We start from the raw sequence: 131,838 nt of genomic DNA, 5'->3' as shown, positions 1-131,838 counted from the left end.
CAGATCCGAGGGGAACGGTTGAGTTGCTGCCACTGCTGCGGGGACAATTCACTGCCACCAGAGTCAAGCCCTGTACTGCTTTGTCAGGAAAATCCACAGATGCCAGAGCTTTATGTCCAAAGAGGAGAGAGAGGAGTCCTGCACCTTTATTCGAATAAAGGGAGAGAGTGCACCGGCACGCATACCGGCAAAACTTTTTCTCCCGAATTTCGGAGGGCACAGCCTCCTTTTATCCCAAACTCCCGGCCCCATGTTGCCTCTTGCTTTCCCCATTGGCCGAGGTGCTAGGAAGGTACAGCCTTCCCGAACCGCCTACCGCATATTCGCCCTTGAACCTACCATTTTACTCCCAAAGTTCAAAAGTTCAGGCTTGTGCAGACACTTTGTTTCAGGAGCCAAGCTGTCTGGGCTCTACAACAAACCTGCTGCCCGAAGTTAGCAGAGACATTAAGACCCATTTCAAAGACGTCAACACCCATACCTTCACCCATCAAATTGTTTGTAAAGACATTAACTTTCCTCTCAGCTTCTTCTTTACTGTGGGTGAGCCTTTGGTGTAAGAATGGCGTTGAACTGGGACCTTATTAACACCCGACCTCCCTGGAAAAGGGCTCTCACCATCTACTGGGGTGCCTCAGGGGAGAAACCCAGGACCCGACTCCTCGGCCGCTGTTGCCCAGCCCCGCTGTTTTCCGCCCTTGCTCTGGGTTTTTTCACTACACTTTAACCCAGCATCCCATGCCTGCCGGGACACCTGCGGCTCAGCTGTGGCTCAGAGTTTCTGCCTCATTTTGCTGCCACCCCGGGTGTGCCCCTACCGCTCCAGCTGCCGCTCTGAGGCTCCTGACACAGCCCCTCTCGCCACCCTGAGGGGCACCGGGCCCGGCTGCGCCGTGGGTGTGTGAGGGAGCCCCTTCTCCATCTCTGCTGCCACCCTGAGGGGCACCGGCCCAGCTGTGCCGTGGGTGTGTGAGGGAGCCCCTTCTCCATCTCTGCTGCCACCCTGAGGGGCACCGGGCCCGGCTGTGCCGTGGGTGTGTGAGGGAGCCCCTTCTCCATCTCTGCTGCCACCCTGAGGGGCACCGGGCCCGGCTGTGCCGTGGGTGTGTGAGGGAGCCCCTTCTCCATGTTCCTTGCTACCCTGAGGGGCACCGGGCCCGGCTGCCCCATGGGTTTGTTTGTGAGGAAGTCCCTTCTCTCTCTCCCCCACCATCCAGAGGGGCACCGGGCCCAGCAGCTGCCCAAGGGCTGTGACAGGAGCTGGAGATGCCCCTGGCAGGAGCAGTGCCCAGGTGGGACGTGATCTGCCGCAGTGCCATGATGCCAAGCTGGCAGGGGTGGCATGGCAGGGCAGGGTGCCTGCCCCAGCTGGGAGCAGAGCTGGCTGCCTTTGCCCTTTCTCTGCAGCCCTGTGGGTGCTCAGCTGCTGCTTCTCCATCCTCTGCCCCACTGGCCAGCAGCACAGAGCTCTACTGCCTGTTCTGCTACCACAGCCCTGGGCCCCAGCACCAAGGTAGGCTCAGCATCACAGAAGAACCCACTCTGCCCCAAAACACCCCTCAAGAGCCAGAGGTGAGGTGTGGGGGTAGAGGGATGGTGAACCAGCAGCTGCAGCACTGCACAGTGACCACTGTCACTGCCCACCCTGCACCACACCTGTGATGTGCTGCTGGCCCCAGGGGTGGGAGGACCAGTGCTTTGCTCAGGGTCACCACAAACACCACCCTGGTGCCAGCCCTCACCCCGTGCCCCGCTGGCAGGAGCAGGGCAGGGTGCTGAGCAGCCCTGGGGCTGGTACAGCTGCTGTCTGGCAGGGCACTGCTCTCATGGGCAAGAAGCCAAACACTTCTGCTGCATCTGGGGCCCTGGTGACACCAGTTGCTGCCTGCATTTCTCCTCCAGTGCTGAAAGCTCCATGGCTCCATCCATGGACTTGCTGGCACGAAAGATGTTCTCAGCCCCAGAGCAGCTAAGGACCCCTCTCAGCCCAAACAGCAGAAGAAAATAAACTAAAAAGCTCATAGCTTCTTTGCTTTTCCTCCAGATCTGGGGCATCTGTGGCTCCAAGCACCCTGGCTTCCCCACTGTGAGCAGACAGGAATATTTCTGATGCCTGGAACAGGGACAAAGCAGACCTCATGTGCTGCAAGCTCCTGTGGCTTCCACCTCCGGCCACAAGACCAAGAGGACTCGGAGGAATCACAGGAGGAGCATGCATGGCCCAACATGGCAGCTCCCTGAATTTCTGCAATCTAGAACAGCTCTCAGAAGCAGACAGGCCCACATTCTGCTGTGGCTAGGAGCTGGAGGAGCAGCATTGGGCAGATCCATCAGCTCTGCATTGCTGCCCTCTGGCTGCCTCTGCCTGTCCAGCTGCAGAGATGGGACCTGCCCTGGCTGCCGGGGCTCTGCCTCTTGCCACGCAAGAATCGCCACAGAGTTGTTCACGTTGGAGAAGTCATCACAGAGTCGTTCAGGTTGGAAAAGCCTTCTAAGATCACCAAGTTCAACCACTGCCCCAGCACTGCCCTGCTCACCACTAAGCCACATCCCCAAGCACCATGTGAGAAACAACTGCTCACTTTTTGAAATTTTTGAAGGTTGTGAAAAACACCAATCACTTGATTTTAAAATTTTAAAAGTTTAATAGAAATAAAATGGTTATAAAAATAGTAATATAATTAGAGTATAAAAATTTGGACAGTTTGGATTAGGACAATATGAGACAATAAAAACAAATAGTTATGGTCAGTCCGGGTACCTCTTTCTGGGCAAAATAAGCCCGAAAAAGGACCCACATTAACAGAGGATTAACCCTTAAAAGCAATAACCTGTTGCATATTCATACACCTCATTCATGATGCATAAATTCCATTCAAACAAAGGATTCTGTCTGGGCAGTGTCAGCTTCTTCCTCCTAATCCTGACGGTGTCTTCAGGACTGAGTGAGGCAGGAAGAAGTTCGTTTCTTCTCATAAGGGAGCAATAAATTCTCTTTCTCTGAAAGATTTAGGTGTCCTGTGGCTGCTAGCCCTTTGGGAGTACCTCATTCCTTTCTTTTGAAAAAGGTATCTTACACAGCATAGTTTCTATTTTAACATTTTGTTATAACCTAAAACTATATTTAACACACTACTTAAAAAATTAATACAACATAACTTTCTAACATAACGCATATAATATTCATTTCAATATTTGCAAAAAGCCAGTCATAAAATCTGCATTTTTCACACATGCAAGAAGAGAGAGTTGTTCAGCTTGGAAAAGTCATCACAGAGTTGTTCAGCTTGGAAAAGCCTTCTAAGATCACCAAGTTCAACCACTGTCCCAGCACTAAGTCATGTCCCCAAGTGTGATGTGAGAAACAACTGCTCACCTTTTGAAATTTTTGAAGGTTTATTAAACTTTAACAAAAAAAAAATACAACAAAAGGACTAAATAAGGAAAAATTACAGTGCTGTGAGCCCCCTGACTACCAGCCACATGCTCATCTTCAAAATGGATTCTCTGCTTTTTATCCCTCTATCCCCTCTTAAAATGCTGTCAGTTAACCCCTTCCTTGCTGTCCAGGGGTGCAGATCACTGTCTCACACCTTGGGTGGAGCTCAGGTGTTGCCATAGTAACGGGCCAACCCTCCCCAACGCCCCGAGTACCAAGGCCATCCCATGATAACAATGAGGGGAGGACACATCACAGTAACACAACTCTACATCTACACAACTTCTCTTAACACACACAGAATGTTCAGCCTCCATTGAGAGCCACCATCTCATCACTCATCTACAACAGCCACATTCACCTGCCTTTGTCTCCATCCTGGGCAGCCTGTGCTAGTGTCTGATCACCCTTTCACTGAAGATTTTTTCCCTAAAATTTTAACTGCTGGCACATCCTCCATGGCCCTTTGTCCCCAGGCAGCATCATGTGCAGTCTGTCCTTAGCAAGGTTAAGAATCTTAACCCCCGAGCAGTGACTCACTTGTTATTATTGTTGTTGGTAATGAAGGGATGGGATTATTTTTGGGTTAAGAATGATTTATTGTTTAGATAAATATTAGTCTCAGAGGTTGTGAGATTTTGAAGGAGTAAGTATTTGGTTATAGTTTAAAGTAGTCACAAGTTTCTTTGTTATAAGGTAATATATAACTTTTTAAACTAATAGATTGTTGCTACAGGGTTTATTTTTTTTTAAACTCATCACTTTTACTTACTTATACTGTATTATTGTATTACTGCTAGTTTTATTCAATGGGCTTCTAACTCAGGTATACACATATGCTTTTATTATAACTTTAATAAACTTTTTAAAGTTTATTAACTTTTAAGTTTAATAAATTTTTATAACAAATCAAATCAAATCAAATCCTTTAGTATCTGTAGAAGTTTCTGTTTTTCCAACTCCCACAACTTGCCATTGACTGGACTCACCACACCTATTTCTGTAGCAGACACTGGCTGGGCTATTTTAAGCACCTTTCTAGTTGTTATCAAAGGCTAGAAGAGGATCTGTGTCTGTCGAGCCTTAAATTCTTTTATTTGTTATAAGAAGTTATTTTTTTGCCAGGGTCAGGATTAAATGTGTGGTTTTTTGTTGGGACTCATGTTTATTAGTTATCTCTGTTACAGTCTCACAAACCCTGAGTTCTACAGCACTTCACTCTAACAAACTAAAAATGGAGCTGTCTCTCTCTCTACAAGGCCTTTTAAGGATAAACTGTCCAATTAAGAAATTACACCTAAATTATTTTTATTTTAATAATAACTAACTACTAATTAATTAATAATTAATAATTAATAATTAATACTACCTGATAATTGTTTACTAATTAATAATTAATTACCAGTAACTAATTTCCTAATAACTGATTTACTAATAACTAACTACCTGTGGCCTGCAATGTGGACTTTTTTATCTAATTACACAATACCACTTAAACTTATGAAGAACAAAATGAAGAAGGAGCAGCCTCTGCCTTAAACCTCCATCTTGCTTTATATATATATTACTATACTCCAAAATTTTAAACTCTAAGTTTTCCACCCTGTGATGTGACACACTTCAACTCAAACTCCACACCCACAATCCCAGTTCCATCATTCCATTTTGGAAGCTTCTCCATGGCCTCAGGTCAATGCAGTGTTCTCCTGGGGGTCAGTGCCTGTCAACACAGAAAGTCTGAAATTCTCAGCATCCAGGGTTCCAATGTTTGCCTTTCAAACCAGGACAATCACAAACCCTCCCTGGAGACCCCAGAGCAGCCCAGCCTGGGAGGGCAGTATTGTATTTGCAGAGTGCCTTGTGGCAGGAAGGAATGATGATTTTAACTCTGTGATTTTAGGTTAATTTATTATTTTATGATACTATATTATATTAAAGAATACTAAACTAAACTATACTAAAGAATACAGAAAGGATACTTACAGAAGGCTAAAAAGATAATCATGTTTTCATAATCATGAAAACTGATGACTCTTCCCAGAGCCTTGACACAGCTTGGCTGTAATTGGCCAATAAGTCAAAACAATTCACATTAAATTAATGAAACAACCACCTGTTAGTAAACAATCTCTAAACATATTCTAAAAGAGCAAAACACAGGAGAAAAAAATCAGATAATTATTGTTTTCATTTTTCTCTGACGCTTCTCAGCTTCCCAGGAGAAAATCCTGGGCAAAAAGATTTTTCCAGAAAAAATGACTGTAACAGGGTGTTATAAATGAATACACCAAATTAATAATTAAGGAAATTTATTAAATAATCAAAGTATAAATTTGGAAAAGCCAGAAGCAATTTTGACTGAGCCAGGCAATCAGGGTGGGGGAGACTCAGGATTTGGCCTCTATCACACCAAAGTCCCTGTGGGTCTCCAAAATGTCATTTCTGGGGTCTGTTTTACACAGTCTTTTGGGCTCTGGAAGGGGCTCTTCTTCAGCATATTTTAGCATATTATCACAGTTTTCTTTCTTGCTGCCACACTTCCCAGAACCAGTGGATAATTCCTGGAATCCTGTCAGGTCAAAATTTTCTGGGATAAACTTCTGATGATGCCTATCAAATGCCTCCTGCCTCCTTGTCAGACAGAAAGAAATCCCTTGAAATATCCATCCCTGGAGGCACTGTCCTCCTGGTGTTGGAATCTCCCTTCTTTATCATGTAGCCTATTACTGCTCGTTGCCTGACACTGGTTTGGTACACAAGATGCTGTGGTTTTAATTTCTGTGAAAAATGCATATTTTTGATTGGCTTTTCGCAAATATTAAAATGAATATTATATGTGTTGTGTTAGAAAGTAATGCTGTATTAACTCTCTTAAGTAGTGTGTTAAATATAGTTTTAGCTTATAACATCATGTTAAAATAGAAACTATGCTGTGTAGGATATTTTTTTTTTTCTAAAGAAAGGACTCACATTGAGATAGCAGCCACAGGACACCCGAATCTTTCAGAGAAAAAGAATTTATTGCTCCATTATCAGGAGAAATGAACTTCTTCCTGCCTCACTCAGTCCTGAAGATGCCATCAGGATTCAGAGGAAGAAGCTGACACTGCCCAGACAGAATCCTGTGTTTGAATGGAATTTATGCATTATGTATGAGGTGTATGAATATGAAACAGGTTATTGCTTTTAAGGGTTAATCCTCTATTAACATGGGTCCTTTTTCGGGCTAATGCTGCCCAGAAAAAGATACCCTGACGTCTGTAACTCTTTGTTTCCATTGTCTCATATTGTCCTAATTCAAATTGTCCAAATTATTATTATTACTCTAATTGTATTACTATTTTATAACCATTTTATTTCTATTAAACTTTTAACATTTTAAAATCAAGTGATTGGTGTTTTTCACAATTTCCTTTAGCAGGAATTATTGGATCACATAGACAGGGCAGCGCCGTTCCCCGTGCCCGTGGCTGCGTGGGCGCAGCTCCTCGTGCAGCAGAGCCGGCAGTGACAGCTCTCAAACCGCTTCCTTTCTCTCTGGGGCTCTGTCTCCTGCCCCTCCTGCCCAGCTCGTTTCCTGTCACTGATAACTGCTGAGAGGTCACCAGGCTCGGTGTCCCCCTGAGGGAGCAGCCCAGGGACTGGGGCAGCAGGGCTGTGCTGGGCAAAAACCCAGCAGGGCTGTGCTGGGCAAAAACCCAGCAGGGCTGTGCTGGGCAAAGCCAGCAGGGCTGTGCTGGGCAAAAACCCAGCAGGGCTGTGCTGGGCAAAACCCCAGCAGGGCTGTGCTGGGCAAAAACCCAGCAGGGCTGTGCTGGGCAAAAACCCAGCAGGGCTGTGCTGGGCAAAGCCAACAGGGCTGTGCTGGGCAAAAACCCAGCAGGGCTGTGCTGGGCAAAGCCAGCAGGGCTGTGCTGGGCAAAGCCAACAGGGCTGTGCTGGGCAAAAACCCAGCAGGGCTGTGCTGGGCAAAAACCCAGCAGGGCTGTGCTGGGCAAAGCCAGCAGGGCTGTGCTGGGCAAAGCCAACAGGGCCGTGCTGGGCAAAGCCAGCAGGGCTGTGCTGGGCAAAGCCAGCAAGGCTGTGTTGGGCAAAAACCCAGCAGGGCTGTGCTGGGCAAAACCCAGCAGGGCTGTGCTGGGCAAAAACCCAGCAGGGCTGTGCTGGGCAAAGCCAGCAGGGCTGTGCTGGGCAAAAACCCAGCAAGGCTGTGCTGGGCAAAACCCAGCAGGGCTGTGCTGGGCAAAGCCAGCAGGGCTGCCAAGGTTCCACTTGTGAGAAACAACTGCTCACTTTGAAAGTATAAATAGGTTTATTAAACCTTGACAAAAGTACAACAAAAGGACTACGTAAGGAAAAATTCACAGCGCTGGGAACTGCCCTTGTGGACATCACGTGGCCAGTTCATCTTCAAGATGGATGCTCAGTCTTTTATAGCCCTGGGGGTTGCATCAGCCAGCCCTGGCCCCTCTCAAAGTCTGTCAGTCAGCTCTTCTTTGCCATTTATCAGTGGAAACTGCTTTCTTGTAACTGGATTGGGGGTCAGGTGTTGCCATGCCTCACCCCCTAAGCACCAAACTTTTCCATTCCCAACTGCCCCATGCAAGGGACACGTGTGCAGCTTCTGTGTACCTGTCTTAGACAACCATGGCTGTCTGATGGTAACAATACAGGGGGGAAAGGGAACTATGGAGAGAACAGAGGACATCTAAACTACAATAACATCACTATACATCACTGAAGTTTTTCTTAATACTCACACAATAGTCATCCCTTAATTGTGAGAGCCAATCATCTCATTATCCATCTATAACACTCTGCTGCAGTATGCCAAGGCACCCAGGGTAGGAATAACATGATGAATCTTGAGGATTTTCAGGCCTTTTTGTGCCTTTTTCAACTGAGACCTATTGCTGGTCAGGGGTCTATGTACAAATCACAAATGGGATGGGACTGTTAGGAACGTGCCTTGAGCTGTTTTATTTGCCAGCATCAGTCTCATTCCATGGTTATGACAATGGGAAGATGCCACCAGCTCACATCTCAGGCAGCAGACAAAGAACTCCATGTTATAATTCACTTTAAAAGTTTTCTGACCAATCACACAAAACAAAAGCACATTGACAGCAGTTCTATCCAACCACTATAAGCATACATAGCTTTGGTTAAAACAATGCTTGCTTATTTCGAATATAATACCTGCTTGTAAGCCTTAAAACACAATAAACAGAGCTCCATTATTACGCTTAGAATTTCCTAATATCTCACTAGATAAACTTTTCTGTAGCTTAGGGAGTTGTTCTAGACAAGTGTTAATACACAGACCATTGTTCTATTTGTCCTTACTTTCTACCTCGTATATAATTTTTCTGCTGACAAACCTTATGGCTACTTCTTAGCTCTAATTGCAGTTCTGCTGTGTCTGAGGCCTGCCTTTTGCAGCTTTCCCAAACCCTTCTAATTTTAAAGATTCCCACAAGACCTTCTTTGCCCTGTGTGCTGTGAGGACAGGGAGGAGCTGGGTGGTGTCCAGTTCCTGGGAGACTTCTTTTTGCAGGCAGTTCTGTGTCCTGGAGCCTCCCAAGAAGATGTGTGTGCCTCCTGGCCAGCCCACAGGTGTCCAAGCAAGGCTCTCTCCCCAAGGGAAACCAAAGCACACAGCATTTTCCTGACAGCATTTCTAAAAGCACAGCTCTCTTGGAGGCACCCAGGAAAGCACAGGACAAGCCCAAGTGACACATGGATGAGAGAGGTGCTGCCACAGGTGCTGGGGCTGTGTCCCCAGCAGGCTGTCCTGGTAACCAGGTCATTCTGTGGCCCTTGCTGGCCCTCTGTGGCTTCTCCACTGGCATTTGTTGGCTAGTGTCAAAGTCTGAGCACCTCTGCATTGAGGAATGGTCCCATGTGTTGGCTTAGATCCCCTTTACCCTGGGGACACGATTTAGTGGTGAACATGGCAGTGGTCAGTTAATGGCTGGACTTAATGATCTTAGAGGGATTTTTCAACTTTAATGTTTCTGTCATTTCCTGATTCTATACCTGATTATTATTTCCTCTTTATTATTTATTATTATTTCCTGAGTCTATACACCTGGCTTAGGAACAGTCCTCCACTGTAAAATGAACATGGGGAGCTTCTTCCCACATGAGGAGAGGAACAAACCAGGCTGATATAAAGCACTTTCACTCTGGAGATCACCTTTCCCAGGGGAACTGTTCCTGTGCCAGGGCACCTTCTTTAGTCCACAGCAGCACCAGCTCTGCATCAGTGTTAGCCCAGCCCAGTGGTGCTGGTGCTGATGCAGCCCAGCTCTGCTGCTGCTCTGTTGGCAAGTTTAGAGGAAAGCTCAGCTTGTTTGCAGGAGATATGAGAGAGTGCCTAATTCCAGAAACCAGACATGGTTCTACTCAGCAGTCATAGAACCATAGAATATGCTGAGTTGGAAGGAATCCATCAGGGTTATCAAGTCCAACCCCTGGCCCTGCACAGACACCCAACAACCCCACCCTGTGCCTAGGAGCTTTGTGCAAATGCTCCTGGAGCTGTGACCACTTCCTGCTCCAGTGCTCAACCATCCTTTGGGTGAAAACATTTTTCCTTTTATCATTTAAACCTCCTGTGACAAGGATCCAGCTGTTTCCTCCAGTCCTGGTCACAGAGAGCAGAGACTGGAGCTGCCCCTCATGAGGTGTTCAAGAGCTCAGCGAGGTCTCCCCTCAGTCTCCTCTTCTGTAGACTGAGCAAACCGAGTGATTCAAAGAAAACAATCCAGAGTTAAGCAGAAAATCCAGGTCCTAAACTCTTCCTCTGGTTCTCCTTGAGGAGAGGGCTGGCAGCATTAGCGGCAGTGCCTTGGCAAAACGAACCAGCGATTGCTTAATTGCTCCGAGCTCCAGCCAGGCACAGCACAGGAGCAAACTCTGCCCAGAGCGGCACCGGCCACGGAGGAAAGGTCGCCCATCCGCGGGGATCATCCCGGTGCCGGTGGGATGCCGGGGCTCCGGGCTGGCAGGCAGCGCTGCGCTGAGCTCTGAGCGCCGAGCTCCGCAGCCCGCCCGGAGGATGCTCCTGCCGGGGCTGTCCTTGGGAACGCGCTCCCCTGGAGGACGCTGGAACAGCGAGAAGCCGCTCTCGGGAGGAGCCATCGGCGGGGCTGCTGCCCCCTCCCCGGGCCGGCGGGCGGGGGACACGGACACAGGTGAGGGGCCGAGGGCTCGCTGCCCCCCGGGAGCCTCTGCGGGATGCTCGGCATGGCTGCACCGTTCTCCTCCTCCTCCTCCTCCTGTGCCCTGCCGGCAGCTGGCACAGAGCCTGCTCCGTCCCCAGGCAGCTGCTTCACCTTCAAGCCTGCGAGCGATGTTCAGGCAGCGGAGGAGACGGGCTCATTTCCAGCAGCCTGCAGGACATCCTGACTGCCAGCCTGCCAACGGAAGCAGAACCATCCCTTCCTGAGTGCTGGACCCAGAGGTGACGGGGCCTGGTGGGACAAAGCCCTGGGGAGTGAAAGTGTTGGGCACTGTCTGTGCTTTGGGTGCCAGCACTGCCACTGAGCTGGCAGTGCTGAGGTGCCCAGGTTAAGGTGACTTTGGGGCTGCAGTGCTGTGGGGAGAGGGGGGAGAGGTGCTGGGGTGTGGATCAGGGCAGGGGGGCTGGGTGAGGGAGCCCATCCTCAGGAGGATGGGGAGCAGAAATGGGCATAAGGGTTGGCTGGTCAGTAGTGGGAAAACAGGTCCCAGTCTGGAGGTGGAAGGTGCTCTTTGCATAGAGGGAACTGGCTATGAAATCATGGCCAGAGGTGCAAGATGACCCCATTGAAAAGTAGTTTTAAAATGCAAGTGAACAAGCAGCAAGTACCAGTCAGGGATAAATCCAGATCTTCCTTTCCAGAGCACCAACTCCATAGGGGCCCTACATCTTGCTGAAAGTAAAGCCACACCTATAAGGACTCTTCAAGAACCCTGAGACTATGTCACAGACCTCTCTAGTCCTTTCCTCCCAACAGATAATCCTAATGCACAGATGTCCATGGTCAGAGGAGACAGGGGATCCCATGTCTGGCACATCCCTGGCTGGGTCAGGGTGAATGGCTGGTGTGGTAACAGCTGGGACTCTTCCCTCCATGTGCATCCCTCCATCACCAACCCTCCCAGCAGCACTCTGGGCATCACCATCACCCCTGACACCCCACTGCCACCAAGGTCAGAGCAGAAAGGAATGCGGGGGGACAAGGGATGTTCCTGTTCTGGGACCTCACGGGAGGGAGGCAGGAAGGTGAAGGGCACAGCAGTGACCTGCCTGGAGCCATTTCCTTCAGTGCTGCTTCCTCCCATCCCTTTCTGGGTTTTGCCCCTGGAGACTGTCATGTTCCTCTTAGCTCACACCAGGTTGCAGTGGCTGTCCTGGTGTCCTGGTCCTGTCCTTACAGCAAAGTGACCCTGGGCTGGGATCTGCCCCCAGCCTGGACACCATCTCCCCTCAAAGCCAGGTGTGCCCTGGCCCCAGCAGTCCCTGCTTGTAGGATCCAGCAGTTCTGCTCCAATGCTGCAGAGCTGGTGATGTGACATGGGACAAGCAGGGCTGCACATGAAAGGCACAGTCTTGGCCAGAGCATCCCCCAGCTCTCTGCTCCTCACTGCTCACACCCCTCTGTGAGCCCAGCCAGGGTCCCTCAGGAGGAGCCAGCTGGCAGCATCCTGCTCCAAGCAGGTGCATTCCAGGGGAGGGATGGAAGGAGGGAGGGCATGTCTGGAGTTCCCTGCTCGAGGTCTCTGCCCACCAGCAGGGATGGGCACTGATGAGTGACCAGGGACACGTGCAGGTGTGTGCACCTGCTGTGTGCCCAGCGGGCAGGAGGCACAGGGCTCAGTCCCAGGAGGGCAACAGACGTAGGTGGGTGCAGCAAGGTACAGGGGACAGCTTGCTGCCCAGGTGGCACTGAGAAATGAAAAATGTCCTGGGTCAAGCAGTGTGTTCTGACTCCCTCTGCTCCTGGTCTCCCTGACATCCAGTCTCTCTCTACCAGCTCATGTCTCCTTTTCCACCAGCACCTTCATTTTCCTGCTGTGGTCTCCACAGCTCTGTGTCCCCTCCAGTGCTCTCCCTTCACATGCACCTCCTCAGCATGCTGGTGCTTTGGCAGAGGAGAGGAAGAGCAGCCATGCTGGCAGGTGGGAGCACACTGGGCTCCCGTTGTGCACCATCAGAGCTGTGTAAGGGTCAGGACATCTGAGCAGTGCAAACATTTCTGCTCCTAGGAGCCTAGGCCATGGCACATCCCCACACAACATCCCTACTATGTTCTCCTACCCTGGGTGAGTGGCCATGGCCAGGACAGTCCCTTCAGTCTCCACTGAAGTTTTCTGCATAAGGAGCAGCCCCAGGGGCCAGGTGTAGTTTCCAGAGGCTGCATCCTGGGTGTCCTGCTTAGCTGCAGCTGGCACAGGCAGGTGTGTGACTGGCAGAGCCAAGCCAGCAGCACAGGGAGCTCTGAGCAGCAGAGGGAAAGTGCTGCAAGGCTTTCCTGAGGACATCCAGGAGGACCTTGGTGTTGTGATGCTCCAGAGGCAGAGGACACACTGCATCCCAGCATCTCAGCTTCCCCTTTTAACCCTGAGGGGGGTCCTTTGTCATGACCAAATTTGAATGGAACCAAATAAGCCATTTTGCAAAGGAAGTGCATCAGCATCTTTCCTGCAGCATCCAGGGGCATTTCATGATCAAGGCAGCACCTGGCAAGAGGAATGTCTTGGTTTGAAAAGCCAGGTGTCTGCTAAGGAAGGCAGGAGCCGCCCCTGAAATGGAAAATGTAAACACCCTCCCTCTGAATTATTATAATTTTGAAATTAAGGGGTCTCAGGCAAAGATATGGGAGTAGGAATAACAGTTCTTTACTAGGAAAATTTAAAATACAAATGCAATAGTACAAAAAAGAAAACAAACCACTGCCAGAGTCAGAGCAGGCCCTGGCACGCTGTGGGTCAGGGGGTGGCACAGCCCCATCCCATGGGGGCTCAGCCCTCCTGCAGTGCCAGCTGTGGCTCTGCTGGAGCAGGGATCCTGCACAAGGGGGGAGTTTTCCTCTGCAACTCCAGGGCTGCTGCAGATGGGCCTGGGCTCCCTCTGGCCATGCAGGGCAGCAGAAGCTGCTCCTCTGGGAATGCACTGGGCAAAGGCTGCTGTGCTGTGCCAGGCTCAGATTGTACCCAGGTAGGAATGCTTGGCTCCTCCCCTGGGCGGAGCATCTCCCCATGGGATGATGGAATTGGATCAGCCATGCAGGGACACTCAGTGGCCATGGACAGCAGAGATCTCCTGGAGGGAGGATTGGCTGTGGGAGAGATAAAGAAAACTGCCCAATGAACAGCAGAGAACTGCCCCAGCTCTAAGAGATGGTGATAGAACACACACCCCCATTTCCAAGCTGAGACACTCTATCCTCAGGAACCCCTTGAGCTCAAAGACACCCAGATGGGACAGGTGCCCTCCACACTTAGAGCACAGACCCAGTCCCAGCCTCAGGAAGTGTCTGCATGTCTGGCAGCCTGTTACTCCAGCACAGATCCTTGTTTGTTTGCTCTGGTTCCTACTGGGAGCAAGTTTCTGCAGACACCTTGTTGATTGCCACAGTGCTGGTCATCCCAGCAATTCCTGAGCTCTGTCAGGGACAGTGGGAAAGAAGAGCAGTGTGTGGTGGGGCTGCCTCCAGGTCTTACAGATGTGTTCTTTCATTCCACAGAGAATCCCTCAATCTGTCCTCTGGCTACTCAAGGATCTGCAGGTAAGACACAAGTGCTAGTGGTCTTTCTCCAGGATAAAGCTGTTCTGCTGCTGGCCAAGCCCTGCACTTTGCTCTGGACCTTGGGCCCTCTGATGTCCTAGCCCTCGTGTGGCACTGGGTGGCACTGGGTGGCACTGGCAGGGCTGCCCAGGGAAGCTGTTCTGGCACACCTGCAAACACAGGTGTGCACAGACACACAGCTCTCTGGTGAGGTGACAGCACAGTCACCTCAGTGAGCTGGGCTGGGGTGGCTGTGGCCAGACCAGCCCTTGGAGAAGACACAGGGAAGGGTTTGGGGTCCGTGGGGCTGTTGGGGTGCAGCAGGAGCTGCTGCAGCACAGCGGGGTGACGGCTGAGGAGGAAGGAAGCTGCAGAGCCCGGCACGAGCAAACAGGAAGAGCAGTGGGGATGTGTCAGGAAGGATGTGCAGTGCCCCAAGGGCAGACCTGGCCTACCTGAGCCAGGCCCAGGGACCTGCGACCCCAAATCCACCCCTGCCCTTCCTGCTGGGGATGGGGAGCCCACCTGTCCTACCCTGAGGTACCGAGGGGTGGTGGTGGGTGCAGAGGGCTGTCCCAACATCGGCAGGGGCTGGGTCTGTGGGGTGGCACAAGGAGCACGAGGGCAGGCACCGAGGGTGGGAGGCACTGAGCGAGCCCTGGCACATTCCAGGAGCATGGGGAACAGCCAGGGCATGGCCTGGGCAAGAGGACAGCAGGTATGGGGGGGATTCACGGCAGCATGGGAGCATTCATTGCAGCATGAGAGGATTCATGGCAGCATGGGAGCATTCATTGCAGCATGGGAGGATTCATGGCAGCATGGGAGCATTCATGGCAGCATGGGGGGATTCATGGCAGCATGGGAGGATTCATGGCAGCATGGGAGCATTCATTGCAGCATGGGAGGATTCATGGCAGCATGGGAGCATTCATGGCAGCATGGGGGGATTCACGGCAGCATAGGAGCATTCATTGCAGCATGAGAGGATTCATGGCAGCATGGGAGCATTCATGGCAGCATGAGAGGAGTCATGACAGCATGGGAGGATTCATTGCAGCATGAGAGGAGTCATGGCAGCATGGGAGCATTCATTGCAGCATGAGAGGATTCATGGCAGCATGGGAGCATTCACGGCAGCATGGGGGGATTCATGGCAGCATGAGAGGATTCATGGCAGCATGGGAGCATTCACAGCAGCATGGGGGGATTCATGGCAGCATGAGAGGATTCACGGCAGCATGGGAGGATTCACGGCAGCATGGGAGCATTCACAGCAGCATGGGGGGATTCGTTGCAGCATGGGAGGATTCACGGCAGCATGGGAGGATTCATGGCAGCATGGGAGGATTCATGGCAGCATGGGGGGATTCATGGCAGCATGGGAGCATTCGTTGCAGCATGAGAGGAATCACTGCAGCATGAGAGCATTCGTTGCAGCATGGGAGCATTCACGGCAGCATGGGAGGATTCATGGCAGCATGGGGGGATTCATGGCAGCATGGGAGCATTCACGGCAGCATGGGAGGATTCATGGCAGCATGGGGGGATTCATGGCAGCATGGGAGCATTCACGGCAGCATGGGAGGATTCACGGCAGCATGGGAGGATTCACCCTGGCTTCCTGAGGGGCTGTGGTGCCCCCAGAGCAGCCCCACTGCACCATGCCGAGCAGCCCGCCTCACACCTCCTGCCCTCATGGCTGCCTCCTGCCCATCCCTCCGTGCCCCAGGGTGGCAGCAGGGCTGGCCATGGCGTGTGACAGAGGCCATCGAGCTCACCCCACAGCCCTGTCAGAGCTCCTGTGGAGCCCTCCGGGGCTCCGGGGAGGCCGGGCCGTGCCCGGGGCAGGCGGGCCGGGGGGAGCAGGGCCGGGCGGGCCGGGCCGAGCTGCGGAGCTGTGGCCGGTATGTGTGTGGGTGGCTGCCGGGGTGGGGGAGAAGGAGGGAGAGGAAGCAGCAGAGGCAGCAGCTCCTTTGATAAGCGGCTTCCTGAACACTTTCAAACCGCGCTGTCAGGCTGAGCGTGCCGTGCCCGTGGGCCTGGGCCGGGACCGAGGAGCTCTCACGGCAGGGCAGCAGGTAGGCAGCCCTCAGGGCACCAGGCTGGGCAGGAGAGCCCCTGGGCACCCAGGATAGGCAGGAGAGCCCCTGGGCAGTGCCAGGCTGGGCAGGAGAGCCCTCAGGGCACCCAGGCTAGGCAGGAGAGCCCCCAGGGCACCCAGGCTGGGCAGGAGAGCCCCTGGGCACCCGGCTGCTGGGCAGGAGAGCCCCTGGGCACCAGGCTGGGGAGGAGAGCCCCTGGGCACCAGGCTGGGGAGGAGAGTCCCCAGGCAGTGCCAGGCTGGTCAGGAGAGACCCCAGGGCACCCAGGCTGGGCAGGAGAGCCCCTGGGCACCAGGCTGGGGAGGAGAGCCCCCAGGGCACCAGGCTGGGGAGGAGAGTCCCTGGGCACCAGGCTGGACAGGAGAGCCCCCAGGGCACCCAGGCTGGGCAGGAGAGCCCCTGGGCACCAGGCTGGGCAGGAGAGCCCCCAGGCAGTGCCAGGCTAGGCAGGAGAGCCCCCGGGCAGTGCCAGCCTGTGCCAGGGGCAGTGGGCATGTGCGTGTGGATGGCAGCGCCAGGCAGGCCAGGATGCTGGACAGGCCATGTGAGCTGAGGTGCTTCCCTGGCATCTCCCAGGTGATTCCTGACCAGACTGGGATGGGAACCTGGGCTGTGTCTGGTCAGCAGCTGCTCTTGTCCTGCCTGTATTGAGAACACCCTGTATGGGGCACGGGGATGGTATGAGTGGCAGTGGTGGCATTGCCACTCTCAGAAATGGCAATGGGCAGCAGGGAATCCTGGGGAGCAGCTCCTGCCCTAGCTGTGTTCCCAGCCACCATGTGGACACCAGCTCTCTACAAAACCTCCCCGAGCAGATGGGCTGCCTGGGATCCCACTCTTTGCCCACCAAGATCTCTGACTCTGCATCATTCCCTGGCTCTGGGTCTGCCTCCTGGTCATGGAGGAAGCAGGGGATGAGGAGGAGGCTCAGAATCCCAGGGTGCTGCCTGCACCATGAGGAGCTGTGCCCAGAGGTGAGTCAGCATCACCTACATCTCCCCAGCCCTGGTGATGGAGGATGTCTGGCACCCTCCCCAGCTGGGCTGCCCCATGGCCTTTTGCTCAACCACCCGGATAGAGCAGTTTCCTCTCAACAGATGCTGTGACCTGCAGGGTGGAGGAGGCTGTCCCAGGGCCATGGGGCTGTTGAGGGGGCCTGGTCTGTGTGTCCCTGCAGCAGGAGATGGCCAGGCTCCATGCAGTGGCTACAGCCACCTCTTGTCACCTGCTGAGCACTGCTGTGCTCAGACATTCCAGCTCCCAGTTCCCCACCATGTCCCCAGGATGAGGCAGGGGGATGTGATGGAGAAGGGCTGGGAACACAGGGCACGTGCTTCCATGGAGGTGGAGAGCATCTGGGGCTCCCCCAAAGCAGGCTGTGCCTGCCACCACAGAGTGGGTGTCCTCCCCTCAGGGGAGGCAGGTGGCCCTTGGTGCCATGCCCAGGGTCACCAGTGTGGGCTGCAGTGCTGCAGGGAGGGTGACAGTGCTGGGAGCTCTCCAGGATATCTGCCTGCATACAGGGGCTGGGGTCCTGCTTCCAGGACAACTGAGCACTTAAAATCCCTTGCTTGCAGACCATCTGTGGGGGCTCCATCCAGCCTTGTGGTGTCTCACAGATCTGACTTTTCTTTTCCAGCTGCTTCTCCTCTGATGGCTCCATGCTCTCCCAGGAGCTGAGAGCCCCCTGTGTGGCCCTGCTGTGCTTCAGGACGAGGGCTCTGTGCTTGCTGCAGCATGGTCCAAGCCTGCTTGGTGTGCTCCAGAGTTCATAGGGGCAGCCTGGCAGCCCAGGCAGCTGCAGAGGACATGGACAAGGCAGAGAAGCCCAGTCCCCCTGCCAAGAAGCACGTGCGACTCCAGGAGAGGTGAGTGTGCCTCGGGGTGCCCATGGCACTGCTCATCCCAGGGCTCCCCTGACATTCCTTTGCCAGCCCTCTGCCTGCAGCTGCCAGCTCTGAGTGCAGAGGCAACCCTGGCACTCACCCAGCCCAGGACAAATCCCAACACCTTCAGTCCTTCAGGGGACTTTTCTCCCCAGCAGGAAGGCAAAATGTTCAGCTACTTCCTGTTCCTCAATCTCCCCATCTGCTGGGGTCTCCATCTGGCCTTTGCCCAGTGTGGGGTGGTTTTAACTGATGATGCAGTGTGGTGGGCTGTCCTTCTGCCCCAGGGTGGCAGTAGGTCAGCCAGGGACCCCTGTGCCTTGCAGGAGGGGCTCCAATGTGTCACTAGTGCTGGATATGAGCTCTCTAGGGAACGTGGAGCCCATCCAGCCTGTCTGCACGCCACGGGACATCACACTGAAGTTTCTGAGGACATCCAGCCACGTGCTGAGGAAACAGGAGCTCCAGCAGCACGCCCAGAGCCTGGCACAGCTCCAGGAGGAGTTTTCGGTGCGATGATCACGATTTTCCCTCTCCCTCCTCACAGGAGGGGTGCCAGGGGCTGGCAGTGGTGGGGCTGAACAGGGTGAACATCAGGCTCTGAGCCCAGCTGTGCCCCACAGCCCCAGTGGGAGGGCAGGAGGTGTGGGCAAACAGGGGAGGGATGCCCAGGTGCCACCTGGTCCCTGGTGCACACGTGTCCTGTTGGGGTCCCTGCAAAACCCTGTCCCGCCCTCCCATGCCATGTTCTTCTCCCAGCACTGCCTCTCTGGAAGGAGTTCCACCACAGCTGGAGTAAAGCCCAGGAGCTGGCATCTCTGCTGATGCCCCTGGGCCAGCTCTGCCCTGCTGGGCAGCCAGGTCTGCCACCAGCAGGGGACACAAGTGGCAGCAATGGGCTTTTCCTCATGGCTGTTTTCTCCCCCTGCAGAAAATCCCACCCAACTTTGTGAGTCCGGAGGAGCTGGAAATCCCTGGGCGTGCTTTCAAGGACAGATACAAAACCATTCTCCCCAGTAGGTGCCACTGTGTCCCTTTGCCTCCCATTTGCCTGTGGGTGAGGGGTGACTCAGAGCAGCCCTGGCACTGGGGTGGGCATCCCTGGGTGCTGTTGCTGCTCCTTCTGCCCGTGGTGTGCGCAGTGCTTGGGGTACATGGGGAGCTGCTCCTACCCAGGTGTGCAGCACTCCTGGGGCCTTCCATGTCCCAAGGGCATGGTCCTGAGAGGGTAAAGGCTGAGGGTGCTGTGGAGGGGCTCAGCTGGGCTCTAGTTACCCAGGAATGCTGGGTTTTTCTTTACAAGATCTTTTAAGGTTCTGTGGATGTCCAGGGGATCACTGCAGGTGAGTCACCCCATCTGCTCACTATGGCACCTGCAGGTTTGGGCTGAGGCTAAAGTGGGACAAGAACATGCCTGAGGGAGGGTGCAGACAGCTCTGGGCATGGCATGGAGTAGGAGGACTCAGCCTCCAGCCCCTGGGGTTGAAGCAGGGAGGATGGGCAGGATCAGACCCTTGGGTGAGACCTGTGACATCTTTCAGATCCTGAGAGCCGGGTCTGCCTCAGGAGGGCTGGGAGCCAGGAGGAAGACAGCTACATAAATGCCAACTACATCACAGTGAGTGTCCTCTTCTCCCAGGGCTGCAGCCCAGGGCTCTCAGGGCATCAGGCTGCAGGTGCCACACTGCTCACACATGCTGGGGCACTGTCACCTGCTCTCCTGTGGCTGCCCTGGGGCTGCAGACTTAACTTGCCACTCCTGCTGGAGCTGGAGATGTGGCTCCATCTGCACAGGGCAGATGTGCTGTTCCTGTGCTGGGAGAGTCTCATGAGGGAGCTGCTCTCTGCTCCTGGGCACACTGAGCACCCCAAAAGGCTCCCTGGCAGTGGCTTCTCCATCTGCTCCTCACACACTGGTCCATGGTCTGGCACAGGCATGGGAGGCAAGTTGTGTCAGCAGGTTATGGCAGCTCAGAGATCCTCAAACCTCACTTATCCTGGGATTTTTTTCTCTGCTCAGGGAGCTTGCTGCAATTTCCCAGGAAGGGAACTAATGAAAATGGGGTGTGGCTTATTTTTGGCACGTGGTGGGGTTCCTTTCCAGAGACTGAGAAATCCCCAGACCTTAGGGTGTTACTTAGACATCTTGGTTTTGATTCCATCCCTGTGCAGACCCTTCCAGGCTGCAGTCTCTGCCAGAAGGGGATCTCTGTGAGCCAGGTGCCAGTTTTGCCCTTGGGGCAGGGTCCTGGCTGAGCCACTGATCTCACTGCAGCACCCTGCCCTTGGGGCTGCCCAGGGCCCTGGCTGAGCCACTGATCTCACTGCAGCACCCTGCCCTTGGGGCTCCCCAGGGTCCTGGCTGAGCCACTGATCTCACTGCAGCACCCTGCCCTTGGGGCTGCCCAGGGCCCTGGCTGAGCCACTGATCTCACTGCAGCACCCTGTCCTTGGGGCTGCCCAGGGCCAGGGAAGCAGAGGGGGGACTGTTGGTGCTGTGAGTGAGGCAGTGAGGGAAAGCAGGACGTGGAAAAGCAGCCCACAAAAAGTGCTGGAGGGCAGTCAGGAGCATTTTTTTCCTGGTGCTGCTTGTGGCTCAGACCCACAGCAGCAAGCAGCACCCAGCAGGGAGGGTGAAAGCTCCCTGGGACAGGAGCACTGTGCCCAGAGCTCCTGGGAGCTCCAGGGGCAGTTTGCCCACGGGCAGCAGAGGAGCTGTGACACCTCAGGTGACACTGCCACCCTGTCCCTACACCCCAGGTGTGGGACACCCAGGAATGCTGGGCTTTTCTTTAAAAGATCTTTTAAAACTAAACTATTTAATTAAAAAATGACACCTAAATTATTTTCACTTTTAGCTCAATAACTCAAATAATTATCAAAGTCTACAATGTGGGCTTTTTTGTCTAATTACAAAACACTACTTAAACTTATGAAGAAGGACTAGTAACTGCTTTAAAACTTCTATTTTTAGTTCTAGATATATCATTGTATTCTAAAACTCTAAGTTTTCTACTCAGTGATATTACACACTTCTAACTGAACTCATAATCCTAGTGCTATCAATCAGCTTTTGAAGCCCTCTCTACAGCCCCAGGTCAAACAGTGTTCCCCTGAGGGGTCAGAGTTTGTTAGCACAGAAAGTTTAAAACTCTCAGCATCCACAACTCCAACATCTCCCCCTCTTGTTGTATCCTCTCTGTCTCACCTGACTGCTGGCAATGCACAAGCACTGCCCACCCCTGTGGCACACACCTGTGCCCACACCCCCCTGTGTGCAGCTGGTATTTCCTGACCCCTTCCTTCCCCTTGATTCCTCAGAGGTGTAGCAGTGCAGGAATTTGTGGGCACATCAGAAAATTGGCAACCCAGCCTGCCTGGGCATGCCTGGGAGGAGCAGGAATCTGGGAGGGCTCTGCAGGTGTTTGATCACATCAGCCCCACCTGGGATTGCTGCTCTTCCTTCTGAGGTGTTCCATGAAATGCTTTTGAGCATGGCTGTGGGGGGAAGGTGGAATTCCCAGGGTTGATACCCCCAGGGAATGACACTCCTGAATGGAAAATCACATTTCCTAGGAAAAATAAATCATTTCAAGGCATGAAAATAGGGCTCTGCAAAACGTTCCTGAAAACATTCCTGTCCCTTAGCTGGCCCAGTGCAGCTTCTTGTGAGACCAAAGCATTAACAGATTGCTGGGAAGGCCTGGATTTTCTGTACCTTTGGCAATTTTATACCAGGAGAAGTGTCTGGAGACAGAGGATGCCTGGAGCTGTGAAGCAGGGATTCCTGCTTGTCCTTGTGGAAATGCCCCTAGTGAGGAGTGCAGCTCCTTGTGTGAGCTTTGCCTTGCCAAGGCATCCATCAGCTATTGCCACACTGACAGTGACTTTGGGTGTGCTAGGATGGACTTGCTCCTGGGTGATGGGACCAGTGGGGTGGGGAGGATGCCTGGTGGCTCCTCAGCAGATCTGTAAAAGCATTTTAAGGACAGATTTAGTAAGAAACAGCACGTGTAGCTCAGCCTCTAAAGCGTGAAGGAGAAAAGCATGGTGGGGGCTGGAGTGAGCTGGGCACAGCCCCGTGCCCTCAGGGTGCCCCGGTCCCTGACGGGCTGTGCTCGGCAGGGCTACGCGGGCCGGCCCCGGGAGTACATCGCCACACAGGGCCCCCTGCTGAACACCGTGAGCGACTTCTGGCAGATGGTGTGGCAGGAGGAGGCTCCCCTCATCGTCATGATCACCGAGCTCCAGGAGCGCAAGGAGGTACCAGGGAGCCTGCCCAGCCCTGGGCACAGCGGGAGGGGGGTGCTATGGCAGCAGAGGGCTGGGTGAGGCCAAATGTGGGGCTGTGCACCCACTCACTGTGCTTTTGTCTCAGAGGGTTCCCTGATGAATCACAAGGGGAGGAGGAGATCCCCAGGGCTGCAGCCTTGGCCCTATCTGGTTTTCCTCCTCACATGGCTGTGTGCTCTGGGCACTCTTTACCAGCTGGATAATAAAGGGTTAAAGCTGGAAAAAGGGTTTAGGGCAGCCCCCAGGGATGGGGCAGAAGCAATGGGCAGCAGTGCCCCTCTGGCCCCCCAGAGCTCTCAGCCAGGGGATCCAGCCCAGGGGAGAGGGCACTGCTGCCCACTGCTTGTGCTTCTGGGATGGGAGCCAACAGCACCTGCCTGGGGGAACTGAGAACTGGAAACTCTTTCCTGGCCATGTCTATGCTCCCTTCTCTCCCTTCTCTCCCTGTGCCCTGGGTCCTGCTGCATCTGGAAGCTTCCTGGGCTGAGCAGGGATATGCATCCCTGGGGCCTGAAAGCCAGGGCAGGGCATGGGAGAGGGTGCAGGGGTAGGGATCTATCCCTTCTTTGCTTTCCCTCTGTATCACTCTACCTCCCCAAGGTGAGGACCCCTCTCACCAGCACTGACTCAAGCACAGTTCAGACATCCTTGACGAGGGTCCTTGGGTGCCTTGAGCATCTCCACAGCCACAAACCTGCCTTGTTCTCCAGAAATGTGTCCACTACTGGCCCGAGAAGGAGGGCACCTATGGCCCCTTCACCATCCACGTGCAGGGGGTGAGCGAGTGTGTGGAGTACGTGGTGCGAGATCTCTCCATCCAGGTGGGTCTGAGCCTCATCCTGGGGCACAGAGGGAGCACCTGGGGCCCAGCAGTGCCCCTGATAATATCACTTCATTTATTATCCCCACAAAAACCCCTCCAACAACTATACCAATTTCCATTAAAATAACTGCCTTGGTTGTAACAGCCCTAGGCATTACTTTAGCCCTAGAAATCTCAAAAATAGCCCAAATACTCATTGTCACAAAACAAACCTGACACCCCTGGCATCTCTGGGCTGAGAGCTCTCAGCAATGAGATGGCAATGCTCTGTGACAGGAAAGAGGAGGGTTCATGATTCTCAGGAGGGCCCTGCCAGAGGAGGGGTGTGCAGAGCCTGGGGAGGCTGGGAGGGATCAGGACAGGAGCCAGCCCTGGGGTGCAGAGGAGAAGGGCTCAGCTGGGCAGAGCAGCACCAGCCTGGTGTTTTTGCACTGTGTCATTGGGCTCTGCCCCATGGGCTCTGTGTCACCCTGGGTTGACACCAGCCTGAAGGATCTGGCTTGCTTGGCCTGGATTCTGGGACAGTATTTGAACACTGCATCTGTTCTCACCCTCTGGGATGGGACACATCCATTGGCTCTGGCCCAGGGGTCTCTCCTTCATGTCTGGCAGAGGCTCAGAGAGGGATTCAGGAGGAGAGTGGCTGAGATGGGTATGGGCTGCTTGAGCTCTGCTGAGCTGAACTCCCCATTTCATCTGGCCCGTGCCCTCACATCCCCATTTCTCTTTGTCCTGTGCTGGAGAAGCTTGGGAAGGAATGCCGCAAGGTCAAGCACATCCTCTTCCCTTCCTGGCCGGACCAGCAGACGCCTGAGTCAGCCAAGCCCCTGCTGCACCTGGTGGCCAAGGTGGAGGAGGCTCTGCAGACTGCAGCCAGCCCAGGGCCCATCGTGGTGCACTGCAGGTAAGAGCTTGCACCTCCCTGAGCCCTGTCTGTGCTTTTCCCCAGGGTCAGTCCCCTGTGAGTCCTCACATACAGGTCCCACGGTGGTGCAGGAATCCCAGGGCACAGCCACCCCCAGCAGAGCTGTCAATCAGCAGCTCCTGTCCTGGCAGCACGATGGTGGCATTAGAGTGGCATATCCTGCACTGGGGTCCAGCAGGGTGGGAGCAGGAGGGGTCTGCATTTGGGACCCAGCCACCAGCCCCACCCTACACCCACAGCTCCAGCTCTGGAAGATCCTGCTTGAGCAGAGAGATGGAACCAGGTGATCCCTTTGAACCTGTCCCATTCCTGCTCCCTGTGCTGCCCAGCATGGCCTGTGGCTTGGATGTGGCCATGTTTCAGGACAGCCCTCCTGCAGGAGGTGGCCTCTGCCTATTCTCTCCTTGCTGAGGGACAGTGGAGCACAGCACCCGTGTGTCCCTAGGGAATGTGCAGCATGCACTGCTGCAGGCTGAGTGCAAACCTGGTGCTGGGGTTAGAGCCCAGCTGGGAGGGGAGGGGCTGCAGAGCCCCCCTGCACTGCACAAGGATACAAGGATAGGCACAGAATGGTTTTGTGCTTGCAGAGCAGCCTCAGCCGGGCTGTGCCACACAGCAAGAACTCCCTGCCATGGCAGAGTGACCCCAGCCCATGGCTTTGGTGCCCGGCTCAGAACCTTGGTCTGGCAGCTTGGGCCAGGAGCCCAGCATCCCTCCAGGCAGAAATCACAATCTAGGAGTGCACCAGCTCAGCAATGCAGGTGCAGGCAGTGGGTGCTGAAGGTGCTCACAGCTGTGTCTGCCCTGCAGCGCGGGCATCGGCCGCACCGGCTGCTTCATTGCCACCAGGATCGGGTGCCAGCAGCTGCAGGACACGGGGGAGGTGGATATCCTGGGCATTGTGTGCCATCTGCGCATAGACAGGTGGGTACACAGGGCAGGGGGCTCCCTGCAGGGTCCTGCTGGGTGCCAGCCTGACAGCAGGGCTGGGGGAGGGATGTGGCAGAGATACGGGGATGGGCATCCCAGGGGGCACAGGGTCTGTTTCTGCTGGAAACCAGAAGGGTGCCTGGGGGATGCAGGTGTGTGGATAGCAAACAATTCCCAGTGCCAGGCTGGTTCTGCAGTCAGAGCTGCTGTAGCTCTGACATGAGGACATGAGGGAGAGGAGAGGGGCTGTGAACCTGGCAGCCATCTGCTCTTCCCGCCCTGCTCAGCCACTAAATCCAGAAACACTCCACCTGGCTACTCTTCAAGAAGTACAGGTGAAAATTAGCACCAAACCAGCTGCCAATCTCATTTTGAACAGCCCAGCAATGCTTCTGAACCCCTCTATTCTTTGGGCTGCTCTGCTGCCTGTTTCAGAGGCATCTTGACATGGCTGGTGCAGTGGAAATGTTTGTGCCCCGGGAGCAGAGAGCTGGAGCAGGGTTCTGTGTCTGTGAAGTGTCAGTGGGCCCTGCCTTTCCCTTGCAGAGGTGGGATGATCCAGACGAGCGAGCAGTACCAGTTCCTCCATCACACGCTGGCTCTCTACGCCTCCCAGCTGCCAGAGGGGGCAGCCCGCTAGCGCAGGGCTCCCGCCGGGCCTGTGGCTCCCTGCTCGGACCTCTCCTGCACCAGCCTCGGGGACACCTTCACCAAAAAAACCCCTCCTGATGCTGCCAGGCCACAGAGCAGCAGCGTGAGCATCCCTCGGGATGAGCACAGCCCAGCCAGCCCCGACTGTGGCTTTGGAGCCTGGGGAGCAGCAAGGTGAGGTGCTGCACTGGCTGCTCCAGGTGGCCACTGCTGCTGGCTCCAGGCAGATTTCACCCACAGAAAGCAGCTTTGGCTTTTGAGAGGTGCAAGATCTTGAACCAGAAGAGCAAGTTATGTGGAGGAACTGCAGCTGGCAGATGCTGGGAGTGTGGTTTGCCTTTCAGCTGCACACAAATGTCCACCCTGTCAGACACAGCACTGGTGGAACTACCCTGAAATAAACAGAGCCTCTGTCCTGGCTGTGCATCCTTTGTGGGCAGGGCTGGGCTTGCTCCAAACATGCACCACTAAACTCTTCTTGCTAAAGACACACCTTGATGGCTTGGTGCACAGCCACCAACGGCGTTCCACAGCATGCTTTCCTCTCCACCTTCAGCCAACACCTTCTCAACAGCCTCAGAGCAGAATCATAGAATTATAAAGGTTGGAAAAGACCTCCAAGATCATTGAGTGCAACCTCTGATCAAACCCCACTAAACTGCATCATGAATTGCCATGTATATTTGTTTCTTGAACACCTCCAGGGACGGTGAGTCCACCACCTCCCTGGGCAGCCTGTGCCAGTGCTTGAGCACCTTTCAGGGAAGAAATTTTCCCCCATATCCAACCCAGACCTCCCTTCTCTCTAGCAGGGGAGATTCCCAAGTGCAGTTTGCAAGTGATGTGTTTCCAATTGCCTTTTGTTACATGAGGGTGGGGATTTTGAATTCTTGGGGTTTTTTTTTCTGAAATCAGAACAAAATAATATTTGAGTTTTATTAGGTTGTCTTTTTAACTGATAAATCCAGAGGCAGAAATATAGAACATGGAAAAACATTTTGTCATAAAGCATGGAGATGGAAATACTCTGGGAAGTATTTTGAAGTACTATGAAGGTATTCAAAGCTGCCCTTGCCATTGGGCATTGGACACCCACTTGGGCAGTGAGGGCTGGGAAGGAGATGGGAAATGCCCAGTCTGTGCCCACCAATGTCATGAGCCCTGACATGACCCAGTGTGAGATGCAGGGAAGAAAGGCTCAATCTTCCTGCTGGAAGACATGTGCATGACCTACTCCTTCCCCATGCCATGGCTCCCCAAAATGCAGCTGAATTGCTGCCCAATGGTCTTCCCTGCTCACTTCCCTCCCTTGGCACCAGGAACAAATCTGCTTCTTGGCCCAGCAGCAGGAAAAGGGGCAGATCTCAAGTGACATCCTTTTGCCTGCTGCATTTCCATCACCCTGGCAGAGAAATCCCCCTGCTCTAGTGCCAGGTCAGCCCTTCCTCAAGCCCCAGCCTGCCCAGCCAGGTGATTTGGGGTGGAATTGTGTTCTCTGTGGGACTCCTGTGTGATGCTCAGGCACTCAGAGAGGTGTGGAGCTTTGTAAGCTCCCTGCAGGTGAATGCATGGCTCAGGACTTTGCCTTCTCAGGTAATTTGGTGTAACACTGTTACCTTTAATGGTGTCTCTGAGGCACCCATAGAGGTTTGAGTTGTGAGACAGGTTTTATTCAGCATCCCCCTCCTCAAGTCCTTCCTTGCCCACTGCCATCAGGCAGGAGAAGTTGAAGACTTACAAACTGCACCTGGACAGTGTTTCTGCACTCCCTGGACAGCAGGACACACACCATTTTCCTCTTGCTTTCAATCTGCTGTCCAGAGGAGAGCTCTCAGGGCAGGCTCAGACCAAGGGCTGCCTGAGGGTCTCCCAAGGCATGCAGGAGCAGCACCAGGATCATACTTGGCCAGGGGTGTTGGCACCTCCTCCCAGATTACCCATCAGGTGCTGGGAGTTTTTCCAGCTCAGCTGTCTGATGCAGATTATGATCAGTTAAGCAGGTTTCCTGCCTTTTGATCTCAGTTTCTACCAGCTCCATTTGTTCCACACTTACCTGGCCCCTGTGGGAGTTCTCTCCATCCTCTGTGCACTGACCCCCTGAACCACCCCCTGTGTTATTGCCAAACCCTCCCTGGGCTCACCCCATGTCAGAGGTGCAGCAGGGTTTGTGTAGGTACAGTTTGGGGTGATTGGGAGTGGGGCTGGCTCAGCCCCATCCCCAGTGGGTGCAGCTGTGAGAAGCAGGTGAGCAGCACTGACAGCACTGAGCCATGGAGTGCCCAGGTGTGCTGAGCAACCACAGAGGGAACAGAGGGCACACAGTGCAGTGCATGAACCATGAGGGTGTAAAAGGCTGGGCTAAAGAGCAAGGAGGGCTGATGCTTGAAGCCTTCTGAAGTGGTGTGGTGCTACTCTGTATGGGTTGAAGCCTTCTGATGTTGTATGGTGACACTTTGTGTGTCATGGCCGTCTCACCTGTGACATGTGCTGTGACAGGTTTGAGCTGCTCTGGCTGTGTCCTGAGAAACTGCTTCACCCAGTCCATAAAGAGCACAGGGTACCAGCAGATAGAGGAAAAGAATCTCTCCAAAATCTCATGCTTCCCTGTGCCCTGGGCTAGCATGAAGCCCCTGAATTAGCCAGGGATTTCAGCACAGCCAAGATTGCTGCTGTTCCTCAGCCCCCCACTTAAACCCCAGGTATGGTCCCAGGTGTCCTTATCCTCCCCACAGGTGTTCCTGTGCTCCAGGGGAGGTACAGCCCAGGCAGGCAGAGCTGGGGCCCTGGTTACAGCATCCTGAGAACCATGTCCCCAAGGCTCAGGAAAAGTCCTTCCTCCACACAATCAGAAACCAGTTTGGGTTGCAAGTCCATCTAGTACCAACCCCTTCCACTATCCCAGGCTGCTCCAAGTCCAACCTGGCCCTGGGTACTCCAGGGATGGGGCAGCCACAGCTTCTCTGGGCAGCCTGTGCCAGGGCCTCACCTCCCTCTTTGTGAAACCTTTCTTACATCTAAGAAAATATATTAGGTATAAAGATACAAGATCTTGTCCTATGCACATGACTGTAATTTTGGCCTGGGGTTTTCCAGGCTGGTAGTCCATTCCCTCCCCTTGCAACAACTCACGGGAATGGGAGGAACAAAACATGGTGTCCACGTGGCAGATATCACTGTTGTGGCACACACCAGCTTTGGTGGTGGTAAATAGACCCAGAATGCTCCAAATTCACTTGCAGCTGCTGGAAAGTTTCAATGCCATCAAACACAGCACTGCTTCAGCAGGTCCTTGGAAAGGCAGAGCATGTACCAAAATCCAGCATTTTGAGTAATGAGTAACAGCTTTGCTCTCAGGTGAGTGATGGTAACCACAGGCTCCAACAGCACCCCTGGACTCCAAGTAATCAGTGACCAAGGAAAGGAGACATTTCAGGGCACACTTTGACATTTCCAGGCAGCACTGGGGTGCCAGGATTTCAAGAAGGCCCCATGGGAGCACCTGCAGCAGGTGGGAGCCCACAGAGGATGAGGCCCACAGCAGCACCCACCCAGAGCCAGAGGGAGGCTTGACCTGGGGGCTGGGAGCACCAGGAACCCTGAGGGACATGGCAGTGACAGCTCTTGGTGCTGCTCCTTGGTAAGCCAGGGTTAAACTCAGCCAGGGAAGCAGCAGGAAAAGCCTCCCCTCACCCAGCACAGCCCTGAGCTCTGCTTCCTTAAGGAATTTGGTTGAGCAACCACATCAAACCCTGCTGGGAATGTCAAACATGCTCTGGAGAGCTCTGGGGCTCTCAGGTCTGGAGAGGCCCTGGGGTGGTGCCAGCTCTTGCACAGGACTCTGCCAGTCACCAGCTCTGGCATGGCCACCGTGGGGTGACACCACTGGGACAGTGCTGCAAGGGTACAGCCACAGGGACCAGATCTGCTGGGTGACCCCTGCAGGTGCCACCATGGACCCTCTGCAGGGAATAGGGCTTGGGACCCTGGTTCAAACCACTGGGAAACAGCCAAATGTCCCCAAACCTTCAGGGCTGACTCCCCTTGATGAGAATAAGGGAAATAGGGCGGGTGGAGTGGGGATGGTGCATAAAAATGATCTATTTTACTCATTTGTTTATGTCTCCCAGTGTGGGGGGGGTGGTCAACAACTGAGCTGTAGTCCCTGCTGTGAGGGGTGAGTTTGGTTTGGGCACTGGATGGGCAGGGACTGCAGGAACATCCAGGAGCAATCTCTAACAGCTTCAGTGCTACAGGAATGCTGGGGGGAAGCCCCAAACTGGTGTAGGGACATTCTTTGGGCTGGAATGTTTCAAAAATCTGTTTTTCTCTTGTATTTTGGGGGCCCCACCTCGAATGCTGGGTAAAGTTTTGGGCCCCTCATGAAAAGAAAGGCACCTCAAGTGCTAGAGCATGTCCAGAGAAGGGAGTGGAGATGGGGAAGGGTCTGGAGCACCAGGAGGGGCTGAGGGAGCTGGGAAAGGGGCTCAGCCTGGAGAAAAGGAGGCTCAGGGGGGACCTTGTGGCTCTGCACAACTCCTGACAGGAGCGGGGACCTGGGATGAGTTGGGCTCTGCTCTCAGGGAACAGGGACAGGACAAGAAGAAACAGCCTCAAGTTGCACTGAGTACAGTTTAGATTGGCTATTAGGAAAGATTTCTTCACCAAAGGGGTGGCCAGGCCCTGGCACAGGCTGTCCAGGGCAGTGGTGGAGTCACCATGGACATGGCTCAGTGGTGACCATGGCAGTGCTGGGATCACAGTTGGACTCAATGATATTAGAGGACTTTTCCCATCTGAACAATCCTCTGATTCTATTAAAAAATTTATAATCTTCAAGCAGAAATTACATGCAAGATTTAGGGGATGATGAATTTTTCACTGGTATGAGGAGTTCTGAAGGGGTGATTACAGAAAATAATGATATTTCTGCTTCCTCAGGCCTCCCTTTAGGAGCACAGGGATCGTGAGCAGGCTGCAACAGCTTGGAGAGCAAAATGCTTTCTGTCTCCAAAAATAAAGTCAGCTTCCCCATGACTTATAGCACATGAGGGAAACTTCCCCACCATTAATTGTCAGGGGCTGTGAGGTGAATTGAGCCCTAACCAGGTTTCCCCATTTCCTGTGCACACCCATTTGTCTCAGGCAGCCCCAGCAGTGGATTCAGCACTTTGCCTCTCACAGAGCACCAGCAACTGCTGCAATGAAGGACCTGCTGTGAGGGAATTGCAAACAGCCTGGTGTGTTAGTCCTTGCTTTAGGCCTGGCTCAAATCCCATGTGGATGGAATGAGCCCTGTTGGTGTGGCACAGCCTTGAGTGCTCAACACGGTGTGGGAGAGCAGAGCAGAGCCAAGGCACAGCCAGCACACCCCTGGGGCAGCTCTGCACCCCCAGCCCAGCAGAGCAGAGCCAAGGCACAGCCAGCACACCCCTGGCGCAGCTCTGCACCCCCAGCCCAGCAGAGCAGAGCCAAGGCACAGCCAGCACACCCCTGGGGCAGCTCTGCACCCCCAGCCCAGCAGAGCTGAGCAGGGCCAAAGCAAGAGGGGTTTGAGGCTGCTGAGCCTGATGGCTGAAGGCTGCTGAGGCAGCAGGCTGGGTAGAGGTCTCACAGAACATCCTTTGAGGCAGCTGTGCCTTTGGGTTGTGTCCCATTCTGCAGGTGGGAATTGTCAGCTTCTGTGGCATCGCTCAGGGCTCCTGGCACCCCCATGCCCCAGTGCCACCCTGGCTGCTGGCCCTCAGCTCTGCCACACCCCACACCTGCACCCCCAGTGCTCCTGCACTCATCACACCCTGCACCCTCAAGTAGCCCAGGACCTCTGCAACGCCTGTGCCCTGCATCTCCCCCACCCAGCACTGCCCACACTGCCTGCACCCCTCAAACACCTGCACCCCAGCACCCTCAGCATCCCTGCAGCCTGCACCTGAACCACCACTGCACCTGCACCACCCTGCACCTGCACCACCCCTGCACCTGCACCACCCCTGCACCTGAACCACCCCTGCACCTGAACCACCCCTGCACCTGCACCATCCCTGCACCTGAACCACCCCTGCACCTGCACCATCCCTGCACCTGCACCACCCCTGCACCTGCACCACCCCTGCACCTGAACCACCCCTGCACCTGAACCATCCCTGCACCTGAACCATCCCTGCACCTGAACCACCCCTGCACCTGAACCATCCCTGCACCTGAACCATCCCTGCACCTGCACCACCCCTGCACCTGCACCACCCCTGCACCTGAACCATCCCTGCACCTGCACCACCCCTGCACCTGAACCATCCCTGCACCTAAACCACGCTGCACCTGAACCACCCCTGCACCTGAACCACCCCTGCACCTGAACCATCCCTGTACTTGAACCATCCCTGTACTTGAACCACCCTGCACCTGAACCACCCCTGCACCATCCCTGCACCTGAACCACCCCTGCACCTGCACCACCCCTGCACCTGAACCACCCCTGTACCACTCCAGCTATCACACAGACATCACCTGGGGAAACTGAGTCCTGAGGCCAAGCACAGCCTCCAAAGGCACCAAAAGCAGTGACTGGCCCACCACTGAAGAAAGCAGCAGGTGGATGAGGTCCTCTCTGTGCCTGTGGAGGTCCCATCACAGCAGGTGCACGTCCCTCAGGGCTGGAGCTCCAGGTCCCCCCTCACCCACCGGTGTTCCCCGAGCCTCAGGAGCCAGGGGCCCTGCTGGGGCCTCATCACCCCTGGTGTCCCCTTGTCACACCCTCCTTTGGATGCCACCAGCGCCGGGCAAGGGGCGCCCATGGCCAGGGGCAGCTCCTGCCGTGGCTGTACCTATGGCAAGTGACACCAGGGGGACAGGTGACACCAGGAGGGCAGTGGAACGGGCTGCAGTGGGGTAGGAGAGCTCGGTCCTGCAGTGTGTGCCAGGGGTCCCAGCGGCACTCCCAGGTGTGGGGGGCTGGGGTGCAGGTACAGGTGCAGGATTGGGGTGTGCCCTGTGGCATGGCACCATGGCTGGAGGGGCTGGTGCCAGCTGTGGCAGGGCACTGCCAGGGGTGCAGGGAATGCACCTGCCGGTGCTGGTGTCCAGCACGGGGGCACGGGGGTGATGGAGGTGGGGGTGCTGGGTGCTGGGTGCAGCGGGCACCAGGTGAAGAGGTGCTGGGAGCACAGGAGTGCGGGCTGGGGGATATTGGGACTGCAGGAAGGCTTTTGGCTGCAGGGGACCTGGGGTACCGGTGTGTCGGGGCGCAGGGGTGGGCTCGGGGGGATGTGCAGGGCTGTGGGGTGCAGCCGTACGAGGGTGCACCCCTCCCCTCAGGCCGTAATGTGATCTGAGGAGCCCTGGGTTACCGAGGGTCGGGGATGCCGGCAGTGACCAGGGCAGGGCTGTGGGATATTCGGGTCTGTCCGGCCTGTCCGTGCTCTCCGGTGTGTCCGGGCTGTCGCGGGGGCCCGGCCGCTCGGTGCAGCGGCTCCTCCGGGCCGGCAGGGGGCGCGGCAGCGGGGCGGGGGAGGCGGCGCGCGGGCCCCACCCGGTGCGGCAGCAGGGCCCGCGGCGCGCGGACAATACCGGCGGCGGCTCGGCCTCCATCGGCTCCGCTCGGCCCCGATCGGCTCCGCTCGGCCCTGCTCGGCTCCACCCCGACTGGCCCCGCCCCGAGTCGGCCTCGCTCGGCTCCACTCGGCCTCGCTCGGCCCTGCCCGGCCCGGCCGCGCTCGGCTCGGCTCGGCTCGGCTCGGCCCAGCCCCGCTCGGCCCGGCCCGGCTCGGATCCGCTCGGCTCAACTCGGCCCCGCTTAGCGCGGCCCGGCCCGGCCGGCACCATGCTGGCGCTCTTCAACAAGCTGCTGGACTGGTTCCGGGCGCTGTTCTGGAAGGAGGAGATGGAGCTGACCCTGGTGGGGCTGCAGTACTCGGGCAAGACCACCTTCGTCAACGTTATCGCGGTGAGCCCGGGGACGCCCCGCATCGCCCCATCCCCGAGGGGTCACGTGCCCAGCCAGGGCTTCACACTTGGACCCCCCGTTGCATCCCCATTGTACCCCCATTGCATCCCAATTGCATCCCCATTGCACCCCCATTGCATCCCAATTGTACCACCATTGCATTCCTTACTGCACCCCCATTGTAACCCCACTGCATCCCCATTGTACCCCCATTGCATCCCAGCTGCACCCCCATTGAAACCCATTGTACCCCCGTTGTATCCCCATTGTACCCCCACTGCATCCTTATTGCATGTCCCCATTGCATGTCCCCATTGCACCCCTGGGTATTTCTCTGAACGTCTCCGCCCTATCGCACCCCAGCCTGAAAATGCCTTTGGGGAGGGGGTGTAGGCTGGGGGTGCAGGCTGCAGCAGTGGGGTGCGGTGTGGGGTGCAGGGTACAGCGTGGGGTACAGCAGTGGGGCACAGTGTGGGGTGCAGGGTACAGTGTGGGGTACAGCAGTGGGGCACAGTGTGGGGTGCAGGGTACAGCGTGGGGTACAGCAGTGGGGTGCGGTGTGGGGTGCAGGGTACAGCAGTGGGGCGCAGTGTGGGGTGCAGGGTACAGCAGTGGGGCGCAGTGTGGGGTGCAGGGTGCAGCCCGGGGCAGCCCAGGCCATCCGCATCGTTCGCTCCCCGGAGCCGAGGGAGTGCTCGGGTCCGGCTCGGCCCTGCCCTGTGGGCCGGAGCCCCGGCCGTGGTCAGCGGTCGGTGCCGGTGCCCGGGCACTGCGGGAGCTCCGCTCTCGGTCCCGTAGCAGCGGGCGCTTTGTCATGGTCGCTGCCGCCGCCGGGACGCGAGGTGGGGCCTCAGGACGGCCCTGCCGCGCTCGGTGCCGCCGGGGATCCTCGCCTGGGGGCCGCTGTGGAGGTGTTTGCCTTCCTTCCTTCCTTCCTCGGGAAGCACGAGGTGCCTCACCCCAGCAGCGTGCTGTGGCTGCGGGCCGCTCCTGCAGCGGCGCCCGGGCAGGGCAGGGCAGCGACCCCCGGGGCCCTTCAGCCCCGGCCTCTCCCCGGCCGCGCTGCTCATCCGCGGGCTCCCTGCATCCAGCACAGCGTCGGGAGCTGCGTGTCCTGGATTCCGAGCCCAGGGCGTGGCTTCACCCGCGGGGATGCTCGGCAGTCTCCTCTCCGGCTTTTTGGGTTGTTCTGGGCCTTTCAATAGTGGTGGTGCAAGGCGGGAGGATGCTGAAGGGTGGGTTTGGGCTGCTGCCCCCCGAGGGTTTCATGGAGGGAGGTGGATGCAGATCCACCCTGGTTCCCCCACTGCCCCCTCGTCCCTGGTTGCTCTGAAGTCTGTGCCTGCCATGGCTCCAAAGCAGAACGAGTTGTTGGTGCTTGCTCAGGGTGCTGGAAGCTGCTGGGCTGTCAGAGGGGATTGTCAGCTCATATGGAGGCTCTGTTGCACTGGAGCCATGCTCTTTGGGAGGTGCTGAGGGACAAGAATGTCCTTCCTGAAGTGTCTAGGGGCAGAGAGAGGACAACCCAAAATGCTTTTCATCCTGGAGGTGGTGGCACTCCTGCTCTCTTGCTGGAAGTCACTTCTCAGTGCTCCAGTCTCCTGCTGGTTCCTCCCATAAGCTAACAAACTAACACCATCATCTGGGGTCAGGGAGCATTTTGGCTCTGGGGCGCTGAGCACCAATCCTATTTTTGGGGGACCTCCCCCTGCCATTTGCATGTTTAATAGTCAGTTTCTGCCAGGGTGGGACACGGTGGTGCCACGTGTGAGCTGCTCCTGCTCTTGGTCTTGTGAGTGCTGCTGCCTGTTAACAGCACCCAGGCTACCTTAAAAATGGCAGAATAATTTAGTGTTGGTTTTAATCACCCAGTTAAGCTGTGAAGGGTGATGGAGCTTTATCCCAGAGCTGCTGCACTGTTCTGCCTGCACAGGGCAACCCTAAGGGTTGGTGTTCCCCACATGCCACCTCCTCCACTCCCAGCCACATCTGGAGCAGGCAGGGCTCAGTGTGAGCTTTGTGGGGTTTGCTTCTGTGAGTAAATTCTTTGTACCTGGCACTTTAACTGTGGGCAAGATCCCACTGGCAGGACCCATGCGCTGGGAATCTCTGCTTAGCCAGGATTGCTGGTGTGGGGAAAAAGGACTTTGAGGAATTACAGCAGCTCTTGAGGTGGCTGAAGTTGGCACCATGGCCTGCTGGTCTGGCAGGTCTGTTGTAGGGTGTTTGAGACCCTCACACGGCAGTCAGGCTCAGGGTGCTGAGTTTGGCCTCTCAAGTTATTTGGAAAGTTCAAGTTTTATGACAGATGCACACAAAAAGGGGCACCAACTTTTGAGAAGACATCCTGGAAAGAAGGACTTGTTGGGCAGTGAAATAGGAGCATGGCACAGGAAATGCCAGCTCAACAGGAACTGCCTGAGAAGGTCTGGAGGTGCCTGGCTTTAGGGTGTGGCAATGGGGTTGTTGGAAGGGGAAATAGCTGTGATTTGGGCTTTGTGAGGGGATAAAACCTGAACTGGAGAAGTGTGGGATTTTGGGGTGTTGGAGAGATGGCACAAGAAGGGGAGAAGGTCCTTTCTGGGACCAGAGCTGCTCTGGGGGTTTGGCACCATCCTTTTCTTGCAGGATTTGTAGCTGCACCTGACTGAGAAGTGGATTCTGGTTCCCTGGCAGGTGGGTGGCTCCCTCCAGCAGCCAGGCTGTGCTTGTGCCAGGCAAGGGCTTTGCTGAAGGCAGCTGGGGTCAGGGTGACTCCTCCTGGGTCACCTGCCTGGGGTGGGAACTTTGATTTTCAGGACTTTTTTTTTTTTTTCTGAGCTGTTGATAGCTGAGGCTTGAAGTCTTTTCTGCAAGGAGAAGTGAAAACTGTAGATACACACCTTGATTTAACCTGAAGCTAGTGGGCTTTTAGCTGCTTTTTCTGCAGTCTGATGGTGCCATGGGTGACTCAAGGGTGTTGAGAGCTCCTCAGCAGGTGCTGGGGCCCAAAACCTGTCAGTGCAGGCTGTGGTTAGAACAAGAGAGCATTGCTGCTTTTTCACATCACGTGCTTTCTACCTGTGCTGGAGCCTTCCAAGAGAGTGAGGGCACAAGTGTCAGGGTGTTGGACATGTGCTGGGGGCTCTGGAGCACCATCCTGTGCTCCAGCCCTGCCTGGAAAGTGATGAGAGCAGTGCTGCAAGAGGAAGCATGGAGCTCTTGGAGTGAGTTCAGGGGAGGCTGTGAAGATGTTGACAGGACTGGAGCATGTCTCTTATGGGGACAGGCTGAGGGAGCTGAGGCTGTTGAGCCAAAGAGCCAAAAAGAGGTGGCTGAGAGAGGCCCTCATCAGTGTCTGTCAGTGTCTGCAGGGAGGGCTCAGAGCAGGCCCAGGCTCTGCTCCCTGGGGCCCAGCACTGGAACAGAGGAATGGACAGCAGCTGATGCCCAGGAAGTTCCACCTGGACATTTGGAAGAACTTCTTTCCTGTGCAGTGACTGTGCACTGAACAGGCTGCCCAGAGAGGGTGAGGAGTCCCCCTCCCTGGAGGCATTGCAGAGCTGTCTGGGAATAATGCTGTGCCATTGGGGTGCTCTGGGGTGATCCTGCTGAGCAGGGAGGTTGGATCACTGTGCTCCCTCCAGGCTGACCCATCCTGTGAAACCACATCAGCCTCGTGTTTGGCTCCAGGTAGGATGTGGATGGTGGGGCAGGTGCCAGCTCTCCAGCAGGGAGAGCCTGCAGGGGGAGGCATGGGAATGGCTCAGAGGACTGCAGAGCTCAGCACCTGCTCCCACCCCTCCTCAGAGAGACACTGGCCCCTTGGGCAGCCAGCTGGCCCAGCTGGGCAGGAGGTGCCCTGCATGAGCCTGGGAGGGAACCTGCAGCTCCAGGTGTGCAAGGTGCCCCAGGTTTGCTGGGGAGCAGAGCAGAGAGGGGCTCAGGAGGTAGCAGGGACATGTTCTGATGTATTTGCACCGGTCTGTCCTGACCCCCACCTCTCCCAGGAGCTCTGGGTGTGCCCCAAGTGGGATCTGGCAGGGCCAGGGTGGGTGGGAGGTGGCTGTGGGTTCTCATTCAGCCTCAGATGCACACCTGGGCCCTCCACAGGTGTGTTTGTGCTCCTTAGCTTCATAATGCAGAAGGTGTCAGCTTTTCTGGTTGGCTTCTCCATATTCCTGGAAGAGGAGGAGAACCTGGCTGAGGCATGGTCTTGTCTTGCTGCTGCAAGCTCTGTCAACATGAGCCAAGAGAAATGGACAGTGTGGCTTTCCTGAGATAGGATCCCAGAGTGGTTTGGGTTTGAAGGGATCTTTAAAGATCACCTTGTCCAACACCCTCACCATTGGCAGGCACGTACAGACACCTTCCACTAGACTGGTTTGCTCCCAGCCCCATCCAGCCTGACCTTGAACATTCCCAGGGATGGGGCAGCCACAGCTTCTCTGGGTAATCTGTGCCAGGGCCTCACCTCTCACACCATAAAATATTTATTTTTTATATAAATTTCCCTCCTTGTAAGGGCTTGGACAGGGTTTGGCAGGGCCTCAAGTGCCACATGGCAGGAGTTTTGGGGATGGTCCAGGCAGTGGTGGGAGATGCCCAGCCCAAGGTGCTTTGGGGCCCTGCCTCTGTCCCACAAAGGGCCATACTCTGGTGGGGACACAACTGCAGAGAGCCAGGGCCGGGCTTCCAGCACTGCCATCTCTGCCCTCTGGGGAGCAGGGCTGCAGAGCAGCCAGCAGTGATGAATCTAGAGCAGCTCACATCACTTCAGTGCCATGCTGTGCTGGGACAGGGTGACAGCCACCTGGCCACGGTGAGGAGCAGGGCCTGGCCACCTCAGCCCTGCGTGCTGCCCACCAGAGCAGGGGGAGGCTGAGGTGGCTTCTCTGCATGTGCCAGTGAGCCGAGGTGCCAGCCCTGTGTGGGCCAGGGGTGATGGCTGAAGTGGCCATCAGGGGATGTGGTGTCCCTGTGCATGTGTCAGGATGGGCTCAGCACTTAGAAAAACCCTTCACTTTGCCCTGGCAAAAGCTGAATTCTGGCCACCTCTCCCAGTGACCCAAGTGGAAAGTGTTGGGGCTGGGCAGAAAGGTCTCTTGCCTTCCAGGCAGGGCACCAAGGCAGAGTGGTTTGGGCAGAGCAGTGGGTGACCCTGGCAAAACCAGCCATGAACTGGAGTCTGTAAAGACCTGATCTGCCATTTGTGGCCACAAAATCCATCTTGCTTGCAACAATTTTTGTGCTTCCCAGTGGAATTGGGTTGGACTCGATCTTGAAGGTCTCTTCCAACCTAGTAATTCTGTGAATTCTCTGAATTCCTTTCTTAAGCAATTGGTGTGGCTTGGCATCATCTTCAGGGTGAGCATGGATGCTATGTCTATTACATAACCAAAATTTGGGGGAAGAATGTGTCCAGTGAAGCTTTTGCTTGTCTCCATCTGGGTGCTCCCTGCTTTCCTGGCAGTGGAGCTGTGGATGGCTGGACCCTGCAGGGAGTTGAAAATATGTTGAAGGCACCAGCATCAGGGGTGGTTGGAGAGGGAAGAGGAAACTCTGTGTTTCCACCACTGAGAGCTGCTTTCAGAGAGCAGCTGATGCAGGATGAGCTGATGGAGGAGGAGCACGTGCAGGATGCTTCAGTGGGTGCTGGGACAGCAGGGAGCACGTGGGAGCCATCCTGGGGCACAGTGCCTTGCATTCCCTGCTCAGCCTGTTTGGGACAGCTCAGGTAGTTTTGTTTTGGCTCCATGGACAGCCTGGAGGCAGGTGCTGCAGTAGGAGAGGGGTTTGGGGCAGGAGCAGGGCTGTGGTCACTCACACAGACATGCTGGAGGAAAGAAGAGGTGATTCCTGGCTCCTGCAGCTCACCCCTTCCTGCAAGAAACTTCTATCACATGGGAACCTTATCTGCTGTGGCTTTTGCACAGCCAGCAGATCCCATGATGTGTCTGCAATCCCCGAGGGGAGTGCCTGCAGCTTCCAAGAGCTCTTCAGCCTGAGAATTCCTTCATTTCATAGAGCCCAGCTGTGTGTTAAACCTCAGCCCATAGCAGATGTCCCCTGTGGATCCCTGCCTGCTTCCCCTCCTCTCCCCATGCCCTTCCTCACAGTTCTGTGTGGGTGCAGCATGGCCTGAGCACCCCTTGGCTGCTGACTTTTGCTGCTGAATGCAAAAGGGATGTGAAAAAGGGAAGCAGGGTGTATTGCAGAGCCTTTGGAAGAGGTCAGGAAATCCCTGGGGACTTGCTGATGTGGTGCATCTGGAGGAGCCACAGGCTCAACCTGGCACAAAAATCTGTTTATGACAAAATAGCATAAACTGACTTCCTGTTTTGAGGTTTTTGTTAACTAGGAGAAAAGCCTTCAAGAAACTGAGGATTTTAAGGCAGTAAGGACCTGCTAGGATGAGTTTGGCCATGGTTGGTGGTTCCTGCAGGTTTCTGGCACTGATGGCTGCAATCCCCAAGGCTGCACTATCCTGGTTGTCAAACGTTCTGCCCTACTGGCTCCTCAGCATCCCCCAGCATCCCCCAGGATGCATTTACAGGCCATAATTCAGGTTTGAGTGCCAGGGAAGCTGCTGGAGGTGAAGGGGCTGTGCCAGCTCCTGTCTCCTCCTGCCCCAGAGCTGCCACATCCCTGCCTGTAATGTCCCTGTCTGCTGCTCCAGCTGGGCCCACCCTGCAGGCCTGGGATTTGAGCAGCACTGTTAGAGATGAGTGATGAGATGGTGGCTCTCAATGAAGGGTGAACATTCTGTGTGTGTTAAGAGAAGTTTTGTAGATGTAGAGTTGTGTTACTGTGATGTGTCCCCCCCTCATTGTTATCATGGGATGGGCACTGGGGAGGGTTGGCCTGTTACTATGGCAACACCTGAGCTCCACCCAAGGTGTGAGAACGTGACAGCAAGGAAGGGGTTAACTGACAGGACTTTAATGGGGTTTAGAGATCTAAAAGGGGGAGCATCCATTTTGAAGATGAGGATGTGGCTGGTAGTCACAGGGGCTCCCAGTGCTGTAATTTTTCCATATTTAGTCCTTTTGTTGTATTTTTGTTAAGGTTTAATAAACTTTTACAATTTTAAAAGCGAGGGTTGTTTCTCACAGGACCCCTTGGTGTGTGCTGGGCACGGGGCTGGTGAGCCAGCAGCAGCAGAGGGAGGGCTCCTGCTCACTGCTCCAGCAAGCCTGACCTGTTCCACAGCGGGGCTGGGCTGCTGCAGCCCCACAGGGATCTCATCATCTGCTGCATAAACTCAGCAGACACTGGAGCTGCACTGGGAGCAGCCCTGGGGGGCCCTTTGTGATCCCCAAGTCACCCAGCACAGGCAGGATGCAGAACTGGGGGAGCAGTGCAGACAGCTCTCACTTGAAAGCAGAAGTCAGTCTGGTTTGGGCTGGGCCAGGAATGATCCAAAGCAGAACCATGAAACATGCTGGTGCCCCAGGAGCTGCAGCTGGGAAGGAGCTGGAGCAGGAGGTGGCTCCCTGGGTGGGGAGCCCAGCCTGGAACTCTGGGGGTCCTTCCAGGGCTGCCTGACCAGAGGTCCCTGCAGAGGAGCAAGGTCTCAGCCTCCTCCACAAAGGGTTTGAGAGAGTTGGGATGGGCAATGGGGACATGTCCCATGGGGACAGCAGTGAGTCCAGGGCTGAGGGTGGCAGCTGGCTGCAGGGCTGGGGCTGCACTGGGGCACCCAGGGCACCATTGCAGCAGCCACAGCCTCATGGTTTAGGAATGGTATTCCCCGGGTTGGTGCTCCCACTGGTGTTGGCTGCCTCTTGCTTCCCCTTCCCCTCCAAGTGGAAGCACAAAAGGCAAAGATGATGAGACAAGAACAATTTACTAGAAACAGCAATGAGATAAGAAGACAGTAAAAGCAACACTGCTAATAACAAAAGTGTACAAAGAGAGGGTGATTTACATGCAAAATGCTCAGCAAGCCTGGGACAATGACACAATGGCTTCCCTCTGCCCACCAGGCTTTCTCCCAGCTGGAAAAGAGCAGCATTCCCATGGGCCTGGTGGTGTCTCCTGGGCTCTGTGCTCCTGGCATGGACCTGCAGGAGGGCAGAGCCTTGGGGTGATCCCAGGCTCTCAGCCTTGCTGCCCTGGCCCCATTCCTCCACCTCCTAACCCTGTCCCACCTTGTTCTTGCAGTCAGGACAGTTCAATGAGGACATGATCCCAACAGTGGGTTTCAACATGAGGAAGATCACCAAAGGGAATGTTACCATAAAGGTAAGATTGTTGTTACTGCTGGTGAGGGCTCTTGGGATGAAGGGTGAAGATTGGTGGCTCTTCTGCTGGAGGTGGAAGAATTCCAGGGATCCCAGCTGCAGCTCACAGAATAGAAGCATGGCAGCATTAAGGTTGGAAAATTCCTTTTTAAGCTCGAGTCCAGCCAGGAGTGCCATGTTCACCATTAAACTGTGTCTCCAAGTGCCACATCCAGGTGTTTTGTTAACATTTCCAGTGATTCCATCACCTGGAAGTGAAAGTTTTGCCCTGTTAGGGTCGTGCAGGTACCCCCCAGAGGAGGTGGTGGTGGGAGCTGCAGCTCCTCCTCTGTAGGAGATCCAGACTTGTGCAATGAGAGCCAGTCTGGGTTGCAAAGCTGGAGGTTTCCTTGTATCTCTGGCTTGCTAATAGGAACTTATGGATGTGGTCACCTTGCTGAGGGTGCTGGGGAAAACAGGTCATGGCTTGCAGTGGTGGTCTCTGCCTTGGAAGCAGAGGAAGAGGAGGGTTCTCCCTGGATTTTCCAAGGGCTGGGGTTGTACTGGGAAATAGCTGTTGGACAGGCTTGAAAAGCTGGCTGGGGGATCTCTGGCTGCTGCAGGACCACCTTTGGGAGTGTGCTGAATGTTCTTAATGGGAAATGCCTCAGGGAAATGCAGGAGGTGTGATGGGCATGGGGAGGAGCACCCACCTTGGGCCAGGGGTCCCTCTGTGCCAGCAGAGGCACACACAGGGGGTTCAGCACCCTCCAGCTCCCCTGCCTCAGGTTTGTCTCCCTTCTTTATCAGGTCAGGAGCCTCCTCCTGGGGTTTGGTGCACGGCCAGAATGGCCCAGGAGGGGGAGGAAGGGTGTGGGGTGTTGAGCATGGTGCCAGGGTAACAGTGCCAGGGTAACAGTGCCAGGGGTAAAGCTGCCGTGTCCCTGTCACAGCTCTGGGACATCGGGGGACAGCCGCGGTTCCGCAGCATGTGGGAGCGATACTGCCGTGGAGTGAGTGCCATTGTGTGAGTATCCTGAGCCCTGCTGGCACCCCCTGCCATGGTGTGAGTGTCCTGAGCCCTGCTGGCACCCCTGCCATGGTGTGAGTGTCCCTGAGCCCTGCTGGCACCCCCTGCCATCCTGTGAGTGTCCTGAGCCCTGCTGGCACCCCCTGCCATCCTGTGAGTGTCCCTGAGCCCTGCTGGCACCCCCTGCCATGGTGTGAGTGTCCTGAGCCCTGCTGGCACCCCCTGCCATCCTGTGAGTGTCCTAAGCCCTGCTGGCACCCCCTGCCATCCTGTGAGTGTCCTGAGCCCTGCTGGCACCCCTGCCATGGTGTGAGTGTCCTGAGCCCTGCTGGCACCCCCTGTCCCCTGCCATGGTGTGAGTGTCCTGAGCCCTGCTGGCACCCCCTGCCATCCTGTGAGTGTCCTAAGCCCTGCTGTCACCCCTGCCATGGTGTGAGTGTCCTGAGCCCTGCTGGCACCCCTGCCATGGTGTGAGTGTCCCTGAGCCCTGCTGGCACCCCCTGCCATCCTGTGAGTGTCCTAAGCCCTGCTGTCACCCCTGCCATGGTGTGAGTGTCCTGAGCCCTGCTGGCACCCCCTGCCATGGTGTGAGTGTCCTGAGCCCTGCTGGCACCCCCTGCCATCCTGTGAGTGTCCTAAGCCCTGCTGTCACCCCTGCCATGGTGTGAGTGTCCTGAGCCCTGCTGGCACCCCCTGTCCCCTGCCATGGTGTGAGTGTCCTGAGCCCTGCTGGCACCCCCTGCCATGGTGTGAGTGTCCTGAGCCCTGCTGGCACCCCCTGCCATGGTGTGAGTGTCCTGAGCCCTGCTGTCACCCCCTGCCATCCTGTGAGTGTCCCTGAGCCTGCTGTCACCCCCTGCCATGATGTGAGTGTCCTAAGCCCTGCTGTCACCCCCTGCCATCCTGTGAGTGTCCTAAGCCCTGCTGTCACCCCTGCTGCTGCTGCTGAGCCTTGCCAGGGGCTGGGGGCATCCCCCCACCCTGGGCTGCTGGGGTGCCTTTGCTGCCTGAGCTGGACACCCATGTCAGGAGTTGGAATCACTGAATCATCAGGGAGTCATGAAGGTTGGAAAAGGCCTCTAAGATCATTAAGTCCAACCATTAACCCAACACCACCATATTTATCCCCAAATGTTTTTTGAATACCTCCAGGGATGGTGACTCTACCACTGCCCTGAGCAGCCTGTGCCAGGGCCTGACCACCCTTTTAAAGAAGAAATTTTCCCTGATATCCAACCTAAACATCTCCTGGTCCAACTTGAGGCCATTTCTTCTGGTCCTGTTGTTTGTTTCCTGGGATGAGAGCCCGACCCCCTCCTGGCTCCACTCTCCTGTCAGGGAATTGGAGAGACAAGAAGGTTCCCCCTGAGCCTCCTTATTTCCAGATACTTCCCCTGGGGGCTGATGTCTCCATGGGCTCTACACAGGTCCCTGCAGCTGTGCCAGACCCTCCCCTTCCCTTGCAGCATCCCCAGCTCTGTTCCTCAGAGCTCCCCTTTCCAGGCTCCCATGCATCCTCTGTGCTGGCTGCTCCCCACAGGGGCTGAGCACAGCCAGTCATGGGGCTCAGCCCTTCCCACAGGAGAGGCTGCTTTCCAGCTCAGGATGTTTATGTGCTGCCAGATAAATCTTGTGCTGAGAGCAGGAGTCTCACCTGCTACTGAGTCAGCAAATCTGAGTGTCCCTGGGTGTCCCCTGCTTGCAAACAGTGCAGGAACAGCAATCCCAGGGAATCCAGGCTGGGGGTGAGCATGGCAAGGCACTCATGGGAAGCAGCTTGCCTATTCCAAAGGACAAATACTGATCTTGGGACACCAAATTGGGGTTACTTAAACCTAGTGAGAAAATGAGATTTCTGGGATCTTTCCCAAGTGACCATCCCCTGAGACTTGGAGGGCTGCTTCCTGTGCTGCCCTTCCCAGCTCTAAGCCTTGGCAGGTGAGGAGGAGTGTGGTAATGCTTGTTCTGCACGTTGGGACATGGCCTTGGACCTGCAGAAGGATTTTTATTACACTTTTTATTACAATGAGCTTTGCTGCAAATGACAAAATCTCTGTCCTTTCACTCCTTCTGCTGCCTCCTTCCATAATGTCATCCTTTTGTGGTTGTCAGGAAACAAAGGGACCTGTCAGCATCCAGGTCACACTCCAGTCTGGCCTCATCACATTGAGCTGTGTCAGGTCCCTTTTCCTTTGCTCTCAGCTCCCCCCTGTGCCCAACATGCCAAGGGCTGGGGCAGTCCCTGGGGTGTTTTCCCCTCTTGGCACACGTTCCCATTTTCCTGTGTTAAGCACTTCAGTAGTTAGTAGCACTTCAGTAGTCAGTAGCTCTTTTCCTATTTTTAAGTAACTCCCCAAAGCCTGATGAGCTGGTGTTTCTCACTCCTTCTCTCCCAGCTTCTTGATCTTTGAATTCAAGGCTGCTTTGATCAGTTCCTCACCCAAGTTTTGCCTTCACTGACATCATGTGCAGGATAAAAGTTGGCCTTTAAGAACAAAATCCTTTCCCAAATCTCCCCTTCTGCTCAGAGAAGCATTGGTGGCCACCAGCTTCACATCCTTGTGCTCTATGGCCCCTCCCAAGATTCCCTTCCATAATGTCATCATTTTGGCCCATGTGGTTGTCAGGAAACCAAAGGACCTGTCAGCATCCAGTCACACTCCAGTCTGCCCTTGTCCTGAGCTGGGTCAGGTCCCTTTCCCTTTGCTCTCAGCTCCCCCCTGTGCCCATCCATCGATGGGATGAGGAGGTCCTTGCCCTTCTTGGGCCATCATCACCTCTGCATCCTCAGCATCTCCTGCCTGCTCTGCTTGTCCTGGGTGTCTACAGGGCAGCTCCATGTGCATGTTGGATTCAAAGTGTGTCCTGCAGCTTCTGCCTGGACTTCCCTCACCCACTCTGTCACTGCTGTGACAGCTGCAGAGACAAGGATGAGCTGCTCCCTCACTCCTCTGGGAGACTTGAGGGGCTCTCAGCTCCACAGGCATCCTTGGCAAGAGGTGAAGAGGTGGAAGGATCCTGAAATCAACCCCCTCCACATGCTGGCTCCCCTCTTAGCACACATTCCCATTTTCCTGTGTTAAGGAGGAAAATTTAGTAGTTAGTAGCTCTTTTCCTACTTTAGTAGTTAGTAGCACTTCAGTAGTCAGTAGCTCTTTTCCTATTTTTAAGTAACTCCCCAAAGCCTGATGAGCTGGTGTTTCCCACTCCTTCTCTCCCAGCTTCTTGATCTTTGAATTCAAGGCTGAGCTGCTCCCCCACTCCCCTGGGACACATGAGGGGCTCTCAGCTCCACAGGCATCCTTGGCAAGAGGTGAAGAGGTGGAAGGATCCTGTTATCAACCCCCTGCACGTGCTGGCCCAGTTCCCAGTGAGCTGCTGTGGGAGGAGATTTGGGGTGGCACAGACACAGCATGAGACCATGGAGACCTGGGCACCTGTGCTCAGGGCTGTCCCTTCCCTTGCAGGTACATGGTGGATGCTGCTGACCAGGAGAAGATAGAGGCCTCTAAGAATGAGCTGCACAACCTGCTGGACAAGCCCCAGCTGCAGGGCATCCCGGTGAGCCTCAGTCCTGCTGCCCAGGCTGGGCCCTGCCAGGGCCTGCAGAGCACAGTCAGGGAGGGGCTCCCCTTCCTTGGAGCCATCTGGGCCCTGCTGCACTCCTGAGGGACCTGCTGGGACAGTGACACTTGCTAGGTCAGAACTGGGCCAAGCAACACAGAGGGAACTTTAGGGCAGAGAGCACAGATCAGGCCCCCTGGTGAAATCTCCTCTCACACGGATTTGCACCTGATTTGTGCTGTGACAGGAAGGTGCTGTCTCCTCTGAGAGGGGCTGCTGGGCTGTGACAGGTGCAGGAGGTGGGACATGGGGCTGTGACAGGTGCAGGAGGTGGGACATGTCACAGGTATGCTGTACCTGTGTGTTGCAGCCTGAATTGCTGCTAGTAAAATCCAGGGTAAAGAAGCAAAAAAGGGCCTTTGCATAATATCCACAGATGTTTAATTCAGCTGTGCAGTGAGGTGTTCAGGTCCCAGCCCACACACCTGCAGAGTTCTGCTTTCTCTCTCTGCAGGGGCCTGGGGACTGACCCTGCTCTTGGGGCAGTACAAAGGTGAGGGCTAATCAGGGAATAGGGAAGGAGTGGCTCAGGAACAGACATAGGAACAGGGGAAGGAGCCAGTGGGGTCTAACAGCTTTTTGAGGGAAGCTTCTTGTGTCACCCCAGACCAGGGACTGCCCCCCAGGGTCTCCACACCTGTGGGGTGGGCTGTGCACCATCCATCCATCCATCCATCCATCCATCCATCCATCCATCCATCCATCCATCCATCCATCCATCCATCCATCCATCCATCCATCCATCCATCCCAAATCAGCATCCTGTGGAAGGAGCTAACTGAAGACTTGCCACAGATCCCAAATGTCCCTGCCAGCTCCACTGAGCTCCTGACACACCAGGCTGCAGTCCCAGGCCTCTGGAGGCTCTTCTGAGAGAGGCTCCTGACTGGAACCAGCCTGGGGGAGACGCTCACCCTGAGCTGCTGCAGAGCCCAGTGCAGGCTGGCACTGCCCCTGTCAGGTGACAGCCACGTGGCTGCTGTGAGGGACACATCAGTGATGGCACAACCCTGCTTTGGGCTGCCTGCCTGCACTGTGGGGTCTGCCCAGCACCCAGGGCTTGCTCCTGCTGGATGGAGCCAGTGTCAGCCACTTCAATTTCTGCTCAGAGACAGGGAGAGGCTCCTGGGAGGGTGTCCTGGGTGGCACAGCAGATGCTCCAGAGAGGATGAGCTGTGGTGTGACCGTGCTCACAGGGGTCCCAGGATGAGAGAAGAGATGAGGATCTGACTCCATGTTTCAGAAGGCTGATTTATTATTTTATGATATATATTATATTAAAACTATACTAAAAGAATAGAAGAAAGGATTTCATCAGAAGGCTGGCTAAGAATAGAATAAGAAAGAATGAATAACAAAGGCTTGTGAGTCAGAGTCTGAGCCAGCTGGGCTGTGATTGGCCATTAATTAGAAACAACCCCATGAGCCCAATCCCAGATGCACCTGTTGCATTCCACAGCAGCAGATAACCATTGGTTACATTTTGTTCCTGAGGCCTCTCAGCTTCTCAGGAGGAAAAATCCTAAGGAAAGGATTTTTCATAACAGATGTCTGTGACACTGTGGGGCCATGTCCTCACTGGGAGCAGGGAGTGCCCAGGAGATGCTGTGCAGGGCTAATTAAGGCAATTAATTGAAGTGCTCTGCCTCCTGAGTGCTGCTGGAGGGGTTTCTCTGCCTGGGACATCCCAGTGGAGCAGCCAGGGCTGTGTGGTGCCACAAGCAGCCTCTGTTTCTGGGTGGCAGGAGCAGGTCCCTGCCTGGTCTGGTGGCTTCAGGTGCTTCAGGTGTCAACTGTCCTGCCCTGCAGGTCCTGGTCCTGGGGAACAAGAGGGACCTGCCTGGTGCCTTGGATGAGAAGGAGCTCATTGAGAAGATGTAAGTGTGCCCGTGTCCCCTGGGGGTGTGACACAGTGTGCCAGGGGCACAGGGGGTGTGACACAGTGTGCCAGTGTCCCCTGGGGGTGTGACACAGTGTGATCCTCGGCACAGGGGGTGTGACACAGTGTGCCAGTGTCCCCTGGGGGTGTGACACAGTGTGATCCTTGGCACAGGGGGTGTGACACAGTGTGCCAGTGTCCCCTGGGGGTGTGACACAGTGTCACCCTCGGCACAGGGGGTGTGACACAGTGTGACCCCTCCCTGTTCTGCCGTGTCCCCCCCAGCACAGTTGCTCACCTGGGGTGGCACTGTGGGCCTGGGGTGGCACTGAGGGCCTGGGGTGGCACTCTAGTGCCTGGGGTGGCACTCTGGTGCCTGGGTGGCACTCTGGTGCCTGGGGTGGCACTGAGGGCCCGGGGTGGCACTCTGGTGCCTGGGGTGGCACTGAGGGCCTGGGGTGGCACTCTGGTGCCTGGGGTGGCACTGAGGGCCTGGGGTGGCACTGAGGGCCTGGGGTGGCACTGAGGGCCTGGGGTGGCACTGTGGGCCTGGGGTGGCACTCTGATGCCTGGGTGGCTGGCAGACACGAGTGGCTGGGGATGTCTGAGGTGACACCTTGTGGAGACACAGAGGAGCTGGAGCCAGCAGTGCCAGGGCTGGTGCCATGTGCCGCACGGTGGCGTGGGGGCCTGGCACAGCGTGGCACTGCCTGCTGGAGCTGGTCTGCCCCAGATGCCGCCCTGGCAGCGGGACTGGGCTCTTCCACAGGGCCAGGCTGGGGTGCTGCACTGACTCCCAGCGCTTCCTCCCCTTCAGCCCCCCCCCCCAGAGCACCTCTGGACCTGGGCACCTGTGCAGCTGCCATGCTGCCAGCCCTCCCAAAACCTCCCTGCCCCATCTGCAGGGCTGGGGGGACCTATGGAATTTGGTGGCCAGGTTCTCCATGGGATTGGGTCCCTCTTTGCCCTGTCACACAGAGCACCCCCAGGCATGGAGCCATGGTGCCTGACCCACACACAGCTGCTGGGCAGCTGCTGCCCCTGCCCTGTGCCCTCAGAGCCCAGAGAGACCCTTCAGGGGCTGCCCAGGGTGTCTGCCATGGCCACCCCACCCAGCCCAGAGTGTGCAGCCAGCCTTGCTCCCTTCCCCAGGAACCTCTCTGCCATCCAGGACCGAGAGATCTGTTGCTATTCCATCTCCTGCAAAGAAAAGGACAACATTGGTGAGTGCTGGGGGCATGGGGGGTGTGTTAGCTGGGTTACAGGGGGAGGTGACAGCCAGAGACAGAGGCTCTGAGTGTCCCCTTGCCTCTGCAGACATCACCCTACAGTGGCTTATCCAGCACTCGAAGTCCAGGCGGAGCTGAGGGCCCTGGCTGGATGGAAGCTGCCATTGTCCAAGCCCATGCCCCTCCCTCCTGCTCTGTCCCTCCAGCTCTCTCTCTAGATGGGTATTTTTAGGGGACCCCAGACTCTGCTGACATTGGGGCAGAGTCCTTGTTTTTATTGTAAAGAAGATGTCTGACTGCCCTCCTGTCCCCCTGTCCTCTCCTCCCCCCTCTTCCTCCATTTTGGCACTGTTCTGTTGTTGTCTGTGTATACAGTATATATATATGTATATATATTTTAAATTTTTAATTTAAGGGATAGTGCTGTTATTAAATTGGGCCCTGTGAGCAGTAGGAAAGCTGGGGCTCCCCAAGGCCAGCCAAGGGTCAGCGTTGGGAGGAGGAGGAGGAGGGTGGTAGCAGAAGGCAGCCCTTGGGGATGGGGCTGTGCCAGCTGCAGGCAGATTCCCTGGGGCTCCCTTTTCCCTTCTCTGGGTGTCCTGCTGCTGCCTCCAGGCAGAGACCACCCTGGAGGTGTTGGGGGTGCCCACCTTGCCCTGCCTGCCTCAGATTTAGGGTGGGGGGGATGTGTCAATGCCACCTGCAGGCTCCCCACCCCTCTGGGGGACAGGGATTAGCCACAGGCCACTGCCATCAGCCTCCCCCTGCTGCCTGCCCTTCCCCAACCCCTCTTTGGGGTCCAGGGCCACTTGTCCCCCTGTGCCACGTGTCCCCTGCTCTTGTGCCAGGCCAAATCCTGCCCACTGCCCAGCCTGACTGCTGGGGGATGATCTGGAGCACTGGTACCAGTGCTGGGGGCCCAGCAGTGCCAGCAGCCCCTGAGGGAGCTGGGACTGGCACCTGCCTCCCACCTGCCCCCCTGTAACCTCCCAGGAGAGCTGAGCTGGCTCCCCACGTGCCAAGGGGCATCACCTGTGCCCAGCTGGGGCTGCTGGCTCTGCCCTGGCCAGGCACACCCTGGGGATGCCAGAGAGGGAGGGACACATGGAGGCACCTGGAGACACGCTCAGAAATATCTGTGCACCCTCAGTGCTGCTCACCAGGCCCAGGGTGTGCTCTGTGCCTGCTCCCCATGTCCTGCTCCCCATTCTCCACTCCCCATGCCCTGCTCCCCATTCCCTGCTCACCATGTTTGCTCCACATTCCTCCTCCCTGTGCTCTGCTGTCTGTGCCTGCTCCTCCTTTCCTGCTCCCCATGCTCCTCTCCCCATTCCCCGCTCCCTGTGTCCCTCTCCCCATTCCCCTCTCCCCATTCCCCTCTCCCCATTCCCCTCTCCCCATTCCCCATTCCCCATTCCCCTCTCCCCATTCCCCATTCCCCTCTCCCCATTCCCCTCTCCCCATTCCCCATTCCCTGCTCCCCATTCCCTGCTCCCCATTCCCTGCTCCCCATTCCCCTCTCCCCATTCCCCATTCCCCTCTCCCCATTCCCCATTCCCCTCTCCCCATTCCCCATTCCCCTCTCCCCATTCCCCATTCCCCTCTCCCCATTCCCCATTCCCCTCTCCCCTTTCCCCTCTCCCCATTCCCCTCTCCCCATTCCCCATTCCCCTCTCCCCATTCCCCATTCCCCTCTCCCCATTCCCCTCTCCCCATTCCCCTCTCCCCATTCCCCATTCCCCTCTCCCCATTCCCCATTCCCCTCTCCCCATTCCCCATGCCCCCTCCCCATGCCACCCCTGCTCTGCTGCCCTGGCTGGGGGGCACAGGAGCCGTGGGGCAGGGCCTGCAGTGCTTGTGGGGACAGTGGTCAGGTCTGTGTGTGCACAGGGTGGTGACAAAGGCTGTGCCATGTCTGTGCCGTGGGCTGGGGCTCTGAGGGGCAGCCTGGGGCCTGGCCAGGTTGTGTGGGGCCAGTTTGGGGGACTGGGCTGGCACTGGAGGCTGGGTGAGCAGGGGAGGCAGCTGCTGGTCCCAGTGCAGGGCTGGGGCACACGGTGGGGCCCTGCAGCCCCCCCAGCCCCTTCCCACTCAGCTCCAGGGTGTCAGGCCAGGAATTTACCTTCTGTTCTTGATTTTGCAGAATTGCACAAAGAGAGGTTTCTTTTTTTTTCTTTTTTTTTTTAATTTAACGACTTGTAAAGTGTTGTCTCCCCCCCACCCTCCCTTTTTTTTTTTTTTTTGTAAGAGATATTTTGACTCAGATTTGACCTCTGTTGGGAAATGATTCTTGTAACTGTACAATTTTTTTGCCTCCTAACAATAAATTAACAATTTTGCGTTGCGGGTGTGGTTGCTGCTACGTTGCTTCTCTCCATCTCTGCCACCCATCCTTGGGGGCCCTGCCTGGGAGGGAGGTCCCTGTCCCCTGGGTGCCACTGGGCACTGTGTGCCCATTGAGCAGGCACCTCTGATGGTTTCAGGTCCTTGTTTCCTTGGCTGGAGTGCCAAGACCAGCTCAGGCATTCCATCCACGGCCATCATTGCTGCTGGACCTTCTGTGTCCCAGAACTGCTGCAGAGCCCTGCTGGGTCTGGGGTCCTGCAGTGCTCCTGCTCCCTCTCCCTGCTCCCTCCTGGGTGCTGTGCCCACTGCTGCAGGGCTCCTGTGTCCTTTGGAGGTGGCCTTCATGTCCCCAGGAGGGGGTGACCATCACTGCTGGGCTCCTGGGGGTGGCCCCTGCCCTGCCCTGCCCTGTCAGCTGCCCCCGGGTGGGAGCAGGGCTGGCCCGGGGGTGCTGCCACAGGCACGGTGCCAGTGCTGCCTGCACCCCCTGCCCCTCCCCACGCCTGCAGCACAAGCCTGGCTTTGTTCACCCTTGGCCCAGGCTCAGGAGGAGCGATGTGGACCAGGCACATGAGAGGTGCCCTCCCCCAGAGCCCAGAGCCACCAGACCCTCCCGGGACCCCGCTGACCCCGCGGGCACTCGAAGGTATGGCCTGGGCACCGAGCCCCCCTGCATCCCCGGGCCGAGATGAGACCCCTCCTCTCCCAAACCGTGGGGCCCAGCACGGGCTCGCGGGGAGGAGGATGAAAGGAAAAACCCAGTTTTGTGCTCTCAAAAGAAAACTGGGGCTTTTGTTTCCCTGGAAACGGCTCTGCGAAAGCGAAGCGCGCGCGGGGCCGGTGGGTGTTGCGCACAAAGCCCGCACTGAGCCCCTGCCTTTCACTGCCCCTGGCAACCGGCTCCCTCTCCCTGGCACTCCGGGGCTGGGTGGCTGCCAGCCCTCGGGACAAGAAGCTCTAACAGCTCCGGTGGACGGGGCTGCGTGGCCAGGCTGCCCTCGGGCAGATCCGTCCCGCCTGCTCCCTGACCTCCCTGCTCCTGCCGGGAACATGTGGGCTTGGAAACCCTGGTGCCCTGAAACCGCCCTCCTGGGCCACTTCTGTCCCTGCAGTGGGCATGTGGAGGAGGGCCAGGAGCCCTGTGGGGCAGTTTGGGGGAGATGCTCTCACCCCAAGGGGTGCTGGGGGTGGTGGTTCCACATCTTGCCCAGCAGCACCTTGGTTGTGCATAGTGCACGTGGGGAACCAGGCTGGGGGCTACCTCAGCCCTGTGCTCAGCTGGCTGGACTTTACTGAGACCAGTTCAGGTTGCCCCAAACCCAACACTTCAGCAAGCACCCTCTAGGGAGGCAGCAAAGGGGCTGGGGGCCTTTCCCCATCTCCCCTGGCTGCTGCCCACTCTGGCACAGCTGCTCCCTGCCCTCCTGCCCCCCAGCTGCCCATGCCCACCCCAGAGCCCCCAGGTTTAGGGAAGAGCCATTCCAGGGGCTCCCAGGGCTCAACCCAGCAGTGCCAGCAGCTGCAAGCACGACGTGCTCTAGGTTACTGGTTTATTGAGCTCATACAGGGCACGGCTTGGATCCGTGGGATACGACCAGTTGGACCTTTTCCTCTTGTGGAGGGGCTGGCAGGAGGGGAGGGGACAGGAAGAGGGCAGTTTGTGTTTGCTGTGTCCTCTGTGAGCCATCATGGTCAGCCTCTGTGGTTTCAGGTGAGACCTTTCCGGCACAACGCCATCTCCAGAGCAGAGCCCCAGGGAGCCCGGCCAGGCAGCCGGGACAGGAGGGTGCTGCTGTCCTCGCTGACCTCTGGGCAGAGGCAAGAGGGTCACCAGGGTAGCCACGGGGACTGGCATTTCAATCCCACCTGCCCAATGCTGGCTTTGAAGCCCACGGCGCAGCCCCCTGAGCCGTCTCTTTCTCTTGTTCCACATCCAGACACGAGTACTAATGGCAGAACAAGGTTTGGTCTTGGGAGGAGGTGGTGAAACGATCGCTACGGCTCCCTGGTGGCACTTTAGCATGGGGTGCCAAGGGCCAGGAGGGGCGGGGGGGTCTCCCGGGTCTTGTCGAAGAAGATGGAGGAGGACATCTCGGTTTTGAGCTTGCTGTCGGCACTGCTCTCGCTGGAGGAGCTGTCGGGGCCGCAGCCCTCGCAGCAGCAGCAGCAGCAGTCCATGAAGGCCTGGCCCAGGGGACGGCAGAGACACAGGAGCAGGACGGGCGTCACCGAGCACTTGAAGAACAGGAAGAACTGGTTGATGAGGTTGAGCAGATCCAAGGTCTGCTTGGACACGTCGGGGGACATGTAGGCCACCACGATGTTGCAGACGTTCTCGGGGGTGGTGCAGAGCCCGTAGATGACGGTCAGGGCGATGATGGTGCAGTTGAGGTGGCCCTCGGCCTGGCCCTGCTTGGCGCTCCGGCTCTCGCTCTTCTTGTCGGGGCCGCGGACGCGCCGCGTCACCAGCTGGCAGCTGACGGTGAAGAGCACGGGCAGGCAGAAGTAGCAGCCAAAGTACCACCACATGCGGGCGTTCTGGTAGGTGAGCACCAGAGAGTAGATGGATTCAGGCAGGTTGGATGAAGGTTTCATGGTGCAGAACTCGGTCACCACGCCGGACACGGGTGATGTGTCCCGTGCCAGCTGCCAGAGCAGGATCTCGGGCACCGAGAGCGTCATGGAGCCCACCCAGATGACGGCCAGCTTGGCGATGATGGACTGGCACTGCTCGATGGGCCGCGTGCTGGCCTGGGGGCTGGTGGCTGCGTGGAACCTGTCGATGCCCAGGGCACACAGGCTGAAGGTGGTGACTCCCAGGGACGAGACCTGGTGAGGGAGGAGGCACAACAGGGACATCACAGGGGGCTTGGCTCTGCCAGGCTCGGGGCAAAACCCTGGCAGAGACGAGAATGTTGACTCCATGTTTCAGAAGCCTTGATTTACTTTATATATATATATATATATAGAGAGAGAGAGAGAGAGAGAGAGATAGATATATATATGCAGATATATACTATATAGATATATTATATATAATATATATTATATAATACATTATATATTATATATTAATATAATATCACATATTACATAATAAATATAATTTTTATTCGAATTTTAATATAACATATACTATATTAATCTTGTTATATCATAATATTAATATAATATATATTATATATTATTATAAAATAATATATATCTATTATAATGTATATAGTATAGAATATAATAATATAATATAATCATATAACATATATATTCTATTAAAACTATACTAAAAGAATAGAAGAAAGGATTTCATCAGAAGGTTTCATCAGAAGATTTCTAAGAATAGAAAAGGAATTATAACAGAGAGTCTGACACAGCTGGACTGTGATTGGCCATTAATTAGAAACAACCACATGAGACCAATCCCAGATGCATCTGTTGCATTCCACAGCAGCAGATAACCATTGGTTACATTTTGTTCCTGAGGCCTCTCAGCTTCTCAGGAGAAAACATCCTAAGGAAAGGATTTTTCATGAACCATGTCTGTGACACCTGGCTACCTAAGACCACCACCCCTCCTTCAAAGGCTGTAGGGAGGTCACAGCCTGTGGCTGCATCCCAGGGTTTGGAGCCACTTTTCTGTGACTCCTGAAAGGATAAAAACGTCCCCTGCCCCTGTAGTCCCTGCCCAGCTCCCTTTTCTGCAGAAGGGAGAAGTTTAGCTGGATGTCTGTCTGTCTGTCCATCCAGCCAAGGTGGGAGCAGCAGGGCTGTCCTTCAGGCTCTTGCTCTGTTCTGGATGGCTCTTGCAGAGCAGGGACCATCACACCCAGCAGCACCAGGGTTCCCAGGGTTCCCAAGGCCTGCCTGGACAGGCCAAGTGAGTTGAAGGCGCTCTTGTCCCAAATCAGCTTGGGGCAATTTCCGCTGCATTGAGAATAGCAAGAAAAACATCCCCTCTGCCAGAGGAGGAGGCCAGGGCTGGGAGAGGATTCGCTGTGGCTCTGGGAGGGCTGGCCAGGACCGACCAGCACTCCCAGCCCCAGAGCTGGGAGCCAAGTCCCACAGCCCTTGGCCAAGATGATGGCAGAGTCACATGCTGGTGTCCCAGTGCTGTGGCCGTTCCTGGCCTCACGAAGCCATCAAACATCAAACCCCGTGCTGAAAGACCTTCCCAGCACTCAGGAAACCTCCCAGGGCTCCACGTGGTGCCCTGGGAACAGCCTGGAACAGCCTGGAACACTGCCCCCCCGACCCCCCAGCCTTTTCCTTGGCCCTGGGCTGGTCACTGCAGCAGCTGATGGCCAGAGTGATGCCAGCACTCAGCAGCACCATCAGTTATGCACAGCAGCATCTCCCCAGACACAGAATCAGGACACCAGCCCAGCACCAGCATCCTGCACCCAGCACCACCTCCCAGCTCCTCTGCCCAAAGCCCAGCACCCAGCATGCTGCACCTGCTCCCTGGCTGGCACCTGCAGCCCTTGGTGCTGCTGTGCTGCTGCCTCTCCCCCCACACCCTTCCAGGGCTCCCCCATCTCTCCTGGTGCCCTTGGTCCTGCAGAGCTCCCATCTCCAGTGCCCTGGCAGGGATGGCACTGGTGGCATCAGTGCAGCACATCCCTCACACAGCCTGGCCCCAGGAGCCCCTGTAACCAGCTCTGCTCCCAAAGCCTGGCTGTGTGCCAGAGCACTGAGGGTGCATCTGCTTCCCACAGCATCCATGCAGTGCCTGAGCCACGAGCCCTGGCCTAGAGAGGTTCCCTCTCCCACCTGACTGCTGGGATTTGGCTCTGCCTGGCTGTGGCTCCCTGCAGCTCCCCCAGCTGAAGCCCTGGAGCTCTTTCTGCCCATGCTCTGGGGGGCAGGAGGGCAGGGCTGGTGCTGGGGCAGAGCAGGACCCCCACAGCAGGACCTGTGACACACTCATCCTTCTGCAGCACCAACATTCCTGTCCCTTCCTGACTCCTCTGGGCCCAAGCTGTCCCAGGGCACCCTGGTTGGTGCTGCTGAATCCCTGAACCTGCTGGTGCCACCCCCAGGGTTCTCTCAGGGGGACAGGGAGCCCATGAGCAGCAGATCTTCCTCAGATCCTCCTTGAAACAGGGTCTGTTTTGGGGACATCACCCTTCCCTGGGACACTGAGCCAGCTTGGGCAAACTCCTGCCCCTCTCTGAGTCCACCCAGATGCAGTTGGAAGCCTGAGGTGGTGACAGGGATGGGGCAAACACTCCAGTATAGTGAGAGGATGGGGTGGGACCCCTCTGGAAAGGAGCAATGCCTGTAGGGCAGGGGCACAGGGGCTGAGGGCTCCCCCAGCAAACACCCCATGCCTGTGCTGGCTTTGGGGCTGTGCAGGTTTGGGGCTGTGCAGGTTTGGGGCTGTGCTCTGTGGGACACCCTCGGCCATCACCCTGCACCCAGAGGAGCCAGGGCCACTGCTGGAGCTTGTGGGGCTGTGCCCAGCCAGGGACCCCTGCACAGGGCAGACCCTGGGCATGGACAGGGCACTGTCACAGGGGATTGACAAGTGATTGTCACAGGGGATTGTCACAGGGGTCTGTCACAGGGGATTGTCACACAGGTGACTGCCACAGGTGACTGTTACAGGGGATTGTCACAGGGGTCTGTCACAGGGGTCTGTCACAGGGGGATTGTCATGGGGATTGTCACAGGGGTCTGTCACAGGGGTCTGTCACAGGGGTCTGTCACAGGTGACTGTCACAGGGGACTGTTCTGGGGCCAGCAGGGCATGGAGCAGCTGGGAACACCTGGAGCACGGGGGTGGATGCTCAGGGGAGGGGCAGGTTCTGACCCTGGCTGGTCTGACCAAGCCTGAGGGGTTCTTCAGTGACCTGACCCTGTCTCTGAGCTCTTCCAGGCGTTTGCACCCTTTGATAAACGGGGCATTGACCACAGAGAACAGGTGGGTTTGGTCTGTCTGTCCCACCAGGGCACGGAGGGGCACAGCTGGACCCCAAGGTTCCCTCGAGGATGGGAGATGAGCACACTGAGGGTGGTTTCCAGCACCAGCCCAAGTCCTGCCCTCTGGGGCAGTTTTGCTCACTCTGCCATCCCCTGTCCCCACAGTCCCTCTGCCCTCCTCAGTGGGTGCCTGGCTCTCCCTGAGGGCGGCCAACCTGTCACACCTGAGGTGTGAGGACAAACACAGATCTCAGGCTTCCAGACCTCATTCCTGGGCTGTCCCATTCCACCTGCAGCCCCCTGCCCTGGAGCATCCTCAGCAGCCCACAGTGGCCAGTTCCTGGGCCAGCAGGGTGAGTCCCCAGCTTTGGGGTGGGACAGGAACAGACAGATGGAGGGACCCTGCTGACAGAAGTCCCTGTGCTGGCTGCATGGGGTCTGATGGGCTTTTCCCAGCCCTGGCAGCATCGGTGCTGGCTGCAGAGCCAGAGGGGAGGTCACTCTGGGCACTGTCCCTCAACTCCCGGTGCCCCATTAGGGATCTCTGGCTGTCCTCGTGCCAGGCCAGCAGCCCCACAGCCTGCCCCAGAGCAAGAGGGCAGAGAGGAGCTGAGTCCTGGATCCCTGGGGCCCTGTGCAGCCCTTACCTCCATGAAGGGCACAATGCGACAGGACACGTCCCCCAGCAGCCTCTTCTTGGTGATCTCGTTGAAGATGACCACGGGCAGGCAGAAGAAGAGGATGAGGAAGTCCCAGAAAGCCAGGCTGGCCAGGATGGAGTTCCAGGCACTCTTCATGTAGTAGTTGTGCCACACGATGCACATCACGGCCAGGTTGGCCACGATGCCCACGGTGAACACGACGAGGGACAGGAACACGACGGCGTAGGCGCTGTAGGAGCCCTCGGTCACCGGGTACAGGGGGTTGTGCATCTGCAGCCGCCGGTCGGACACGGTGCTGAGGTTGGCTCGGGGCTCGGCCCCGTCCCGCTCCGTGGGGACCCCCGGCTCGGTGCTGGAGGGCAGCAGGGCCCGGGTGGGCTGCAGGCTGCCGGAGCTGGGGGGCCTCGGGAACTCCACGCGCACGCCGGGCCCGTATTGCTGCACCGCCCGCGAATCGCCCTCCGTGCCCCGCCGCTGCCTCTCCCTGCCCGCCGCCGCCGGGGCTCTGTGCGCAGCCTGCCCGTGCCCGGAGCTGCCCGGGCCATTCCTGCCCCGCATCCCCGCGGCCCCCGGGGCCAGCACCAGCAGCAGCACCAGCAGCAGCAGCGGCAGCGGCGGCGGTGGCCGTGGCGGTGCTGGCGATGCCATCGTGCCCCGCTCCGAGCGCTCTGCGGCCGGCGCAGCCCCCGCGGCTCCGGGCACCGCCGCTCGCTCCGGCTCCGGCCGCGGCTCTGCGAGCCCGGGCAGCGCTGGGCACGATAAAGCGGCTGGAGGGGAGCCGAGCCCTCTGCTGGTCACCCACCGCCCGGGAGATGGGACAGCGGCCAGACTGGGCAGGTCCACAGCCCCGATACCCCCAGCATCTGCCTCAGCATCCCCAAACATCCTCAAACCCCTCCCCAGCATCTCCACAGCCCCCAACACCCCCAGGATTTACCTCAACATCCCCAAACAGCCCCTCAACATCCCCCCCGACATCCCACAACCTTCCTCAAACATCCTCAAACCCCTCCCCAGCATCTCCACAACCCCCGACACCTCCAGCATCTACCTCAACATTCCCAAAAAGCCCCTCAACATCCCCCTAACATCCCACAACATCCCCCCATCTACCTCAACATCCCCAAAGAGCCCCTCAGCATCCCCCTGACATCCCCCCAACCTCCTGCAGCATCCCCCAAACATCCTCAAACCCCTCCCCAGCATCTCCACATCCCCCAACACCCCCAGGATTTACCTCAACATCCCCAAACAGCCCCTCAACATCCCCCCCAACATCCCACAAGCTTCCTCAAACATCCTCAAACCTCTCCCCAGCATCTCCACAAATCCCCCAGTATCCCCAAATATTCCCCAATATCCCTCCAGCATCCCCCCCTCAATAAAAATTCTCCAAGATCCCCAAACATCCCTTCAGCATCCCCCCTGGAATACCCCATCCTGGAATACCCAGTACCCCTCAACACCCCCAGCATTTTCCTCAACATCCTCCTGACATCCCACAGCATGCCCCAAACATCCTCAAACCCCTCCCCAGCATCTCCACAGCCCCCAACATCCCCAGGATTTACCTCAACATCCCCAAACAGCCCCTCAGCATCCTCCTGATATCCTGCAGCATCCCCCAAACATCCTCCAACCTCTCCCCAGCATGCCCACAAATCCTCCAGTGTCCTCAAACATTCCCCAATACCCCCCAAAATTCTCCAATATCCCCAAACAGCCCCCCAGCATCCCCCCGACATCCCCCAACCTCCTGCAGCATCCCCCAAACCTTTCCCCAGCATCTCCACAAATCCCCCAGTATCCCCAAATATTCCCCAATGTCCCCCAGCATCCCCCAAAAATTCTCCAACATCCCCAAACGTCCCTTCAGCATCCCCCTGACATCCCCCCAGCCTCCTGCAGCATCCTTCAAACCCTTCCCAGCATCCCCACAGCCCCCAACACCCCCAGCATTTTCCTCAACATCCCCAAACAGCCCCTCAACATCCCCCCAACATCCCACAGCCTCCCTCAAACATCCTCAAACCTCTCCCCAGCATGCCCACAAATCCCCCAGTATCTTCAAACATTCCCCAATATCCCCCAAAAATTCTCCAACATCCCCAAACATCCCTTTAGCATCCCCCCCTGGAATTCCCCATCCTGGAATACCCAGTATTCCCCAACACCCCCAGCTTCCCTCAGCAACCCCAACATCCCCCAAGATTCTCCAATACTCCACAACAGCTCCAGGCATGTGTGCCCCAGGTGGGCAGGACAGGGCTGCCAGGGCGTTCTGAGTGGGTTTATGGTGGGATGTGGGACATTGCTGGTCAGGAGACCCAGGACATCCCTCTGGCTGTCCTGAGCAGCCCAGACCCCTGCCAGGGGGCTCAGGGACCCTGGCACAGAGCCCAAGATGCCCCTGTGGGTTTGATTATGACCCATGGAGCAAATTACCAACCTTAGATGAAGATCTGCAAGCCACAACAGTTTAGGTAGAATAATAGTGAAGTTATCACAGGGTAGAAAAGTGGGGTTTTTGGTATGGGGGTTCAGGAGGCAAGATGGAGGGATCTGGGTGTGTCCAGCCTTTCTCCTTCTTCTTCTTGGCCTCCATCTTCTGCTGTGATGGTGGCACTTTTAGATTGGTTTAGAGTAGAAGCTCAGTGTCTAACATAGGTGATAGGTATTGGAAAGTAATTGTAAATATTGTACAGGTAGTTTTTAGTATAAAGACATAACCCTGCCCTGGGGGCAGGCAGAGTGCCTGGAACTGCCCTGCTGGATGGACCTCAGCAAGACAGGAGAAAGAATTTTATAGATAAGATAAAATAAACAACCTTGAGACCGAGAAATGAAGAGTTCTGACACCTTCTTCGAGCACCAGGCTGGGAAAAGAGACTTTCCAACTTTTCTTGGGGTCACTGTGAGCAGTGAGAGATCCCAACAGCTGCTGCCAGCTTTGGTGTGGGATGGCCCCGTGCTCTACCCACAGCCACCTGTGCTCAGCTGGGCCTGGGTGCTGGGCACCACAGCTGGGCTGACACAGACTCTGGGGCTGGGGGCACAGGAGGAGCGAGTGCCCCAGCTCAGAGGGCTCAGTGAAGCACAAGCCCCTCCTCACCTCTGCCCTGGGCTGTTCCCAGTGTGTGTCACAGGGAGGGTCAGCCAGGGCTCAGCTCTGCCCGAGGTGTCTCCCTTCTCATGATGCCTCAGGTTTTGGCTTTTCTGTTTTTCAGATCCTGTGCTGCTTTAGTGTGTGGGTCTGGGCTTCATATTATGGGATGGTGAGCTCTCTGCACAGAGCAGGGAGACAAAACAATTCCTGCTCCAGCTGGGCACCAAGGACAAATGATCCAAATCTCAGGCCCAAGAGCACAAACAGCGTGGAATGAAGAGAGAAAAGCAAGAAGGATGGGACTTGATAGGCTAAAGCTGGAATTGGACAATTAATTCCAATATGCAAATGGACCAGAACTTATAAAAGTGAGAGACCCCACGACCTGTCATCCATTTTGGGACCATTTGGGCTCACCTGGGCTGTAGCCCTGGCTGGTGTTGGAATACAAGCCCCTCGGGGTACAGGCCTGGAGGGAAATCTAAGCACAAGGATTGAACTGAAAGCCCTGGAGAAACTGAGATATATAAAGCTACAAAGTGAAATAGAAATACAGATTTAGAATATAGATTTTAGCTTTTAGTAGAAACTTACCCTAAGTGCCTTGAGTATTTAAAAAGCTGCAATAGAGAACAAAAGCTTTTTTTGTCTTTAGGCACAATTCTACCATAGTAGTGGCATTTCTATGAGGTTGCTTTGCCCCAGATAAAATGTAAATTGCTGGGCTCTTGTGCTGCCCAAGGTGGATCCATTGAGGCCTCCTAATAAATCCCTACTTTATTCTTTAGCTCTGTCCAGCCTCTGTTCTAGCTCAGCCTTCACCAGGCATCACTCACACTCCTTCTGCAGCCACGTGCTGCTCTCTGACTCTCAAATCCTCTGAGTGTTGAGCACCATTTGGAAATGCTCATGAGAAAAGGGAGATTTTGGCTCCTGCTGGGCTCTACAGGAGCAGAGTGGCAATGCCCAAGGTCTGGCCTGCAGCCTCAGAGGGATCACTGGCCTGAGGAAGAACAGCCCAGCCTGAGCTCCCTGACAGCCAAGGATCTCACAGGGCTCCTGTGAGCTTCAGGTGCCTGTGGATGTGACAGTCTGGTCACAGAGAGAAAGCCACATAAGCCTTCCCATGAATTGGTCTGGGAAGTTTTAGGGAGGCAAAGAATGGTAAACAAATGATGAACAATCTGCAGCTGGTGTTTTGAATAAGTTGTTTTTCTGGTAAGGAGTTTACCAAAGGGTGGTTCCTTAATCAACCAACTGGGTTACAGGTGGTATTGAGAAGCAGCCAGGTTCTGGGTGAACAATGTTGGTTATAAATATCATGAGACTGTAATAAAGATGCCTTTTTAGCCCTCTGATAGTGGATGGAGTGTGTCACTATCCCCACTGCTGACTCAAAGGTGACAGGCTGCAAGGAGTCCAGGGAATCTGTAAAAGCTCACGTGACCACCTCAGGGTTCATGACTGCTCTGCCCTTGGCCCACTGCCCTACACCTGAAATGATCCAATTACCTTCCTCAGTGGAGAAAAATGCCCCAAAGAGCTGAAGTGTGTCCAGTTTGAATGGGGCACAGCGCTGTGCCCAGGGCGGGGGTGCCAGCAGAGTCAGGGCATGGGCAGCTTGGCCAGCCAAGCACAGAGTGGCTTAACTGAAGGATGAATAACTTGAACTTGCTCCTCAGCAAACCCCAGTGCTGCCCCAGCTCCCTCTGCAAAGCTCAGGCAGGAGAGATGGGGGCACCAGTGCCCACACCAGGCTCAGGGGTGATGCCCCTGCACCTTGGCCAGGCCTGGGCAGAGCCCACGCTGTGCCAGGGGCCAGGATGGGCACTTGGCAGCTCCAACACCCCTGAACACCCTCCAGCATCGCCCAACTTCCCCCAAAATCTCCAGCAGCACCCTAACATCCCCCAGCACCCCCCAGCATCCCCCAGCAGCCCCAGATTGCTGAGCAGGGGATGAGCAGGGCCAGGCAAGGCCGGGGGCAGGAGAGGAGCAGGATGAGCAGCTCCATCCCTCCCTCCCTCCCTCAGTGCCTCATCAGCTCGGAGGAGGGAGCCCTTGGAGCGCTGCTCCTGCCAGGTGCTGGCAGCCAGGTGCTCTGCAGGAGCTGAGCTATTTTTATTTTTTTATTTTTAGTTTCATTCCGTGGCATTGCACAAGGGCCAGGCGTTGTCACGGAGCTGCCTGGAGACAGCAGGAGAGGTCACTGGGGCAAGGTGACACCGCAGTGGCACAGGGGTGACCTCAGGCTGGCTCTGGATCCCACAGAATCGCTGTCCAAGCTGCCCCTTTGAGATCCTCCCCTTCCTTCCCTCCCTGCTTCCAGGGGCTCACAGGGAGGGTCCCTGGCTGTCACCAGGCTGGCCCAGAGCAGCCCTGGGCACTGCCTGGCAATGGCACATTTATCTTCTCCAGCTGCATTCACACAAGCTGAGACTGTTTCCTGGGAAATGAGAGTGTGTTTGCAGATGTCTCCTGGGAGGGCCCTCACCAGAGTCCAAATATTCCACTGGGACCCAGGAGAGGATCTTTCCTCCATGCCCCCTTCCAGGTATTTCATTCAGCCCTCTGTGTTTTGGACAAGTCTGCATAAAAATCATACATTACCAACATCCCCCCGCGTTGTGGCCCACAGGGACACCCCCAGCAGCACATTCCAAACCAGGAACACATTCCAAACTCTCTGATGGAAGAGGGACACAGGTCAGGAGAGTTCCTGAGCCTGCACTGCACCACACCAACAGACTGCCCCATCCTGGGGCTCATTGCAGCTGTTCCTCAGGGACAGGAGAGCTCTGCTGCAGCCAAGGGCAGCTGTAAAACCACCTGGGAATCTGCAAAACCACCTGGGGATCTGTAAAACCACCTGGGAATGTGTAAAACCACCTGGGGATCTGCAAAACCATCTCGGAATCTGCAAAACCACCTGGGAATCTGCAAAACCACCTGGGAATGTGTAAAACCATCTGGGAATCTGCAAAACCACCTGGGGATCTGTAAAACCACCTGGGGATCTGCAAAACCACCTGGGGATCTGCAAAACCATCTCGGAATCTGCAAAATCACCTGGGGATCTGTAAAACCACCTGGGAATGTGTAAAACCACCTGGGGATCTGTAAAACCACCTGGGGATCTGCAAAACCACCTGGGGATCTGCAAAACCACCTGGGGATCTGTTTCACCCCATGCCCCCATGCCCATGTGCCCCCACAGCTCCCCAGGTGCTGGGGTGGTGGAACAGGGACACACCTGATCCATGGTGGGAGTACAATGAGGGTACAGCACCAGGACACCAGGGGCACTGGGTGGGCACTGCTGGGACCCCCAGCTCTCTGATGAGTTCCTCAGAGTCCCTCCTTGCCCTGCAGGGAGCCCCTGGGCTCTCCTGCTCCAGCATCTCCCTCCTGCAGGAGCCCAGTGGGGTGAGCTGTGCGTGGTGCCTCTGCCACTGCTCACTGAGCTGGGAGATTCTGGGGGAAAGGAGAGTTTCTCCTGGAATTTCTGGGGGAAAGGAGAGTTTCTCCAGGCCATTTGCTCCAAACCAAGCACAGAAGAATGGCTGAGATGGAGAAAGTTTGAAAGGCTGGGTGGAAATAAGGTAGCAGCGACTGCAAGGGTGATGGTGGTGCTGAGATGGGCAGTGGGGATGGGCAGGGGATGGGCAGGGGATAGGCAGTGGATGGGCATTGGGGATGGGCAGTGGGGATGGGCAGGGGATGGGCAGGGCATGGGCAGTGGGGATGGCAGGGGATGGGCAGGGGATGGGCAGGGCATGGGCAGGGCATGGGCAGGGGATGGGCAGTGGGGATGGGCAGGGGATGGGCAGGGCATGGGCAGTGGGGATGGGCAGGGGATGGGCAGTGGGGATGGCAGGGGATGGGCAGTGGGGATGGGCAGTGGGCATGGGCAGTGGATGGGCAGGGGATGGGCAGGGGATGGGCAGTGCCTGGGCAGGGCATGGGCAGTGGGGATGGGCAGTGGGGATGGGCAGGAGATGGCAGTGGATGGGCAGTGCCTGGGCAGGGGATGGGCAGTGGGGATGGGCAGTGGGGATGGGCAGGAGATGGCAGTGGATGGGCAGTGCCTGGGCAGGGGATGGGCAGTGGGGATGGGCAGGGGATGGCAGGGGATGGGCAGGGGATGGGCAGGGGATGGCAGGGGATGGGCAGGGGATGGGCAGTGGGGATGGCAGGGGATGGGCAATGGGGATGGCAGGGGATGGGCAGTGGGGATGGGCAGTGGGCATGGGCAGTGGGGATGGGCAGGGGATGGGCAGTGGGGATGGGCAGTGGGGATGGGCAGGGGATGGGCAGGGGATGGGCAGTGGGGATGGCAGGGGATGGGCAGGGGATGGGCAGGGGATGGGCAGTGGGGATGGGCAGTGGGCATGGGCAGTGGGGATGGGCAGGGGATGGGCAGTGGGGATGGGCAGTGGGCATGGGCAGTGGGCATGGGTGCCCTGAGGGCAGATGGAGCTGCCTGTGTGCAGCATGAGGAGCCTCTTTGCCAGGAGCTGACTTTGCCAGCGATGCTGAGCTGCTGGCCTTAGCTGGGATGGCAGCAGGGAGGAGCTGCCCTGTCCCCCAGGCAAGCAGCACCTGTCACCCTGTCCCTGAGGCTCCTGCCCGTGACCTCAGGCCCCTCTCCGTGTGTCCATCAGGTCACAGAGCATCCTCACACCGAGCTCTGGGGATGCCAGAGCTGCCCAGCCCCTCTGCCCTTGGCAGAGTCCCTCAGCAGCCCCTGGCAGTGAGAGCAGCCCCAGCACAGCTCAGCCCTCCCAGGGCCCTGCAGGGCTCAGACTCTTTCACCCTTGCTCTGTCAATGAAAACATTTTTTTTTCCTTAACTCGGAATCAGTGTCAGAACCCCATGAGGCTTCAGCCAGGGCTGCCCCGAGCTCTCTGTGACCCACAGCAGCAGCAGCAGCAGCAGCAGCACGGCTGTCCCGGTGGCCCTGCAGAGGTGGCAGAGGGGACCCTGCTGCAGACCCCCGCTCTCCCGTGTGAGCTGTCCCACCCTGGCACCTCCCCTGCTGCAGACTCGGGGCACGTGGGGCACACGGAGCCCGTGGGAGGAGGAAAACGTTTCCTTTGTTTCCAGCAAACAGCGGGGCTGCGGGAGCAGGGCAATAACCGGGCTGGGACACGCCTGTTTGCCCAGGAAAGGAGCGAGAGGGCAGGGAGGGGACACAGCAAACACAGAGACACAGACAGGGTGCAGCCGGGCCAGGGCTCAGGCTGCTGCTGCAGGGCTGCAGGCACAACTGAGGGTCCCTCAGGGACTACACCCTGAGGTGCATTTCTGTCATTTGTCCTGCCCAGAAGGACATTGAGGCCAGCCCAGTGTCTGTGCCAGCCCTGTGTCACCGGGGCACAGAGCTGAGCCTGCCCCACACACCCTGGGGGTGCCCATCGGCGTCCCCATGGCACTGATCCCAAACACTGGGGGTGCCCATCACTGATCCCACACACTGGCAGTGTCCCCATGGCACTGATCCCAAACACTGGGGGTGTCCCCATGGCACTGATCCCACACTGGGGGTGCCCATCACTGATCCCACACCCTGGCAGTGTCCCCATGGCACTGATCCCAAACACTGGGGGTGTCCCCATGGCACTGATCCCACACTGGGGGTGCCCATCACTGATCCCAAACCCTGGGGGTGCCCCCATGGCACTGATCCCACACCCTGGGGGTGCCCATCACTGATCCCGCACTGGGAGTGCCCATCACTGATCCCAAACACTGGGGGTGTCCCCATGGCACTGATCCCACACTGGGGATGCCCATCACTGATCCCACACCCTGCCAGGCTCCTGGCACAGGAGAGGGGAGCCTGGGGGCTTTCTGCAGAGGCAAGGAGGCAGTCAGAGAAGCTCATCCCCTCAGGGATGAGCCCCAGGCTGTGTCACTGCTCCCTGCAATGGGGCATGGTGTGCCATGGATGTTGGGGCTTTGGGGAGTGAAGCACCCTCAGTGTTTGCCCTGCAGACCCCGGTGCCAACCAGGAGCCAGCACAGGCTCTGGATCTGCAGTTTCTCCTCCCCTTCTCCTGGAGATGATGAAAAGCTGCTGCTGTCTGACCATGGCACTGCTGGAGCGAGCTCAGAGCCCCCAGGGCTTCTGTGGGATCCTCTGTGGGATCCCAGCCCTGCTCCACGCGTGGGTGTCCCAGGAATCAGTGCTGTAAAGCACAACAGGAACACCCAAACCCATTTCACAGCAGGAAAACCCAAATGACAGGGGGATTTCCCCAGAGCCCCAGCAGGAGGTGAGTTCCCAGGGACAGCCAGGCACTCCTGGGCTGTGCAGGGAAGAGTTCCCAGCCCCGGAGCAGGGGCTGCACTGCTGCCTGCTCCGGGGCAGCCTCGCTGTTTTCCCAGAGGAACTGAGAACCCACAGCGAGGTCAGCTCAGGCAGAGGCAGCATCTGCACATGGAATTGAACCAGCAATGCTCTGCAAGCAGCAAAAGGCCATTGGGAGAGGCTGTGAGCTCTCCCCTTGGTGGTTCACCTTAAAGCTCCCTGTAAATGTCAGGGAAAAGTCACAAATGCAAAAATGTGACTTGGAGCAAAAATACCCCAAGTGTAGAAAATAAACCATCCTCAAGTCCACCGCCTTTCTTTTGGGATGAGTATTTGGTTTCTCCATTTGTGTCAATTCAGTCCCTCTGTCTCTAGCAAGAAATCCTTCATTTTTCCCTGCTGTGGGGGATCCTCCTGTTCCCTGTGTGCCCCACTCTGGCCATCCCCCGCTGTGCCCAGGGCCTCCAGAGCTGTGCCAGCTGGGCTTTGGGTGCCAGCGGAGGTGATGTGCTCATCCCCGTTCTAGCACCACTCTCAGCGTGCTGCAGCATCCCTGGCAGCTCTCAGTGAGCCCCAGCACCTCCTGCAGCCATGGGGGCCCAGCCCTGCTGGCACCGAGGCTCCAGAGAACCCGGGGAGGCTCTGGGGGAGCTCTGGGGGCAGAGGGGCTGTGCTGGGGCTGCTGCTCAGCCAGTGTGGGCTGGGGGCACCCGTGATGCACCCCACCTGCTCTGGCACTGGGGGAGCCCCTGTGGGAAGCAGCCTGTCCATGGGGCATGGAGCCAGGCCCGGCTCTGCTGCCCAGCCACGCTCTGCCCCGCCTGCACTGGGCTCTGAGCAAAGGTCAAGGACGTTTGTGCTTCCAGGAACACTCGTGTGGGAACCCTGTCCCTTGGGAACCCTGTCCCTTGGGAACACTGTCCTTTGGGAACCCTGTCCTTTTGGGAACACTGCCCTCTGGGAACACTGCAATTTGGGAACTCTGTCCTTCGGGAACACTGTCCTTTGGGAATAGTGTTGTTTGGGAATCTTGTCATTTGTGAATACTGTTCTTTGCAAACACTGATGTTTGGGAATATTGTTGTTTGGGAACACTGTAATTTGGGAACACTGTCCCTTGGGAACACTGTCATTTTTGAATACTGTCCTTTGGGAACGCTGATGTTTGGGAATATTGTTGTTTGGGAACACTGTCCTTTCCTTTGGGAACACTGTCCTTTAAGATCACTGTCCTTTGTGAGTAGTGTCATTTGTGAACACTGTCCTTTGGGAACTCTGTCCTTTCCTTTGGGAACACTGTCATTTGTGCTTCCTTGGAATGCTGTGAGGTGGAGGTGGTGCAGGGCAGTCTGTGCTTTGTGTGCCCCTCAGGGCAAGGGACACCTCCAATGGCTGTGGGGGCACGGCTGGCACGGGGGGCACCGGTGTCACACCCTGTGGGAGGGGTCCGTGCCCAGCACCGAGCCAGGTGGGCCCAGAGCTCTGGGAGGGGCCCAGGTGCACCCAGGGGCTCTGTGAGCACCTCAGCCCTGCCTGCAGAGCCTGCCAGCTCCTCGGGTGGTGCCCTCAGGTGTCCCAGCTGCAGGGCTTCTATCCAGACCTCCAACCCACATTCTTCATCTCCTGAGGGGCCTCTCCTGGCTGTCCCACTTCCAGCCCTCCAACACACAGCTCACCCTCTGCATCCTGCCCAGATCCTGCCCACCCTGCACCCACGGGCAGCCCCTGATGCTGCGATGCACTGAGTGACCCCAGAAATGTCTGTCCCTGAGTCACCCCAGAAATGTCTGTCCCTCATGTGCCATCCCCAGAGCCTGTGCCACAGCTCAGCCCTCTCTGCAGGGCTGGGGCAGCCCCAGGGGCTGGAACAGGGTGGGCAGGAGGGACTGGGGGCCCTCCCTGCCCTCCCTGGGGGAGATTCTGGGGGTTCTGCTGGTTTTGGCTGGCAGTGCCAGGGTGTGGGGGCAGGACACAGCCCCCTGGATGCCCAGCTCTGGGGGAAGCACAGTGACAGGGCACCACAGTGACATTTGCCAGCTGGCCTGGGCTCCCGCCTGGCTGGGGACAAAGGTCACCCTGCAGAAACTTCAGCTGCTCGCTGGTGGAAAATTCCCTGCTTTGCACACATGCAAATGAGGGTGGGGAGCTGTGCCCACACCCCTGGCACTGCATTCCCTTCTCCAAGCCCCAGCCAGGCTGGGGGTTTCCATTCTGCCCCCACTAAGGTCACCATCACATATATTGGCCCCCCCAAATCCTGTCCTTGCCCTGAGGTGTCCTGGCACAGGGCATGGCTGTGTCCCAGCCTGGCTGTGACCTGGGGGGGCTGTGCCCCCTGTGCCATACAGACCCCCCTCCACAGGGCCCTTGCTCTGGGGCCAGAGAGGCTTTGCTGGAGCCACATCCAGTCAGGGCCCAGAGTGTCCCATGGAGCAGGTCCCGTCCCCATTGCTGTGCACAAGTGGGGAGAAAGGTTCTGCCACGCTCCTTGGAGGCAGGAGGCCATGGGAGGAGACAGGCATCCATCCCTGCTCTGCCCTGGCAGTTTGGTACCTGTGCCCACTGCAGGGCACTGCAGTTCTGGCACTGTGCTGATGCTGCATGGTTTGGGGGCCAGGAGCCCCCTGGGGTCCCAAAGATGCAATCCATGAGCTCTGAGGATATCCACAGACCAGGCTCAGCCCAAAGCTGCACACCATCAGCACCACCAGCTCTGAGGGTACCCACAGGACAGGAGGGTACCCACAGGACAGGAAAGGAATATCCTAAGCCTTTACCTAAAAGCCCCAGGATACTGCCTGGGATGCTTGAAGGATGATGCAGGAAGGGAAAAACCTCCCTGCTAAGCTTTTTACCTTGCAGACTCCCTGCACCATGGGATGCCCACTTGACAGCCATGAGGACCTGTCCAGGGGTGGCCAAGATGCTGCTCTACCCAACACCTGCAGCATCAGCACAGAGGTGCAAGTGGGGTTCCTGAGGCTGTCAGCACCATCCATGCCAGGCTCCAGGCCCTGCCAGCTGCAGGACAGAGCTGCCACCTACGGCTGTGGCAGCAGAAGAGGCAGAGGGAGAGGATGGAGAAATCCCCAGGCCTCCTGAGCAGTTTCCCCTCTCTGCAGTGACTCAGTCCCATCAGTGAATTGCTCAGCACTGACTCTCTGACCCACAGGGCCTTCAGCCAGCAGCCCACAGGGGCCTGGAGCTGCTCAGTGCCACAGTGAGGCAGGGGCCAGCAGCCTGCAGGAGATTTTCCCCTAGGTTCAGGTCAGAGCTCCAGCTCAGAGCCAAAGCCAGGCCCTGAGTCACCAGGTGATGAAATGCTGCTGGAATGTCTCAGGTGTGGCAGCACCATGGGTGATGTGAGGCAATGCAGCAGCAGCTGCACCTGGGTGCTGACAGCACTCGTGACTGCAGCTGGGGGAGCCTCTGCTGTTCTCACCTTGGGGCAGTTGCTGAGGAGCTGGTGAGACTCAGCTGGCACAGGTCCAATGCCTGCCAGGATTTGGGTTCCTCTTCCCTGGGAGAAGCTACTGAGCTCCAAGGAAGGCTCCACACCCTCTGTCCCTGTCCCTGAGAGCAGAGCCATGGGCACAGTGTGCTGCCTACAAATCCTGACATCACACTGGGACCTCTCCTGCCCACTGCACAGAGCCAGAGGCACCAGCTGGGGACAGAGCCAGCCCCAGACACCACATCCTGATGACTCTCCTGTGACAGGACCTGAAGGAACAGCATGAAGCTGGGCCAGGGGAGGGTCAGGCTGGGTATCAGGAAAGGTTCTTCCCCCAGAGGGTGCTGGCACTGCCCAGGCTCCCCAGGGAATGGGCACAGCCCTGAGGCTGCCAGAGCTCCAGGAGCTCTGTGATAAAGTTCTGGAATGTTCTGCCTGGGGAGTGGTGGAGTCACCATCCCTGGGGGTGTTTAACAAAGCCTGGATGTGGCACTGGGTGCCAGGGTTTAGCTGAGGTGTTGGGGATGGGTTGGACTCAGTGATCTTGAAGGTCTCTTCCAGCCCAGAGATTCTGTGAGTTCTGTGAATTCTGTGAATTCTGTGAATCAGTGTCTGGACAATGCTCTCAGGGATGCACAGGGTGAGATTTTGGGGTGTCTGTGCAGGGCCAGGAGTTGGATCCCATGATCCTTGTAGATCCCTTCCAGCACAGGAGATTCTCTGGCTCTGTAATGGAGCAGGATCCAGGGCTGGCTGCAAACCCAGCAGGGATGATTTGTATGTGGGGCAGAAGGTCCCTTGGTTCCACCGGGCTGTCTGAGGTCCTAATGGTGGCCATGCAGGTGGCCATGTCCTGCCCAGCCTGGCAGGTCTCTCGCTCCTGCCTGGGACACTCAGAATACTGAAACACTTCCCTGCTCTCCCTGTACAGGAGCAATCCTGGGGCTGCCAGCAGGGAGCAAGGTCAGAGGCGACGGCAGCAGAGTAGGATCCAAGTGCTGATGCTCCATGAATATTACATGACAAAACTCTGGAGGATTTCCTGCACCTCAGGACCTCACATCCCTTTGTCTGTGGGGTGCTGAGTGAGCCCCAAAGAAGGGCCAGGAGAGCAGAGGGCCAGTGCTGAGCAGAGGCAGTGGGGCACAGCCAGGCTGCTCCTGCCCTGTGTGCCTGTGGCTGTGGATGTAGGGAACCCATGGAATGGAATATCTGGGCCATGTCCCCACTGCCAGCATGCAGCAGGCTGGCAGATAAGAGACCATGGGCAGGTATTTCAGAGAGTGCTGTGTCAGGCTCCAGCACCAGGGAAAGGACAGGCTGCCAGGCAGGTGCCAATGCTGCCAGGCAGGTGCCAGTGCTGCCAGGCAGGTGCCAGTGCTGCCAGGTGCTGCAAGGACACTGCTGCCAGCCCAGAGTGCCAGCCCACTCCTGCAGCATGAGGTGATGCCAGCAGATTCCCATGTCTTCCTCCTCTCCCAACACTTTGACAGACAGCAGTCAGAAAAGACAACCCACAATGAGAATGAACAGCTAAAAAGCAGCAGCTCTGCCTGAGTCCTGTGGAAGGTGAAGAGAGCAGTGTTTGGAGGTGAAAGATCCTGCAATAATAATAATTGCTGATGCATCCAGAACCTCCCCCAGCACTGTTTTGTCGCTGCCAGTTGAGAGAAGCCCATGCAGAGCAGACCTGACGTGGCAGCCCTGTGCTGTGTCTCAGCCCTCAGGCCCAGCCATGCCCCTTGTGCAAACACCTCAGGCTGGGGGTGGAGAGAGGGTGACAGAGACCAGGAGAAGTGTGAGAGACTGAGTCAGTTCCACTTAAAATAGAAATCCCCTGACATCAAGGTCTGGCCCTGAGTTTTGGTGCGTGCTTGGAAGGAAGTCCTTGCTCCTCCTGCATTTCTGCTCTGACCTTCACCAGCCTAATTTGATCAGTGCCATGGCCCCATTAGGAGGTCACCAGTTCACTGGGGACAATACCTGCTTTTAGGTACAACCTCAGACACAAACAGTGCCTGGAACTTGGGGAAAGGTCTGCAATTTCTGCTGTCTAACATGGCCTTTAGCCTGCAGTGCCTTTCTTGTCCCATCTCATCTCCTGTGCCACTGGCAGAGACACCTCTGGTCCCTCATCCATGTTCAAGTTGGGGACCCATCTTCAAGCATCTCCTCCTCTGAGCTTTGTTGAAATGGAACAATTTGCTGAAATTACTATTTCTCTTTTCCCTATCACTATTTGTCACTTTTCTTCTTGTCCTCTATTTGCAGATGCTGAAGTTTTCTAACCTCAGCCTGGAAGGTGGAAGGACCCTTCCACTGGTCTTTTCCCACTCAGTGATGGAAAAGTGACAGGGAGCATTAACTGCTGGCTGCCAGTCACTCAGTGTTGCTGTGGTTTCCTTGGAGTCTCCTTTGGAGGGCTGCTGAGCCTGGGATATCCTGACAAAGTCATGCTGATGGCTCACTGCAGAGGTCTCCTCTCACAGGAGCAAGGAGCCCTGCACAGTCCATCTACTGCAGCTCCAGGTTTTCCATGATGGTTCCCATACTCCTCCCTCCCCCTTTCCCTGATTCCAAACACCTTTGTGACCTTGACTGACCGAGTTCTGCCCAGCTGCTGTGCCAGGAGGAGGGGCTGAGCCCTCCCGTGTGGCTGGGCAGGCGTGGGCAGTATCTGCAAACCCTGAGTCAGGCTGCAGGAATGCAGGCGGGATGGGGCGGCAGGCAAGGACAACAAAAGGACAACAACAGGACCCACGATGCAGGGGATCTCCCAGGCTGTGGGTGACGTCTTTCCCTGCAGGTGACATGGCCACAAGCCCTCATGCTCACACCTGTAGCAATGTGGGCTTTAGATGGTGGTTGTTGCTATTTCTCAATAAGCATCTCCTGTGGAAAAGCTGCTTGGGTAAGGATTCAGGCAGAGCAGTCAGGTTCACACACCACACTCACCATGGCTAGCTCAGCACAGAGAGGCAGAAGGGCTTTTTGTATCATAAATTCCAGTGAAGGTTTATTCCAGCACACTGAAGGGGAAATAGGGACAAAGACACAACCATGTGCTGTGCACAGGTTTAGGTGTGGGGTCAGTGCCAATGACCTGAGGGCACAGGGCAGGGCAAAGGGCAGCAGCCTGTAGGGGAAATGGGGGATGAACACTTGGGGTGGGCAGGGTCAGCTGGCCAATGGGAGAAGCAATCTCAGGTAGATTGGCAATAGTGCTGCACAGCACCATGGGGGAAGTCTTCTCTCTCAGCCTAGCTGGGGAAAACTCTATGGTGGATCATTCCAGGACAAAGCCTGGAGGTTTCTGAGGGTTCTTCTATGTTCCCACACACACCTGCACCTTGCAGTGAGCCCCACCTCTGCTGGGTAGTGGTGTCCCCTGAGCAGCCCCTTTCCTGGGCAGCCTTAGTGCCCTGCACTGGGGTGACACCACAGGGATCTCCTCCTGGGTGAAGCCTGTCCAGCCATGTGTGGGAACATAAAAAACCCCTTGGAAACCTCCAGGCTTTGCCCTGGAATGATCCACCATAGAGTTTTCCCCAGCTAGGCTGAGAGAGAAGACTTCCCCCATGGTGCTGTGCAGCACTATTGCCAATCTACCTGAGATTGCTTCTCCCATTGGCCAGCTGACCCTGCCCACCCCAAGTGTTCATCCCCCATTTCCCCTACAGGTTGCTGCCCTTTGCCCTGCCCTGTGCCCTCAGGTCATTGGCACTGACCCCACACCTAAACCTGTGCACAGCACATGGTTGTGTCTTTGTCCCTGATCCCTTTGGCGTGGTGGATGCAATAAACCTTCCCTGGAATTCATCATACAAAGACCCTTCCTGTCTGTCCTCTGCTGAGCTATCTGTGGGGTGTGTGTGTGCATGGACTTGAAATGGCTGCTCTATGGCCTTACTCATAGTGACTTCTGAAGGAGATATTTTGAGGAAGGCTGCAGCATTCCTACCACCCTGCCACGCTGCCACAGCCATGGATCTGCAGGGTTTCAGCAGGGCCAGGGTGATCACCAGCACAGATGCTCTCTCAAGAGTTATTCTCCTGGAGTCACAGTGAGCAGAGCCCTCCCCAGCTCTGGGGAACAGAAGCAATGCTGCCCACCAGAGAGGAGCCAGGGCACAGAACCTGGCTCTGGCTGCCTTCAGGACACCCCCTCTCCACAGACCTATATGGGCTGGGCAGCTTTGAGGAGGGCACAGCCCCAGACATCACTCCCTGCACACCATCCCCAGCTGCTCTGGCAGCTCTTTGCAGCTCTCTAGGATATCACAGGGGCTCTGCCTTTGTGCAATCCAACCTTACTCTCCAAGAAGGTGCTCCCAGCAGCTGCAGGAAGCAGCACCACCAGGCTGGCCAGCACATCAGCAACTCCTCAGCCCACAGACAACTGCACTGGGCAAAGGGATTGCAGTTCCAGGAACAGTCCCAGCCAAGGCACAGGTGTGTGGCAGAGGCTGAGCACACACAGACACCACTGGCACCTCAGCCCCATAAAACTGGACCAGGAAATCCCTTCAGTGCTGTACCAATGGGGTGCATGATGGGGCTTGTGCTTCCTCTGGGCCAGGCACATTACACAGTATAAATTCCTTGGAGAAGGGGATTTTTATTAAAATTAATTCCCTAATGTTGGAACCCTGGATGCAGAGAATTTCAGACTTTCTGTGCTGACAGGCACTGACCCCCAGGAGAACACTGCATTGACCTGAGGATGTGGAGGAGCTTCCAAAATTGATTGACAGAACTGAGATTGTGGGTGTGCAGTGTGAATAGAAGTGTGTCATATCACAGGGTGGAAAACTTAGAGTTTAAGGCTTTGGAATGTAGTAATATAGATAAAGCAAGATGGAGTTTTTAGGGCAGAGGCTGGTCCTGCTTCTTCAGCTTCTTCTCCATGGGTTTGGGTGGTTTTGTGTAATTGGACAGAAAAGTCCACATTGTGGGCCATGGGTGGGTGGTTATTGGGTTAAAGGTAAAAATAATTTAGGTGTCATTTCTTAATTGGACAGTTTATCCTTAAAAGGCCTTGTAGAGAGAGACAGGGCTCCATTTTTAGTTTGTTAGAGTGAAGTGCTGTAGAACTGAGGGTTTGTGAGACTGTGACAGAGATAAGAACTGATAAACATCTGAGTCCCAACATGAAATATCACCTCGAGCGCTTTCAATCCCGACCCTGATCCAGGCAGAAAAGAAGCAAAAGAACCAGCATGGGCAGAAGTCACTGCCACTGTGTATCCCCAGTGTCCCTCACCCTCACCCTCACCCTCACCTGCACAGGCCTGACCAGGTGAGCAGTGCAGCACTGGGATGAGTGCAGCTGGGTCCTCACTGTGGCTCATGGGTTCCTCTTTACTGGCCACAGCACACGGTGCCAACAACTCTTTTTACAGCCTGTAGGAGCTGACCGTGGTCATGGAGTGTCTGATCCTCCTGCCAGGCTGGATTATTGCTTCTGGCTGGGCTTCCTTGCAGTGGTGCCTTCACAGGTGCTATCATGGTGGCAGGGGAGGAGGATGATGAGAGGGACATGTTTGTATCTTGTGGCCATCTTCCCACTATCAAAGCACAGCTCTCCTGCTGGAGTTACCAACACCCCAGCCCAAATCAAAGTCCAGCCATCTGGGCTGATGCAAACAACAGATTGCTCAGCATCTTCCTGGTCTTGACTGTGCCCTGTGCAAGCCACACTCATAATTTTCCTCTTTAGAATTCCTTCTGGTATTTCCAAACCCATCCAGTCACAGACACTTCCTTCATCCCAGTCTCAGTGTACATGTTAACCTGACTTTACCTGCAGGACAACAAACCTGGGCCAAAATGTTCTTCTGAGGACCATAAAGATCTCTAGGACAGGAAAACCAGCAGCAGAAAACCAGCAGCAATAGTTAGGTGCAAAAAGAGGGACACTATGAAAATTAGGAAACTAAAAAAAAGAAGGAAATTAAGACATTAAAATTAGCAACAGAAGGGTTCCTGAGCTGGAAGTGGCCATACAGAGGACACCCCAACAATCCCACCCTGTCCCTGAGAGTGTTGTACAAATCCTCCTGGAGCTCTGGCAGCCTCGGGGCTGTGACCTGAGGAGCCTGTTCAGTGCCCAATCACCCTGTGGGGGAAGAACCTTTTTCTAACATCCAATTTAACCCTCCCCTAGCCCAGCTCCAGCTGTTCCCTCAGCTCCTGTCACTGTCACAGGGAGCAGAGATTGGAGCTGCAGCCCCCAGTGGGCTCTGACCTCAGATCTGTCCATGGCCTCAGCCCCTCCAGCCCTTCCACCACCCTCCTAGCCCTCCTCTGGCTATTCTCTAACAGCTTTATCTCTTGCCTTTATAACATGCTGGATGTTGTGTAAATATGACCCTGGAGGCAGAAAGTGAGTGTGTTTGTCTGTTCATAGAGGTTGGAGCAGAGTTACAGCAAATGTTTGTGAAAAGCAAGCGTGGGAGCTGGCTGGAAGTAAAGTGATATCTTTGAATAAGCCAAAACCGTGTCCAAACACCAAGGAGGGGAACCTGGGCAAGTGAAATGTGAAACCATGGTCAGGCAAGCCAGCTTTTTTTTATTTTATTTTTGAGGAACAACTTGCTGAAGGCATAACAACCAACGTCCAAGTGGTTTTGTGGGTAGACAAAAGGTGGTTGCCTGCCAAAGAGGCTGAAGTCAACAAACAAAGGAGTACAACAGGACCACTCATGGAAATGAGCTGTAAGGAGAAGTGACATGAATCCCTCACACTGCTGAGGCACTCAGGGGCTTCCCAGGATGTGCTTTCTGCACAGTGAAGAACTTCAGGAGGTTCCTCATATGAGGATGCCAGGAGAGGAACATTTCAGAACACATTCGTTTACATGAATGGAGAGAAAAATGTCAGGATCTTCACATGGAGAAATGTCTTCAGGCAGAGGTTTGGGAGCTCACAGCTGGGGCTGCTGCCTGGCAGGGGATCCATGCCCTGTGGCCTAGCAGTGAGCTATGTCACAGACATCTTTCATGAAAAATCCTTTCCTTAGGGTTTTTTCTCTTGAGAAGCTGAGAGGCCTCAGGAACAAAATGTAACCAATGGTTATCTGCTGCTGTGGAATGCAACAGGTGCATCTGGGATTGGGCTCATGTGGTTGTTTCTAATTCATGGCTAATCACAGTCCAGCTGGCTCAGTCACAAGCCTTTGTTATAATTCCTTTTCTATTCTTAGCCAGCCTTCTGATGAAATCCTTTCTTCTATTCTTTTAGTATAGTTTTAATATAATTATATATATATTATATATGTAAAATAATAAATCAGCCTTCTGAAACATGGAGTCATCCTGGGACACCTGCGAACACCGTCACAGAGCTGTGCTTAAGAGTCAGTGATGTTGGCAGTGAAGTGCTCCCCAAACACTGAGCTCACCAGCTGGGTGACTTTGGGATCCTCTCTAGAGCTGGTGCTGCTGGTGGCATTAAAGCCCCAGAGGCCCTTAGGGTGCCACAGGATCAGCAGTGAGGCTGGTACCTCACAGAGCTCCTCAGGACCCCCTGTGCGGGATGGAGCAGGACAGGACTGCTCTGGTGGCACCAAGGGAGATTGAGGCACAAGGGGGGACAGAACACAGTGGTGCCTCAACACCCATCTCCCCCGATGCTCGGTGCCTCTGCCTGCCCAGGTGCCAGCTCCAGGACCTGCTGTAGACAGAATCCCTCCCTTCCACTATCCCAATGAACCTCAGATAATGTTCAAAGCAGCGTTCCTGCTGTTCCTGCTCTCAGACTGCAGCCAGGAACCATTTCCCACCTGCAATGTTTTGTTTTCTCAGGCTCTGGGGCTTGTTGAGACCACAGACTGGAGTAAGGACTGGGAACTGACACTCAAAACCTGCCCCAGGCCCTTGCTGGCCACCGGTGGCCATTGCCAGCAAACAGGGATCACAAGGGAGGCTCTACCTCCTGAGGGTGGGATATGAACCAGGGCTGGCTCCAGCAGAGCGGGCACTGCTGGGAGAGCCAGGGAAAGGCTCTGCCCCACAGGAGACACCCGCAGGAAACAGGGCAGGGGGTGGGACAGGGAGAGGACAGGGACAGGGGAAGGGGCTGGGGCAGTGCAGGACAGGGGCTGGAGCAAGAACAGGGAAGGGGCTGGGGAAGGGGCTGAGGCTGGGCCTGGGGAAGGGACAGGGGAAGACGCAGGAGCACGGACAGGGAAGGGGCTGGGGCTGGACACAGGAAGGGGCTGAGGCTGGGCCTGCGGCAGGTACAGGTGCTGGGACAGGGGAAGGGGCTGGGACAGGGGCTGGAGCAGGGACAGGGGCTGGAGCAGGGAAAGGGCTGGGGCAGGGACGGAGGCTGGCACAGCAGCTGCAGCTGGGCCTGACGCAGGAACAGGTGCCGAGGCCGCCCTCCTCCCTCACGGCCCCGAGCGCCAGAGGCGGTCCCACCCGCCATTGCGGCGCCCAGCCAGGAACCAATGGACACATCCAGCGCGGACCCACGCAGCCAATCAGCGCCAGGCACCCGTCAATAAACCCTCAGGAGAGGCCCGGTAGCCAATCAGAGGCCTCCTATCGCAGCGGCACTGAGGGAGTGGTAGCTGTGTTCTGATTGGCCGTGTGAGCCACCTTGCTCTGCGCTGCAGCCAATCAGGAGCGGCGGCGCCGCGGGGTTATTCGGGGTCAGGATTTCCCGCGCCGCACCAGCCATGACGTCACCGTACCTGAGAGTGAGGGGCCGCGCCTGAGACACACCCGGGGCACACCTGAGACACACCTGAGGTACAACCGGGGCACACCTGAGACACACCTGAGGTACAACCGGGGCACACCTGGGGCATACCTGAGGAACACCTGAGGTACAACTGGGGCACACCTGAGGAACACCTGGGGTACACCTGAGGTACACCCGGGGCACACCTGGGCACACCTGAGGTACACCCGGGGCACACCTGAGGTACAACCAGGGCACACCTGGGGCACACCTGAGGTACAACCGGGGCACACCTGGGGTACACCTGGGGCACACCTGAGGAACACCTGAGGAACACCCGGGGCACACCGAGGCATACCTGAGACACACCTGGGGTACACCTGAGGCACACCTGAGGCACACCTGAGGTACACGTAGGGCAAACCTGAGGTACACCTGAGGCACAGCAGGGCACACTTGGGGCACACCTGAGGTACACCCAGGGCACACCTGAGACACACCTGAGACACACCCGGGGCACACCTGAGGAATACCTGGGGCACACCTGAGGAACACCTGAGGAACACCTGAGGAACACCTGAGGTACACCTGAGGTACAACCGGGGCACACCTGAGGTACACCCGGGGCACACCAGGGCATACCTGAAGTACAGCTGAGGTACACCGGGGTATACCTGAGGTACACCTGAGGTACATCTGAGGTACACTTGGGGCACACCTGAGGTACACCTGAGGCACAGCAGGGCACACTTGGGGCACACCTGAGGTACACCCGGGGCACACCTGAGACACACCTGAGACACACCTGGAGCAGAAACAGCACAGTCTCCAAGAAGGTTATTCCTGATTGCCATAGAAACCGGGGTTTTTGGTGCCCCGTCTGTCTGTCACTGTTGTAAAGATGTGATAATTGAAATGGAACTTTATTTCAGCCCCTGGAGGTTGCTGGAGGGATGGATTCCAGGAGTGTCACCTGCCAGAGACCACCAAGGGGCTCCATGAGTTCCTGTCACACCTGCACAGGTGATGAGAGGTGGTCAGGGGAGAGCTGGTCCCAAATGAGGGGCGTTGCTAAACAAGGGCTGGGAGAGGCTCAGGTGTGTCCCAGAGCTGAGGCCCACAGCACCTGGAGCACGGGGTGGGCACGGCCCCGGGGAAGAGGGGCTGTCCCCTCCCTGCTGTGTGTGTCACAGCATGGCACTGCAGGGAGGTGGGGCTGGCAGGTGTGACAATGGATGGACACACCGCTGGATGGCCACAGCTCTGGATGGCCACAGCTCTGGATGAACACAGCTCTGGATGGCCACACCACTGGATGGACACAGCTCTGGATGGACACAGCTCTGGATGGCCACACCACTGGATGAACACAGCTCTGGATGAACACAGCTCTGGATGGCCACACCACTGGATGGACACAGCTCTGGATGGACACAGCTCTGGATGGACACAGCTCTGGATGGACACACTGCTGGATGGACACACCACTGGATGGACACAGCTCTGGATGGACACACTGCTGGATGAACACAGCTCTGGATGAACACAGCTCTGGATGGCCACACCACTTGATGGCCACAGCTCTGGATGGCCACACCACTGGATGGACACACCATTAGATGGCCACACCACTGGATGGACACAGCTCTGGATGGACACACCTCTGGATGGTCACACCGTTGGACAGCCACCATTAGATGGACACACCATTGCACACCCACACCATTGCACACCCCCACCATTGCACACCCACACCATTGCACACCCACACCATTGCACACCCACACCATTGCACACCCACACCATTGCACAGCCGGACCACTGCCTGTTCCTGCCCCCAGCCAAGGGGAGAGGCTGCAGGCTGCAGTCACATGGGGAGCTGTTGCTCTGTCCCTGATTTATTGCCTAGGTGGCTCCTGCCTGTGCTGTGCTGCACTTTCCCCAGCTCCCTGGATACCCTCTGAACCTGGGAATGGGGACAGCAGTCTGATATCTGCCAGGCACTGCTGAGCCTGGGAGCTGCAGCTCAGCCCAAGAGAGGACGGGCTGGGCTGAACACACATTTGGGGACCCACTGGAGAATGGGCTGAGGCTAAACGTGCCATGCCCATGAGTGCACATGGCCTGCAGGCAGATATTCCTGGCATGGGGTGGGTGAAGACATTTCTATTTCATGTGTGGGCCCTGCCCTCTCCGATGTCCCTGCTGTGGAGCTGGGGCAGGAAAGCAGTCAGGGTGAATGCTGGGGCACTGTCAGGGTGGAGCAAGTGCCTGGCAGGAGCGAGGATGGCTGAGGCTCCCCAGGCAGCCAGAGAGCTGCCAGGCCAGGCCATGGCACTGCACAGCTGCCTCTCACCATCCCTCCCCACACAGCACAGTGATGCTGGGGGACCGGCTCAGCTGCCCACCTTGACCCAGCTCCAGCTCCTGCCAGGCTGGGGACGCCAGTTTGTGCCTGTGGTGCCAGCTCCTGCCAGGCTGAACCTTGCTCAGCAAGCAGGCAGTAAATATCCCAGGGACAAAGCAATGACACAGGCTCCTGCTCAGCCACTGGCACTGGGAGCTGCCCTGAATCATGCCATGGACACGGGCCAGCAGAGAGGCCAGCAGGAGACAAGCCCACACGTGGTTCTCTCTAGAGGGCCCAGCCTTGCCCAGAGCCAAAGTAGGTTAACTGGCAACGGTGTTTTGAGGTTAACTGCTGCACACAGGTCATGCTCAGCGTGACGAAGGGTCTGGGCTGGCCAGGAGCCAGCAGGATGCAGCAGGCAGTGACACAGCTCTGCAGTGCCCCGTGGCCAGTGTGCCAGTGATCAGCATGGGCCTGCTGGAAGCACCTGAGCTCTGAAGGCTCCAGGACCTCTTGTCTGGGGTCTCTGTGTGCCAGGTGCTCCTGCCCGTGACACAGCAGGAGCACTGATGCCCATTGTGCTGAGTGTCCATCCCTGGCAGTGCTGTGACAGCAAAAATGAGTTAACCTAGAGCAGAAAGCAGGGAGATGGGCCTGATACCCTCCTTCCCAAGGAAATGTTGGTGTTTCTGCTTCTCAGCAGCATTTCCCATCTCAAGCTCCACAAGAAGCTGAATTGAAACAAAACACTTTTTGCATCTGTTGCCCTTGACTTTCCTCTAGGGAAGTTTCTCAAAACAGCATGTTTAGCTGTGACACTATCCATAGAAAGGGATTTTCCCCTGACTCTCTGTCCTGCCCACACAGGACACGTATCCTGGCAGCTGGCAGAAGGTGGCCAGGTGGCTGGGATAGCAGTCAGCACAGTGTGAGGAATGCAGGGGAATTTCTGTCCCTCTCCCAGGGCTGACATCATGTGGACATGACTGCTGCAATGTGCCACCACCTTCCCATGGTTTGGGACTGTGTTTTGGTGCACCCGGTGGTTTTTGGACACTCCACTACCTCACTTTGGGTTACTGCTGTCCCCTGGGCAGTGCTGGAGCAGAGGCTGGCCAGGCTCCCTGCCCAGCTCCCCACCGTGAGCCAGCCAGAGCGGGGTGGGAACAGGTCACTCCCCAGCTGTGCCGAGCCTGGCGAGCAGGTTCGGGGCTGGGGAGGATGGGCTGCGTGTCCTGGAAGGCAGCAGCCGCCCAGGTGCTGGTAAACACATTGCGAAAGGCAGGGCCGAGCCTCACCCCGCTCACATCAGCGCTGAGTCATCCCGCGCTCCGGGCTGCTCCTCCCGCCGCCATCCCGCGAGAAACTCCTGCTCACTTTGGAAATTTAAACAGGTTTATTAAACCTTGACAAAAATACAACAAAAGGACTACGTGAGGAAAAATTCACAGAGCTGGGAAATGCCCCTCATGGATACCACGTGGCTGGTTCATCTTCAGGATGGATGTTCTGTCTTTTATAGCCCTGGGGGTTGCATCAGCCAGCCCTGGCCCCTCTCAAAGTCTCAGTCAGCTCTTTGCCATTTATCAGTGGAAACTGCTTTCTTGTAACTGGATTGGGGGTCAGGTGTTGCCATGCCTCACCCTCTAAGCACCAAACTTTTCCATTCCCAACTGCCCCTTGCAAGGGACACATGTGCAGCTTCTTTGTACCTGTCCTGGACATCCCAGGCTGTCTGATGGCAACAATACAGGGGGGAAAGGGAACTGTGGGGAGAACAGAGGATGTCTAAACTACAATAACATCACTATACATCACTAAAGCTTTTCTTAATACTCACACAATAGTCATCCCTTAATTGTGAGAGCCAATCATCTCATTATCCATCTATAACAATCCCATACTGCCTCCCTCTCCTCTCCACTGCCACCAGTGTGAGTCCCCTCTCCTGCCAGGGGCTGGGGCCCAGATCCCCCTCAGTGTGCCTGAAATGGGAGTGAGTCACCTCTTCTGCCTGCTGCAGGTTCCCCATCCGTGCCAGACGAGCTCCCAGGCAGGACCTGCAGGTTCCCCATCCATACCAGAAGGGCTCCCAGGTAGGAGGCAGCTGACTCAGTTTACCAGCGAGAGGACTGAGCCATCAGACCCATCCTTCACAGGGCCCAGCACATCAGGCTCTACCCCCATGTGGGGAGGACAGCATGACCAGCACCCCTCAGCTCTACAAGAGGACTCTCAGAGCTGGGGGCAATTCCTGCACCTGCAAAGGTTTGGCAGTGCACCCCTTCCAAGTTCCATCAGGATGTTTAACCAGGGCCAGCCACTGCTGCTGGGAGAGGGAAATGATTCTTATCCAAGCACAGAGCAAATGCAGCTTGGAAATAAAATGCAGGCACTCTGCTTGCATGGAGAATTTGCCTCTGCCTCTCTGAGCCAGCAGCAACCCTCTCCCTGGCAGCAGTGCTCAGCTGGCTCCCATTCCTTCATCACTGGGCCCAGTCAGGAGTGGTGCTGGGAGACTCTCAAGGTGATCTCTACACCTTGCAGGACCTCTGAGAAGAGCCAGCAGTGCCAAGGCTCCATGAGGGAGGGCTTCAGTCCCTTTCCACTTGTTTTGAAATAATGGAGTTCCCTGGCACAGAAACACGTCCTGATGGCAGCATGGCAGGAGGGTGCTGGCAGCCACCTGCTGCAGGGTGACACAAGAACCTGTGGCACAGGGCACTGGGCTGGCAGTTCCCCAAAACTCCCAGCCTGGGCTGCTGCAGGAGCTGCCCCAGCACCCATGGGCAAAAGGAGTGGCACAGGCTGGGGGGTCTGGGCTGGGCTGGTGGCTGCAGAGCCTGTGCTGTGGCTCAGCTCTGCCATGGACCATCAGCCCAGGTGCTGCTCAGTGCAGGCTGCCCTCACCAGCTTCATGGGGAAGGGGAGAACAACCCTCTAAGGTGGTGTGATGTTGGGGAAGATGGAACAGGAAAGCCTTATAAATATGATTGCCTGGCAAAAGATTTTGAGAATATGGAAACTATAAGTGAGATTGAAATGAAAGCAAGCTTTGAGATCCCTCAGTTACTGAACAACTGGAAAACAATGGTGTGGCCAGCTGAAGGTGATCCCCTTTTGATGGAACAACACCCTCTGCTTGCAGACAGGCCCAAGGGGCAGAGCAGACCCTGCCAGCTTGGCAGAAGGGGTCCAAAGAGGAGTTTTTAGGGTTTAAAATGTAACATGGTATGGTAATGTAATGATTCTTACAGGCTGTATGGAAATGCTATAGGATTTGTATCTTGGACTAGATTGGTCAGTGAGAATCAGAATATTCAGCACAGAAGAAGATTTGTGGTATTGTAACAGGAACCTCACTCTCTTACCCTTTTACTCTCTTACCTTTTTTATTTCCTACAGTGTTGTGTCTCAGCTCCTGGCTCAGCCCAGCACCTGCAGGGCCAGGGGACCTGTGCCATGTTAGGGGAGCAGCCTGGTGGGAATCACTGGCTCGTTCCTATGTGCCTGGAGCTGGTCCAGGCACAGCCCACCAGCTTGGAGAGGTGGAGGGGCTGGGCAGGCTCAGCTCAGCTCCTGGAGCTGCTGAGCATTTCTGTCTCAGGCAGGTGAACCCCACAGTGACGTGTTCTGCTTTGCTGGCTTGCACAGCATGGGGATCTCCCATCCTTTGGCTCTGCACATGCTGCTGTGTATCACCCTGGGCACGTCCACCCACAGCTTCCTCCAGCACAGGGCTGCCCTGTGGCTGTGAGCAGCCTTGCTGAGCATGAGCCATACTGCCTAGCACTGAACAGAGTGCCCAGCAGCTTGGAAACCTGCTCCACACTGGCTGCTGGTGCTGGAAGATGCCCTGGAGCAGGCTTCTTTCCTTAGCCACAAGATCTAAATCTGCTCTCGTTACCAAGCTGGGGTTTCCCTGAACTCCTTTCACTCCAGAGCTGGCAATACTGGAACAGCTGTAACACCTGAGGAGATGGAAACGTGGTATATGTGCCAGATCTGTCTGCTCCAAGTGCTCTGAGCTCCTTGCCAGGCTTTCCCTGCTCACCTCCATGCCCTGTCTCCAGCATCCATCAGTGCAGCAGAGCTCTGTCACTCACACCTGCATCCCCAGCTGTGGCAACCCAGGACATCCCTCTGGCTGTCCTGAGCAGCCCAGACCCCTGCCAGGGGGCTCAAAGACCCTGGCACAGAGCCCAAGATGCCCCTGTGGTTTTGATTATGACCCATGGAGCAAATTACCAACCTTAGAGGAGGATCAGCAAGCCGCAACAGTTTAAGTAGACTGATAGTGAATTTATCACGGGGTGGAAAAGTCGATTTTGGGGTTTTTAGAATGGTGTTCAGGGGGCAAGATGGAGGGAACTGGGTGTGTCCAGCCTTTCTCCTTCTTCTTCTTCTTGGCCTCCATCTTCTGCTGTGATGTTGGCACTTTTAGATTGGTTTAGAGTAGAGGCTCACTGTCTAACATAGGTGATAGGTATTGGAAAGTAATTGTAAATATTGTACATGTAGATATAACATGTACAATAAAAGATAACACTGCCCTGGGGGCAGGCAGAGTGCCTGGAATTGTCCTGCTGAACGGACCTCAGCTGGACAGGAGAAAGAATTTTATAGATAAGATACAATAAACAACATTGAGACCAAGAAATGAAGAGTTCTGACACCTTCTTCAAGCACCAGGCTGGGAAAAGAGACTTTCCAACTTTTCTTGGGGTCACTCTGAGCAGCGAGAGATCCCGAGACACCCAGCTCAGTCATCCCAGCTTGCCCTCTGGGTGCTTGCCATTAGGCACCTGTGAGATACCCAGCAGCCAGAATGTGCTGCTGGTGAGAGCTGTGCTCAGGCTGGCACAGCCTGGACCAGCCACCACCTGGCAGAGCCTCTTGGGCTACAGGGCCAGTGGGCAGAACTCACAGCTGAGGAGAGTCTGGGCTAGCAGTGCCAGTCTGGGCTAGCAGTGCCAGTCTGGGCTAGCAGTCCCGGTTTGGGCTAGCAGTGCCAGTCTGGGTTAGCAGTCCCAGTCTGGGTTAGCAGTGCCAGTCTGGGCTAGCAGTGCCAGTCTGGGCTAGCAGTCCCAGTCTGGGCTAGCAGTGCCAGTTTGGCCTAGCAGTCCCAGTTTGGCCTAGCAGTGCCAGTTTGGCCTAGCAGTCCCGGTTTGGGCTAGCAGTGCCAGTCTGGGCTAGCAGTCCCAGTCTGGCCTAGCAGTCCCAGTCTGGGCTAGCAGTCCCAGTTTGCCTAGCAGTCCCAGTCTGGGTTAGCAGTCCCAGTTTGGCCTAGCAGTCCCAGTCTGGGCTAGCAGTCCCAGTCTGGCCTAGCAGTGCCAGTTTGGCCTAGCAGTCCCAGTCTGGGCTAGCAGTCCCAGTTTGGCCTAGCAGTCCCACTCTGGGCTAGCAGTGCCAGTTTGGCCTAGCAGTCCCAGTCTGGGCTAGCAGTCCCAGTTTGGCCTAGCAGTGCCAGTTTGGCCTAGCAGTCCCAGTTTGGCCTAGCAGTCCCAGTCTGGCCTAGCAGTGCCAGTTTGGCCTAGCAGTCCCACTTTGGCCTAGCAGTCCCACTCTGGGCTAGCAGTCCCAGTCTGGGCTGGCAGTGCCAGTTTGGCCTAGCAGTCCCAGTCTGGGCTAGCAGTCCCACTCTGGCCTAGCAGTCCCAGTCTGGGTTAGCAGTCCCAGTTTGGCCTAGCAGTCCCAGTTTGGCCTAGCAGTCCCAGTCTGGGCTAGCAGTCCCAGTTTGGCCTAGCAGTCCCACTCTGGGTTAGCAGTCCCAGTTTGGCCTAGCAGTCCCAGTTTGGCCTAGCAGTCCCAGTTTGGCCTAGCAGTCCCAGTCTGGGCTAGCAGCCCCACCAGTCTCCTGGGATCCACGTCTCCAAACAAACAAAACAAACAAAAATCTCCTGAGCAGTTCAGCCTCCCTCCTGCCCTTCTAGCTAGCAAACCTGGAGCTTGGTGTGTGCTGGCTGGTGCCTGTGTGTAGCTCACCTTTAGTGTCCTCCAGAGGCACCTGCATGATCTCATGTGATGTTTCATGGTTGGCCTGCCCCTTTCCTTCTTTATGCCACTTGCAAGGACTTTAAAATAATGCTGCTTGTGCTGTGGGGGTGGCACCCAGCACCCTGAGAGCCAGGCCTGGCCTGGTGTGCTGGTTCTTGGCTTCTTTTCTGCCTCTGTCAAGGTCAGGATTGAAAGTGCTTGAGATGATATTTCGTGTTCAGACTCAGATATTTATTTTTCCTTATCTATGTTATGGGCTCAGAAGCAGTGAGTTTTGCAGTATTTCACTAACAAGCTACAAAAATGGACCCATATCTATCACTACAAGGTCTTTAAAGGATAAACTATCCAATTAAGAAATGACACCTAAATTATTTTCACTTTAAACTCAATAACTAATCCCTTGAAGTCCGCACTGTGGACTTTTCTGTCCAATTACACAACACCACCCAAACCCATGGAGAAGAAGGTGAAGAGGAAGGTGAAGAAGAAGGTGAAGAAGAAGGACCAGCCATGGCCCTACAACCTCCATCTTAGCTCCATATGTATTATTATACTCCAAAACCCCACAACTCCAAGCTCTCCACCATGTGATATTACACACCTCTATTCAAACTCCACGCTCACAATCCCAGTTCTGTCAGTCAGTTTTGGAAGCTTCTCCATGGCCTCAGGTCAATGCAGTGTTCTCCTGAGGGTCTGTGCCTTTCAGCACATAAAGCCCCAAACTCTCAGTATCCAGGGTTCCAGCCCTGATGCTCAGGCTCTCTCATCCAAACACAATCTTTTCTGTCCCCAGGCTCAGAACATCCCTCTGTGGTTTTTTCCCATCCTGCAGACCTCCTGCTCCACTGGGGGCTGTGCAGGTTTGTGAGGAGCTGCAGCAGCAGCACAGAGACTGAGGGGTTCCAGACCACCCCCACACCCCTGGGATGGTAGGGTGTGAATATTCTCAGTTCAGTTGAAAGAACAGAGATCATTTCTCCCAGAGAAATGATCTCTCTTAGATAAAATAATTAAAACCATTATTATCTCTCTTTCTCTAACTGTTGTTTATAGATATGGTTCTCCAGAGTGTGCTATTCATAGTGTGCAATAGTGTGAGAGGTTTTTCCTTTGAGACCAATCAAGTCTAATCAGATCATAAAAAGACCCATTACCTTCATTAAACACCTTATACCTTCTGATTCACCTTATGAAGACCAGAGTCGTTTTTTCCATCCCTGACTCAACAGTGTCAGCAGGGCTTTGGCCAGAGGGCTCTTGGAGCATGGGCCTGCATGGCATTGAGTGTCTGGGTGCTCTCAGGATGGGCAGGCTGGCTCAGGGGCAAGAATGACTTCAGGCAGCCCCAGGGTGTGCTCCAAGCCAGGCACACAGCAGGCTGGAGGATGCAGGAGAAGCTGGGAGTGTGGGTGGCTCAGTTTGGAGACAAATTTAAGAGGAGACACTCTGCAATGAGTAGTTTCCTCTCAAGAGTGTCAACAATCCCTCTCCACTGAAAAATGAATGTTAATAGAGGAAAGTGGGGAAAAAACCCCAACAGTTTATTGACAACAATGCCCACAAGGCAAGGAAGAAAAGGAAACAAGTGCTAAACAGCAAACTATCAGAACTCACACCCTCCTCCCCCTCACCCCCCAGCAGGAACAAAGACCCCAAAACTCCCATAGAATGGGGCAAACATTGAAGAAATAAATACCCCTTCCCAACACGAGGTATGAGATGGTGCTGGCTGTCACCCCGAGGGAAGTGCAGCTTCCACAGAGGAGTTCCAGCAGGAGGCAAACCCCTGGAGGCTCTCTGGTGTCAGCTCCCTGTGCAGGGCAGAGCAAGCAGCTGGGCTGGGTTCTCTGGTGTGCTTTCTGTGCCCAGCTCAGCTCCCCAGGGCTTGGGGCTGGAACACTTACACCAGTCCCACTTCTCCAGCCCCCAGCCAGCAGCTGTTCACCCCAATGCAGCTGCAAGATTGCTGCTGCAGCTTCTCCAAGCCAGGCAAGGGAAAAGCTTTTTGCCTGGGTCAAAAAACCAAACTAAGTCAAGCAAAACCAAATCACACAGCACCACAGAATGCCTGGGGCAGTGAGGCTTCAAAAATGCCACCAAAAACCCCAAAACTCTCCCCACTTCCCCATCCCTGCATGCATCCAGTGCCAAGCCTGAAAGACACAGGAACAGTTTTTGGGCATAAAGCAGAGGATCATGGAATAGACTATTCTCAGAGTTTGGTTGTTAATTGCAGCCCTGAGATGTGCAGGGTGTCTCTGTTTCAGCCCATGTGTCCGAAGAAAGACTCAGAGCTCTTCAGTTTTCGCTCTTGAGGTTGTTTATTGATTCTTATCTATAAAATTTTCTTTCTGTCCAGCCGAGGTCTGCTCAGCAGGGCAGCCACAGGCACTCTGACCGCCCTCGGGGTGGTGTTGTCCTTTTATACTACAAACTACATAGAACATATTTACACTTAATTCCCAATACCCATCACCTGTGTTAGACAGTGCACTTCTACTCTAAACCAATCCCACAGTGCCAGCATCACTGCAGAAAATGGAGACCAAGAAGAAGAAGAAGAAGAGAGGCTGGACATGCCCAAGTTCCTCCATCTTGTCCCCATAAGCCCCATACCAAAAATCCTAAAATTGACATTTTCACCCTGTGATAATTTTATTATTACACTATTCTAACCTCTGTGACTTTCAGATCCTCATACAAAGCTGGTAACTTGCTCCACGGGTCACAATCAAATCCCCAGGTGCTCTGGGCTGTGTGCCAGGGTCTCTGAGCCCCTGGCGGGGTCCTGGCAGCTCTGGACACCCAGAGGGATGCACTGAGTTCTGACAGACTCTCATCATAAATCACTCCAGGACAGTGGGATAAGCAGAGAGATGAGTGGGGTGATCTTGTGGCTGGAGCAGTGGGAACTGCCCAGCCAGGGTGGTGTGAGGTGGGACAGGGCAAGAGGCATGGCTGGGGCTCACAGCAGGCAGAGGGGAGCAAATGCTGCTCTGTTCTGCTCTGTTCTCCCTGCACCCAGCCATCCCACTGGCACAGAGATGAGTGGGGTGATCTCATGGAGCTCTTGCAATGAGCACTGATGGTGTAGGAGTAGGACTTGCAGCCCCTGGACAGGCACAATGTGATTCTCTTCTCCATGCACCCACCCTGCAGAGAGCAGCCAGGAGCAGGAGAACACACAAACACCTGGAAGCAGCCTGGGAACCCAGCTCAATGCAGGCTCTCACCTGCTGAGGCATCTACAACAAAGGCACTCACATCCACCTGCATGCCAAAATGGAAACACAGCACTTGCATCTCCAGACATGCAGGAGGAGCTTCCTGTCTGCTCTGACATGGGCTCAGCTGCATCTCAGATCCCAGCAGAAAAGAAAGACACCTTCCTCCTCCAAGGATATGAAATGTGGGCTGGGGGGTTTGCAGTGAACCACAAGAGCCACACAGTTGGGGCTGATGTTGATTTTTCCCCAGCTTCCTTCCTGCATGTTCCAGGTTTGGTGCAGGATGTTCAGATTGTCGTGGCCTGAGCATGGGGTGAGTGCTTGCTGGGAGCAGCCAGTGGAGAGCTGGGCTGCATCTGCAGAGTGTGAAATACAAAGCTGTGCTTCGTGTCAGGTACATACAGGCAATGTGTGTATTTGTGATTGTGATATGTGTGGAGACCAACCATGGGACAGTTGTGAATTCTAATAATAACTGAGGAAAGTAAAGCATGGAAGAAGGCCTTTGAACCCATCTTTGTTTGCAATTAACCTTTGTTGATTTAGGAGCATTGGAATTAAAGTGTTAAGGATGTTGCTCTTTGCTTGTAGTTAAGCCTTAAAGAGTTTTGCAATAATAACCTTTTGAAATATAGTTTTAGAATATTGCTTGTATCCTTGAAACTATAGCTCTGGAATATATATAAAGGAAACATGCTTATCTCACACCTTATTGAAGCACAGAAAAACAATTTGAGAAAGGAAGGTGAACATCACCTCAAGGATTTATAGTTTCAACCAAGGGAAGCTGGACATCACTGCTATGAGATTTATAGTCCTTGCAATTAAAAGGTGGATCCACATCTGGAGAGCTGGACCTCACCAGATGGGATTCTTCTTCCTTCTTTTGGAAACCAGACCAGCACCATCTGGGATGCTCCTTTTGGGATACATCCTGAGAAAAACTAAATCACAATAGTGTATAGAATTGTGATGTAAAAATTGGGAATAGAAACTGCTGATGAGTAAAAATTGGAATAGAAACTGCTGAGAAAGCTGATGAGTGCCCCTATAAATACCTGTAAGCCTCAACTATCGGTGTGCAGTTGGAGGGAAAACTTCCCCCACTGTACCCAGCGCTGTATGGCTCATACTTTACCATATTAATTAATAAATTGATTGCTGCTTGAATATTGGCCTAGTCAAGCTTCTTATTTATAACAAGTGGGAGATGCTGCAGGGAACAGGGTGGACCTTTCAGCATCCTGGAGATAAGCAGGGATCCAGTCTGATCCCCCTGGACATTGTTTGGGGCAGACAAAGAGCTCCTGGGAAGCCTCCACCTGCATGGACTCTGTACATCACAACTTGCTTTGTGACTGAGGACACAGGAGAAGAGGAATGGTTCAAACCCTCAGGGCAGGGTTGCATTAGAGATTAGGAAGAAATTCTTCCCTGTGAGGATGGTGAGGGTCTGGCACAGGGTGCCCCATCCCTGGGAGTGTCCAAGGCCAGGCTGGACAGGGCTTGGGGCAGCCTGGGATGGTGGAGGGTGCCTGTAGCAATGTACCTGAACAACTTAGACTACAGGGTGCACCAGCCATTCAATTGTAACTGCTCTTATCAGAATTGTCTCAGGGCCCTCTAGAATTCATCAAAGTTACTAAGACATAAACTATACTAAAATAAGGAAGAAGAAGCTAAGAAACTAAATTCCAAAAGCACAAGAAAGAAATAACAAGAGAACTGTGGTTGCACCTAGGCTGTAACCAATCACATATTCTGAGAAGTGCATGCAAAACTCATAGACCATAGAAAAACAAAAGCACCAATAAAAATGTGTGTTCAGCATGTACAGTAGAGTTAGAATGTATAAATAAGTGCATAATGTAAACAACAACAGCTTCTGCTTAATCATAATTGTCCAGGAATCCTGAATTTCCCACAGGTGTCCCTGCCCTTGGCAAGGGGGGGTGGAATGAGATGATTTGTGAGGTCCCTTCTAACCCAAACCATTCTGTGACTTCTGTGTCTCTAAGGCAGCTGGGAGCAGGCTCCAAGGCAAGCTGGAATCTTGTCTGAGGTGCAGTTCCAGAGGGGGGGTAGCAGAATACAGTGCCAGGGGTCCAGGAGGGGGAGCTGCACTGGGTTTGCTCATGGCTGGAAGGACCCTGCAGAGGCAGCAAAGCCAACTTTTGGCACCATGGAGGTGCTTGGCTCCTTGCCTGGGTGGGTGCCAGCACTGCCTGCACCATGCTGGATGCTCAGGGTACTGGAACTGGGTCTGGAGGCCAGTGGCACCCTTGGGAGACCAGCACTCAGCTGGCCTTGCTGCCTGGAGAGTAGGAAAGGGTTAGCAGTCCTCAGTGCTGTGCCTGGTGGTGCCTGCATGCAGCTCTGTGAGGTATGCGTGGCACCAGCACACCTCAGCAGGGGAGAGACTCTGTTCCAGCATGGTGGGAGGGGGAGAGGATGGGGGTCCCCACACCCCACTGACAGACAGGCTGGCTCTGGGCCCTGGGGAGTTTATCTGTCAGAAAAGCAGATGTCCCCACTCCACTGGCCCTGCACATCCAGGATTTGCCTTGCAAAAGCAGGAGGTGACATGCAGAGAGGGCAGCACGCACCCAGAGAAGCTGCACGCTGCTGGCTGTGCTGCTGCTATCCATGAACCCATCAGACAGGATGGATTATCACCCCCACAGATCTCCACACCAGCTGTGCTCTGCCTTCAGAGCCCATCCCAGGTGCCCACCAAGCCTCCATGGGTGCAGGAGAGGGCTGGGCTGCTCTCTGCCACTGGAACCAGTTGCTGTGGAACCATGGAAGGCACTGGCTGGTGTTGGGGAAGATGAAACAAGAAAGCCTTATAAATATGATTGCCTGGCAAAAGATTTTGAGAATATAGAAATTATAAGTGAGATTGAAATGAAAGCAAGCTTTGAGATCCCTCAGTTACTGAACAACTGGAAAACAATGGTGTGGCCAGCTGAAGGTGATCCCCTTGTGATGGAACAACACCCTCTGCTTGCAGACAGGCCCAAGGGTCAGAGCAGACCCTGCCAGCTTGGCAGAAGGGGCCCAAAGAGGAGTTTGTAGGGTTTAAAATGTAACACAGTGTGGTAATGTAATGAATCTTATAGGCTGTATGGAAATGCTATAGGATTTGTATCTTGGACTAGATTGGTTAGTGAGAATTAGAATATTCAGCACAGAAGAAGATTTATGGTAATGTAATGGGAACCTCATTCTCTTGCCTTTTACTCTCTTACCCTTTTACTCTCTTACCCTCTCATCCTCTCTCCCCCTCTCTTCTCTCAGTCCTGCTCCAGCTGTGGCTGGCAGCTCCCAGCAGGGCCCTGCACCCAGACCCTTTGCAATAACCCACAAGTTCCAGCCCTGGCTGCAGAGATCTCTCCTCTCCATCCATCCCCACCATCCTACCCCTGATGCTCCTACATCACAGGGCTGTGCATTGGGTAAATTCAACCTCCTGGCACTAAGAGGCCCCCATTTTCCATTGGTAATGAGGATGAGCAGCTGGGTGGGCTCTCCTGCTGCTGTCCCTCGCCCACCCAGAGAAGGAGTGGAGGCTGCCAGGGCTTGTGCAGCAGCACATCCTCCTGCACAGCAGCTCATTCCACACTGGGACAGCCCAGCACACAGGGCAGCATAAAGCCTGCATTGTTCCCAGATGGAAATGATCATCCTGGTGACCTGGAAACACAGAGAAGCTCTGTCAGCAAAGCTATAGGGTTTCAAAAGCTGAGATCAAAGGGCTCTCTGGGTCAGGCTCTGCAGGCCCTCACAGACACCTGTAATAAAGACACGTCCTTCTAATTATTCTCATTTTGCCTGCCAGAGTCACCAGGGCCGTGGGGCTTGTCCCTCACTCACAGAGCAGCAGGGGGGACAGGGACCTGGCAGGAACAAAGGATTCTTGTGTGGGGATGGCTGGGTGCAGGGAGCTTTGGCAGAACAGAGCAGCATTTGCTCCCCTCTGCCTGCTGTGAGCCCCAGCCATGCCTCTTGCCCTGTCCCACCTCACACCACCCTGGCTGGGCAATTCCCACTGCTCCAGCCCATCCCATCCCATCCCATCCCATCCCATCCCATCCCATCCCATCCCATCCCATCCCATCCCATCCCATCCCATCCCATCCCATCCCAGTGATGCCCCCCAGACTGGGCATTTCCAACTCCTCCAGCCCATCCCACCCCAGTGATGCCCCCCTGGCTGGGCAGTTCCCACTCATCCATCCCACCCCAGTGATGCCCCCCTGGCTGGGCAGTTCCCACTCATCCATCCCACCCCAGTGATGCCCCCCTGGCTGGGCAGTTCCCACTCATCCATCCCACCCCAGTGATGCCCCCCTGGCTGAGCAGTTCCCACTCATCCATCCCATCCCAGTGATGCCCCCCTGGGCAGTTCCCACTGCTCCAGCCCACCCCAAAGATGTCCCCCTGCCCAGCTGGGCACACAGGAGGCAGCCAGCCCCACACTGGAGCAGGGCCACTGGGGACCTGCCCTCTCCCAGCACAACCTGGCACCACCAGCACTGTGCACTGGGACCTGTTCCACGCCCTGTGCAGAGCCTGGAATCCCTCCAGCAGCAGCTCTGCAGAGTGCTCTCCCAGCCTCTTATCTGCTGGACTTCAGACCCCACCGTGGGACAGATAAAGTATCTGCAGACACACCTCGAGCACACAGCCATCAGCCTGGGAATGCTGGAGTTCTCCCTCTGCTTTCAATTGGCACAGGTGGTCCTGGAAATGCCAGGGCATGTGTTTGTGCCACCCTGGCCACATCCCTTTGGGTCAGGGTGGCTCCTGGCACAGCAGGGACACTCTGCCCCCTCTGCCATTATGGGGGGGTAGATGAGGGGAGATGAGAAGTTATTTTGGGTATCCTTTTCAGAGGTGTGGGAATAGCTCCCAAAGGGCAGGGACCCTCCTGTGCAGGCCCAGCAGAGAGCTCTGCTGTGGCACATGTGGGATGAGCTGCTCTGTTCTCAGCAGGTCAGGCTCAGCAGTGTTGGGAGGAAAACTAGGACTGTCCCTGACCTCAGATGTCACAGGAGAAAATTAGCACAGCTTCCCAGCAAATGACTGTGCTAATTAGAGGAGGAGGAGGTGACATATTGTTCAGAGTCTCCGTTGGCCAAGGGTCAGCCAGCTCTGGCCATGGGCTGCAGGGCTCCCAAGCAGCCAGATGTGCAAGGTGCCACCAAGCAGCCAGATGTGCAAGGTGCCACCATGCCTCTTTTTGGGTCAGATGGGCCCCCTGTCTGCCCCAGGTGCTGCTGGTTTGAACTTGGCTTGTTCTTCCCCAGCAGCACTGGAAAGATGCTTCACCCCCTCCCTTCCCTCCCCTGCACTGGGGCAGCCCAAGGGAGCTGGGAGTGGAGAGGGATGGGGCTCAGAGGTGACAGCAGCAGGGGACATGCCTGGGGCTTAGAGAGGAGGGACAGGCACTGCATGTGGGGTGGGGGACACTGCTGATGGTGCCCAGGGTCACCAACCAGGTCAGGATCTGCTTCTCAGGATGGCCCACAACCAACAATGGCAAATTTAGTGTGATGGCATTGACCACTGCCTCTGTGTCCCCAGGAACAACCAGGCTCTCTGTCCTGGGGAGTTTGGCCCACCTGGGTCACGTGGCACAGTTAAATCTGCACACTGTGAAAGCAGCCTGGGGGACAGGGGGACACTGCTGGGGCTGTGGCAGCCAGAGGATGTCCCCCACCACTGAGAGAGGTGAGGGGCTGTAGGGGTGCCAGGGCTTTGGCTGTGCCCTGGAAAGCCCCAGGCAGCTCTCACCATGCCCTGGCTGCAGGACTGGCACAGCCTCTGTTTGCCCTCCTTTCTGCTCCAGCCGTGTTTGCCTTCACACGGCACCCAGGGCTGAGCAAACAGCACATGGGGACAGCCAGCAGCTGGCAGGGAGGGACAGCCCTTGGAGGAGTGCCAGGGGCTAGGATGGTCAGGATGGATGGAGATGAGAGATCTCTGCAGCCAGGGCTTGGAACTTGGGGCTTATTGCAAAGGGCCTGGGTGCAGGGCCCTGCTGGGAGCTGCCAGCCACAGCTGGAGCAGGACTGAGAGAAGGCAAGAGAGGGGTAAAGAGGGTGAGAGAGCGAGGTTCCCATTACAATACCATAAATCTTATTCTGTGTTGAATATTCTAATTCTCACTAACCAATCTAGTCCAAGATACAAATCCTATAGCATTTCCATACAGCCTATAAGAATCATTACATTCCCACACTGTGTTACATTTTAAACCCTACAAACTCCTCTTTGGGCCCTTCTGCCAAGCTGGCAGGGTCTGCTCTGACCCTTGGGCCTGTCTGCAAGCAGAGGGTGTTGTTCCATCAAAAGGGGATCACCTTCAGCTGGCCACACCATTGTTTTCCAGTTGTTCAGTAACTGAGGGATCTCAAAGCTTGCTTTCATTTCAATCTCACTTATAGTTTCCATATTCTCAAAATCTTTTGCTAGGCAATCATATTTATAAAGTTTTCCTGTTTCATCTTCCCCAAGATGAAACTGTCCTGGCTGTGTCCCTGCGTCCCTGCCTCCCCCTGCTACCCCCAGGGCAGGCTTTGCAATAAAAACACAGATCCAGTTTGAGCTGGGAGGCTGCAGGGTGGGGGATACTGGCAAGCCACAACTCCAGAGCAGGAGGGTTGTTGCTGGCTGCAGGAGGGATTCAGCAGCTTGCTTTCAGGGGTGAACAGGCCTGCATTATCCTGCAGATATCCCCATGTTGTGGTTGTGGGGATGACACAGGACCTTCTCTATGGGAAAGGCAACTTGCCCTGACTGGGGGGTGCTGGGAGCAAGTCTGGGTCTGAACAAGTCTAACCATGACACCTGAACCTGCACCCTCCTCTATGCCATCCTTGTCCCATGGTCTCAGCCATGACAGGGCACTGAACTCTGCTTTTTGCTCTTGGGGTTTGTTATCTCAAGTCTGGTGGCTGCACTCTCCCCACTCATTACTCTCCACAGGTAATGAGTGGGGAGAGCTCAAGCACCCCAGGGACTTGTGAGGCTTCTCCCAGGCAAGTGGGCACTGGGAAACTGCACTGAGCAGTCAGATGGGCTGGTGTGAACTGATTTCTCCTTGTTCAGAAGGAGAACACAGAGACATCCACAGCCCAGTCTGCTGACAGAGCAGAACCTCTCCAGACTCAGTCTGTGATGAATTCAAAACAGGTAAGTTATGCACTGGTTGGTGCAGGTGTGTTTTTCAGCAGAAATGGAACAGTTGATGTGCTCATTTCTGTCCCTTGTGAGCTCTGAAGCCAAACTGGAAGAAAGCCCATGCAAAAGAACAAACAACCCAGCTCTGTGCTTGGAGAGTGGCCCACAGTGTTATGTGGGCTCACAGCTCCATGTAGGACAAGTCTCAATTGATAGGGTTTGTTACAAGCACTGTCCAGGTGTCCTGTGTGGTCATTGCCCTCCTGTGGCCATTCCCAGGCCAGCCAAGTCCAGCTGTGTGTGTGGAGAAGGCTGGAGATGGTCCAGGCTGCTCTGGCCACCCCATCAGCAGCATCAGCTGTGCTCAGAGAAGCAGCTGCAATGGGTCCCAGTGCTCCTACATCTCCAGACTTGCTGGACCTCATCCCAAAGCTGTGCTGGCCACCAGCTTCTCCTGGTGATGAGCTTAAATCCCACTGCTCCCATTGACCCTGCCCCAGCCTCACTAGACATGGGGGTCTGCTCTTGGGAGAGCACCAGGCAAGCTGCAGCAGGACTGATGGCCATGACCCACACACTCACACCATCACTGCTGGTCATCATCCCAGCAAAGGCTGCAGAGCTGGGTGTCCCCAGAAGTGCACATTCCCCTCTGCAGCTCCCTAGCACTGAAGAATGGGCACACACTGCTGGGACACCTCAGGCTTCCTGAGGGCCTGACCCAGAATTGCCATAGCTCCTGGAGGGAGTCATCCCTGTGGCTGTGATAACCGTGGGGCCTAGTGGATGAGCCTCCAGCAGGAGCTGCCCTGTCAGAACTCAGTGCATCCCTCTGGGTGTCCAGAGCTGCCAGGACCCTGCCAGGGGCTCAGAGACCCTGGCACACAGCCCAGGGCACCTGGGGATTTGATTGTGACCCCTGGAGCAAGTTACCAGCTTTGTATGAGGATCTGAAAGTCACAGAGGTTAGAATAGTGTAATAATAAAATTATCACAGGGTGAAAATGTCAATTTTAGGATTTTTGGTATGGGGGTTATGGGGACAAGATGGAGGAACTTGGGCATGTCCAGCCTTTCTTCTTCTTCTTCTTGGTCTCCATTTTCTGCAGTGATGCTGGCACTTTGGGATTGGTCTAGAGTAGAAGTGCACTGTCTAACATAGGTGATAGGTATTGGGAATTAAGTGTAAATATGTTCTATGTAGTTTGTAGTATAAAAGGACAACACCACCCTGAGGGTGGTCAGAGTGCCTGTGGCTGCCCTGCTGAGCAGATCTCGGCTGGGCAGAAAGAAAATTTTATAGATAAGAATTAATAAACAACCTCAAGAGCGAAAACTGAAGAGCTCTGAGTCTTTCTTCGGACACATGGGCTGAAACAGAGACACCCTGCACATCTTGGGGCAGCAATTAACAACCAAAACCCGAGACTGCCCCAAGGAAGTGATGGTGCTCCTTGATGTAGGAGAGGCAGGACCACTGCACCATCTCCACTGAGAGGGAAGAACATGCCCAGGTGTGCCAAGGTGGCACTGTGGTTAGTGAGATAACACTGATGCAGGATAAACATGAACATTTCAGCAGCTTCCCTCCACAGCCCAAGGCTACAGAGCTCCCTCCAGCACACCTCCCAGCTTCTCACCTGGCTTGCCCCCCAAAACACTCAGACACTCCTCTCTGCAGGCCTGTGAGCTGCACCTTGGCAGGGGGTTTGGCCAGCTGAGCCCATGCCATGGAGAGCTCTGCTGCTGCCAGGCTGTGGGAGAGAAGCCTAATGGCAGCCAAGATCTGCAGTTTGGATGGGCATGAAGCTCCTCTGACCACAGGACAGCCCAAAATTGATCCAGACCATTCCTTTCCCTAACTGCAACATCACTAAGTTTAGGCCCTGACCTTCCCTGCCCATGCCCCCAGTCCCTGGGACACATGGCATCAGGTGCCACATCAGCCACTCTGCAGCAGCCTGGTGGCATCTTCCCTGTAGCTGGAAGCCAGAGTCAGGGAGGAGCTGCCTGCTGTGGGTGCAGCACTCCAAGTGCTGCTCCAGCTGTGGGATGAGCTTGTGTCAGGGCTGGAGCATATCCAGACAAGCCCTGAAGGGCTGGATGTGGTGTTTGCCTCAGGTCCTGACCACAGGACAGTGCTGGAAGGATCCTGGAGAAGGCTTTTTGCTGTCCTTGCCCTGTGAAAAATGCATATTTTATGATTGACTTTTTGCAAATATTAAAATGAATATTATGTGTTATGTTAGAAAGTTATGCTGTATTAATTTTCTTAAGTAGTGTGTTCAATATAGTTTTAGGTTATAACAAAATGTTAAAATAGAAACTATGCTATGTAGGATACTTTTTTTTAAGAAAGGACTCACAGTGAGATAGCAGCCACAGGACACCTGAATCTTTCAGAGAAAAAGGATTTATTGCTCCATTATGAGAAGAAATTAACTTCTTCCCACCTCACTTAGAATTAAAGACGCAGGTTAGGATTCAGAGGAAGAAGCTGAGACTGACCAGACAGAATCCTGTGTTTGAATGGAATTTATGCATCATGTATGAGGTGTATGAATATGCAACAGGTTATTGCTTTTAAGGGTTAATACTCTGTTAATGTGGGTCCTTTTTTGGGCTTGTGCTGCCCAGAAAGAGGTACCCAGACTGACCATAACTCTTTGTTTTTATTGTCTCATTATCCTAATCCAAATTGTCCAAATTCTTATTACTCTAATTATATTCCTATTTTTATAACCATTTTATTATCATTAAACTTTTAAAATTTAAAAAAACCCCAAGTGGTTAGCGTTTTTCACAGTCCCCTTTCCCAAAACACCTGCAGCAGGGCTGGGCTGGGCTGTGCACAGGCACTGGGGGGACCTGGGTGCTCTGGCCTCTCCCATCCTGCAGGACACGTGCCCAGCTTGGGGTGCCTGGGCTTGCCCAGTGGGGTTATTACATTATATATTATATTATATTATATTATATTATATTATATTATATTATATTATATTATATTATATTATATTATATTATATTATATTATATTATATTATATTATATTATATTATATTATACAAAATATATATACTAAAGAAAAACCCATTATTCTCTCCAGACAGCCAGGACACATCTTTGACACAATAGGCCCATTAATATAAACAATCATCACCAGCATCCAATTAAGAACTCCCTTCAGGTGAACAATCTTCCTAACATATTTCACACGTGCAAAACAATGGGAGCAGCAAATAGAGATAAGAATTGTTTTCTCTTCTTCTCTGTGCTTCTCCAGGAAAACTCCTGTGAGAGAAAATGATGTTTCTCTCTGTTCAGAGTGTGAACTGGGTGCCTGGGCTTGCCTGCAACCCCACAGGGTTCACCCTGGGGCACAGAGCCACCCCTGCACGCTGCCTGCACCCCGAGGTGCTGTGTTTTCCTTTCAAACAAGCCCTAGGCATTCACCTCCATAAATAAATAGAAATCAGTCCCAGCAGCATGGCACGACAAAGAGGGCACTGTGTGCAGCCTGCAGTGCTGGTTCAGCTCAGCTCAGCTCCCTTCTGCAGAGTGAGGGCATGGAGGGCACGGGAGGGGCACAGCCCGGCCTGGGGACAGCCCTGGGGCTCAGGGTGCTGAGGCAGGGCAGCTCCTGCTCTGGGAGGAGGTGGGGAATTTCCACAGCAGCTGAGCCCAGCCCGGCCCTCGGAAAATCCAGTGGCACAGGGAGGGAGCTGCAGTGCCAGCCCAAGGTCAGCAGTGCCCACAGCAAGGTGTGGGGCAGGGGACAGGCCTGCAGAACCCATGGCACGTGTGGCAGCGGCAGGAAATGCCTCTGGGGTTGTGGGGTCCATGTGAACTGCCTTAAGCAAAAATTCAGAGGGTCCTGCAGCCCTTCCAGTGACACAGGGAGCCACGGTGCCAGCCCAAGGTCAGGGGTGCCCACAGCAAGGTGTGGGGCAGGGGACAGGCCTGCAGAGCCCATGGCACGTGTGGCAGCACCAGGCAATGCCTCTGGGCCATGAACTGCTCTGGTACCAGGCACACAGGAGCAAAATTCAGAGGGTCTTACAGCCCTTCCACTGACACTGGGAGCCACGGTGCCAGCTCAAGGTCAAGCAGTGGGTCAGTGATGCCCACAGCAAGGTGGGGCAGGGGACAGGCCTCCAGATACCATGGTATGTATGGGGCAGCACCACACAATGCCTCTGGGGCTGTGGAGTCCATATGGGCTGCTCTAAGCAAAGCTGAGAGGGTCCTACAGCCCTTTCAGTGACACAGGGAGCCACGGTGCCAGCCCAATGTTGGGCAGTGGTCAGTGGTGCCCACAGCAAGGTGTGGGGCAGAGGACAGGCCTGCAGACCCCATGGTGTGTGGGGCAGCACCAGGCAATGCTTCTGGGGCTGTGGGGCCCATATGGGCTGCCCTGAGCAAAGTTCAGAGGGTCCTGCAGCCTTTCCAGTGGCATAGGGAACTGCAGTGCCAGCCCAATGTCAGCGGTGCCCACAGCAAGGTGTGGGGCAGGGGACAGGCCTGCAGACCCCATGGTGTGTGGAGCAGCACCAGGCAATGCCTGTGGGGCATGAACTGCCCTGGTACCAGGCAGACAGAGGGTCCTACAGCCCTTCCAGTGGCACGGGGAGCCATGGTGCCAGCCCATGGTCAGCAGTGCCCACAGCAAGGTGTGGGACAGGGGACAGGCCTCTAGACCCCATGTAACAGCACCAGGCAATGCTTTTGGGACTGTGGAGTGCATATGGGCTGCTCTGAGCAAAGTTCAGAGGGTCCTGCAGCCTTTCCAGTGGCACAGGGAGCCACAGTGCCAGCCCAAGGTCAGCAGTGCCCACAGCAAGGTGGGGCAGGGGACAGGCCTGCAGACCCCATGGTGTGTGGGGCAGCACCAGGCAATGCCTCTGGGGCTGTGGGCTCCATGTGAACTGCCCTGATACCAGGCAGACAGCAGCAAAATTCAGAGGGTTTTACAGCCCTTCCAGTGGCATGGGGAGCCACGGTGCCAGCTCAAGGTTGGGCAGGGCCCACAGCAAGGTGTGGGGCAGGGGGACAGGCCTGCGGACCCCATGGCGTGTGGGGCAGCAGCAGGCAATGCCTCTGGGCCATGAACTGCCCTGGCACCAGGCAGACAGAGGGTCCTACAGCCCTTCCTGCGGCACAGGGAGCCACAGTGCCAGCCCAATGTTGGGCAGGGGGTCAGCGGTGCCCACAGCAAGGTGTGGGGCTGGGGACAGGCCTGCAGACCCCATGGCAGGTGTGGCAGCACCAGGCAATGCCTCTGGGGCTGCAGGGCAGACAGGAGCAAAGTTCAGAGGGTCCTACAGCCCTTCCACCGACACAGAGAGCCACAGTGCCAGCCCAAGGTCAGTGATGCCCACAGCAAGGTGTGGGGCAGGGGACAGGCCTGCAGAGCCCATGGCACGTGTGGCAGCACCAGGCAATGCCTCTGGGGCTGTGGGCTCCATGTGAGCTGCCCTGGTACCAGGCAGACAGGAGCAAAGTTCAGAGTGTGAAAAACGAGGTTTATTTTCTTGGTAAAATTTAAGAAGTTTAATTAAAAGACAGTAGGAGGCAGAAATAAAGCAAAGGGTTAAAAACAGCTGTGGGCTTGGCATTTAGCTAAGAGTGCACTGTTATTTTTGGAGTTACTCTTTATATAATTTTTCTATTACATTAGCTTGTTGCATATTCATAGACTCTTATGCATATTTATATTTTTCTATAAACTAGTGCATATATTCTAGGAACTATTTTGTACGGTTTTTCTTTGGGTCTGGTTTTTTAGAGTATGTGGTTTTTGGCTCTAGTTTTGGTTTGTTTTCTTTATCACTTCTAGTTTGGGCTTTGGTTTATACTTCTGATGGTAGATATGATAGTTGGTATATCAATAGTAGGGTCTTTATTACACTGGATGTTTTTTGGACTAAATAGACAGTTCACTTATAACTATATTAGCTACTATTACTATGTCTATGTCTACTATTAGCTACTACTACTATGTCTAAGTTTTTGTTAATTTGGTAGAATTATTTTTGTTGTTAAATTTAATAGAATTTGTAATTTAGTAGAAATAAAACAAAGTTATTTTAACATTGCAAAGTTATTTTGACATTACACATATAGTATTTATTTTAATATTAGAAACAATATAATATATATTGTACATACAAGACCCTCTTGTACATCCCTTCCCCTCCCTGACAGATCTTCCTCTCTCTCACAGGATTTTTCCTGGAGAAGCACAGAGAAGAAGAGAAAACAATTCTTATCTCTATTTGCTGCTCCCATTGTTTTGCACATGTGAAATATGTTAGGAAGATTGTTTACCTGAAGGGAGTTCTTAATTGGATGCTGGTGATGGTTGTTTATATTAATTGGCCTATTGTGTCAAAGCTGTGTCCTGGCTGTCTGGAGACAATCATGGGTTTTTCTTTAGTATGTATTGTGAAAAATGCATATTTTATGATTGGCTTTTTGCAAATATTAAAATGAATATTATATGTGTTGTTTTAGAAATTTGTGCTGTATTAATTCTCTTAAGTTGTGTGTTAAATATAGTTTTAGGTTATAACAAAATGTTAAAATAGAAACTATGCTGTGTAGGATCCTCTTAAAGAAAGGACTCACAGCGAAATAGCAGCCACAGGACACCTGAATCTTTCAGAGAAAAAGAATTTATTGCTCCATTATCAGGAGAAACAAACTTCTTCCCACCTCGCTCAGGCATGAAAGCACCGAAGAAAAAGTTGATGATGACCAGACAGAATCCTGTGTTTGAATGGAATTTATGTATCATGTATGAGGTGTATGAATATGCAACAGGCTGTTGTTTTTAAGGGTTAATCCTCTGTTAATGTGGGTCCTTTTTTGGGCTTGTGCTGCCCAGAAAGAGGTACCCGGACTGTCCTTGACTCTTTGTTTCTATTGTCTCATATTGTCCTAATCCAAATTGTCCAAATTCTTATTACTCTAATTGTATTCCTATTTTTATAACCATTTTATTATCATTAAACTTTTAAAATTTTAAAAACAAGTGATTGGCATTTTTCACAGTATCTTTTTTACAGTGTAGTATCTCTTTAATATAGTATAGTATAATGTAATATAATATAGCCTTAATAAAGCAATTGTTCAGCCTTCTGAATCACTGGAGTCAGATGCCAATCATTCCCTGCATTGGGGTCACCCTGCTATTCAATGAGACAGAGCTCCCCAGAGGCTGCAGCCCCACAGGGTTCACACAAAGCCACCCCTGCACCCCAAATGCCACCTGCAGCTGAGAGAACCACCAAGCTGTTGGAGAAGCAGGGCTATGTCAAGGCTTCCACATCCCTCTTCTGGGAAGCCACCAGTTCTGGCTGATGTCCTTGTGTCCATGGTGTCCCTGCCTGCAGGGATGGGCTGGAAGGTGGAATAGCAGAAATGGGATCCCCAGCCACTGTGGGACAGCAGGGACAGCAGGGCAGGACAGCCTTGGCTGTGGCCACAGCACCAAGGAGCAGGTAAATGTGTTGGGCTCACCATGGCTAAACTGAACTAAAATCCTGGCCACCCTCAGCAGCCCTGGGAGACCCAGCAGGATAGCAGGATCCCCAGCAGGATAGCAGAATCCTCAGCAGGATTGCAGGATCCCCAGCAGGACTGCAGGATCCCCAGCAGGATTGCAGGATCCTCAGCAGGATTGGAGGATCCCCAGCAGGATTGCAGGATCCTCAGCAGGATTGCAGGATCCTCAGCAGGACTGCAGGATCCCCATCAGGATTGCAGGATCCCCAGCAGGATTGGAGGATCCCCAGCAGGATTGCAGGATCCTCAGCAGGACTGCAGGATCGCCCACAAGATTGCAGGATCCCCAGCAGGATCCCTATCAGGATTGGAGGATCCCCAGCAGGATTGGAGGATCCCCAGAAGGATTGCAGGATTGCAGGATCCTCAGCAGGATTGGAGGATCCCCAGCAGGATTGCAGGATTGCAGGATCCCCATCAGGATTGGAGGATCCCCAGCAGGATTGGAGGATCCCCAGCAGGATTGGAGGATCCCCAGCAGGATTGCAGGATTGCAGGATCCCCCACAGGATTGCAGGATCCCCAGCAGGATCCCCAGCAGGATTGGAGGATCCTCAGCAGGATTGCAGGATCCCCAGCAGGATTGCAGGATCCTCAGCAGGATTGGAGGATCCCCAGCAGGACTGCAGGATCCCCAGCAGGATTGCAGGATCCCCAGCAGGATTGCAGTATTACAGGATCCTCAGCAGGATTGCAGGATCCTCAGCAGGATTACAGGATCCTCAGCAGGATTGCAGGATCCCCAGCTGCCCTGGAGATGTGGGTGGGTGCCAGGAACCTCCCTGGCTTCCCACATCTCCAGCAGGAGCCCAGCCAGCTGGTCAGGAACCCCAGACCCTCGTGCCCAGTGCTGGGGGAGGTGCACAGGAATGCAGCTGCAGCTGTCACAGACCCACCAGGCCCTTGGCTGGGGGAATCCTCAGTCCCTCATTGGGTTGAGCATGAACTGCTGGGCTTTGTTTGTGCCAGGGCAGTTCCCCTGTGCCCTTCCATCCACTCCCTGCGTGTGCCCCACTGCATGTGGGCTCTCCTGGGGTGACCTGGGTGAGGAGGCAGGGCTCAGCATGGGTGCTGCCACTACCCACACTTGCCCTTTCTGTTGCTCATGACCCCAGGACTGTTTGTAAAATCAATGTCAGGGTGGTGCCACACCCTGTCTGCCATGGCATTCACGGAGCTCCATGCAGGGGGGCCCTGCCCACACGTACACAGCTCCCACAGAGCAAACACGACCCGGGGGCTGCAGGGGGGTCCCTCTGCCCACCAGGTCACGGAGGGACCCAGGGGCCCCTCTGGCACTGGGGGCACCAGGCATGGTGCAGCTCAGCCATAGCCCAGGTTTGCAGGTCTCACAAACCCTCTCTCCTTTGCACTGCTGGTGCCAGCATGGGGTCATCCCTCCCTAGGGCACCCTTCTGCCTCCATACAGGCTGGGTGCCCTCAGCTCTGCTCTCCCCTCCATCCCCAGACCCGGGGCTGTGGGTGCAGCCCAGCCTGGTGGCCTCCAAAAGCCATCAGGAGTGAAGGACAGCTCTTCTGGCCATGCACAAAGGTCATGGAAAGGGAAGTGACTGCACAGCAGTGTCTCTTGTCATACTTCAATGTGAAAAGAGAAAATGTCCAGCCATTGTCAGGGCAGGGAGGAGCTGCAACCATTTCCAGGCCAGTGTCTGGAACAAGGACCAGATGCACTGTGGGGACAATGCCTGACCTGTCCACACAAGGGGGCTCTTGTAGTCCCCCAGCCCTTGGGAGCAGAAGTCCCTGCTGCCTCTTGCCCTGGGCTAGGAGTGGAGCCCCAGCAGTCCCTTGCCAGTGTCCAGCTGTGTGCTGGTGACAGGGATGGCTCTGGGACAGCATGGGCTTGGCAGGTTTGGGAGCATCCTCACCCCTCATGGTGCTTCCCCAGCCCTTCCTCTGTTGTCTGGAGGCCTTGGCAGCAGCCAAATCTTTGTGCAGACCACATATGGCACCAAGTTTCCAGCCCTGAGCTCTCCAAGATAACTCTCTGTGCACAGTAGCCATGACCCTCTCCAAGAGCCCAACCTTTAGCTCGAGGGGTAGAGCAGGGAGGGACATGGATGGGGGAAAGATGGGGGCAAGGATGGAGAGTGTGTGTGTGTGTGTGTGTGTGTGTGTGTGCGTGCAGGGTTGGGATGTGTGTGAGAAGAGGGTCTGTGTGTATGAGGGGGAAGGGGGCACAGCACTACAGCCCCCCAAAGGCATGGGGGATGAGCACATGGGGCCCAGGGGTTCTGGCTGTGGCATCTGCCAGCAGGAAAAGCAGTGGTTGGAGCAGAGGAGAAAGGACCAGCACCCTGTGAAGCATCACCAGGTCTCCCAGGTGCCCAGAGGGTGCAGTGCCCTGGCATGGCAGAGCAGAAGGGCTGCTTTGCCCACTCCCTGTGCCTTGCAGGGCCGTGGCCTCCCCAAAAGGAGTGTGCCCAGTTTGGTGGGCAGATGGCAAAAAACAGCCTGGGGAGGGCAGGAGGGTGCTCCAGGGCTGTGGAATTGTTCTGGTCCACTGGGCACATTGAAGCTGCTGGTTCTCAGGCTGGGAATGTGACAGTTGGGCCACTCCAGCCCTGAGTGACAGCCAGCAGCATCTTGCCCAGCCACTTCCAAACAAGCCAAACAGCTTGAGGTCCTGCAAAGGCACTGCAGACATCTCAACCCCCTCCCAAAGCAGGCTGAGCTTGGGGCTGTGCCTCTCTGCCCCAGGCAGGGCTGGCAGTGCCATGCAGCTGCCCAGGAGCACAGCTGTCTGGGCCCTGGCAAGGCAGCCGTGGTGGGGCACACACACCAGCCCAGCTGAATGGCACCAGCCCAGTTTGCACAGGAAAAACACCCCGAGTGTCCCTGGGTCTGTGGGTGCCACAACAGGGGGGGCAGGGATAGGGGAACAGGGGAACAGGGAGAGGGGAACAGGGATAGGGGAACAGGGGAACAGGGCACAGGGGAACAGGGGAACAGGGATAGGGAAACAGGGAGAGGGGAACAGGGGACAGGGATAGGGGAACAGGGGAACAGGGATAGGGGAACAGGGCACAGGGGAACAGGGGAACAGGGAGAGGAGAACAGGCGACAGGGATAGGGGAACAGGGGAACAGGAAGAGGAGAACAGGCGACAGGGATAGGGGAACAGGGATAGGGGAACAGGAGACAGGGATAGGGGAACAGGGGAACAGGGATAGGGGAACAGGGGAACAGGGATAGGGGAACAGGGGAACAGGAACAGGGGAACAGGGATAGGGGAACAGGGATAGGGGAACAGGGGACGGGGATAGGGGAACAGGGGACAGGGATAGGGGAACAGGGATAGGGGAACAGGGGACAGAGATAGGGGAATAGAGGAACAGGGATAGGGGAACAGGGATAGGGTGATGGAGCTCCCTGGGATGAAAGCAGCAATCAGGTCTCCATGCAGCACACACACACTGTGGGTTCAAAGCAAACTTCTGCCTGCTGAGGGAGGTGAGGAGGGCTGAGGACACAGCACAGCAAGGGGGCACTTGGCTCTGTGCAGAGCTCCTGGTGCACAGGGCTCTGGGGAGACCAGCTCTTCCTCTTGGGTCCACAACAGCAGGTTGGGAATCCCAGGGCAGAGCCTACAGCAGGCTTTAGCTTGATTCCCCCTCTTGTTGAGGAGCCCCGGGCATGGAAGGAGGCTGTCATGCTGCAAACCCCATCACAGGGCCGGTCTGTTGATCCCATGCAGGTCAGATCCCTGACCTGACCCAGATGTGACCTCTCCTGCTCCCACCCCACCTGTTCCGGCTTTGATGATAATTATGCCCTGCAGTCTGTTCGCTCTCCGTGCCACACCTTGTAGGCGGGGGCAAAGTCTGCCGCTGCTCCGTTCGTGCCCTGTGGCTGTGCCGCAGTGCCTGGCGCTAAATCCCTGCTGAGCCCCCCTTTCCTGGCGCTCCTGTGGAAAGGGGAGGGGGCCGCACCCTGCGTGCCGGCCCAGCCCTCCTGCCCCATCCCCTGCCCTCAGCTGTTGGTGCCCCGCGCCCTGCAGACCTTGAATAACCTGTTCCCCCTCCTCCTCTTGCCTCATGAGAAAGCACCTGGCATGCGGTGCGGGGTAACCGCAGCGGAATGAGCTCATCGCCACCCCGGGGGCACTGTGGGACACTCACAGGGTCAGGGAGCTGCGGCCACGGCCTCTCCCCATCCAGCTTTCCCTGTGGCACACCCCATGTGCCTCTTTCCTCTGGATAAATGGGATTTGCTCACTCTTTGGGGACAAGAGGGGGAAGCAAGCTAAAGCCTGCTGTAGGCTCTGCCCTGGGATTCCCAACCTGCTGTTGTGGACCCAAGAGGAAGAGCTGGTCTCCCCAGAGCCCTGTGCACCAGGAGCTCTGCACAGAGCCAAGTGCCCCCTTGCTGTGCTGTGCCCTCAGCCCTCCTCACCTCCCTCAGCAGGCAGAAGTTTGCTTTGAACCCACAGTGTGTGTGCTGCATGGAGACCTGATTGCTGCTTTCATCCCAGGGAGCTCCATCACCCTATCCCTGTCTCCTGTTCCTCTGTTCCCCTATCCCTGTCCCCTGTTCCCCTATCCCTGTTCCCCTGTTCCCCTATTCCTGTTCCCCTGTTCCCCTGTCCCTATTCCCCTATCCCTGTTCCCCTGTTCCCCTGTCCCTGTTCCCCTGTTCCCCTATCCCTGTTCCCCTATCCCTGTCGCCTGTTCTCCTCTCCCTGTTCCCCTGTTCCCCTCTCCCTGTTCCCCTATCCCTGTTCCCCTGTTCCCCTCTCCCTGTTCCCCTGTTCCCCTATCCCTGTCCCCCCTGTTGTGGCACCCACAGACCCAGGGACACTCGGGGTGTTTTTCCTGTGCAAACTGGGCTGGTGCCATTCAGCTGGGCTGGTGTGTGTGCCCCACCATGGCTGCCTTGCCAGGGCCCAGCCAGCTGTGCTCCTGGGCAGCTGCATGGCACTGCCAGCCCTGCCTGGAGCAGAGAGGCACAGCCCCAAGCTCAGCCTGCTTTGGGAGGGGGTTGAGATGTCTGCAGTGCCTTTGCAGGACCTCAAGCTGTTTGGCTTGTTTGGAAGTGGCTGGGCAAGATGCTGCTGGCTGTCACTCAGGGCTGGAGTGGCCCAGCCAGATCCAGGAGGTGTTTGTGACTCTCAGGTAGTGCTGAGGTGCTGGGAATGCTGGAGGTCTCTGACCCCAGCTGAGATTGTCCCTGCAGCTCTGAGGCCATCTCAGAAATAGACAGTGTGGGGTCACACAGGCCTTGGGCAGTGCCCAGCTGTCCCCAAACAGGCCAGCACAGACCCTTTGGGGACACAGCTGGGAGCAAGGCTGCCAGAGCAGGCAGGGTGGGTGCTGGCCAGCAGGTACAAGCCTCTCTTTGCCATCTCCTGATAAGGGCTGGGCAAGAGTCCCCCATGGCCTGTTTGCACCTTCACCAGGCAAGGCTGGGGCTCAGCTCCTTACACCTGAGGGTTCTGCTGCCACAAAACAGGGAGCACTTACCCTGTATCATCAGGTGCCCTTTCCTGTTGCTCCAGCTGGGCTGGATCAGGGCATGACAGCCCACTGTGATTCCTTGGCCCCATCAGCACCCCTCAGGGATTTCTGCCTGTCCCAAAGCCCTTCTCAATGCAGGGAGCTGGGAGCAGAGAGACAGGCTGGGGTGTGTATGGCTGGCTGAGGGTGAGGGGCCACCTGGGCATCTTCTGTGGGTGATGGAGGTGGGACATATGAGTGGCTTGGGCCACCACCATGTTGGGTGCAGCCTGCCTGAGGGTGTATGCCCATGGCTGAGGAGGTGTGTGGGGACTCGTGTGAGTAACCCTGTGTGTAACTGCTGAAACACTGAGGGTACACAGACACGCAGTGTGCACCTGTGTGCATGTGTGCACAGCTGCAGTCACACTCTGCTGTACCTGTGTGTGTGCAGTGCACACTGTGTGTCTGTGTGTGACTGGCTGTAAGCCCCACCTTCTGCCTGCATCAGCTGTGTCTGTGTTTGAGAGTGTTTCCAGTGTCACACACCCTGCATGTGCCCATAACTGTGTGTCTGTGCACACTGTGTCTGTGTTTGGGTTGTTTCCAGTGTCACACACTCAGGATGTGCCCATAACTGTGTGTTTGCAGTGTGCAGTGTGTGTCTGTGCACACTGTGTGTTTGGGAGCGTTTCCTGTGCCCATAACTGTGTGTTTGCAGTACACACTGTGTGTCTGTGTGTGCCTGCATCAGTTTTCTCTGTGTTTGAGAGTGTTTCCAGTGTCACATACCCTGGATGTGCCCATAACTGTGTCTGCAGTGCACACTGTGTGTCTGTGCACACTGTGTCTGTGTTTGGGTTGTTTCCAGTGTCACACACTCTGGAAATGCCCATAACTGTGTGTCTGTGCACACTCTGTGTCTGTGCACACTGTGTCTGTGTTTGGGATGTTTCCAGTGTCACACACTCTGGATGTGCCCATAACTGTGTCTGCAGTGCACACTGTGTGTCTGTGTTTGGGATGTTTCCAGAGTCACACACCCTGCCTGTGCCCATAACTGTGTGTCTGTGCACCCTGTGTGTCTGTGTTTGGGATGTTTCCAGTGTCACACACTCTGGAAATGCCCATAACTGTGTGTCTGTGCACACTCTGTGTCTGTGCACACTGTGTCTGTGTTTGGGATGTTTCCAGTATCACACACTCTGGATGTGCCCATAACTGCATGTTTGCAGTGCACATTGTGTGTCTGTGCACACTGTGTCTGTGTTTGGGATGTTTCCAGAGTCACACACTCTGGATGTGCCCATAACTGTGTCTGCAGTGCACACTGTGTGTCTGTGCACACTGTGTCTGTGTTTGGGATGTTTCCAGTGTCACACACTCTGGAAATGCCCATAACTGTGTGTCTGTGCACACTGTGTGTCTGTGTTTGGGATGTTTCCAGTGTCACGCACTCTGGAAATGCCCATAACTGCATGTTTGCAGTGCACATTGTGTGTCTGTGCACACTATGTCTGTGTTTGGGATGTTTCCAGTGTCACACACTCTGGATGTGCCCATAACGGCATGTTTGCAGTGCACATTGTGTGTCTGTGCACACTATGTCTGTGTTTGGGTTGTTTCCAGTGTCACACACTCAGGAAATGCCCATAACTGTGTCTGCATTGCACACTATGTCTGTGTTTGGGATGTTTCCAGTGTCACACACCCTGGATGTGCCCATAACTGTGTCTGCAGTGTCTGACCCCCAGGACTCCCTGTGTGTGTGGGTAACAGGACATGGTGCAGGATCACAGAGTCACCCAGGCACACAAGTGTGGGAAGGTCTGGGTTGGAAGGTGCCCTGAGGGTCATCCTGTTCCACCCCTGTGCCACAGGCAGGGACACCTTCCTCTAGGCCAGGTTGCTTCAAACCCCACCCAGCCTGGCCTTGGGCACTTCCAGGGATGGGGCAGCCACAGCTTCTCTGGGCAGCCTGTGCCAGGGCCTCCCCACCCTCACAGGGAAGAATTTCTTCCTGATATCTAAGTCTCTCCTTTCTCAGTTTAAAACTCTTCTCTCTTGTCCTGTCACTATCTTCCTGTGTAAAAATTGCTCACCCTCTTTTTTTTAAAGCCTCTTTGAGGCAGAGAAAGGGGCTCTAAGGTCTCCCTGGATCTTCCCCTTTTCCAGTTGAACGACCCCAGCTCCCTTTCTCAGGATCCCCTCAGCCAGCAGTGCTGGTTTCCCTCCGTGGTGGGCAGAGCTGTCCCTGCACGGTGGCCCTGGAGCTGGGGGCACACTCCTGCTGTCCTGCAGCAGGTGACTCCTGGCAGGAGCCAGCAGGTTGGGACAGGCAGCGGGTGCCAGCCACTGCCCCCACCCTTGCTCTACCTGTCAGACAGGTGGAGCTGGCCGGCTGCCACCGCCTGCCACCGTCACTGCTGGGAAGGGAGGATGCAGGAGGGATGGGTCTGCACAAAGGCTGGGGCCCTGCCCATGGCTAAAGTGACCCTTGGGACCTGTTCCCTGCATGGCTGAGGAAGGGCTGACAGTGCCAGAGGCTCTGGGAAGCCTCAGGGCTTCGCTGCAGGTGCCCAGGGAGAGGGGATGTGGGAACCCAGAACATCCTCTGGCTGTCCAGGATGGCCAGGACCCCTGCCAGGGGGCTCAGAAGCCCTGGCACAGAGCCCAAAACATCTGTGTGTTTGATTATGACCCGTGGAGCAAATTACCAACCTTAGATGAAGATCAGCAAGCTACAACAGTTTAGGTAGAATATTAGTGATGTTATCACGGGGTGGAAAAGTAGATTTTGGGGTTTTTAGAATGGGGGTTCAGGAGGCAAGATGGAGGGATCTGGGTGTGTCCAGCCTTTCTCCTTCTTCTTCTTGGCCTCCATCTTCTGCTGTGATGTTGGCACTGACAGATTGGTTTAGAGTAGAAGCTCACTGTCTAACATAGGTGATAGGTATTGGAAAGTAATTGTAAACATTGTACATGTAGTTTTTAGTATAAAGACATAACCCTGCCCTGGGGGCAGGCAGAGTGCCTGGAACTGCCCTGCTGGATGGACCTCAGCGGGACAGGAGAAAATTTTTATAGATAAGATACCATAAACAACCTTGAGACCGAGAAATGAAGAGCCCTGACTCCTTCTTCGAGCACCAGGCTGGGAAAAGAGACTTTCCAACTTTTCTTGGGGTCACTCTGACCAGCGAGAGATCCCAACAAGGGGACAGACAATCAGCTCCTCATGTTCCTGTCTCCTCTCCTGCTGTGCCCAAAGAACCATGAGGCACATGCCAGGGCACCCTCCCTCTTAGTGCTGTTGTTGTTGAAAGGTTTCCTGCACATGGATTCCACCAGCCTGTAGGGGTGGAGGAGGTGAAGGGATTCTCCTCCAAGGGACTCAGTGTCCATCTGCCCCTGTGCACCCTACACAGAACACCCTGGTTACTGCCAGCAGCACACCTGGGCCAGCCATCTCCTGTGCATCCTGCTGGAGCTGCTGCCTGCTCTGACAAGGCCAGCAGCTCAGATGGCACCACAGGAGCCCAGGGTCAGCCACAGCCAGGCTTGCTGTGCTCAGCTGGGTACTCTGGGAAGGTACCAGAAAGAAAACTGGGACAGGCACCTCCACACCCAGAGCCTGTGCAACCTCCCAGTGGCACAAGCCACACTGTGCCCACTGTGTCAGAAAGCCAAGGCTCTCATCCTCCTGCTGCTGGAATAATGCAGATCCCACAGGGATTTTCCACAGGGAAAACACAACTCTCATCTCTCAGGGCTGGCCCAAAGTCCCTGGGTTTTGCAGCACCACTGTGGCCCGGGCTTCTTCTCAGTTCACCCCGCTGTGCACCCCCAAACACACCTTATGTAATGGCTCTGGTGTTTGTGCTCCCACAGAGTGCTCTGAAACTGCTTTTAGAAAGGCCTGGAGCCATGAGATCTTGTCAGCCCCACCCTTTGCCCAGGAGCAGGCTCAGGCCTGGACTTGCTCAGCCGCAGTCCTGAAGGCAAAGGCTGGAGGAGCGCCAGCTCTGCAGGGAGCCTGAGCATCACCCAGGAGCTGCCACCTGGCACCACACAATGGCAGCCCCTGGGCCACTGCCTGTGCCCAGCTGAGGCTGGCATCCGTGGCCTGGCCACCGTGGGCATGGTCACCCTGCCCTGGGGTGCTTCAGCAGCAGAGACCCCAGCCAGGAGGTGGTGAGGAAAGCCCAGGCAGGGGGAGCTGCCCCCAGCCAGCTCAATGTCAAGTGAGCTCAGTATCTTCCAAGGTTTTGTGTTGGAATGAGCAGGACTGGATCCCCATTCTTCACCTCCCTGGCTCACACCATCCTTCAGAGGTGGAGTGTTGTGGTGTTGTGAGGGTCCCCAGCACAAGGTGAGAGATGAGAATTGACTCCAAGTTCTCAGAAGACTGATTTATTATGATATGGTATTATATTATATTATATTATATTATATTATATTATATTATATTATATTATATTATATTATATTATATTATATTATATTATATTATATTATATTATATTACTAAAACTATACTAAAGAAAAAGGAGACATCAGAAGGCCAGACAAGAATGAAGATGAAAGCTTATGACTGACTCCTCAGTCTGACACAGCTGATGGTGGTTGGTTATTAATTAGAATTGGATAGAATTTAGATTATTAATTAATTAAATAATTAGTTAATATAATTAAATTAGGTTATTAATTAGAATTGGATAGAGTTGGATTGTTTGGATAAACAATCTCCAGATCACATTCCAAAGGAGCAAAACGTGGAGAAGCTGAGGCTTCTCATCTTCCCTGGTGAAGGGATTTTTCAGAAAACATCCCAGTGACAGTGGAGGGGCTGTGGCAGCTCAGCCCCAAGCACAGCTTTGCCCTGAAGCTCTGGCAGGGAGCAGGGCTGACCAGGAGACAGCAAAGCTGTCCTGTGCCCAGGGGGTGTGCCCACAGCTCTCAGGGCACTGCCAGCCCTGTCCTGCCAACGGGCACGCTGGGCACATGGAAACCTCTTTGACAGGAGAGGCGAAGGGAATATGGAATTGGTCAGCCTGGAGAAGAGAAGTCTCTCTGGAACCTTCTCTCTTAGAGTCCCTTTCAGTGCTAAAGGGGCTCCAGGAGAGCTGGAGAGGGATTTTGGACAAGGGCCTGAAGTGCCAGGACAGTGGGGAATGGCTTCCCACTGCCATAGGGCAGGGATGGATGGGATATTGGGCAGGAATTGTTCCCTGGGAGGGTGGGCAGGCCCTGGCACAGGGTGCCCAGAGCAGCTGTGGTTGCCCCATGCCTGGAAATGTTCAAGGCCAGGTTGGATGGATCTTTGAGCAACCTGGGATAGTGAAAGGTGTCCCTGCCTGTGGCAGAGGGTGGAACAAGATGGTCTCTAAGTTCCCTTCCTACCCAACGGTTCTGTGATTCAGGGGCAGGCAGGGAACTACAGCAAACACCCCAGCACAACACAGTGCATGGCACAGCATGGATATTTCATTCTACCTGTCTCCTGTCTCCTCTCACTGACCCTTGGGATCCTGCCAGGAGTGCACACAGGAGGCTGTGATGCTCCTGCCCAGGGCCATGGTGCTGCTGGCCTGCCTGGGCTGCCACAGGGCGACACACGGGCTGTGTGGCTGTTCCCATCTCCTCCCTGAATGCCCTTGGAACATCTCTGGCCATCTGCAGCCTTCAAGGCATCCCAGTGCCCCCAGAACCCTTTGTGGAGCACCAGAGAGAGACGTTTCCCTTTCCATTCAGGCTCCATGGACGCAGTGAAATGCTCAGCAAGGGGTTCCCCATGGCTTCATTAGGCACCATTGCAATGCAGCAGGGTGGTAGCTCCTATATTCCAGTTCTCACTGCTCCCTTGTGTCTCCTCTCAGGCATTTCAGACACCACTGCCCCTCATCTTCCTTCTCCCCCCAGCACAGCATTCTGCTCTCCTGCCCCTCTGGCTGCTGGGATGTACTGTGTGCTGGGATACTGCAGCAGGGGAAGGTGTGCAGCTGGGACAGCCCCTCTCACACACCTGGAGCAGGCCCTGGCCACTCTGCCTTTCACCATTCTGGCTTTTGAAGAGTAACTCTTGCTGCTCAGTGCCTTGCTGAACCAGGGGGTACATTCTTGGGGCCAGAATGTACCCCAAAGGGTTTGGTGAGCTCAAACACCTTAATTTCCTATGTTGTATTCTCAGTGAAAACTCCCAGAGGAGCACGTGGCCACCACTGGGTGGGAAGGTGAGCAGTGAGTGCAGGAGATCAGGGCTCCTGGTGACCTCACTGTGGACTGAATCTGCACAGCAGATACCAGCTGGGAGCTGCAGCCCGTGGGGGACACAGCTCTGTCCCCCATCACACAGCCACAGCCTCTGCAGCTGCCCCTGTGCCCAGATCCCATCACCAAGCCCCAGGCTCAGTCCCAAGCCTCTCCAGAGAACAGGGCTTTGAGGACCACACATCATGATGGCTTGGCAAAGGGCTTCTGGGCTTGGCAAAGAGCTTCTGGGCTTGTTTGCATGTGGCCCGCTCAGGAGGGAGCAGAGAGGAGAGCTCATGGTGCCTGATTGCCCCTGGGAAGGTGGAGCTCTCAGGAGACACTGGCCAAGTTGGGGTGAAAAGTCTGAGTGGAAGGTGGAGATGTCAGTGGGTACTGGTGGGAAGGTGGAGCTCTCAGAAGACACTGCTCAGTTGGAGTGAAATGTCTGTGTGGAAGGTGGAGCTCTCAGGAGGCAATGGTCAGTTGAAGTGTCTGTGATGGCAGCAGGTAGGAAGGGGGAGCTCTCAGGAGGCACTGGTGGGAAGGTGGAGCTCTCAGAAGACACTGCTCAGTTGGAGTTAAATGTCTGTGTGGAAGGTGGAGCTCTCAGGAGGCACTGGCCACTTGGAGTGAGATGTCTGTGTGATGGAAGCAGACCTTGACAGCCTCTTTGGCATCTCCAGCCCACCAGGGATGCCCTGAGCTCAGCTGGGCCCTCCAGTTGGTGCTTTCCCATTCCTGGAGTCCCCAGCTTGTGCTCTGTGCCCAGTGACTCCATTTGAGGCTGGTGGAGTGCCAGGTTCCATATCATGTTTGGTGGATAACAAAGGGCAGGGCTGGCCAGGAAACAAGAATGCAATGAACATTTCTTTTGATTCCACCATGAAACACTGCAATTCTTGGTGGCAATGAGGAAGAGAGGGGAATGAAGGAAGCTGGGAGGCATCCACCCAAGAAGGGTGCCAGAAACCAAGGGCTGAACATGTATCCCAACCTGGGCAGTCTGAGATCTGGTATTTTCTCTAGGAGGGGAAGCATCTGAGGAGAAGCAGGAGCTGAGGAGGATGCAGAGATGCAGCTTTGTCAAACTTGTGTGAGAATAAATCTTTGGGCTGGAATCAGGTCATGCTATCAGAGTCCTAGAACGGTTTGTGTTGAAAAGGATCTTAGAGATCATCCAGTCCCACCCCTGCCATGGCCAGGAACATGTTCCACTAGCCCAGGTTGCTCCAAGCCTTATCCAGCCTGGCCTTGGGCACTTCCAGGGATGGGGACCACAACATTTTTGGGCAAATTGTTCATGAATCTGTCCCTGAGGAGCAGGGATCAGCCACCATGGTCAGCAGGAGCTGGAGTGCAAGCAGAGCTCTGCTCCCAGAGAAGCATCGAGAGCAGCATGGGGGACAGGGCAGCTTCTGCACTGTTGGGATCTCTCACTGCTCACAGTGACCCTGAGATGTGTTAAAAAGTCTCTTTCCCTGCAGCCTGGCGCTTGAGGAAAGAGTCAGAACTCTTCTTTACTCTCAGGCTGCAGGGAAAATGCCTGGTGCTGAATCAGCAAGTGGAAAACCAGGAGCCAACCACATGGGAGCTTGGCCCCTCCAGTCCCATCCTGCATGAACGAGCCAAGGATGTCCTGGTACAGCCCCCAGGAGCTCTGGCTGGAAGCCAGGGGTGGGTGGATGCACAAGTTGAGGTGCTGAGCACAGGGAGAGGGGAAGAGGGCACAGGCAGAGGCATGTGGGGTGTCCCAGGGGGTACCCTGCTCCCCCAGGGTGGTGCCCTGGTGCTCTGGGGGTGCTCCTGATGTCACTGGCTCCCTGCTGCCTCCGGTCCCAGGCAGCTGCAGCAGCTTCCCCATTCCTGCAGTGGGAACAGCCATTCTCCTGCTAAACAATCAAACAGCCCAGGGCTGCCAGACGAGCTCCTGGCAGCTGCCCTGGCCAGGCAGGCACCCCTGGCAGCTCTGCTGGAAGTAGCCAAGAAACTGCTAGGCAGGGGGAGGGTGTTCTGGGAGCCCAGGTAAGTGCCCCCAGGCAACTGCTGCTGCCTGGGGAGCAGCTCAGGGGGTCTGGCCAGCCCTGGGCATGCCAGCCCAGCCCTGGCAGCAGGCTGGGTTGGAACCTGCCACTGCAGCACCCTGCTGCAGCCCCTGCCAGCTCCTGTGTGGTGTGGGTGCCCTGGGCAGCAGCTCTGCCCTCCACATCTGATCTGAGCAGCAGCCATCCCCTCTGCAGATCCACTCTCAGAAATGCTGGTGTGTAACAGCCCCATCCCTCACAGCCTGGCCCCCAAACCTTCCCCTTCCTGCCCTCAGCACAGCCCCTAACGCTGCATCCCTCAGTGTTGGGATCTCTCACTGCTCACAGTGACCCTGAGATGTGTTGGAAAGTCTCTTTTCCCAGCCTGGCACTTGAGGAAAGAGTCAGAGCTCTTCAGTTCTCAGTCTCAAGGTTGTTTATTGTTTCTTATCTATAAAATTCTTTCTCCTGCCCTGCTGAGGTCCGTCCAGCAGGACAGTTCCAGGCACTCTGCCTGCCCCCAGGGCAGGGTTATGTCTTTATACTAAAAACTACATGTACAATGTTTACAATTCCTTCCCAATACCTATCACCTGTGTTAGACAGTGAGCTTCTACTCTAAACCAATCTGTCAGTGCCACCATCACAGCAGAAGATGGAGGCCAAGAAGAAGGAGAAAGGCTGGACACACCCAGATTCCTCCATCTTGCCCCCTGAACCCCATTCTAAAAACCCCAAAATCTGCTTTTCCACCCTGTGATAAATTCACTATCATTCTACTTAATTTGTTGTGGCATGCAGATCTTCATCTAAGGTTGGTAACTTGCTCCACAGTTCATAATCAAACCCACAGGGGCATCTTGGGCTCTGTGCCAGGGTCTCTGAGCCCCCTGGCAGGGGTCTGGGCTGCTCAGGACAGCCAGAGGGATGTCCTGGGTCCTGACACCTCAGCAGTGGTTCCAGGTGCTCCACACCCTGCTCTGCCATGCTGGGAGCTCCTCTCCACTGTCCCCAAAGTGTGCATGGCTCCCACAGTGCCTTGCCTGCTCTGCCACCCCTGAGCAGAAGGGTCAGGAAGGGTGAAACCAGCAGGGACTTGAAGGAGCAGAGATGGTCCCTGGTGTGGTGATTATTCCCATTGGTCCCTGCCTCCCACCAGCTGTCCCCATCCCCACTGCATTCCCATCTACTCTGACCTGCTCAAGGATGGCCACGGGCTGGCTTGGCTGGAAATTCAGGTCATGCTGCTGTGCTCAGGGGCAGTTCATGGTCTGGCCTGTGGGATATTGGACACCTTTGTGCTGCTCCAGGTGAAATCTCTCCCCTCACCCAATTTCTCAGCTCCCACTCAGCACATTTCAGCCATAATCTGCTTTTGGCCACAGCTCCTGGGGAAGCAGTGGCCAGGGCAAGCTGTTCTCTTCCCTAAGTGGGACCAGGGCTGAGCAATGGCCCCTGTGTCCCTTTGGGAAGTCTTGAGGAAGACAAAACACACTGCAATGCTGAGATTTGAAGGGTGCCCAAGATATTTCCATGAGAACTGTGTGCCTGTTCAACCTGGGACCACCTAATGGGAAAAGTCTCCCCACAGACCCCAGGGTAAAAGTGTGAGGAGAGGCTGTCTTGGAGGAAAATCCTCTTTTGCTTCAGTTCTTGTCATGGCTTGCCACAGCCATAAAATCCAGGTGCCTCCAAAGATAATAATAAAATAAACAAATCATCTGTTTTTCCTGCCTGCTGCTGGGAGGCTCTGCTGGGGTGGCTCAGTATGGGCTTGGAGGGGGCTGTGGGGGTTACCCCAATGTGTGCTGGCTGTGCACCTATGGTGGTGTATGAGTGTGCATTTCTCTAGCCTTGCTCCTCTCTCCAGTCCTTCCTGGCTCTCCATCCCACTGACCCACACAGATTTCATGAGAGGCTGCAGGATCTGGTCCCCCTGTCTGTGCCCACACAGCCCTGCCTCCTCCTCCTCCTCGTCCTCTTCTTCCTCCTCCTCTCTCACAAGGTACCCACACAGCTGAGGGACCTCAAGGGACAAGGGGGAATGGCTCCACAGTGACAGAGGGTAGGGTTAGATTGTATTTTAGGTGGGCATTCTTCCCTGGGAGGGTGGGCAGGCCCTGGCACAGGTTACCCAGGGCAGCTGTGGCTGCTCCATCCCTGAAGCGTCCAAGGCCAGGCTGGATGGGGCAGTGGGAAGTGCCCATGGCCATGGCAGAGGGAGTGGACCATGGTGCTTTATAAATTCACTTCCAAACCATTTTCTGACTTTATGATGCACAGACCCTGCCTCTGCCCCAAGCTCCTGCCTGGTGTGCCACCCACTCAGCAATGGCAGTGGGGTGGCAGTGACGGGCCCTGGGGACACTGGGGGCACAGAGGAGAGGCAGAGAGGTTCCCTGCTGCTGCTGGAGCTGGTTAAACATTGTCCCAGGCCAGTTAGGTAACACAAACTGCAGCGGGAGAGAAATGAAACTGCTTGAGCAAACAAGGTGCACTTGGCAGGGCACCAGGCTGCGTGACAAAGTTCTCCCCTCTCACTGCCAGCCTGCTGGGCTTATCTATTTACAGAGAATAAACACCTCACCCACAACCCCAAAGCCGAGGGACAGCAGCCAGGAGCACAGCCAGCTCCTGTGAGCCCCAGCCTGGGGCTGGCCTTGCCCCACTCCCCGTGGTTGTGTCTGCTCACAAAGACACTGATGGGCACTGGGCACGGCCTGGCACCTCCTGTGTGTGCCCCTGGCCCTCCTGCCACTGCCCTGGCACCTCCTGTGGGTGCCCCTGGCCCTCCTGCCACCCCTCAGGCCTGTGGGAGCTCCAGGAGGTCAGGGATGGAGCTGGAGCACCCTCCACTCACTGAAGCCAGCAGACACCAGGCAGGAAAACCTGTTCCCTGGGGAGGGTTATGCAAGGAGCCTGACAGAGGTCTGGCTGCAGCCCAGACCATGGACTGGCTCCAGGTTCACACCCAGGGCCTGGGACCTTTTCTTGCACCACAGGGCAGCCCTGATCTCCTCAGCCCAGGGTGTATCTGGGAGCAGTACAACTCCAGCCCAGCATACTGGAAGGCAAAGAGGTCTCCCCTATGAGACCAGGCATCCCAGGAGGACCAGCAGGGCAACTCCATATAGAAACAGCAGTTGAACCCACAAAAAGGAAGATGGGTCTGGCCCATGGGCACCTTCTGTCCCCACCAAGCAGCTGGGTCATGCCCTTGATGTTGCTGCAGCATCTCTAGGAGGATGCTCAAGCCACCAACATCCCAGTCAAGCTGAGGCCAGGCAAACTGGGAGCAATTCCAGCTGCTTCAGCCAGCACAGCTCGGGGGCACAGCCCACATGGTCTGTTTGAGAGCTTGCTTTGAAGGGCTTACTGCTCTCCTTTGCAGTGTGTCCCACTCCTGAGAGGGCTGGAGGGGGAAGGTTGAACTGTGCCCTGTCTCTGGCAGTATTTAAGGGCAGTAGGGGAATGTGGGCAGATAGGACAGGGAGAATGGGTTGAAATTAATAGAGGAGAGATTTAGATTAGATCTTAAGAAAATATCCTCTATGGGTGTGGTGAGATCCTGGCACAGGTTACCAAGAGCAGCTGTGGTTGCCCCATCCCTGGGAGTGTCCAAGGCCAGGCTGGACAGGGCTTGGAGCAACCTGGGATAGTGGAAAGTGTCCCTGCCATGGCAGGCTGTGGAATGAGACGAGCTTTATGTCCCCTACCAACCCAAACTGTTCTAGGATTCTGTGATTCTATGATAATGGCTGGATGCCCCTGCCAAAAATGCATCTCAGGCTTTGCAAAGCACCTTTACTGTCTAGGCAGCAAAACCTCCCCTCACCCTCCTGCTGGTGCTCTGGCTTCTCTCCTCAGTCCCTCCAGGCAGTGGCTGAAAGCATTCAGAAGGATGTGGCACAGCTTTTGCCAGGGCATCCCAGACCTTGTCCAGCTCCAAACTCAGAGAACAGGTCCCAGGGCTTTTCTCTTGGGGGGTGAGCAGGAACTGAGCAGTGCCCAGTGTGCCCCATTCAGCAGGTGCTGGGCACCAGCAGAAGGTCAGGGTGGCACCAAGATCCTCTGGTGTCACTCATTGTGAAATGCAGTGTGTGCCAGCCAGGAGCCACTGCTGCTGGCCACAGTCATGGTAGAAACATATCAGAGAGTCTGCTTGGCCTCCAGCACCCTGAACTCCTTCTTGCTACCCCAAGACAGATCCTGTGGGTTGGAGAGATCCTCTCAGCACCCCTGAGACAATCTCCTGGCTTCCTCACAGCTGGGCTGGATGGGGAGGCAAGATGGCATTGGGCAAGGAGGAGAACATGATGTGTTTGGGCTGCCCACACGGCCAGGTCACTGCAGTTCCCCCTCCTGAGATGTGGCCCTTGTGCCACCCAGGTCCTGGCAGAGGCCAGAAAACAGCCAGGCTCAGAGATGAGCAAGCATTAATCATCCTGTAGTGCCTGTGCTGCTTCTTGGTATCCCTCCATGTCTCCCTGGGCAGGGAGAGGCTGAAGGTCCTGCCCCAGGCTGTGACTGGGTATTAATGTGGAGGGTGTTGGAGAAACCCCTCCCCAGATCAGCCAGGGCTTTGCTTCCCACCAGCCTGCAGCTGGGGAGCTCTGGCTCCAGGAGAGTGCCAGGGCTGGAACTCCAGAGGGCTCTCAGAAGGGCCAAGGTTTGGTAGTGAGATGCCCCTCCCTGGGTGGCTTTGAGCCAAGCCCACCTCACCCTGAGGAACACCCTGTGCCTCTGTGCCAGGATGACCTGGCAGGAGATGGTGGCAGATGAGGTCCATGCCATGGCACATCCCAACTAACACGAGCCTGGTCCTCACCGTACGTTTAAGAAAAACAAGAGAAATTACAGATAGGTACAAAAACCCAACAAACCAACAATTTATTCATCTTATATTCACGCTCAAAAAGGAGAAAACCACATGCACCTGGTGGGTGCCTGGCTGGGTGGCACCAGTCTGGCGTGGCTGGCACAGCACCAGTCTGTGCCCTGTGACATCAGTCCAGCTGAGCATCACCACCTGCCACCACACACCTGTGTGCCCCACAGCACACGCTCTCACACAGGAACATCTTACTCATGAAAAAATATATCTGTACATTCACTCTGAACTTGGTTTGGGTCTTACATAAATTAGAAACTACTTTTGGAGAAGAGGCCTGTCTCTAGACACAGGCCAGCCTAGAAGTGCAGCATGGCCCTGCTGTCCCACATCCTCTTCTCATTCACTGAGGACTTTCTGGGGCCAGGTGAAGCTCCACAATGTTCCCATCTTCTCTCAGCAGGTGCCACACTGAGAAGCTGCTACTCAAAGGGGGTCTCACCAAACCCACACACAGTGAAGAGGACAGGGGGCACCTTTGGCACGGTGCAAGCAGTGAGAGGGAAGACCCCACAGCTGGGACAATCTCTGTTCAGTCACAGGTGACACAGATGTGCTGCTCCTCTGCCCAGGCAGGAGGTGGGCGTTAGCAGGAGACCTGCTGGGCTCTCACAGTGGGGCTTGAAGTTCTCTTCCCCGTTGCATCTGTTCAGGTTTGGAACAGCCACAGTCCCCACGGCTCCAGCTGGAGGTATGGATCCAGCAAGGGAAGTTTGCAATAACCTACTGGAGCCAAAACAGGGGCTCTGCACACCTCGGGGCTGGCAGTCACCGCACACACGAGCGAGGGGCGGAATTCCACACGCTGCATGGGCCAGCAGCTTCCAGATACAGCTGCAGGCAAAGTTTCCTGTCAAGGAGCCCAGCTCAGGGCTGGCCCTGAGGGGCTAATCAGCCCCTGGCTCATCCAGGACTCCTACAGCTCCTTGTTCCTGTTGAGCACCTCCTCTTCCTTCCAGCCGCTGGAGTTCTTCCCAAACTTGTACACCAGCCGCCGTCCATCGACTCTCTCCAGGATCTCTCGTTTGTAGTAATATCTGTGGGAGACACAGGTGCAATCAGGGCTCTGAGGCTCGGGTTTCTGTGGTTGAGATGACCCCCCAGGTATTAGAAAGTCTTTTTTTCCCAGCCCCACGACCAAAGAAGTGGAGATTCATCGGTTCTGCTTTTCAGGGTTTATTTTTCCTTATCTATTCCATTCTTTCTCTGACCTGCTCAGATCTCTCCAGCAGGTCGGGGTGTGACACAGTCCCTGCCCTTGGGGTGGTGTTAGATTTTTATACTACAAACTATTGTACTTTATTTACAAAAATTTTCCAATACCTATCACCTATGTTAGACAGTCTGTCTCTACTCTAAACCAATCCAAAAGTGCCACCATCCCAGCAGAAGATGGAGGACAAGAAGAAGGAGAAGGACAGGACACGCCCAGATTCCTCCATCTTTCCTCTTGAACCCACATTCTAAAACTCAAAAATTCTACTTTTTCACCCTGTGGCAAATTAACTATCATTCTACTCAAACTCTTGTGGCTTGTAAATCTTCACACAAAGTTGGTAATTGTTTCCATGGGGTAAAATCAAAGGCACAGGTGTCTTTGACTCCGTGCCAAGGTCTCTGAGCCCCTTGCCAGGGTCTCAAATCACCCAGGGCAGCCAGAGGAATGTCCTGAATCCTGAGGACACTGAGGAGCTGCTGGAGGGCTCAGGCTGAGCCCCAGTGGAGCTGAGTCCCCCTGGGACAGGGCAGGGCACTTACCTCATGGCTCTGCTCAGCTTCTCATAGGTCATGCTGCTGTTTTTCTTCTTCTGGCCCCAGAGCTGAGCCACGGCTTCCGAGCGCAGGAACTTGAAGACGCCCTCGCGCCGATCCTCCCACTTCATCAGCCCCTCGTTCAGCTCGGGGTGGATCAGGATGTCCCGGATGAACTCCCACAGGTGGGTGCCTCTTGGGGCTGAAAGAGGACATTGAGCTGTAAAGCAGGGAAGCTCCTGCAGGTTCTTGGACCTTTGGCTCACCCTAAACCCCCCTGCCAAGGCCCTTCCTCCCATCATTCCCCACAAAGCCAAGAAGCCAAGAGAGGCAGTCCGTGCTGCTCACGTACAGTGCTTGCTCTTCTTGTTCTCCAGGCAGTCTCTGCTCTCCTTGCTGAGTTTTCGGGGCCGTCCCCGTTTCCGCTTGCCGTGTTTGCTGTCGCCTTTTTTGCTGCCTGGAAAGTGCTCTGTGCACACAGAGAGGGGCACACGTCAGGCTGGGCAGCACATGCTGAGCTGCAGCTCCCTCTCTGTCCTCCCAGGGATCAGGAGCTCTCTCTTTTCAGGCCCAGGTACCAGGAAATATCCCCTGAGAGTGAGGTCACCCCATTCCCTCCAGCCTCGTCCCACCCTCATCCCCAACACTATGCTTAGGGCAGCATGCTGCTCCTTCCCCAGACCCTACTGCTTCCTTGCATTCCTGGTGTTCCCAGTGTCATCACCAGCTGGGATCAACACCAAACACTGACTCCTGTGCCAGGATCCCTGGCTGCAGCCTTCACCCATCTGCCACTACCCAGCCCTTCCCACAGGATCACCACTGCCCTGCCCATCACCCTGCTCAACGGAGAGAAACAGAAGCAGAGCACCCAGGGAAACAGGTCTTTCCCTCTTCTCAGTGTGAGGATGGGTGTTCAGGTGTTGTCCCTAAATCATGGCCAGGTAGGAAGTGCAGCACTGCCAGGGAGCCAGCCCTCCCCTCCCAGCTCCTGTCTGGAAGGAAACAACTCACCATTAGGGAAGAGCTTTGATTCTGCAGGGTCGAGGTCGAGGTCACTTCCACCGGAGTCTTGAGAGTTGGGGCTGTGGGACATCACAGGCCCTGAGAGGCAAAAAGGATCAGGGTTCAGACCTCTGAGCATCTGGGGGCTTTTACCCCTGGTTGCCACCCTTCCCCTGCCACCAGACTGCAGCGAGACCCAAACCCACCCTTGTCAAAACACTGACCTGAGACATCAGAGCTGCCTGGGGACATGGAACCAGGCAAGCAGGTGAAGTCTGTGAAAGGGTTTGTGGGCTTTAAGTCCTCCAAGGAGTCCTTGGCACAGGGATTTCCCAGCTCTGGAAGGGGCAGAGAAGGAAAGGAGGGGTTAGCCTTGCTGCCATCAGTATGTGATCCCTAGGGAAAGGGCTTGGCCAGGGGCCTTCTCTTACCCAGCTGGTTGGAGTTGAGGAAGGTCTGGGAAGTCGCATCCTCTTTTTCCAGCAAATCAATGATCCAGTTCAGCTCATCAGAGGCTACAGAGGTGAAGGACTGGGATTAGCAATGCCTGTTCCATATGAAGGGGAATAGTGCACAGTGGGAGCTGAGCCCAGCCACGCTTGGTCATGCCTGTGCCCCCACACCCTCCCACGCAGCCCCTGCAGTGCCCAGGAAGCTCTGGCCTCCGGGCTAGTGGAGGCCTCTCCAACTCATTCTTCAAGCTGCTGGGGCTGCAGGTGAAGGGGACCCTGGTGCACTCACTGATCTCGTGCAGGCGGTCGTAGAGCTCGTCCCCCAGGGGCCCGAAGATGCGGCGCATCTGCTCCCTGCTGCAGTGGCACAGCGTGCGCCCGTCCATGTTGCAACAGGAGAAGTCGATGGAGCTGGCATCATACTTGTTCTTCTCCACGTGGTAGCTGATCCACTCCAGCACCTGCACCTTGCTCCAGAGGTAGGGGAGCTCACTGAACCACTGGGGCTTGTCTGCAAGGGATGGAGAGCAGGGCTCAGAGCAGGGTGGCTGTGCCAGCACCGTGTGCCTCGGGTGGGCTGCCCGTGGCCACTGGGCACCTGGTGTGGTGCAGTGGTGATCCTGAGGGACACACAGGCCCTGCTCTTGAAGAGTTATGGGCCTGAAGGGTCTGTAGTGCCCTGCCCTGCAGATCCCAGACTTCCCCCACAGCTGGTTTCAGTGCCATTTGTCCTGTTTGTGCTGTGATCCAGCCTGCTGTGCTGGTTTCTCATGGTGCCTCCCTGAGCACCATCACATGAACCCCCATCACCAGGACTGTACTTCCAAACTGCCCCTGGTGAGCCCTGGCAGTCTGTCCCCTATACTGTGCTGAGGGAGGAGGACAATGATTCCCTCTTCTCCTGTATAAATCAGATGTGGTCCCAGCAGCCATACCTTGTGCCACCCAGGGTGTCCTCCCACAGCCTTTCCCTGGGGAAACTGAGGCATGGTGGAAGCTGCTGACCTGTCCCAGTGGGACAAGGACCTTGCAGTGCTCTTCCCAGCCAGTGGCACTGCCTGACAACTGCCCCAGTGTGCCAGCTCCCCAGTGCCACCAGTGCCACTCCCCTGCCCCTACCTGTGCTCTGTGCTGGGGGCTGGCTGGCTGGGAGGCCAAGCCCCAGGGTGCTGTCATCCCCAAGCTGTCCCAGCATGTCCAAGCCTGGCTGCACCTCGTCGGGCTGGTACATGGCGCTGATGTAGTTCGAGAAGATGTTGCTGATCTCACAAGATCCTGCCATGGCGCTCTGTGCCAAGAGATGACAGTGAGCCCTGGGCTCAGCACCTGCAGCACCCCAGAGCCAGGCTGGGTGAGGTGGGGCTGCCTCTCCCTCCACCCATCGTCACCTCTAGGTCACTTCTGCAGAAATATGCACCCAGCACCTGCTGGCTGGGGCTGGGCTGACTCACAGCTCCTCGGGGGCCAGCACAGAGGGAGGCTGAGCTGCAGTGAGCTGGGGATGTGGCGTCACTGTTTGTGAGCAGCCCTGTCCCAGCAGCCTGGCCTCACCCAGCAAGAGGTGACAGCCAGAAGGTGGCTGGCAGAGAACAGTGACCCTGGCCTCACTCAGCAAGAGGTGACAGCCAGAAGGTGGCTGGCAGAGAACAGTGACCCTGGCCTCACTCAGCGACAGGTGACAGCCAGAAGGTGGCTGGCAGAGAACAGTGACCCCCAGCCCCTCTGTGGGTGAGGGGTTTGGGCACTCCTGAGCCCCCTGGCCCAGCCGGCTGCCCCCTGCCCAGTGCTGTGCCACAGCTCCAGTCCTCTGCACCGGTCACAACGAGCACATCCCAATCACGGCAGCCAGGAGGGCACCGAGCCCTGCTTGGCCCTCACAAAAAGCCAAATCGTGCTGTCCATTCTGGGGGCTGCTGTCCCGCTGCCCCCTCAGGGCCCTCACTCCCAGCTGAGGTGGGACAGCCAAGATGGAGCCTGGAGAAAAGGCCAGAGCACATCCCCGGTGATAACCAAGGTGAAAGGAGAGAGCAAAGCAGCTGTCCTGGGCTGGGGGACGTCAACAGGCCCGGCAAAAAAGCTTTGGTACCTTCTGTGGTGGCAACTCCAGCAGCGGTGGGTAATCCAGAGAGGAGCCAGGGGAGACGAGCCAGGGGAGAGGAGGCCGGGCCGGCCCTAGGCTCTGCTCATGGGCCCCGGGAGGCTGGTGCCGATGGGCAAGCCCTGCCCGTGCCTCTGCTTTTATAGCTTGGGCGGTGTAACAATCTGGCAGCCCGAGGGGAATTCCAGCCCCAAACGTTCATGCTCCCAGATCCAGGTGATTTGCATAATATGAACCACCGGGTCCCGGCCCTGCGCTGCCTTGCCGGGAAATCTGGGCTGGCCAGTTTAATCATTGTCAGAGCCCGTGCCCCAGCGGTGCCCAGAGTTTCACCCACACTGCCTTCACGGGCTGCTTTCTTGCCAGGCTCGTGTTTGTTTGCTCACAGCAGCAGGTTCGCTCAGCTCCTGCAGCCAAAACCACCCGTGGGGTCGGGGTGGGCCCTGTGGGTCCCTCCCGGGGTTTGCCTGGGCAGTGGAGCCAGGAGCTAATGCCAGTCCTTCACTCTGCCCTGGGCACACACCTGGCCAGGTGGGCAGCCAGCCCTGGCAGCCAGCAGGTGCCCTGTGCCTGGAGCACAGCCTTGGGGGGCACAGATTTCCCAGAGCAGGAGAAAGGTCTCAGTGACCAAGCAGGACAAATGTTGGGGACGGGGCACATGCTGGGAGCGGGGCTCAGGTGGGGACAGGTGGTTTTTGTGGGGGTAGAGCAGAGACCAGGGAAGTGCCTGAGAACTGCTGCCAGGCTGGTGTTTGTTTGCTCACAGCAGCAGGTTCACTCCGCTCCTGCACCCAAAGCCACCCGTGGGGTCAGGGTGGGCCCTGTGGGTCCCTACTGGGATTTGCCTGGGCAGTGGAGCCAGGACTGCCCTGGGCACACACCTGGCCAGGTGGGCAGCCAGCCCTGGCAGCCAGCAGGTGCACTGGGGGTGCCCTGCCTGTGCCTGGAGCACAGTGTAGGGTGGCACAGGCTTCCCAGAGCAGGAACAGGTGACCAAGCAGGACAAACGCCGGGGACAGGGCACGTGCTGGGAGCAGGGCTCCGGTGGGGACAGGTGGTTTTTGTGGGGGTACAGCAGAGACCAGGGAGGTGCCTGAGAACTGCTGCTCTGTCTGTCAGAATGGGTCGATTTTTGCCTGGGGGAGGTCTGGGAGAGGCTGCAGAGCTGTGACAGCCCCTGTCCTGCCATGTCACACGTGCCTGGCACCGGCAGGCACACACACTCACCAGGGACATGTGCCAAGGGACAGGCAGGGTCATGGGCTACATTTGGGGAAGTACCTTTGGTGGCTCTTGCCTCTCTGGCCTTGGGCAGGGGTACCTGGGGCCCTTTGAGGTTTATTCCTGCTGGGTT

General features: G+C 55.6%; 4 protein-coding genes across 4 annotated transcripts; 2 read left to right on the top strand and 2 right to left on the bottom strand.

The window, feature by feature from the left end:
- Window positions 1-18,059: 18,059 nt before the first annotated feature.
- PTPN7 (protein tyrosine phosphatase non-receptor type 7) lies at window positions 18,060-25,873 on the top strand. Its single transcript, XM_066565331.1, has 9 exons — window positions 18,060-18,190; window positions 18,535-18,718; window positions 19,140-19,224; window positions 19,750-19,826; window positions 22,334-22,471; window positions 23,212-23,322; window positions 24,071-24,228; window positions 25,060-25,173; window positions 25,726-25,873. The coding sequence occupies exons 1-9, from the start codon at window positions 18,060-18,062 to the stop codon at window positions 25,817-25,819; spliced, it is 1,092 nt and encodes a 363-aa protein (XP_066421428.1). The 3' UTR covers window positions 25,820-25,873.
- A 7,674-nt stretch (window positions 25,874-33,547) lies between these two features.
- On the top strand, window positions 33,548-51,261 carry ARL8A (ADP ribosylation factor like GTPase 8A). The gene is made up of 7 exons (XM_066565361.1): window positions 33,548-33,769; window positions 41,915-41,995; window positions 42,927-43,000; window positions 46,471-46,564; window positions 48,437-48,504; window positions 49,659-49,729; window positions 49,824-51,261. The coding sequence occupies exons 1-7, from the start codon at window positions 33,647-33,649 to the stop codon at window positions 49,871-49,873; spliced, it is 561 nt and encodes a 186-aa protein (XP_066421458.1). The 5' UTR covers window positions 33,548-33,646; the 3' UTR covers window positions 49,874-51,261.
- A 2,356-nt stretch (window positions 51,262-53,617) lies between these two features.
- GPR37L1 (G protein-coupled receptor 37 like 1) lies at window positions 53,618-59,380 on the bottom strand. Its single transcript, XM_066565137.1, has 2 exons — window positions 58,648-59,380; window positions 53,618-54,910 (listed from the first exon to the last, which is right to left on the bottom strand). The coding sequence occupies exons 1-2, from the start codon at window positions 59,308-59,310 to the stop codon at window positions 54,098-54,100; spliced, it is 1,476 nt and encodes a 491-aa protein (XP_066421234.1). The 5' UTR covers window positions 59,311-59,380; the 3' UTR covers window positions 53,618-54,097.
- A 66,713-nt stretch (window positions 59,381-126,093) lies between these two features.
- Window positions 126,094-129,668, bottom strand: ELF3 (E74 like ETS transcription factor 3). The gene is made up of 8 exons (XM_066565366.1): window positions 129,506-129,668; window positions 128,676-128,897; window positions 128,366-128,449; window positions 128,159-128,272; window positions 127,944-128,033; window positions 127,282-127,398; window positions 126,936-127,131; window positions 126,094-126,214 (listed from the first exon to the last, which is right to left on the bottom strand). The coding sequence occupies exons 1-8, from the start codon at window positions 129,666-129,668 to the stop codon at window positions 126,094-126,096; spliced, it is 1,107 nt and encodes a 368-aa protein (XP_066421463.1).
- Between the last annotated feature and the right edge of the window lie 2,170 nt (window positions 129,669-131,838).

The sequence above is a fragment of the Molothrus aeneus genome, chromosome 24, assembly GCF_037042795.1.
Source record: "Molothrus aeneus isolate 106 chromosome 24, BPBGC_Maene_1.0, whole genome shotgun sequence".
Classification (NCBI taxonomy): domain Eukaryota; kingdom Metazoa; phylum Chordata; class Aves; order Passeriformes; family Icteridae; genus Molothrus; species Molothrus aeneus.
This window is presented reverse-complemented; position numbering and strand designations above follow the sequence as displayed.

Bases quoted from the DNA above. Each gene is read 5' to 3' on its own strand.
- PTPN7 (XM_066565331.1), top strand. From the start codon at position 18,060: ATGGTCCAAGCCTGCTTGGTGTGCTCCAGAGTTCATAGGGGCAGCCTG. The intron at 18,191-18,534 runs GTGAGTGTGCCT...TGTGCCTTGCAG, and splicing joins CACGTGCGACTCCAGGAGAG to GAGGGGCTCCAATGTGTCAC. The intron at 18,719-19,139 runs GTGCGATGATCA...CTCCCCCTGCAG, and splicing joins AGCTCCAGGAGGAGTTTTCG to AAAATCCCACCCAACTTTGT.
- ELF3 (XM_066565366.1), bottom strand. From the start codon at position 129,668: ATGGCAGGATCTTGTGAGATCAGCAACATCTTCTCGAACTACATCAGC. The intron at 127,399-127,943 runs GTGAGTTGTTTC...CTGTGTGCACAG, and splicing joins ATCAAAGCTCTTCCCTAATG to AGCACTTTCCAGGCAGCAAA. The intron at 126,215-126,935 runs GTAAGTGCCCTG...TGTCTCCCACAG, and splicing joins AAGCTGAGCAGAGCCATGAG to ATATTACTACAAACGAGAGA.
- ARL8A (XM_066565361.1), top strand. From the start codon at position 33,647: ATGCTGGCGCTCTTCAACAAGCTGCTGGACTGGTTCCGGGCGCTGTTC. The intron at 43,001-46,470 runs GTGAGTATCCTG...CTTCCCTTGCAG, and splicing joins CGTGGAGTGAGTGCCATTGT to GTACATGGTGGATGCTGCTG. The intron at 49,730-49,823 runs GTGAGTGCTGGG...TTGCCTCTGCAG, and splicing joins CAAAGAAAAGGACAACATTG to ACATCACCCTACAGTGGCTT.
- GPR37L1 (XM_066565137.1), bottom strand. From the start codon at position 59,310: ATGGCATCGCCAGCACCGCCACGGCCACCGCCGCCGCTGCCGCTGCTG. The intron at 54,911-58,647 runs GTAAGGGCTGCA...CTCCCTCACCAG, and splicing joins GCATTGTGCCCTTCATGGAG to GTCTCGTCCCTGGGAGTCAC.